The sequence below is a fragment of the Narcine bancroftii genome, chromosome 1, assembly GCF_036971445.1.
Source record: "Narcine bancroftii isolate sNarBan1 chromosome 1, sNarBan1.hap1, whole genome shotgun sequence".
Taxonomy (NCBI): Eukaryota; Metazoa; Chordata; class Chondrichthyes; order Torpediniformes; family Narcinidae; genus Narcine; species Narcine bancroftii.
Genome location: NC_091469.1, coordinates 21273426 through 21395321, shown reverse-complemented (window position 1 = coordinate 21395321; position 121896 = coordinate 21273426). Strand labels below are relative to the sequence as shown.

Genomic DNA, 121896 nt, shown 5'->3' with positions numbered 1-121896 from the left:
TGCCGGGATTTAAAGATGGAGTGACCTTGTTACTGGGAGGTAATGTTGCTGGTTTTAAGCTGAGGCCTTTCCTGATTTATCACTCCAAGAACTCATATGCATTTAAAAACATTAACAAGCACACCCTGCCTGTCCACTATCGATCCAACCCCAAAGTCTGGATGACTAGGGCTTTGTTTGAAGACTGGTTCGCTGTTTCATTCCAAATATTCGGCAATATTATTTAGAAAATAGTTTCACTTTCAAGATTCTGTTAATCTTAGACAACATACCTGGATGTCCCCCTCATTTGTCTGACCTTCATCCTGATGTTAACGTGATATTTCTGCCACCAAACACAACTTCTATCTTTCAGCCTATGGTCTAAGGAGAGGTTGTGACTTTTAAAGCTCATTACCTTCGCTCAACATTTGAGCAGGCCATAGCAGCAACCGACAATGATCTGACATTGTAATGTGGTTTTTGGAAAGGTTCCAGCATTCTTGCATCAAGAACATTGTGGCAGCATGAAAGAATGTTACAGGAAGATGCATGAATGCAATTTGGAAAAAAATGTCTAAAACGCTTGAATGAGAAGGATGTGTTTAACAAGGTTAGAGAGAACATTGTGACGGTCACAATTGGTATTCATCATTGAAAATGTGGAAGAGTTATTAGATCTTGAATCAAAGGAATTGACCAATGAGGACTTCCAATTGAATTAGAAGAACGCATTGCGAAGGAGGAAAGGAGGAAAGAAGAAGAGAAAGAGGATAAGGAACCACAGAAAATGTTCACCACTAAGGGGTTGTCCAAATGCATTTTCACAAATGAATAAGGCCCTTGTCGAGTTTGAAAGCATGGACCAGAATATTGAAAGACACTCCAACATTGATCACCAAAATTCAGGACACGAAGTTCTTATCATCAAATTTATGATGATAAAAGAAAGAAACAAAAATTGTGACGAGCCATAGCCAAGTACCAGTACAAGCGCAGTGAGGGGATCAAGTTCAGATGAAGAGACTTCTGATTAAAGTGCAAATGTTGACAATCTTTATTAAAACTACTGTACAGATTCAGTACATATTTTCTATTAAAAGTACAGTACTATAATGTATATATGTTGAGATTCTTCATTAAAGGTTCAACTGTTAAAAATGGTTTTGAAGAATTGCTTCAAGACCTCGTAATGACATGTGCATAGAGTGAATTCGACTTATGACCAATTTTTCAGTCCCAATTACGATGGTAAGTCGAGGATTACCTGTACGCATCCACGACAGCCCACCCCACCTCCCACCCCCCAGCTTCCAAGCCAGGTAAGGAGACAACTGATTGGAACTGTCTCACTACGTAACGCATAACGGTCCAGAGGGCTGACAATTCAGCCTGACCTCATACAATGGTTCAACTGGCAAGGGTGCGACTGGTCCTCCGACCCTGGCTTCGACACAAAATATGGATCATTGATATACGCCAGCTTCAACCTGTCAATAGAAATGTGGCCTCCCTGCCTGTCTGAAGTCTGCATATTGTGGGTGGCCACATGTCCTCCCCATCTGGAACTTATTCAGAAGTCACATCACCAGTCAATCAAGGTTGGACTACTTTAAATCATCTAGGGTCATTATTGGCTAGAACCACAGATTAGCACTGTATATCACATCACCTACGGCTCCTAGAACGCTTCCACCAGCGTTGTTTCCGCTCCATCCTCAACATTCATTGGAGCGCTTTCATCCCTAACGTCGAAGTACTCGAGATGGCAGAGGTCGACAGCATCAAGTCCACGCTGCTGAAGATCCAGCTGCGTTGGGTGGGTCACATCTCCAGAATGGAGGACCATCGCCTTCCCAAGATCGTGTTATATGGCGAGCTCTCCACTGGCCACCGTGACAGAGGTGCACCAAAGAAAAGGTACAAGGACTGCCTAAAGAAATCTCTTGGTGCCTGCCACATTGACCACCGCCAGTGGGCTGATATCGCCTCAAATCGTGCATCTTGGCGCCTCACAGTTTGGCGGGCAGCAACCTCCTTTGAAGAAGACCGCAGAGCCCTCCTCACTGACAAAAGGCAAAGGAGGAAAAACCCAACACCCAACCCCAACCAACCAATTTTCCCCTGCAACCGCTCCAACCGTGTCTGCCTGTCTCGCATCGGACTTGTCAGCCACAAACGAGCCTGCAGCTGACGTGGACATTTACCCCCTCCATAAATCTTTGTCCGCGAAGCCAAGCCAAAGAAGAAGATAATACCATTACATAGCACATTTCTTTCTCTCTGTCTCTTGGTCCAAGCCCTGAACACCGCTTGATGACAGGTCGTTACTGTGGACGTCGCTGGAAAGGTCGAGAGGTAAGGTGTGCATTACACGTTGAAAATGAGCCGTAGTATTGCAATAGATCAATACTTGCGATAGAGCCACACCCTCGTTGATCAGGGAGTGTGTGTAAGAATCCCTCTTTATAATGTGTGAGTGGGGTTGAATATAGATCTACCTTTGAAGGAGTCCAACTGATGACTGAGGTCAATGCCTATATCGTCCCTTAAATGAAACCGTGTATGAATAGTGTATGTGCAGGGGTCGAATATAGGTTTACCATTGTTGGAGTCCACCTGATGTCCAAGGTGAATGTCTGTATCATCTGTAACTTGAATTAGTAATTGCGTACAGTTAACATTCTCCCCTGTTTGTTTCCCATATGTTAATAAAAGTTACGTGTGATTGTAACACTTGTGTCCAGACTGCGAACCCACTGAACGTGATACACTTCTCAATGTGAGAGATAATAGAATATAGGAAGTAAAATTAGTATGAATGAAATAAAGAATAATAGACTAGACTAGAGGAAGTTAAGTAAGTGCTGAATAGGGATGAATTCCGATAAGAGTGTGAGGAAGGGTTACACAAGTATAATAGAAGAAGGGTCTTATTGTGATAGAAAGAATTAGCAAATTCTGCATATAGAATTAGTAAGTCCTGGGGGTTGAGATGTTTGAATAAGAACAAAGGCAGATTCATGAATAAGGGCAATGACATGATGGGACCCAGACAGGATACCCTATGGTCTTTCAAGTTTACAGAAACTGCACATAGGCAGACAGAATTACCAAATGCCAAACCAATCCAGGAGGCAGAAGAATGTTAAAAGGGGGGGGGGGGGGGTATCTCTTCTCTTTGGCTTGGCTTCGTGGACGAAGATTTATGGAGGGGGTAAATGTCCACGTCAGCTGCAGGCTCGTTTGTGGCTGACAAGTCCGATGCGGGACAGGCAGACACGGTTGCAACGGTTGCAGGGGAAAATTGGTTGGTTGGGGTTGGGTGTTGGGTTTTTCCTCCTTTGTCTTTTGTCAGTGAGGTGGGTTCTGCAGTCTTCTTCAAAGGAGGTTGCTGCCCGCCGAACTGTGAGGGGCCAAGATGCACGGTTTGAGGCGATATCAGCCCACTGGCGGTGGTCAATGTGGCAGGCACCAAGAGATTTCTTTAGGCAGTCCTTGTACCTCTTCTTTGGTGCACCTCTGTCACGGTGGCCAGTGGAGAGCTCGCCATATAACACGATCTTGGGAAGGCGATGGTCCTCTACACTGAAATGAACTGTATAAAAGTTGGGTGAGCCCCAGTATGTGTGTGTATTCCCATGGGGTAAGGGGAAGCACCCAACTTTGCACTGTTGTACAATAAATGTTCTTTGTTCTCAATTTTTGTCTCGAGCGAAATCTGTGAAGGTACTCCTGTTTCTCACATCAACATAACAAAACTGTCAGTTTTACCATTATTCCTGTTGATCACAAAAGTCTTTGGGTGACATTGTGAGACCTGAAAAGGAGCATTGTAAACAGGTTGGTGGTTGGCAAACAGTATCTTGCTGGAGGAAAATGAGTACAGCGTTGTAAATCAATCAGCACGTACACTGCAGGTGGTACCTGCCACATAGGAGTAGGTTGGAGTAATCTCATGTTTTCCCGAAGACGATCAATATAACTAGTTGGATCATAGAGTGTTGTGCTTGGACTTGGATTCACAAACTCGTCTGGCAAGGTTAACGTAGTGCCATAAACTAGCTCTGCCACTGAACAACCAAGATCTGCCTCAACAGCAGTGCACACTCCAAGGAGAAACATGGACAAAAGTTTGCTCCATGTAGATACACCACGTAATGCTGCCTTCAATTGTCAGTCGAAATGATCAATGAGGCCATTGGCCTGTGGATGATAAGCCACAGTGTGAATATGGGTAGTGCCCAGGAAATCAGTGAGAGCTCAGAACAGTGTTGACTCAAAATGAAACCATCTATCCATTGTAATAGTGACTGGAACACCAAAAGATGGAATCCAATGATCCATGAAAGCCCTATCAACCATCTCCACAGAGATGTCAGTGATAGGAAAGGCCTCCTACCATCTGGTAGTTCAGTCTTCACACATGAGCAGATAAATATATCCCTGAGATGATGAAAGCAGCCCTACCAGGTCTACGTTCACATGTTGAAAACAGTAATCCGGAAAACAAAATCCTCCATCTTGGATTTCATGCATCTGGAGACTTGAGAGCATTGACATGGCAAGCCAGTCCTTGCCCATGAGGCCAGGTAAAATATTCTATAACTATTTTGATTGATGCACTTGAACATGAAGAGGTAAACATCGAAGGAGTTTGTTTCCAAAGTTTGCCTTCGACAGGGCCTGTTCCAGCTGGCCTGCACCACTTCTGCAACATCTGTAATGGTCGTCTATCACCTAGGCTGTAATTGGGCAATACGAGTCTCCCTAGATGGCTGAGTATGCCACAGAATAGCCACGTTAAGCATGACTGTAATCTCCCATATGACCGGATCCACTAAGACATCCTTCACTTCACAGACAATCTCCTCTGGAAGAAACTCCACAAGTAAACTGTACTGCGTCTTCTGACTCGTCACACTGAGGGCAGAGAAATTGTCTGACAGCACTTTTTTCACAATTATGCAACTATGTATATTTATTTATCTATCTTTTATATTTATTCTTTCTTTTTCTGTATCATGGAGTATTGTGGTAATTTATACAGGTACTATTGTTGTTAGTTTCACTAATGTACATGACAACAAACGCTCATATATAATTGCCCATTTCCACTCCTTTTACTTGTTATGAATACTTCATTTAAATATTTACCTTATTCGAAGAATTACCCATTTCTCGACTTAACCAAAGATGTGAGCCCAAGAAGGTAGCAATATGACAGATTATTTTCTGCAAACCATGTCATTCACAAGGATGTAGAATTCAAACCTCTCAAATTTACTGAACAATCTTAGCAACTTAAACCAAGCTTTTATCCAACATAAACCACATCAAAGAGTGATGTCTAGACATTTGATTGCTTAACCTACATAGCAACATGATTTTAAAAAAAATTGGCTTGCATTAGTTGAAAATTGAAAACTTATTTTATGTAACAATATACCTCCATTCTTCAGCTCTTAGAGATAGCTGGGTAGTGGGATGTATAAAGGAAGGGGATGAATAAGCATACAGGATGGAGATTGAAAACTTGGCTGAATGGTGCAACTTTGCACCCAATGTCACCAAAACTAGGAAAGGAAAACCAGAGGTATACAATTCAATGATCATTGGGAGATCAGAGGTGGAGATGGTGATCAAATTTAGGTTCTTGGGAGTCACTATCTTGGAGGATCTTTCCTGGCCCAAACACACCAATGGCATCGTGGAGAAAGCACATCAGTGCCTCTACTTCCTCAGGAGTTTGCTGAGGTTTGGTATGACACCAGAAACCCTGGAAAATTTCTACAGAGGTGTGGTGGAAAGTGTGCTGACTGGCTGAATCACAGTCTGGTAAGGGAACACCAATACTCACTGTGGGTAAAGCCCTCCAAAAGGTAGTGGACACACCCCAGGAGATTACAGGCAAATCCCTCCCCACTATTGAGTACATATACAGGGATCGCTGCCGCCAGAGCGCAGCAGGAATCATAAAAGACACACACCACCCAGGACACACTCTGTTCTCGCTGCTGCCATCCAAAAGAGGTGTAGGTGCCACAAGACTCATATCACCAGGCTCAGGAACAGCTGCTACCCTCCACCATCAGACTCCTCAACAACAAATTCAATCAGGGACTCATTTAAGGACTCTTACTTATGCACTTTATTGATTTTTTCTTTGCTCTCTCTGTATTGCACAGTTTACATTTGTTATCTGTTTATAGTTCTTTTATTTTTTTACATGTTTACGCTGTGTACGGTTTACTTTTTTGCACTTCCAGTTAGTGGTAATTCTGCCGCACCCGCAGGAAAATGAAATTCGAGGGTTGTATGTGATGTCACGTCTGTAGTCCGACAATACATCTGAAAATCTAAATTGAAATGTAGTTTGCATTCTGTCCAAATAAACAAAGAAGCTTTATACTGGCAATAAAATATCAAAGTAAATTTTCAATATTTTTCTTGCATAGGATCCAATCACACCTTTCTTTTTAAACTCATTCAAGATGCTTTACATCTTTGATCAAAGGTTCATAGGAAGTATTTCTGATCCCATTCCACACCAATATCATGGGTTTGGGGTGTTACTTGAAGCTGTTGGCCAATGTTAGAACATTCTTTTTGGACCTTACACAATGGGAGATGGCCATTGTTCATGTGTTAACATTTTGAAGTGGACGTAGACTTTTCTTTTTTTTTTTACAAAAAAAATCAGAAAAATGTAGGCTTGTCCAACTTCAGAGAAGCAAGCGCCAAATCTTGGCCGACGCTGCTGTATAAATATGAGCATTCGAAGACTGCGCATCAACTACCCATCCAACATTGATCCCATTTATTTTTTTTCCTCAGAGGTGTACGGCATCTGTCCATATTGATGGGATGGAAGTGGACAGGGCCAGTACATTCAAGTTCCTGAGAGTTCATATACCTGAAAATAAAAACTTTATTGAACCCAGCACATCAAGGCAACCATGAAGAAGGCACATCAATACCTCTACTTACTAAGAAGTCTGAGGAGATGTGACGTGCTTGAAATATTCTAACAAAGTTCTACAGGTGTGCAGTGGAAAGTTTACTGACTAGTGGCATCACAGCCATTGTTGCTTCGAGAGACCAGGAACGTAGAAGGCTGCAGAGAGTGTCAAACCTTGCCAGATCCATCACAGGCTCCGACCTCCCATCTACAGAAGACATTACGTGAGGTGTTGCCTCGAGATGGCAGTCAGCGTCATAAAGGACCTCATCATCCTTATCACAACTATTTTTAGCTATTATCTTCAGGAAGGGGGTACAGAAACCTGAAGGGACGCATCTCTAGCTTCAAGAACAGGTTCTTGAAGCTCCCTTACTACATGAACCATGGTCTCATCTGGGACTACTAAAAAGGATTGTCTGCACCATTGAAACACTACTTTGTTTAAATTCTTGTTTTATTTGTAACTGTGAAATGTATTTATCTATCCATTCTTTATATTTCTTATCTCTTTCTTCTGTTGGGTTATTGATATCAGGAGGATTATCCAACAGGTCAGAAAGGAAATTACTCTGAATAAGGGATTTTCCACGTGCTTGCTCATGGAGGGTCATCTGACTAGGCAGGTCGAAAGTAAGTTCAATCAAGGTTAGGTCCACCCAGAGGTGAGTACACAACTTGCGATTGGCTATCTTGAACACCTTGCACCATTTGGGCATACCTGAGCCAGCCCCTCTAGCCGGCTGCAGTATAAAACCTGCCACGTGGAACAGGTCTTTCTCTTTTCCTCTGGGAACAAACCCTAGCTCCACTCCAAGTTGCGAGCTGTGGGCAATGCTGGAGAGTTAATTGTAATGTGTGTGCCATTTCAGGGTTGGGGCTATTATGGTTCATACCCATTTTGGATTGTTTTATTTATTATCATCAGTGTAATTATATTCTGCAGTTAATCAGGGTGCCGTGCCTGTTAGTGAGCGAGGGATGGTGGGCACTCTTTGTTTCATCCCTGCATTTTGCTGTGAGAACTGTGATCAGTAGCAATCTGTCAGAGTAGTGAGTATCGGTTGTTTAGCTGTGTTTGATGTGCACAAAATGTTTGTAGTTTCTTTGCCGGTGTGTGTGTGTGTGTGTGAATGTGATCCCTGTTGCAATTTACCCTTGCGTGTCAATAAATATCCTTGTTGGTAATTGGACAGTGTTCAGACTCATCACTTCTTGGACCCTCCAAACTGGTTCTCCTCATCACAGTAATTTAGTGAATGCTATTGTTGTTAGTGTATCTTACATTCCTGTTTGGCTCCAGAAAGCAAAAGCTTTGCTGCACATATACACTGTACTTGTGTATATAACAATAAATGTTATAATTTCTAAGGAACCAAAAGGTGTAGAACCTTATCTGCTTTATCATTTAACCCTCAATGAATGTTTCTGAAATAGACAATCGTCACATTGCCATTTGTGGGATCTGAATTGTGTGGTGTCCACACTTCTGGAATAATTCATCTACTTTATAGGGCTTTGGGATATTCTCAAAGCAGCTTGAAAGGTGGTTTAAAAATGTTGGGTGTTCTTTCGAGGAAGAGCTACCAATTAAAATTAAGGTTATGGTGCACCAGCAGAGGTCCTGATTCTGCACCAGTGATCCATGTACAATCTTGAATTGGGTCATGTCTGTGTGGGGACTACACTTGCTCCCTGTGACTGTGTGAGTTTACTTCAGGTGCTCCAGTCTCCTCTCACACCCCAAAGACACTCAGGTCAGGAGAGTAACTGACTGCTCTAAATTGCCTTCAGTGTGCAGTGGAGTAGGTGAACCTGGTAGTTGGAGGGGGGTGGGAGTTAATGAGAATATGGGGAGAATTTTTTTTTAAAAATGGGATTGTTTTACAAAGACCGGAGTGCATGAATTGCAGAAGGTTGGTTTGCAGGTGCAACAGGTAACCAAGGCAGCAAATAAGATACTGGCCTTCATTGCCAGAGGGATTGAATTTAAGAGCAGAGAGGTTTTGCTGTGACTGTACAGGATACCGGTGAGGCCACACCTGGAGTATTGTGTGCAGTTCTGTTTTCCTTACTTGAGAAAAAATGTAGTTTATTTGAAGGCAGTGCAAAGGTTTACCAGGTTGATTCCAGAGATAAGGCAGTAAACCTATGAAGAGAGATCAAATCATCTGGAACTATATTCATTGGAATTCAGAGGAATCTTACAGAAACATAAAATTATGAAAGGGATAGATAAAATAGAGGCTAGAAAGTTGTTTCCATTGGGAGGCAAGAATGGCCTCAAGATTTGAGGGAGTAACACTGTGTATATTCAAGTGGGAAATGTTTATGTATATTTTTGTCAATATGGTTCATAGTGTGAAAAATTAAAAAAAAAAAAATTGAGGGAGTACATTTAGGACAGAGATGACAAGGAACTGCTTTTTCCAGAGAGTAGTGAATCTGTGGAATTCTCTGCCCAGGGAAGCAGTAGAGGCTACATCATTGAATACATATAGATTTTTGTAAAGGATTATGAAGGAAAGGCAAACTGGTAGAGCTGAATCCATGGCCAGATCAGCCATGACCATATTAAATGGCAAAGCAGGCTCGATGGGTCAATTGGTCTACTCATGTTCTTACATCAGCTCGATGGGCCAAAGGACCCATTTCTGCTCTGAATATCTCTCCATCTCCAAAGGAGTTTTAAAATAGGAGCCCTTCCCTATTGTAGAGAACAAAATTGAGAGAGCATTTTACCATTCGGGGCACTCCGGCACTGTTGACGAGTTCAAAGGGTCGGGAGCTGCCAGAGAAAGTGGTTGAGGTGGGGGGTATAATTGCAATTTTTAAAAGACATTTAGACCAGTACTGCACATGGAAAGGATTTAGAGGGACATGGGCCAAATTGGAACAGTGCAGGTAGACAATTTGTACAGCACAGAGGAGTTGAGTGGAAGGGCTTGTTTCGGTGTTCCAAGGCTCTGTGACTTAATGTTAAAGAGCTGCCCTAACAGGAAGTGCAATACTGTTGTTCATCAGCTAAGACTTTTCACCAATAACAAAAAATTTTGTTCTACTTGAGTTGGACACATTGACAACTGGAGTTCCCTCTGAGGACCATGTGTGCAAGCATGAATGAACTAAATGGACCCAGAGATCCTCGCTGCTATCGTTTTGACAACACTTAGGTATTTGATCCCTCATGAAGCTGCCCAGTCAATCCACCAGAAGTTAGTTTTGGCACATCCAATTTTTCTATGCATTTCAGTAGTATGGAACAGCTTTGAGAAGTACAGATAAACTGTAAATACCTTGTATTTAATCTTTCAGAAATTTTAAAAATGAAATGCAACTCTTTTGAGAGTCGAGTAGTTTTCAATGTCTACAAATACCAATCACTGCAGAAATATTCAATATTTTCACAGGGACTAGCCTGAGACTAATATGAATTGATTGTTATTGCATTTTGCCGGTGTAGTGCGTGTCGAAAGAACCAAAGGCTTGTTGATCCAAACCAAGGCTTTTATTAACTAAAAGACTGGAGCATATCACAAGTAGGTTGACCAGTCCAGAATGACCTGGTCTGGCTAGGAGCATCCTTTAAGACCTGCCAGTAGGTGTGGCTACACTCTCAGCCAATCACAGTCATCCTACACTACCATCTGTGCATATGTACATACACACATTGGTGATAGAATCTGTACTATCACAGACGGATGGCATTGGGACTTGCACCTTCTATGACATAATTTTTGTGAATTTGTCAATCTAAAATGATGCTTGAGAATGTTTTGGAATAGCTGGATAGCACGCAAAACAAACTTCATCTCAGTTCGTAGGAATTCCCTTTGAGGAACTGGCCTGAGTGAAACATGGGGAATACGGGGCCCATAGACAGCATCAATCCATGACTTATTTTGTGTCCCAGATGAATGAAGAACAATTCCAAATGGTGACTCAAGATAAGTACAGTGTCAGGAATTACAAAGCAACTAAACGTTCTGTATAAATGTGATTAACTCAAGAGAGCAGCTGAAGTCTCCACTTAAAAGCTTCATCCAAGATTTGATGCCTCCAACAGGCAGTGGACCCTCAGAACTTAATGAGTATTGACTGGAATGTTTACACAATAGCTATTGATGAAAGCATACCAGGAATGTCTTTGTTTCTTATTAACATTGGAGTACAGGAACATACGATTATATGGCGAGCTCTCCACTGGCCACCGTGACAGAGGTGCACCAAAGAAAAGGTACAAGGACTGCCTAAAGAAATCTCTTGGTGCCTGCCACATTGACCACCGCCAGTGGGCTGATAACGCCTCAAACCGTGCATCTTGGCGCCTCACAGTTCGGCGGGCAGCAACCTCCTTTGAAGAAGACCGCAGAGCCCACCTCACTGACAAAAGGCAAAGGAGGAAAAACCCAACACCCAACCCCAACCCACCAATTTTCCCTTGCAACCGCTGCAACCGTGTCTGCCTGTCCCGCATCGGACTGGTCAGCCACAAACGAGCCTGCAGCTGACGTGGACTTTTTTACCCCCTCCATAAATCTTCGTCCGCGAAGCCAAGCCAAAGAAGAAGAAGACAGGAACATAGTTCCATGAAAGTGATGATGAAGGAATTCACAGTGGCAAAGGTGGCATTGGGCACCTTGCCTTCATCAGTAAGAACATTGAGCACAGGAGTTGGGTCATCACGTTACAGCAGTACAGGTCATTGGCAAGGCCATATGTGGAATACTGTGCGCAATTCTGGTTGCCTTACTGCAGGAAAGTTGTTAATACATTTCGAATGGATGCAAAAAAGATACACCAGGGGTGCTACAAAGATTGCAGGGCTCGAGTTATAGAGAGGCTGGATGGGCTTGGACATTATCCCCAGAAGCAGAGGAGGCTGAAGGGCAACTTTGCAGACATACAAAATCAGGAGGGGGATAGATATGGTGAATACTTTATCTTTTACCCAGAAATGGGCAATCCAAAACTCGATGGCACATGTTTAAGATGATGCGGGAAATTTTAAATGGGCATCTTTTTCACCCAGAGGCGCTGGGTATGTGGATTAAGCTGTCCGAGCAAGTACAGCTCTATGACTTTCTACCCAAAGTAATTGAAGTCATGGTTTGGGCCGGGGGGTGGGGAGTGGGGGGGGGGGTGTGGTGGTAGGGCCTACATCAGTATCACCTGAAATTCAATGAATTAGAGTGGCCAGTCTGCCTCCTTCAACCCATTGTCCACTGCTGCAGCTTTCTAAAAGAACATATTTTTCCCTTTTGAGGTTGCTGGTTCCCACAGAGAAAAAGAATAGAATCCAAAGAGTATTGTTGACTGATAAGTGTATGGTCACAAAGGCATTTGCTTTGCTATGGTTTCCAGGGGCCCTTTGTGACTTAAGAGGAGATTCTAAGAACCATGGAGTATACCCACTGCTTCCCCCATGTGTGATTCCCTGAATGTCTTCAAACTGCTAACTGCCACATCTTTCAGTCATGGCACAAGAGGTCATGGTTGTCTCCTCCATCATCTTCCTTGCATTCTTTGGCATGCCCAAGAGTGCTCACTGCTGCCTCCACTGTGATAAGGACTTTACCAACAAGTTTAACTACTATAGAAAGCACCTGTGGTGGCGGTCATCCTGGGCAGGGGATCTGGTTTATGGCCAGAAATTCATCAACTCCTGGATGAAGGAGATGAAGGAAAGCAAGATTTCCATGCGTGAGTGAGTTATAGTTCAATCTTAAATATTTTCAATTCTGTGGTTAGAACACAATGAAACTGAAAGCAGGTTCCCACAAGACACAAACATGCAGATATCCCAGTTATTCTGTGTCTCCCTGATCTCTGACAGGATGCCACAGTTCAGAATTCTGTCTTGAGCAGATGTCAATAAATTGATGAGAACTTCCAATATTTATAAACTATTCTTAAAGCTCTTTTAAAAGTAATGCTTCATTACAAGATTTTTATTTAATTGCTGAGCCTTAACAGTGTTTTGGATCCAAGAAGACAGAGCAGTTGTTAAAAATAAGAATGTAGTTAAAATAATAGATTATTTAAAAAATATTTTATTTCAGTTTCTTTTTAAATTCCTGTTTGTTCGAATCTTCAGCATGCTGACACATTTTCAACTACAAGTCTAATATGATTGTTTTGTTTCTGCTTTGCTCATCATGGGATTTTTTTAAAATGGCGATTGGCTCCTCTGCCAACTTAAAGATTATCTTAACTATTGACCAGGTATCCTATTGAACTGGACTGATGAAAACAATAAAGTGAGGAAAAAGAGAAAATCTACATCACAGTTTTCACCAGCTCTTGGAAAGTGGCTTTCTTTGAGGTCAGAAGTGTATAAAAGTCCCCAAAATTCAGGGCACTCCTTTGGAGGTGGTTATTTCAATGGCTTTACAGTGGGCTAAGGTTATTATTAATGACCAGTTTGAAGTCATTGTGGTGTCACAGAAAAACACCTCCAGGCCCAACTGGTTCATGCCAAACAATGAGACCACCTGCTTTAGTTCCATACCATAGAAGAATACATCACAGAACAGGACCTTTGGCCCTTGATGTTGTGCCGACCTATATATTCCTTTCTTAAAAAAGTACTTCTAAGAGTCTCTTAAATTCCCTCAGTGTTTCAGCCTCCACCACCGTCCCTGGCAAGGCATTTCAGGAAGCCACAACCCACTGTGTAAAACTTACCCCTGATGTCTCCCCTAAACTTCCCTCTCTTAACTTTGTACACATGTCCTCTGGTGTTTGCTGATCCTACCCTGGGAAACAGGTGCTGACAATCCACCCTATCTATGCCTCTCAATTTTGTAGACATCTATCAAGACTCCTCTTATCCTTCTACACTCCAAAGTGAAAAGTCCCAGCTCTGCTAACCTTGCCTCATAGGAATGGTTTCCCAATCTAGGCAACATCCTGTGATATATCAAACATCCTCAAATACATTTCAAATTATAGCTGTTGGATGACCTTCTTTGTGATTGCTTTGACATGCAGGCTCCACGACAGATCCCCAGCGATGCCGACACCCAGGAATCCAAAGCTCCTGACCAACTTCATTGTTGAGCCCTTGACTGGATTGTGCTCTCCTGACCTCCTCCTGATGTCCACAATGATCTCCCAGCCCTGCCAATGCTGAGCACAAGGCCATTGGCACAACACCACCCAACAAGCTGATCTATCCCCTTTCTGCACGCTTCCTCATTGCCGTCCATGATTCTGCCAACAACTGTGGTGTCATCGGCAAACTCGTAGATAGCACTGGAACTACGACCAGCCACATAGCTACTCCAGTGCCCTCCCATCCAACTGTTATTTAAAGGAAGCTAACTAACACACCACCACTTTGTCTGACTGCTCGTTCCATATTCCCACCACCCTCTAAGTGAAAAAAACGTCCCCTCACTCCCCTTCAAAATCCCATCACGTTATTCAAGATCATTTTGCTTCTTTTGAACAATTATCAGCCAAATTTAATCTTTCTAACAGACATCTTTTTAGATATTTACAAATTAGACATTTTGTTCAGTCTAAGCTTTAATTTCCTGTGAATTTCAAATACTAATATTCTTGTTCTATTTTTTAACTTGCATTTTTATTTTCATAGTAGATTGATATCATATAATAATTTATTGGATTTAAAATCAATCTTCATGGCTGGGATCAAGAGCAATTGGGAATGAGATTTGAACATAACATTTTCAGATGAAGATTGGTTCTCTATTATCAGCTCGATTAATGATTCCTCATTTTGTGCAAGGTATTGCTCATTACAATTTAAGATCCAAAGGTGGTACACAGAACTCATATGTCCAAACTTAAATTATCTAATTTTTACGCAGATATTGATCCTCTATATGAGAAATGTAACATTTTTGAAGCTACTCTGATCCATGTTTTGGGAATGCCCAAATTTAGAGGGATTCTGGAAAGACATTTTCCAAATTTTATCAATGATTCTTGAGATTAATTTAGAACCTTGCCCATTAATTGCTCTGTTTGGTTTTTCTCATGATTCAGATAAACCTATGTCTGCATCTCAGGAAAAAGTTTTTGCTTTTACCACGTTGATAGCCAGATAAGCAATCTTACTGAAATGGAAAGATGATTCATCCCCTACTCCTACACAGTGGTTACACGATGTAATGTCCTATTTAAGTTTGGAGAAAATTAGATATATTAAAAATAGAAAGCTTCAATTTATAAAGTTGTGGGGCCCATTCTAAGAATTTTATTATAAATGGAAGAATTAAGAATTATTGTATGCTCCGGAGATTCATTGTCCAATGTCTGGGAGTCACCATTGGATCCATATTTTCATTTTTATTTATTATATAAGGTAACCTTGATAAGAGGGAGGGGGTTGATTAGATGCAGTTTTTAATTTTTTTTCCACTTTAAAAAAAAATTGTCTTAACTCAGGAAACAGATGTAACATGGTTATACAGATCAATTCAAATTATTGTTTCTTGTATTTATTAAGAAAACTATGGACAGTTTCATAATTTATTTTCTTGTGTTCTTACATATATACAAATGATTTGTTGTGTGCTTTCTTTTCTAAAACTCTGTAGGTAAACTCAATAAAATATTTTTAAAAGAAATAAATCCCAGCCCCCTCACCTTATAGATTGTCCCACTCTAAGAAGCAGAAGAAGAAAATAATCATGCAAAGGTTGGACGTTCAAAAGCGTTAAGAAGGCCCCTGATTTCTGCTCATACACATAGTTCACACTTGGATAATGTTTTTTATTAGAGTTATTTATTACATGATGTAATTTATACTGACCCATTTCCCAATCAGATTTCATAGCATGTTTACTCTGTTTGGTTTTAACTTGATTTTGTCTCCCTTTCAGCTAAAGAGGACCTCAAAACAATAGCTCATGAGGTTTACAGCATGATGGATGAGCAGTACAAGTTGTCCCACACAGGCATTGGTGAGGAATAAAAGTCCTCACCCATTCTTTATTGGATTGGACAGCATGGTCTGCAGAAGGGATCCTGAGAAACGTTTTCTTCCCCCACAGTCAATGAAACACTTTCAAAATTGCATGTAATAGTGTAACCTAGGAAATGCAGGAGCCAAGTTGTGAATAGCAATGCCATCATGATCATGATCACATAATCCAGTTTCTGGTCAACTTGATTGAGGGATTAGTTTGGCCTTTTGGCAAAAGCGAGAACTTCGTAAATCTTGCTGAAAACCCCCTGTTCACCCCCACTTGAGAGAGTATAGATTGGGATTATGTGTAATATGATCAGCACAGTGCAGTGGGCCAACAGTTAATGCCAGGCACTTGGGTTTCATTGTAACTTCAGGTGACGTCGATGCAAAGTTTGCATGCTCTCTTCATGGTACTAGAGTTTGCTTGATTTTCCTTCCAAAGAAATGCTGGTAAGTTAGTTGGCCATTGTAAATTACCCATCAATGTAGATTAATGGCAAAGGAATCAAAAGAGAGTTTACGGGTATGTGAGGGAAAAAAATAAATTGCAGGGCCGCGGGGGGCGGGGGTGTAGGGGGTGGCAAAGGAGCATTTTGCAGTGTACAACTTATGATATCCTCTGTAAATATCATCTGTGAAATTATTTCAGGTTACTTTCCTAAAGCTCTGCAACGAATAAAAGGATACGAAGTGGAAAAAATCACTGAAGCCATTAAAAAATGCAAGTACCACTTAAGCATTGGTATTGTGAGCAGTTTCCAGCTGCTCATTTTAGAATGAAGGTGCTGACATCAGCGAAGGTTCAGAGGAGGTTTACAGGAATGCTTCTGGGAATGAGAGTGTTATTGTATCAGGAGTATTTGAGGGTTCTTGGCCTGTACTTGTTGGAATTTAGGAGAATGAGGGGGATCTCATTTTAATATTGAAAGGCATGGACAGACTAGAGGTAGAAAGGTCATTTTCCCGGTGGGAAAGTCAAGAACAAGAGTGCGCAACTTTAAGTTTGAAGGGTGTTCACTTAGAACAGAGATGCAGAGAAATTTATTTTGCTAGACGGTGGTGAATTTGTATAACCTGTTGCCACAGATGGTTGTGCAGGGCAAGTCATTGGGTGCATTTAAGGCAGAGGTTGATAGGTTCTTGATTACTGAGAATATTGAAGGTGGAGAAGGGAGAAGGCCAGACAGTGGGGACAATGGATCAGCTTATGATTAAATGGTAGGGACAGACTCGAATAGCCTATTTCTGCTCTTTTGTCTTTCTATTATTATTTCTGAATTCAAGGCCATCATGTACAGATCAAATATTAACAATTTGGCATTTAGCTATATGAATGGACATAATCTGGGGATTTATATTTTGTGTTAGATTCAAATGTTCTTGTCCAAGTTCCCCTTCAAATTGCAGTACCTGCTGACTTGTAAATCATTCATTTCTAAATGGTCACTAGGAACACCAAGTATTTTTGCTACTTGGGATTGCAGTGGTTCAAGAAGATTCTTCATAACAAGATAGATGATAATGAGAATGAAGGTGGGACCACTAAAGAATAAAGGAGGCAACATGTGCCTGGAGGCAGAGGAGGTTGGGGAGGTCCAAAATGAATACTTTGCTTCAGATTTTATAAGAGGTCAGAGCAGAACAGGGTTCTGTGCTGGATGATGTTGAGATTAATGAAGAAGTGTTGGATCTTCTTAAAAACATTAAGATTGATGAGTCCCTGGGGCCAGAAGTGATCTACCCTAGGTTGCTGTGGGAAGTGAGAGAAGAGATAGCTGGGGCAGTTGCTATGATCTTTGAATCCTCTTTGGCCACAGGGGATGTGTTGGAGGATTGGAGAATGACAAATGTGGTCCCCTTGTTTAAAAAAGGTAATAGGGAGAGTCCTGGGAATTATAGGCTGGTGAGTCTTATGTCAGTGGTGTGCAAACTATTGGAGAGAATTCTTAAGGATAGGATCTAAGAGCATTTGGAGAAGTACAGTCTACGCAAGGATAGACAGTATGACTTTGTGAAGGGAAAGTTGTGTCTCACGATCCTAACTGAAATTTTTGAGGAGGTAACAAAAAAGATCAATGAGGGTAGGGTAATAGATGTAGGCTATATGGATTTTAGAAAGGCATTTGACAAAGTCCCCCATGAGAGACTTTTTCAGAAAGTCATGAGGCATGGGATCCATGGAACCTTGCTGTGTGGATAAAAATTGGCTTGTAGGAAGAAAGCAGAGAGTGGTAGTGGAAGTAAGGTATTCTGCCAGGAGGTCAGTGACTAGTAAAGTTCTGCAGTAATCTGTTCTGGGACCCCTGCTCTTTGTGATTTTTATAAATGACCTGGATGAAGAGGGAGAAGGAAGGGTCAGCAAGTTTATGGATGATAGAAAGATTGGAGGAGCCATAGATGGTGATGAAGTTTATTGAAGGTTACAAGAGAATATGGACAGGATGGAGAGTTGGGCAGAAAAGTGGCAGTTGGATTTCACTCCAGATAAGTGTGAGGTGATGCATTTTGGAAGGACAAACCAGAAGGCAGAGTACAGTGATAATGGTCAGTTACTGAAGAGCGTAGATGAATAGAAGGATCTTGGGGTCCAAATCCATACATCTCTCTAAGTAGCCTCACAGGTTGATAGGATAGTTAAGAAGGGCTATGGGATGCTGGGCTTCATTCAAAGGGTGATTGAGCTCAAGAGTTGAGAGGTCATGTTGCAAATCTACAAATCTCTGGTGAGGACACACTTGGAATATTGTATTCAGTTCTGGTCACCTCATTGTAGAAAGGATGTGAAGCTTTGGAGAGGGTGCAGAAGAGATTTACCAGGATGTTGCTTGGATTGGAAAATAAGTCTTATGAGGCAAGGTTAGCAGAGCTGGGACTTTTCTCTTTGGAGCAAGAAGGATGACAGGAGACTTAATTCTGAGAGGCACAGATAAGGTAGGGAGCCAGCACCCTTTTTCTAGAGCAGGAATAGCACATTCCAGAGGGCATAGGTACAAAGTGCAGGGAGGGAACTTTAGAGGAGACATCAGAGATAACTTTTTGTTTTACACAAAGAGTTGTGGGTGACTGGAATGCCGTATTAGGGATGGTGTTGGAGGCTGTAACATTAGGGCCATTTAAGATGCTCTTTGACAGGCACATGGATTAAAGAAAAATAGAGGTTAAGAGGCAGGAAGGGTTTAGTACTTTTTTTTTGGAAGGAACATTTGGGTCGGCACAACATTGAGGGCCAAAGGGCCTGTACTGTGCTGTAGTGTTCTATGTTCTATAACCACCTTCAAAGACAGTTACATACAAATGTAGCCAAGTCCATCACAGGCCTCGACATCTCATTTATGGATAGCCTGGTCACAATTTCTTTTTACTGCTTCCTTTGGACAGGAGGTACAGAAGCCAGAAGTCCAGCACCTCTTGGTTCAAGAACAGTTTCTTTCCAATTAAATTTTAAATTTAGACATGCAGCATGGTAACAGGTCCTTTCGGCCCATGAGCCCATGCCATCTAATTTACATGCAATTGACCTACATCCCTGGAACGTTTTGAACGGTGGAAGGAAACTGGAGTCCCAGGGGAAATGCACACAGACACGGGGAGAATGTATAAACTCCTTACAGACAGCATGAGATTCAAACCCTTGTCCCAATCGCTGGCGCTGTATCAGCATTGAGCAAACCACTTCACCAATCATGCCTCCCTCCTTGTTTATACTAATCATGGAGTGCTCCAACACCACAAAAAGCATTGTGCACTATTGTAACACCACTTCTCCGCCCCCCCCCCCGTGAATATTTCCTATCTATCTTTTGTATTTATTTTCTTTTTAATTTAACATATGGTGGTGAAGCTTTTTTAAAATAAAAACAAAGTACCTGTTTCACTGCAGCAAGTAAGAATTTTGGTGCATATGTACATTGTACAATGTATATGACAATAAACTCATTACCATCAATTAGGATTGGGTAAAAAAAATACTGCCTTGGCCAGTGTCAAAGACGCAATATTCAAAAATGTTCTCCTCCCCATCTTATCTCATTATGTTTCCTGAATTCTGACATATTTTCAATACTGGGAGATGGGTTCAAACTGGGTGTTAGATGGATGGATAAGTAATAATCAGGAGATTACCCTTCCTGTCCAACCTTGCCATAACAATGTGATCAAGCATGAGAATTACCCACCAGTACAAGGTTCAGAGTGTCAAAAAGTGAAACTCTGCGCCTTCTTAATTTAAATACAATGTATTTATCTGGAAGTTGACTTTAGGTTCCCACAAATACTCACAACAAACGAGCTTCAGACTATATTTTTCTTTCACACCAGTAAGTGCATCCATATTATTCAAAAACACTTTAATCCAGTGACTGGACACAACACATACTTTAGTGTCCCATGACAACAAACACCATAGTCGAATGCACAGGTGGGGTTCTTGAAAAAGTTGATAAAGCAGGGACATAGAATGAGAGGTCACACAGCACTTCAGTCAATTTCTGCCATTCAGTTAGATCACAACCAATCTTAATTCCATCGACCCACTGTGGTTCCCCAACCTTTTACTCTCTTGAACAATGAAAAGCATATTTGCCTATCTCAGTTTTCTCTTGGTTCAACAGCAGTTGAGGAAGAGACACCAACTTCTATTACCTTCTGAGCATTTCTTGATATCACCCCCAAATGCCAGGATTTAAGGAATGTCCTTTCCCTTGTTCCAGAAAAATGACTTGCCTATTGAGTCACTTTATGTCCCTCCAGTTGATGAGCCCCAAATGTTCTATTAATTGCAAGCTTAATTTGTGCAATCTGTTCACTCAATTCAACTGTATGTGTCCTAGTTTCATGTTGCGATAACTTGCATTGTATTGTCTTGAGTATTAATTATAGGCAGACACTTCGTGATGGCCAACACTTTGATAGGATCTTAAAGTATCAAGAGATCTTTGACCAGAATGTCTTCCTGCAGAAACAGTTTATGTTTTTTGAGTCAACTTCTCTGTTGACACAACATCAGAGAAAAGGATTCTATTTCCCTGCCTTTACCTGATGAAAAATTCCTTCTTGTTTCATCTTCACTCTTTCAATAGCTTCCACATCCTTACGACTGGTTCTTCAGGGAATTGTTATTAAGATCCATTTATTGCTCCTATACGTACTCAATGACTCAATGAAATGGCAATATGCTGACCTTCTTGTAATGTGCTGAGCTATAATTGCATTTTTAAATTTAAGGTTCCATAAATCCTTCCAATATTCTTCATAACATCTTCAACCATTCCAGATATCTTAAAGCAGCATAACAACCCTGCTCCTTCACTTCCAGCATTTCGAAGCAACCATTCCCTTGAGGACACGCTGGCACACAAGAAATAGGAGCGAGTTTGGGTCATCCGGCCTGTCAAGCCTTCTCCGCCACTCAATGATTTCATGGCTGATCGAATGATAGGCTCATCTCCACCTAACTGTCTTTTCCCCATATCCCTCAATTCTCATCCTTTAAAAATATCTATCCAACTTTGTCTTAAATATTCACTGAGGTGGCCTCCATTGCTTCAATAGCCAGAGAATTCCATAGATTCACCACCCTCTGGGAAAAGTAGTTCCTCCTCATCTCCATCTTAAATCTACTACCCTAAATCTTGAGGCTATGTCCCCGAGTTCTAGTCTCCTCTACCAATGGGAACAACTTATATCTTATCCTCTATCTTATCTATGCCTTTCATAATTTTAACCTTTCTTTAAAATTCAAGCATATATATTCCCATATGACTTAATCTTTCCTCATAGGCTAAACCGCTTCCCCCCACACCCCCCCCCCCCACCCAATCCTCTGGAATCAACCAATTAAACCTCCTCTGCACCACCTCCAAAGCCAGCACATGTAAGGAGATCAGAAGTGCATGCAGTACTCCAGATGTGGCCTTACCAGGACCGTGTACAGTCACAGCCTAACCTCTCTGCTCCTAAATCCAATCTCTCTGGCCATGAAGGCCAACATTCCGTTTGCTTTCTGTTGCAAACCATCCTTCTGTGATCCATGCACAAGCAGTCCCCGGTACTTCTGCATATCAGCAATCACTCACCATTTAAATAATAATCTGATCTTCTATTTTTTCCTTCCAAATGAATAACCTCACATTTTCTGACATTGTAGTCAAATCCTTGCTCACTCACTTAACCTATCAATACCTCTCTGCAGACTCTACATAGCGTCTGCCAATTTGCTTTTCCACTCAATTTAGTGTCATCAACAAACTTAGATACGTTGCATTCTGTTCCCTCTTCCAGATCAGTAATGTATATTGTGAACTGTTGTGAGACCAGCACCGACCCTGCTGACACTCCACTCACCACTCGTTGCCAATCAGGAAAACATCTTTGTACTGCAACTCTCTGATTTCTATTGGTTAAACAATCCTCTGTCCATATTAATACATTGCCCCCAACTTCATGCACCCTTGTCCAATGTACAAGTCTTTTATGCAGCACTTTATTGAACACCTTGTGGAAATCCACGTACACAACATCCATCTGTTTCTCTCTATCTATTGTGTTTGTTTATTTTATCAAAAATGTCCAATAAGCTCATCAAACAGACTGAATCCATGATGTGTTTCTCAATGCTCCCTCATCCCTGCTCCAGCATTCAGATACAACACTTGCCATTCATCCTTCCAGGACTCCAATAACTCTTGCCAGTTGAAGCAGTAATTTAGTTGTACATATTTCGATATTGTATGACATTCCCAATGGGAAAACTAAACACAGCTTTACAGAATACCTCCATTCAACCTCCTAGTGTGAACTTAAATTTACAATGACAGTACCTCTCACTTTAATTCTTCAACCAAGAGAAAGGTTTAACACATAAAGTCCTGGGGATGGGGGAAGAGAGGAAAAGAGAATAGGAAAAGTCTATTAAGCCAAAAATGATCATATATGCTGACCAAAATGTCCAGTCCGCACTAGTCCCACCTGCCTGTGTTTAGCTGCTATCAATTGGGTAAATGCAAATTCTTTTGCCCAGAACCAGGAAATCCATAACCAGGGGTATAGGTTTAATTGAAGGAGAAGAGAGTTAACATGATCATGAGGGATTTTAAAAAAACCCAGTGGATGGTGAGTACATGGAATGGGCTGCAATGTTTGAGAAAGATTGGACAGAGACAAGGATAGTATGGGTTTAGAGGAGTAACAGCCAAACACAGGCAGGTGGGACTATTGCAGATTGGACATTTTGGTCAGAGTGGGCAAGTTTGGTCACTGTATGACTCTTTTAAATGATTAAGGATTTGAGAGTGGAAGGTAAATCTACCCAAGAAATTATTAACTTGCACTATAATTTTTGTTATTTAAACTATCCTGCCCTTGACCACAGAATATAGGAGCATTCAGCTTGTTGAATCCACTCTGCCATTCATCATGATCTGATCCATTCTCCCACTCAGTCCCACTCTCTTGCTTTCTCCCCATAATCTTTGATACCCTGACAATTCAGATAGCTATCAATCTCTACCTTAAATACACCCAGAGCCTCATCACTCTTTGGCTAAAGAAATTCCTCCACATTTCTGTTCAAATGGGCTTCCTTCAATCCTGAAGTTGCGCCCTCTTGTCCTCAATTCCATGGAAAACAACTTTGCCACATTTACTCTGACCAGGCCTTTCAACATTTTAAATGAGCTTCCCCCTCATTCTTCAGAACTCAGAGGAGTACAGTCCAAGAGTCATCAAACATTCCTCATATGGTAATGATTTCATTCCAGGAATCATTTTAGCAAATCTTCTGTGAACTCTTGTAAATCTTCTCGGACCTTCCTTACTGTTTTATTCTCCTCCATCCACCACTTTTGTCTGCATCTCAATACCCGCTCATCTTCAGTCATTCTCATTTTCACTGAAAAGTCATTGTGAAATATTAACCCTATTTCTCTCTCCAAAGATACTGCCTGAACTGTCAAGTGTATCCGGGATTTTTCCCTCTCACCATTCTCATTGACAGGCCAGTTGTAAAGATTTAAAAAAAAACTCAAAGGTACTGTTTTTAAAGGGCTGAACATTTCTTACGACGATAACTCTTTTTGTAAATTAGTTTCTCCTTTTTCTTTTATTCCTTTTCAGACCATCACAAATTGAACCCTTCTATTTACAGTCCCTCCAATAACAGACCCTTCAGACTTTATCCAGTGACCATAACAATTCATGATCAACATATCATGTATCATTTGAGAGCTTAATTTAACATCATACTTTAAGCTAACAAAATAGTCCTTGCCTCATCTCCCATGAGTAATGTGGAAGTTAAATACAGGTATTGGATTATTCAGTCTTTGGTGAAGTGGTAGTGGTTTGATTTATTAATATTTCCTGTCTCCTCCTCAGCTGTACAAGTCTGTTCTGAACACTGTGGTAAGTACATTGTTGCTTTGTTTACCACTTAATAACAGTAGAAACAAATTTGTGCATTTAACACAGGATGTATATTCAGTTGCAGAAGAGGAACTTTACTTGTTCAGACTTGAACCCTATTAATGCTAAAAAAATATATGAAATTTGCAGACAAGAACCTTCAAAAACAAATTTCCTACTCACCAAAAATCCAAGACTAATTTTCAAAGGTTGATGAAAACCAGCTGGCCAACACTCCTAGCTGATTGGAGGCTTCATCACATGACCTCATCTTGGTTCCATCCCACATTTCTGTCATTGGTGTAGCCAATTTCTACACCAATTGGAAAAGACTATGTTGTTACCCAATTGGATGCTCTTGACTGCCAATCAAACAGTCATGTCATTCTTTCCAACCTTAGCCACAAAAAAAGCAAATTGTACAAAGAATCAGGTGGAAATGTATGACTTTTCATTCTCATAATTTATCCCCGCTATCAGATTTCAGATTTATTGTCAGAGTGCATACATGACATCACATACAACCCTGAGATTCCTTTTTCCTGCAGGTGCTGCAGAATTATCACTAATTGGTAGTGCAAAAAATAAAATGTGCACAGTGTGAACATGTAAACAAACAAAGATCTGTAAACAGATAATGAATGTAAACAAACTGCAATACAGCAAAAACAAAAAGAAAATCAATAAAGTCAACAAGAAAGAGTCCTTAAATGGGTCTCTGATTGAATTTGTCATTGAGGAGTCTGAGGGTAGAGGGGTAGCAGTTGTTCTTGAACCTGGTGGTGTGAGTCTTGTGGCACCTATACCTCTTCCCTGATGGCAGCAGCGAGAACAGAGCATATGCTGGGTGGTGAGGGTCTTTGATGATTTCTGCTGCTCTCCAAAGCCAGTGTTCCCTGTAGATGTACTCAGTAGTGAGGAGGGTTTTGCCTGTGATGTCCTGGGCTGTGTCCGCTACCTTTTGGAGGGCTTTATGTTTCGGGGAGTTGGTGTTTCCATATCAGACCATGATGCACCCAGTCAATCCACTTTCCACCACACATCTGTAGAAATTTTCCAGGGTTTCTGATGTGATACCAAACCTTGGCAAACTCCTGAGGAAGTCAAGGTGCTGGTGGGGTTTCTTCCCAATGCCTTTGGTCCAGGTAAGATCCTCTGAGATGATGACTCCCAAGAACTTAAATTTGCTCACCTCTCCACCTCTGATCCCCCCAATGACCATTGGATTTTATACCTCTGGCTTTCCTTTCCAGAAGTCAACAATCACCTCCTTAGTTTGGGTGACATTGAGTGCAAGGTTCTTATAGTGCAACGTTCAGTCAAGTTTTCGATCTCCCTCCTGTATGCAGACTCATCCCCTTTCTTTATACAACCTACTATTGTGATATTGTTAAAAATTTGTAGATGGTGTTATGTTGTTCAGAGCCACACAGTCATAGGCATAAAGTGAATAGAACAGGGGCTAAGAACGCAGCCCTGTGGAGATTGTGGAGGAAAAGTTCTTACCAATCTTCAATGATTGTGGTCTGGAGGTGAGATTTTTAATACTCAGCCAGGTACTCCCTCCGGGCCAGATGCTTTCCTCAGATTCACTCTCCTGAAGGCAGCACACACATCATCCTCAGATACGGAAAGGTAGGGATATTCAGGGGTCGTGGGGGTGTGGAGGGGTGGTTCTTCACTGTTACTGTGGTCAAATCGGGCATTGAAGGTATTGAGTTCCTCTGGAAAGGAAGCTAAAATGAATGCCAACATTGCCTTTGTCTTCTTCACCTCCGACTCAACCTGGAGGTTACCTTTTAGGGTATCCTGCACAAGGACTTCCAAGTTCCTTTGAACCTTGGAATTTTGAAATGTTCTCCCTATTTCAAAAATAGTCGGCCATCTATTTCTTCTACCAAAGTGCATGTTCATACATTTTCCAACATTGTTGTTCATCTGCCACCCCTTTGCCCATTCTCTAATCTATCTAACTCTCTGCGCAGCCTTTTCGTATTCTCAGCACAATCTGTCCCACCACCTTTTTTGGTATCATCTGCAAATTTAGCCATAAAGCCATCTAATCCATCATCCAAAACATTCATATATAACAAAAAAAAAGAGCAGCCAACACCAACCTCTGTGGAACACCACTGGTAACTGATAGCCAACCAGAATAGAATTCCATTATTCCTACTCTCTTTTTCCTTCTGATCAGCCAATGCTCTATCTATGCTAATATCCTTCCCATAATTCCATGGGCTCTCATCATGCTTAGCAGCTTTGGATACGACACATTGTTGACGGCCTTTTGAAAGTCAAATTATACAACATCCACTGCATCTCCCCTGACTCTCCTCCCTGTGATCTCTTCAAAACATTACAATAGATTTGGCAGGCATAATTTTCCTTGAAGGAAACAAGGCTGACTTGGGCCTATCTTTTCATGCACCTCCAGATATTCTGTAACTTCATCCTTGATGTATTGTTTTTATTTAATGTGAATTTTTTTTTGTTGCCATTTTCAGGAATATACAGAGTTGATTATATAGACTGCACAAACTGTGTAACCAAACCTGTGGAATGCGGCCACAAGTGTCCAGGTGAATCATGATCATGCCTGGCTTAATTATATTAGTTGGATTGATTTTATCTGTTAATAACACAGTGAGTTACTCGAGATTGTTAGTGTAATAATGGAAGAAGGGCTAACTGCGATACACGGTTATGATTGGTGTGTGACAAAATACAAATAGGTTCCGAGTTCTGTTTGTAAACTGGAGGCAGGATAGAATCATGGACTCTCACACTATGGAAGAAGGTCATTCAGCCTATCTTCGGAAGAGCGGTCTGATTTAGTCTCATGAACATGTTTTTGTCAGATTTCTGCTAATTCATCCTATTCAATCCTATTTTGTCTTTTGAAGTTTCCAGACAAAATTCCAGATAAAATTGTGACTCCACCACAATTTTAGGTGAGATCAAACTTACACGTAATACAAAAAAGATAAGTTCATAGCATCTGTAATGTTCCTTTTAGACTATCCCAATCACCATACGACCAATGACTGAAGTTTACTCCTTGTTGTGTTGCAAGCAATGTGGCAGTCAATTGTGCACAGCAAGATTATTATAGGTAGCATGCTAATAATGCTCAGATAAATTATTTTTTTTTATCTTAGTGACTTGCCTGCAACCCAAGGATTGCACACCAATTTGTTCCAATGCAATTAAATTTCCTGTGATAACTGAATTATGGTACACCAGATATCCCATGATATACAGATTCATTATAAACTTTTATACCTTTTATGTATAATGGAAGGGTATGACCTGTTGGCTATATAGTGCCCACGTTTTGCAGTGTGATGGATATCATGTCCATGCCCATTATATGAATGGATAATATACATTTATCCATTTCCATTCAATTCATTTTTACATGGAGCCATTATATTTTTTACAATTCACACTCCCTTTAGTTACACACAATTTTTGTACATATTTACGATTGGTCTTCATGGACTCAAACTTTATATATTCAATATTAAACACACCCTGCCCTATTACACATGCTTGTTATACATAATTTATTATTATCTGATGGTACATATTCAAACAGACAAAACATTTCTCCAGCCCTCATTACATATCTATATATATATATATTTATATATATACATACACACACACATAACACAGCACAAAATAATCACATATACATAAAAAATTTAAATAAAAACATACTGCACACCAATCTCACAGCCTGCAGGAGGAAGTTATTTCCCAGTCTAGCAGTTCTAATTTTGATTTTGATAATGAATAAATGGAGTTTATTGTCATATACATAAATACCTAAATACAATGTACAGATGCAGTGCCCCAGAGATAAAACACACCAACAATTTAGATATAATTAAAATATATCAATTCCAAATAACCAGTTGTTAAAAATCTGCCTCTTACATGCCTGTTAATTTTGTATCCATTTTATATCCAGTTGACTATATGCCTGATTATACACACTCATTACATCCTGCTCATTATGTCTTTTTGCTAACTTTGCAACCTACCTAACTGTAGCGCGACAAATAACCACAAGCAGACTTGAAGCGAGTTATTAGACTTTAATAACCTAAAACACAGGCATGTCTTCACATGCTGCTGGCCTGGTTCCAAGGCTGGTATGAAGGGAGGAGACTTGGGTGGCTCAGCTTTAATTGGGGAATCTTACAGGGAGGAGTTACAGAGTTGGAGGTGGGCCAGCCTGTACAGTATGCATGCAATACCATGTTCTACCACATTCACCCCTTCTTTTTAGATAAAGTCCAGCAGGGTGAAGCACAATGGAGTCCATTGTTACCATTTATATAGTCTTTTACAGTTCACAGGTCCAGTGGCTTCATCTGCTGCTGTGATTGCTGCATCGCCAGTCGCATAGTTGTCTGCTCCTGCAGGGTGGTGACCTGTATAGTGGGCTGAATGTCCGGGGACTGAATTTATTAGTCCGAACTGGTTCAGGGGGGCATGGGAGTATTTGGAGTTCAGGTCGTGGTGGGGGAAAAGGCCTGAGGGGTAGTGGTGGTGGGTTCAACCACTCATTTGTTGGCAAGATACAAAGGATTGGCTGGTCGGTGGCTAGGGCTCCTGGTCCCGGAAGGATACTGAGTCTTCCCGTCCATCCTGAGAGTGCGCATGAGTGTTTTGGGGTTCATGTGAAGGAGGTGTACCTCCTCGACCAACAAGTCTGCCTTGTGGTTACTAATATGCCTGTGGAGCAGCACCATCCTGGGGTTGTCAGCCAGACAGACAGCGTGGTTCCCAATGCTGACCTCTTGGGGAAGGAGAACAGTTTGTCATGTGGGGTGGCATTCGCATTAGTAGGGATCAAGTGGCACATAGTGCTTCTGGAAGGACCTCTTGCCACTGGGAGATGGTTATTCCTTTTGACTTAAGAGCCAAGAAGATTGCTCTTCTCCTTTTCCACCTGCCCATTCCCATGGGTGTTATAGCTGGTGGTCCTGCTTGTGCCTATACCCTTTGTCAGGAAATATGGCGTAACTACTAACTCAAGAATGAGGACCCCTTATCACTGTGAATGTAACTGGGGTATCTGAACAAGGTGAAGAGATTGCAGTGGGCTTTAATGACAGTGGGTGTGGTCATATCCGGACAATAGCGAATGGGAAGTGTGAGTACTCATCCACGATGTTGACAAAGTACACATTCCGATTTGTAGATGGAAGGGGGCCCTTGAAGTCCATACTGAGATGTTCAAAAGGGTGAATGGCCTTGATCAGTTAAGCCTTCTCTGGCTGGTAGAAGTGTAGCTTGCACTCCACACAGACTGAAAAGTTATTGCAGGCCTCACAAAGTGGTAGAGCCTGGTGACTCCAGGGTGGCATAGGCTATCATGGAGGGCCTGGAGGCAGTCTGCTTGCACATTGGTGCAGGTACCCTGGGACAGGGTATCAGGTGGCTCATTGAGCTTCCAAAGCTGGTACAAGATCTCATAATTATAGGTGGGCAGTTGGATTCTCCACCTCATGATATTATCATTTTTGATCTTCCCCCCGCTGTTTATTATTAAACATGAATGCGATGGCTCTCTGGGCCATCAGCAGGGTGAATGATCTGCCAGCCAAATAGCGCCTCCAGTGGTGCATAGCTTCCACTATGGCTTGGGGTTCCTTTTCGATGGTTGAAGCCCTGAGTTTGGTGCTCTGGAGGGTCTGGGAAAAGAATGCCATGGGCCTGCCTACTTGGTTCAGCTTGGTAGCCAGGGCAAAGTTGGAGGCATTGCTCTCCACCTAGAAAGGGATCCATCAATGGCATGCATCACAGACTTGGCAATCTCATCTTTAATGCCCTTGAAAGCCTTTTGGGCCTCCACCAACAGGGGAAACATGGTGGTCTTCACCAGTGGGTGGATCTTGTCTACATAATTGGAGAATCACTGAGTGTAGTACGAGAAGATCCCAGGCACCTTTTCAAGGCCTTGAGGTTTTGGGGGCAGTGGGAGTTCCAGGAGGGGATGCATATGGTCAGGATTAGGGGTAAGAACACCATGGTCCACCATGTACCTGAGTATCAGCAGACGTGAAGTGTGGAACACACACTTCTTCTGGTTATAGGTCAAGTTCAGGGCTTTGGCTGTGGCAAGGAAATTCCGTAGGTTCACGTCGTGTTCCTTCTGGATATGGCCACAGATGGTGACATTGTTCAAATACAGAAATGTTGCTTTCAATTTAAGGTAATCCACCATGCAGTTCATCTCCCCTGGAACACGGACACTCCAATTGTGAGGCCGAATTTGACCTGCAGGAAATGGTAGAGACAGCCATCAGCCTTGAAAGCTGTGTACAGGTGGTCCTCAGGGTGGATCAGGATTTGGTGATAAGCCGACTTGAGGGGAATGGTAGAGAAGATCTGGTACTGGGTGGTCTCATTCACTAGGTCGGCTATGCGGGGAAGGGGTCGGCATCCCATAAGGTGAACCTGTTGATAGTTTGGCTGTAATCGATGACAATCCAGTGCTTTTCCCCACTCTTCACCACCACCACTTGTGCCCTCCAGGGTCTGTTAATGGGCTCTATAATATCCTCCACTAGCTGTTGGCTTACTTATTCTTTTATAAATTCTCTGTCTCCAGGGTTGTATCACCTATTTTTTGTGGCGACCATTTAGATTCTGGAATGGGGGTGGGGGGGGGTGAGAAGGGACCCAGAGGGTAGCCAGGCCATAGATTGGGTGGCACGGGTGGCATTTTGGTGTCTGATTGGCTATGTTTGGAGCAAGGGGCAGGCTATCCAGGAATTGGTTGTTTTGGACCGTGATAGGAGGATGGGACCCAACAAACTGCATGAGCATGCTCTTAACTTGGCACTGGAAATCCAGTCCCAGTATGACTGACGTGCAGAGGTGGGGCATGAGGAGCATCTTGCAATTTTTATTCTTCATGCCCCTCATGGTTAGGATCACCCGCGGATTTCCGTGGATTGGGAAAGCACTACTTTACAACTCACAGGGGACACTGCGAAAGAATAGTGTTGTACAGTACCTGAGTGTATGAAACTTTCAGTGTTCCCCACGTCAAAAAGGCAGCCCAGGGTGCGACCATTTACTTCTATGCCCATCATGGGTCGCGCCAGTTGGTGTGCCTTTTCTGGTTCAGAACGATTGAGGCCAGAGTTGATTCATTCTCCAAGTCACTGCTGTTGTACTGTGGCGGCCAAGATGGCTGTCCCAGAGATCCAGAAGATAACCGTCCTCATGTATCACACGTAGTGGGGTCTGGCAGAGACACAGGAAGTGACATCGACCCGTGTCGTCTTCCTCCTGTTCCCGCCATTTGGTTCTCTAATGCCAGAAATGATGCTGGAAGTTAGTCGATCCAAGGTAGTGACCCTGCTGGAGGAAAGTTTGGACTGGCATACCTTGGTGTAGTGTCCCTTCCTTCAGCAGTTTGAGCAGGTTGTGCTATGGGCCAATCCGTACTTCAAGGGGTGCTTAGGCTGGCTGCAGTAGTTGCACCTTGTGTGCTCAGTGTCAGCAGCGGTTATTAGGGATCCTGTGTCCCAAGATGGCGGTGCCCATGTTCTCCATCTGGCGGCTACGTTGCCAGTGGAGTAAGCCTCGGTGTTTGTCTGGACCATTTCAAGCAATCGCGCCAGTTGCACATCTTTCTTTGGGTCCTATTGCCCTTCTCCAGGAGTCACTCTCAGATGTGGTTCGAATGGAAGCCAGCCATTAACCCATTACGTTCCTCTGGGTAGACTGCCACAGTAACATCTCTATACCCACAGGCTCATTCCAGCTTCTGCATGGCCCTCACAAAGTCATTGACAGACTCACTGTGGACCTGATGCTGGGTGACCATAAAGTAATGAGTTCATGGGGGCACCATACGGCTCCTGCAGTACGATGTACTTCTTGCAGTTTTGAATTATTTGATAAACTTGACAGATGAGAAGAGTAGATCGTACTTATCTACGTGATCTCATTGTGCCTCATGTAGACAGTGCAGCCACATGTTGAACTTGATGGAGTCCAGCTTCTCCACATGAATCACCTTGTTTATGGCAGTTATTTTGGATATTATATTATAGAGCCATCAATAGGCACAAGCAGACTTTAAGCAAGTGATTAAAGGTTTTAATAACCTAAAACACAGGCATGTCTTCACATGCTGCTGCCCTGGTTTCAAGGCTGGTATGAAGGGAGGAGACTAGGGTGGCTCAGCCTTTATTGGGGTATCTTACAGAGAGGAGTTGGAGGCCAGCCAGCCTGTACAGTATATAACCAATGCTGTGTCCTACCACACTAACAAACACTTGTCATTATAAACTCCTACCTATTACATGCCTACCTATTATACAAGTTCATACAACTTTACTGTCACATGCTCACTACCCAATTTCACATTCAATCAAACTCCAGAACTGTTGAAATCTATCCCAGAGAACAAGTGAAAGGGACATGCTGGAGTAATGCATTGTTGGTCCCTGGGAGGAGAACATTCAGTACTTATCCCCTTTCTGCACCAGGGAGATGCTTATTCTAAAAGGTTCACAGAGGGAGCCCTGTGATCCACAGCTTTAAGGAAGAGAACGGCTCAGTCACATCCTCATAGATGGGCAGTCAGAGGATGGGCAGATCCTTTTATGCCGGTCTGTATGACTCTAAGGTTACAGACAGAATGGCCTCCCAAAACTTTTTTTTTTATCATGGATGTCTTAGACAACAGCAAACAAGAATGTCTGGATCAGACAATTTCTCTGGGGGCAGCTGATGGACTCCATCCATTCCTTTGGGTCGAGTAAGACTCCCAGAAGTGATGGCCTCTCAGCTGAGTTGTACACGGCTCTGAGGGACTGAGTGGGCCCAAACCTGCAGGAAGCATCTCAGACTCCACGAGGAAGAACATCATCACCCTCATTCTCAAACAGAAGGGGGAAAAGGAAAAATATCAGCAATTGGAAACCCATATCATTGCTAAATGTGGACTACAAAATCCTGTCCAAGGCCATCGCCAAGTGTCAAGTCTGCCTTGGGGGTGATGATCCATCCAGACTAGACCTGCACATTTCTGGACAGGAAAATCTCTAACAACCATCGCCTATGCGCAGTACAGGGAGGTGGACATCTGCCTGGTCTGCTTAGACCAGAAGAAGGATTTCAACCTGATATCACACATGTACATAATGGATGTGCTCTCCAACATGGGCTTTGGGGAGGGAATCCAGAATTGGATTAAACAGCTCTACATAGACATCTGTAGTGATAAATCAATGGGTGGTAAACAGATAGCTTCCCCATCAAGTCTGGAGTTAGGCAAGGCTCCCTACTGTCTCCAGTCTTATTTGTGTGCTGCATAATACCCTTTACTGAATCCATCAGTAAGGACAAGGGTGATTTTTTTTGTTATTTTATTTGAAGACATATTTTGTGACACATACTTGAACTCTGTAAATGATAGTTTGCAATATGGGATGCTTTGAGAGCATATTTCAGAGGGCAAATTATGTTTTACTTCTAAAATTAAGGAGTATATGAAAGAGACAGATCCATTAGAACTAGAAATAATGGCTTTGGAAAAAGATCTTCAAAGGAGAAGTTTTGAAGATAAACGTAGACAACTAATTTAAAAAAAACCTTTTATGCCGGTCTGTATGACTCTAAGGTTACAGACAGAATGGCCTCTAAGGTTACAGACAGTTTGCAAGAAGGATATGGAGGCTTTGGAAAGGGGAGAGAACTCCCTCTCAATAATGGGGAAGACCCTGGTCATCAAGTGTGAGGTGCTCTCAGTACTGCTGAGCATTGAGTAGATGTGGCCCATCCCTGCACCTCTGCCTTGGCCAGGGTCTGAAGGAGCATCATCCACATGCCACCAGAAAATGGGTGCAAAAACATACCTAACATGGCTCTCAATATGATGAACATTTTGTGTGTGGCTGCATCAGATTGTGCATGGAACCAAAGTGTGAGGGCACCAATTGCCACTATGTGCTGAGTTTCTAACTGTCCCAGGTATTGTAGGGATAGGCCTGGCCCTCGTGCCATGCAATGTCCCAGTTAGCTGGACTTTGCACAACATCTATCCTTCATGGAAAAGCTTTTCCACAACAACACCTTCGACCAGAAGGCCATCAGGCAATGGCCAGCACAGAACGTCCTGCAGAAACTGAGAGATGAGGACTCGGTGGATCTGGTAGGATGGTTCCCCAAGCAGATCATCCAGGTCATCTGGTGGAATGCCTCATTGCCTGGGCTCGCAATTAAGTACCAGGACTTGGCCTGGCTGGCAGTGAGAGGAGCCATCCCAGTGAGATTTGTACAAGTGGAACATCACCTTCCTTGCATGTTGTCCTTGGGACAGTTGCAGTGGAGTGGAGTCTGCCGTCCACCTCTTTGTTGAATGCAGATTTGCAATGAGTGTGTGAAGAGGTTGCAGGGTGCTTTGTCACAGTTCATCCCCAGTGGCAGTGTGACAGAGGACTCTGATCTGTAGACTGTTTCTGGGGACATCCTCTGAGCCTGACATTCAGAAGATCATCAATTCAGAGAAAGATGCTCTTTGGTTTGATGGAACCCTTTTGGTCTTTCAGCATACTGAGATGTTGGTCCAGCAATGCTGCCATCTGGCGCGTTCCAGGCTGCAGGAGTAAATGCTGTGGGACACACTGAGGCTTGGTGCAGCCAAAGCTAGGGCGCTGTGGGGAAGGACCACATTCTAAAGTCCTCCCATTACCAGGCACTGAGGGGCTGAGAGTGAGGGGAAGCACCTCAACCAACAAAGGGGGGAAGAAAAGACAAGATGCCACAATGCTGGTAACTGGATATGGAAAGAACAAATATACAATGTAACAAAGTACATTGATAAGAATGTATAAATATGACTGGCATTATGAGTGTAAAAAGACTTGAACTCTTGTTTGTAAATTTTTTTTCTAGAAAAGGTATGTCTAATGACAATGTGTAGAAATGACAAGATCCTCAATGATGTGTGTAAAATGTACATTGATGAGATATGACTGACATTATGAATAAAAAAAGTCTTGATCTGTTTTCTTGTTTTGTAAATAATTAATTGTGAATGAAGTATATTCTTGGAAAAAAATTATTTTGTAAAAACAAGTCCCTTTATACCTTACAACACCTAATTTGCCTCTGCTCCTGGGAGCTTGCACTGAAGTGTGCAGGTCTGAATATGACTGACACATGCTGGTGTTTGCATCACTTAACAATTCAGCATGGTTCCAGAATCCTTCTTCCCCATCATAATGGTTAAAAGTGACATGTTAAACTTATGAAAATGGGACAATTCTCTTGACATTAATCATTTGGCTTGAATTACCACAATGTGCTGAAAAGCAGCTGAGGTTTGACTTCACTTTAAAAAGTCCCTGCCACTTGTCCCCTTTTTTCTGAAAATTAAGATTAAACAATTCATGCACTGACCTTCCATTTTTGGCAGAGATTGCCATTCAAAGAATACACATCATAAATCTATATATATGCTTTTGAAAAAATACCAAACAGTTAAATTAGTGGTCAGCACATGCCTGAATCTCCATTATTCACTCCTGGTGATATACAGCAGCTCGAGCATGTGCTGACGGACATATATTTGATCCTTTGCAAGCAAAGGGATTTTGAATAAAGAGGATGTGCATTTATTTAAAAAAAAAAATCATGGTTCTAGGATGTCCCACAACACTTCGTAACCAATGAAATACTTTTGAAATATAATCACCGCTGTAAGATAGGGTTTGGCTGCCAGAGAAATTTATCACCCTCTTATATTTCCTTCATGCAAGCCATAACTTCAACCAATGAGTCCTCATCAGACCCAATCTAAGTGAAGCCCAAAGAAATGTTGCTTCTTTGGCCAATGTTTTTCTTGAACTTTCCAGCCACAATGCTGCACCTCAATTTCTCCAAACATCCCGTGCATGTGAGGCTAATCTTTGGAATTGATGGGAAGCTGTTCAACATATAGTGACGACCCTCCAGAACTGAGATCACGCCAACCTCAGTAGTCAGTTGATGGCTAAGCTTCAAGACATCATCGGTTTGTTATGTGTCAAACTTGGAGGCAAAATGTTGAGAGTTTCACTGCAGTGTATAAAAATGAGAATCCTTCTTTAAAGCTCGTGCATTGTAGATTTATTTGTTTGGTTCGTTGATTGAGAGGGTTGCCTTTTGTGAGGATTTTGTGAGAGATTCACTCATACTTGGTAGATTTCAGAAGAAAAAGAGCATATCTTGTTGGGACCATGTTTCTGAGAGGGACTGAAAGAGGAAACTGTGAGTCTGCTTCTGGCTGGGGCGTCTAAAATAAGGGATATTGTCAGCCATTTAGGATTTAGATGAGGTGGAATGTCCTCGTTAACAGACCTTTGAATTTTTAGAAATCTTCCTGCAGAAATGTGGAGATGTTGAATATGATGAGGCTTAGGCTGATGGATTCCAGGATGTTAATGGAAAATCAGGAAACATCGGGATTATGTGGGAAAATGGAGCAGTCAAACGTAATCCACAAATTTACCAAACAGTGAACAGGATGAAGAGAGTCTATCATCTACTGTTCCTTCTGTAATTGCAATTCTGGTCACCCCTTTGCAAGAACGATATGGAGGCTTTGGAAAGGGTAGAGAAAATGTTGCCTATTTTAAAGGGTTTGAGTTATAGAAAGAGATTGGGCAAGCTTGGGTTGTTTTCTCTAGAGCATAGAAGACTGAGGGGTGACCTGATAGAGATGTATAAAATCATGATAGGCATTGATAAGCCAGACAGAATATTTTTCTCCAGAGCAAAATTTCACATATTAGAGGACATGCATTTAGGTGAGGGGAGTGAGGCGAAGTTTAAGGCAGATGCGCAGGGCAAATATTTTACATGCCTGGAATGGATTGCCAGGTATAGTGGTGGAAGCAGAAACCACGGTAGTGTTAAAGATATACACATGAATATGAAGGTGATGGAGGAATATCTATCAGGTGCAAGCAGCAGATTTGGGCACCATGTTCAGCATAGACATGTGGGCTGAAGGGCCTGTCTTGTGCTGTACTGTTCTATGTTCTATAATATTCTAATAAAGGAGAAGTGACTGGCAGAAGGTTTGCCTAAAGGCAGCAGGCATAGACAACCCATACCCTTTCAAAGCTCTAAACTCTTGGCCATCTCCTATTTCCTCTTTTCATGGATTGTAGATAAGGATCCCTCCAATGAACATTTAAAATAACTACATCTTGATAGCTGCCATCCATGCTTAATGAGGAGCGAGAGGGGACAAGTAGTTAACTGTGGCTCATTGTTAACATTCAGCTCTGAGTACTTATCCCACTCGAGGGCCTCAAAGATTTGATACCAGTTGAAGGTCCTGGTGCAGGGCTATTGGGGGGGCTGTGTTGCCAAAGACACTTTCTCTTTGGGATATTTGAACCCTTGAAGGGAGTTAGTTATCCCATTGTTAGAAAAGCAAGAGAATTATCCCAAAAAACTCGTCCAAGATTTGCTTCTCAATATCTAAAACTGTGCATGTGGTCATTTTCATGCTGCCACTTTATGGGAGTTTGCTGTGCTGCTGTACTTTGCATACTACAAGTATTTCACAAGTGATTTAACAAGTACTTCACTCACTAAAATGTCAGAGGGTGAGCAGACAGAAAATGATACTCCAGATGATACTCTAGGCACCACCCACTCCACATCTCCCCAATTGGCAATTATTTATGGGATTGTCACCTTCACAAATATTCCTCACACCTTCACCCCATCTTCCCACACCACTCCTCCCTTTGTACCTGACCCCGCCATTCATATTCAATTAGTGCTTAGAACAATAATAGGGAACATTACTGCGTGGATCATTCTATTTAGCAAGGCAAGTCACCCGTGATGAAAGAGCGGAGTTAAGTTAAAACAGCAAGATTAATCAGAAGATACTCTCTTCCAGAAAATAACATGAGAGGGATGTCACTAGCTGAAGTGAATGTTACTGGCATGGAGGAAAGTCACACCTCAATTGAAAAGACACCATTAATCATCCTGCCAATACTTGCTGCCACTGCTCTGTTTCTCGGATTTCTGGTGGGCTTATAGTAAGTATGGAATTTAAACTATCCTTTCATTTCTTCAGTTTAAGATTCAAACCCTTCATTATTTTCTTTAATTAAGCAAAGCAAATGATGTTGAGAATGTGAATGGCAAATGCAAATATTTTTGATTTAATTAAAGCAGAACAAGCAAGTCATTCCCAAACCATTTTGCCACAGAGACTTTTGACCCCAAAATATTGAACATCTTCTTTGGCTTGGCTTCGCGGACGAAGATTTATGGAGGGAGTAAAAAAGTCCACGTCAGCTGCAGGCTCGTTTGTGGCTGACAAGTCCGATGAGGGACAGGCAGACACGATTGCAGCGGTTGCAGGGGAAAATTGGTTGGTTGGGGTTGGGTGTTGGGTTTTTCCTCCTTTGCCTTTTGTCAGTGAGGTGGGCTCTGCGGTCTTCTTCAAAGGAGGTTGCTGCCCGCCAAACTGTGAGGCGCCAAGATGCATGGTTTGAGGCGTTATCAGCCCACTGGCGGTGGTCAATGTGGCAGGCACCAAGAGATTTCTTTAGGCAGTCCTTGTACCTTTTCTTTGGTGCACCTCTGTCACGGTGGCCAGTGGAGAGCTCGCCATATAACACGATCTTGGGAAGGCGATGGTCCTCCATTCTGGAGACGTGACCCATCCAGCGCAGCTGGATCTTCAGCAGCGTGGACTCGATGCTGTCGACCTCTGCCATCTCGAGTACTTCGACGTTAGGGATGTAAGCGCTCCAATGGATGTTGAGGATGGAGCGGAGACAACGCTGGTGGAAGCATTCTAGGAGCCGTAGGTGGTGCCGGTAGAGGACCCATGATTCGGAGCCGAACAGAACATAAGAGCATAAGAAATAGCAGCAGGAATAAGTCATCTGGCCCATCAAGCCTGGTCTGCCATTCAATGAAATCATGGCTGAACTGATGATAGGCTCTTTTCCCCATATCCCTTAATTTCCTTACAATCCTACACTGCTAGGAGCAGACATGGGCACGCAACCCAATTTGTACTGCCATCTTCCAATACAGACATGTACGGCAATTCATTCTTCCCCCGTACAATTAAAGCATGGAATAATTTTCACCCTTCCATACTCACACATCTAGACCCAATTAAATTTAAGACAGTTTTTTTCAAAAATCTTCTTATGCACACCTTCCCTCACCTCCAGTTTAAATTCCATATGGAATAGTTTGGAGGACCAAGAACCAAAATTCCACTCCTCTTGCAATGAAGGTCAACATTCCATTTGTCTCCCTGATAGTCTACTGCATCTACAAACCAACCTTTTGCAATTCATGCACAAGCACTTCCAAGCCCTTCTACATCGCAGCATGCTGCAATCGTTCACCATTTAAATATACTGATCTTCCATTTTTCCTTCCAAAGTGGATAACCTCACATTTGTCAACATTGTACTCCATCTGCCAGACCATTGCCCGCTCACTTAACCTATCTATATCTCTCTGCAAAGTCTCTGTATGCTCTGCACACTTTGATTTTTCATTCAATTCAGCGTCATCAGCAAACTTAGGTGCACTACACTCTGATCCCACTTCAAGATCATTTCTGTTTTTCATGAACAGTTGTAGGCCCAGAAACAACCCCTGTGGCACACCACTCACCATCACCACTCACCCCTGTGGCCAACCTGTAAAACACACCTGTCCCCCAAATTTCTGCTTTCTATTGACTAACCAATCCTCTATCTATGTTAATAGATCACCCCCAAATCTATGCATCCTTATCTTCTGTATGTCTTTTGTGTGGCACCTTATTGAATGCCTTCTGGAAATTCAAGTAAACAACGTTCATCTGCTCCCCTCTATCTAGCACGCTCATTATATCCTCAAAGAACTTCAGTAAATTTGTCGAAAGGAACCTGCCTTTGCTAAATCCACGATACATCTGCCTGATGGATCCATTCAGCTCCCAGATGCCTCGCTATATCTCCTTTAATGATAGGTTCAAGTATTTTCCCCAACAAGAAAAATATAAGCCACCTGGCCTATAGTTCCCTACCTTTTGCTCATGTCCTTTTTTGAATAGTGGCGAGACATTCACTGTCTTTAAATCCACCGGGACCTGCCAAGAATGCAGAGAAATTTTGGTAAATTGCCCCCAAAACCTTGACTCTAACTTCTGCCAATTTCTTTCAGTGCCCTGGGATGCATTCCATCAGGACAAGGGGATTTATATATCTTTAGATCCTCATGTTTTCTGAGTTCAGCCTCTTTAGTGATAGCTATTACATCCAGGTCCTCCCCTCCCATCCCACCCATAACATCTGTCTTTGGCATGTTCAATATTTTCTCTACTATGAAGAATGACACAAAATCTCAGCCATTTCCTCATTACCCATGATCAATTCCCCCTTCTCATCTTTAAAGGGACCAACCTTCACTTTAGTCATCCTTTTGTGATTTATATAATCATAGAAACTTTTACTGACCATTTTTATATTTTATGCTAATTTTTTTTCTCATGGTCTACCTTTCCTTTTTTTATTGTTGGCTTCATAGTTCTTTGTTGCTTCTTAAACTTTTCCTAAACTTCTGGTTTCCCACTGCTCTTTGACAACTTTATACGCACTAGCTTTTAGTTTGATGCCTACCTTTATTTCCTTAGTTATTCAGGGCTGACTGTCGCCACCCTTACTATCCTTGTTTTTAACTGGAATTTATCTTTGTTGAGCAGCAGGAAGAATCTCTTTGAAAGTCTGCCACTGTTCCTCCACCATCCCTCCATATATCCTGCATTTCCAGTCAACCCTGGCCAACACCTCCCTCATCCCCTTGTAGATTCCCTTGTTTAGGCACTAGACACTGGTTTTTACACTGAACTATTGTACACTCCATTTGTATAATAAACTCAATCATACTGTGATCACTCTTTCCAAGAGGATCCCTAACTACATGATTGTTACTTTTACCTGTCTCATTGCACAGGACCAGATCCAAGATAGCAGGTTCCCTTGTAGTTTCAGTAACATGCTGTTCAAGATAGCCACCGTCTGGGCATTCTATAATGTCCTTCAATGTTGCTTTGACCAAATTGATTTACCCAGGCTCTGTGCATGTTAAAATCCCCCATGAGAGCTGCTGTTCCATCCTTACAGGCCTCTGATATTTCTTGGTTTATTGCCTGTGCCACTGTAATGTTATTAACCGCTGCAACCGTGTCTGCCTGTCCCGCATCGGACTTGTCAGCCACAACCGAGCCTGCAGTTGACGTGGACATTTACCCCCTCCATAAATCTTCGTCCGCGAAGTCAAGCCAAAAAAGAAGAAGATAGACAACTCACACCAATTATTTTTTTTCCCCTTTACTATTCCTAATCTCTACCCAGATGGACTCAACATTTTACATAATCTCCATCAGTTGGTACAGAATTTAATTATTTATCCTTTATTTCTGCCCTCCCTTTTCTTATAGAAAACTCTGGACATGCTTTACAGTCCAGTAGTATCTACAGAAAGGGAAATAGAGTTAATGTCTGATGAAATGCTCATCTGAAATCTTAACTCTGATTCTCTCTCCACTGATGCTGCTCAACCTGTTGAGTGTTTCCCACATTTTCAGTCAGCATTGAGTTTCATGTGATGCTGAAATATGGTTTAAATACAGGAAACTTTACACTTAGGTTACACACATTTTTATACAAAATGAAAATGCCCATTTTATTTGTTTCACAGTAAATTGATAAAGGGCTATTTTAAATACAGTAGTTTCATTGTATATCTGATGAGAAAATCCATCTTTTTTATATTCTCTATGATGTAATATCTCATTTGAAAGATGCCAGCTCCAACAGTGCAGTTGCCAGCCTTGATTATATTTGCACAACCCCTTTGAATGTGGAAGTCAGCGTGCAAAATGTTAATAGCTGGAAATTGATGCCTAAATGTGCCAACTTAAATGTCCATCTTGCTCTCCTCTCAGATTCAAATCCTAATTTTTCTATAACCCGGACTTCTACATGGCTAACAAATTAGAGAGCCATAATTGTAGTTGTATTGGAGTTTAAGAGCTCTAATTGGACCAATTGCTGAACATTTCACCAATTGAACTATTACCAATGATCCAAATTACACATCCAACCCCCAAATCAATATTTTTATCCTTAGGTATTCAAGAAGGTGACCATGCATATGCCAAAGATGCCATCCCCAAGAAAGTAACTTTGTATTCTACTCTGCATCTGGAACATGGTTCCAATGAAGTCAGTGGAATGCAATTTGGAGGCAGAATTAAATTTAAGACACAATTAAAGAGCAAGTTTTGTGTTGCTTCCAGGAACACTTCTACATTAAATCCTATCATGATTTTAGGGGTGGGGGGGGGGGGGTTGAATTTTTTTTCTTACTCTGCAAGAACCTTAAAGCCTTTGATCAAATTTGATACAAGGTAGTTCACTTGGTAAAGCTGGTGCCTCCCAGTTCCAGCCAGTTTGGGTGAAGAGATCTAAGAGGTTATCTGTTTCTCACTCCACAGGTGCCTCCTGACCTGCTGGGGGATTCCAGCATTTTCTGTTTTTATTGTCAGCCACAGGTGTCCCTGAACTGTCTTGAAATTTTCACTATTTTTAACATATCATGAATGGGAGTTGTCATTCTCTACATTGCAAAGATGGGGATAGTTTTCCTTTTGGCATACTCAACATTTTTAGTGTGGGCCAAATGATAGTTGAAGGAACTCTGAGTAGATCTAGTTTCATGTTTGCTTATAGCATTGACATGGTTTCAATAATTGCAATTTCATACGTGTTGGAGAGAAACCAGCCACTTTATCCTTGACTGAAAAGTTCAAACTAATTATTGTAACTGTGCACACTTAGCACTCCTCTTTCACATATTGAAATAGTTTCCTTAGGCTACCAGTGACATGGTTTGCAGGTGCATTCCTGTTAGTTTTTTCTAATGGCTAAGGAATTTCAAATATACTTGATTTATTGAAACCAGGCACATGTAGATTGCTTTAATTCACTTATGCTTTCTCCTCCAACACATTCCTGATAGCCATTAAGTCTATGTTTTGATGTGAGAATGTTAAAAGTAATTCATAACTTGCAGTGAGATCTGCAAAGCACTGCTAGAAGGAAATATATTCAATATCACCTTTTGAAATGGACTTTGGGGAATAAAAAAACCCAATGTAATATAATAGTTGGAGTGGTCACGCAGAGATTTAAAAACAAGGATGAGAATTAGAAAATCAGGGTGAGGCCAGAACTGATTCCCTAAAGGTTAACTTGCATGAAGAGTCAGCTGTAATGAAGGCAAATGAAATCCTCACATTCATTTTGAGGGCGATAAAATATAAAAGTAGAGATGTAATGTTCAGGCTTTCTAAGCCATTGATCTGACTGCACGCGAGCAGTTTTGGGCTTCTTTTCCAAGGAAGATGACAAGAATATTCTGTGGCCTATCTTGGTAAAATAGCGCCTATGGCAAGCACTGAAATTGTGCCCCCCCATTTAAAAAAATCACACATAAATTTGACAGTTGGGCGATTTTCATGCACACCAACTGTGCTGCTCGACATATCGTGAATTTCACACATTGCATTGTAATTTATTAGAAGTGAACCAGTGGATTAACTCCCACCTGGGCCCCTAGGCTGAGCTTTAGTAAGGGAAAGGATCATCCCCCTCTTCTCACTCCCTCCTTCTCTTGCTCCTCTCTCATTAACAGAACCCTCAATTGCGAACCATGCCACACCACTTTGAGGTTTATTATTCCCAATCGCCAAGACGTAGGATGCTCCAGGCTTCAGCCCGTGTTTAAGCAACCCAAGCTTTGTGTTTATTACCTGCCGTTCCTGGCTGGAAGCTGCAGCCTCTTCAGGCAAAATGGCCATCTTCCTTCCCCATAATCCTCCACACAGCTGGAACTGCTCTACATTTCCATGGTGCTGGCAGAGCGGTTCCAGCTGTGTGGTGGATTATTGGGAATGAAGACGGCCATTGCTCAGTTTACTTGTGCCCAGGGGTATGTAAATATTTCAATTCAAAAATTAAAAATCGTGACAGAATCCTTTGAATTCTAAAAACATTTTTTTCATCTTTTCAATTCTAGTTCTTGTCTCCAAAAAAAACAAAAAAAAAACCCAAAGCCTCCCAGCATGTAGGTGTAGATGGTGTGATTAGATTATATCTAGAATTATGGAGACAAATGAGAGACTACAGATGGTGAGATCTGGAACCAAGTTGATGAAAGGCTCTGACCTGAAACTCTGGACCATTCTTCTCCTCCCACTGATGCTGCTCAACCCATTGAGTTCCTCCAGTATGTTGAGGTTTGCTCTGTAACTATTTTATTGTTGTCTTCTCAGTTTCTTCTGTTGGATGACAATCGATAACACTGAGTCTTGATCTGCCTCAACTTGAGCCATTTCCCAGCCCACTGAGCCAGCTTACCCAGACCTATCCATTCTGGATGTGGAGGGTTGAAGAAGTTGACTCTCTTGTGCTGCCCTAACCATGAGAAGGCCCCAGATAGGGTCCTAGTGATAGGCACCCAGAAAACATCCTGCCTGCCTTTGACAGTTCACCACATCTAAAGCTTTTAAATTTTCATTTAAATGAGCAAGTGTTATATCTCTGGAGTTGCTTGGGAGGCTCCTTAAGTAATTCATAGATGCAAGATTCAAATAACAAACTTTACTTACTGATGTCTTCCACCATCTCTGGAAACTCTTTACATTCACATATACATACGTCCCACAGTGGTGCACTACAGTTACTACAGTGAGAAGGGTGTATTCTTTTGTGATTACAAAATAGTTCACATTATCCTGACTATATAACATCCCTTCTTCTCAAGATAAAAAATTAGTGTTCTTTATCACTTTCTTTCCATGCAACTTAAATAACTAAACTGTACACTAGTTTATTTACGCAACTATTTTTGAATTGTTCTTATCAATATAACACTGGCGGCAGTATGTTGCTTCACCATCTTGTGGATTTGGCTGTGACCGTTGGGCTCTGTGTTGCTATACACGTGGAGGTGATGTAGCTTGTTGTGCTTCACCTGAAAACTGCTGTGTTGATGTTTCACTAATAGTGGTTGTGGTCTCTTCACTTGATACCTCACAGGCTTTGCTGGTATTAAATCTTTCTGCTTCATCACATCTTGTGTTAGCCAGATGTGAATTCTGTTCCTCCTCAGCTGATTGCCAGAATATGTCTTGACAATGTATGATCTTGGTGTCTCAGCTTCTCTGACGTCCTTTGCTGGGGACCATGTTTTCAACGTCGGCTCTTGAATATGCACATGCTGCCCTCTGAAGAGTTCTGGCAATGTTTGTGCCTGTTTGTTATAATGCTGGTGTCCTTCTTCTTGTGTGTTTCTTCTGGTTTTCTCCTGGTCTTCTGGAGGGTGTATTTTGCTTGGCAGAGTTGTTTTATATCTCCTACCATTTCAAAGTTCTGCCGGGGACTTCATGTCATTCCTTGAATGTGTTGCTAGGTATGGGTCTTCTTTTGTTTCGCTATACTTAACTAGTGTGCTTTTCACAGTTTGTACTTGTCTTTCAATGAATTCATGACCTTTGGGGTAGTATGGGGATGATGTAGTGATAACAAACCCATACTTTGCAGCCAGCTTTCTAATTCTTGCGATGTGAATTGTATTCCATTGTCACATATTATTGGCACATATATTCCTTCTTCAGCAAAGAGCACACTAATTTCTGAGGTGATAGCTGACACTCTCAGGTCTTTCACCTTTTTGATGAATGGAAACTTAAAAGTAGTAACAGGCTACTATTAAATACCAGTCTTGATTCTTGGTGAACAAGTCTGCTCCCAATGTGTGCCATGGCCTGGCAGTTATTTCTGTGGAAATCATTTCCTCTTTTTGTTGTGTTTCTGTTAATGCTTTTGGATATCTTCTTCGTCAGGATCTCATAATTGACAGAGATCAACTGCAACTCCTAACAACTATCCAGACCTAGAATTGCTGATACGTCTGCATCCATTACATAGAATGTACAGAGGATGTTCTTTCCGTTATGGCAGCCATTGATCTTAGCTCTCCCTTGCTGCTTGATCAATGGTTCACTATGGGCTGTTAATGCCACATTTGCTGATTCCAATGCACCGTTTTTTGGATACCCTATTATTATGTTCTCCGGGAACATCTGGCAGTAGAGTCTGAGTGGAATGACGTTGCTTTGTGATCCAGTATTCAGCTTCACATTTAGATTAAATATCGTAGGCTTGTTCTAGATTGTCCTTAGTATTTGGATCCTTGTGTGCAACTCACTTCCTTCTTTCATCTCACCCAATATCCCATGAAGGTGTATGGATTTTATGTCCAGTATTTGGGTGTTGGAGTCCTCATTGTTGTTTCCTTTTATGCGGTGGATCTTCTTCTTGTCTTTTTTCTTCACTGTTATTACTGTTTTCTTCATACCAGACTTGCACATCTTCACCCAATGGTTTCCTTTACCACAGGCTCTACATTCAGAACCATATGCAGGGCATTTGCTTTGGTCATCATATGGGTGTTGTCTGCCGCACTTTCTGCAGGTCTTGGGGGTTTGCATTTTTCTGATTGTGTTCTTTATAGCATCAACCCTTCCCTTCCTTTGCTGTGGGTGGGTCTGCACAGACAGGGGTTTCATTTGCATCCTTGTGGATTCGAAGACTCTGGCTGTGTCTATAGCTTCGACCAGTTTCAAGTTATCCTTTCCTATAAGAGACATTTGCACTTCGTGATTGGCACTCCCCCATATTAGTTGATTAACTAATCTTTCCTCTATATCCTTAAATCTGCATTTTTCAGCAACAATTTTTAGTCTAGTGAGGAAGTTATTAACAGTTTCATTAGTTTCTTGCATTAAGCCTTGAAATTTATAGTGTTTAATTCTATGATTAGACCTGGGTTTGCTTGGCGAGGCTAGTCCACCCCTCATTTTGGATCTCCCGGAGTTTGCGCTGAAGATGGCTGCATGCGCGACGGAAGGCTTGTTTCTTCTCTGGACAGGATGGCTTTGTAAGGTGAGCCTTGTGGGCAGCTCGCTTCTTTGCCAGCAGCTCCTGGATTTCCTGGCTGTTTTCGTCGAACCAGTCCTTGTTTTTCCTGGAGGAGAATCCCAGTACCTCTTCAGTGGATTGTAGTATGGTAGTCTTCAACCGATCCCAGAGGGTTTCAGGGGACGGGTCCGTGAAGTGGATTGCATCGTTGAGCTTTGCTTTGAGGTTTGCCTGGAAGTTTCCTCTCGCTTCGTCTGACTGCAGGTTTCCAACATTGAACCTCTTTCTGGGGGCTTTGGCTTGAAGTGAAGGTTGAGCTTGCAGCGAACCAGCCGGTGGTCAGAGCTCTCTGAACCCTTCTCCATTAACAATGGCGTGAAGCAAGGCTGTGTTCTCGCACAAACCCTCTTTTCAATCTTCTTCAGCATGATGCTGAACCAAGCCGTGAAAGACCTCAACAATGAAGACGCTGTTTACATCCGGTACCGCACGGATGGCAGTCTCTTCAATCTGAGGCGCCTGCAAGCTCACACCAAGACACAAAATAAACTTGTCCGTAAACTACTCTTTGCAGACAATGCTGCTTTAGTTGCCCATTCAGAGCCAGCGCTTCAGCGCTTGACGTCCTGTTTTGCGGAAACTGCCAAAATGTTTGGCCTGGAAGTCAGCCTGAAAAAAACTGAGGTCCTCCATCAGCCAGCTCCCCACCATGACTACCAGCCCCCCCACATCTCCATCGGGCATACAAAACTCAAAACGGTCAACCAGTTTACCTATCTCGGCTGCACCATTTCATCGGATGCAAGGATCGACAACGAGATAGACAACAGACTCGCCAACATAAAAGAGTCTACATAAAAGAGTCTGGAAAAACAACCAACTGAAAAACCTCACAAAGATAAGCGTATACAGAGCCGTTGTCATACCCATACTCCTGTTCGGCTCCGAATCATGGGTCCTCTACCGGCATCACCTACGGCTCCTAGAACGCTTCCACCAGCATTGTCTCCGCTCTATCCTCAACATTCATTGGAGCGCTTTCATCCCTAACGTCGAAGTACTTGAGATGGCAGAGGTCGACAGCATCGAGTCCATGCTGCTGAAGATCCAGCTGCGCTGGGTGGGTCACGTCTCCAGAATGGAGGACCATCGCCTTCCCAAGATCATGTTATATGGCGTGCTCTCCACTGGCCACCGTGACAGAGGTGCACCAAAGAAAAGGTACAAGGACTGCCTAAAGAAATCTCTTGGTGCCTGCCACATTGACCACCACCAGTGGGCTGATATTGCCTCAAACCGTGCATCTTGGCGCCTCACAGTTTGGCGGGCAGCAACCTCCTTTGAAGAAGACCGCAGAGCCCACTTCACTGACAAAAGGCAAAGGAGGAAAAACCCAACACCCAACCCCAACCAACCAATTTTCCCCTGCAACCGCTGCAACCGTGTCTGCCTGTCCCGCATCGGACTTGTCAGCCACAATCGAGCCTGCAGCTGACGTGGACATTTACCCCCTCCATAAATCTTCATCCGCGAAGCCAAGCCAAAGAAAGAAAGCCAAAGAAGAAAAGACCTGGGTTCGAGGTGAGAAGCAAACTTTGTAAATATCTACTCTGGATCATTTTTCTCCACATCTGTAAGCTCCCGGCTATTAAATCAGTAAAGGCCTCGCTCTCTGTTGAGAGAAGTATTTAACTGATCTTCTTCTCTGCTGTTGCATTTTTTAAATAGCTCTTGAATGTTAAATTGCACTTCTGATTAAACTTTTTTAATGATTCAACAATGTCTTCACCCTTCCAGCCCATCACTGGGTGAACTGCTGTTGCTCCAGTCATTTTTTTTCAGTAATTAAAAAAAAATTATTTCCATTCATATTTAATTGGCTTACAATCAATTGTATGGCTTTATTTTTGTTCTCTTATACCGCTGCCACCAGGTTATATCTCTGGAGTTGCTTGGGATGCTTCTTAAGTAATTTAGAGATACAAGATTGAAATAACAAGAGACTTTACTTACTGATGTCCTCCACCATCTCACAAATATATATGTGTGTGTGTGTGTGTGTGTGTGTGTGTGTGTGTGTGTGTGTGTGTGTGTGTGTGTGTGTGTGTGTGTGTGTGTGGGTGTATTTTTATATATATATAAAATATACCCCCTCAGTGCACAGTGGTGCACTACAGTTACTACAGTTTGCAGTTACAAAATAGTTCACATTATAACAGCAAGATATGAGAAAATGTTCACTTGATTTAATTTAAGATAAAAGTTCAAACAAATTAAAATTAAAGCAAATTGATTTAAAAGACCTTAAAATAGGAACAAAAGAATTAAAAGGAATAAAATGATAAAAATATAACTGCAGCACATACCCACTCATTGTTTTCCTTATTGTCTGTGCTTTCATCCAAATGAATAGGATTGTTATCGATACACCAGGGTTCTCCAGAGTGGATGGGCATCCTCCCTTTAGTGCACCTCTTCTTCTCAATGGTACCTCAAGTAAAGAAATGGCAGATTGGAGGTGCCATCATTAGATGTGTTGCTCACCTTCTCAGCTCAGTTCAATTGATCTACTTATGGAACATTATGATAACACGTTTAATGTTAATGTAGTAATAATGTAAGAAGGATAAGAAACTGGAGCAGGAGTTGGCCAACTGGCCTATCGAGCCAACTCTGTCATTAAATGGGATCATGGCTGATCTGGCTGTGGACTCAACTCCACTTACCCATCCCCTCCCCATCAGTGCTAATTCCCCTACTCTGCAAAAAGCTATCTATCCATGTCTTAAATATACTTAATGAGGCAGCCTCCACTGCTTTACGGGGCAGAGAATTCCACAGATTCACCACTCTCTGGGAGAAACAGTTCCTCTTCATCTCTGTCTTAAATCTACTCGCAAGAATCTTGAGGCTATTTCCCCAAGTTCTTAAAACATCATGACTATTATATGAAAAAGTTTATAATATGGCATCATGAGTATTGGTGAATCAATTTGTCAGATCATAGGTTGAGAATGATATGTACCAAACGTGGGGAGGATTCCACAATGCCAGTTTGATTGGCAATGCCAGTTGAACTGAAGGGCCTTTTCTATGTTGTATAACTCTAATAATGTTCTAAAACCATTAATAATGTCAAGAGCATAAAAGATAGCAGGAGTCCTTGCATCTGTTTGACATTCAATATTTTACTTCTGCATCATTCCAATTTCATTTCCCTTGATTCTAATAATATCTACCAATCCACCAAGCACTGGATTGAGCGACTAAACCTCCATAACCTTCTGAGGTTGATATTTCCAAAGATTCACTGTCCCTGAGTGAAGACGTTTCTTCTCATCTTAGTCCTTACTGAATGGCAGAAAAAGATAACACGAAATAATCATGCTCTTACCTTGTGGACGAATCAGAGTCAATAAAATCAGAAGCATAATTCAATGTGACTTTTATGAACAGCAAGGCTCTCTCAGTTCTAATATTCTGTTCTCATTCTAAGCTATTCTCTGGGCTTTGTTACAGCTATTGTGCAAAAAGTCGAAAGAAGAAGCATCCCAAGGGACAAGCTGAATCGTCAAACTTAGAGAAGAGAAACTCAGTTCAGAAGAAGAGTTCCAAACGGAAACGCCTAAAGAAGTGGAAGAAGCAAAAACAAAGAAAAAAGCAGGAAATAGATTACTCAACAGAATAAAATAACTCAAGCAGCAACAGTAATAATGTGCAAAGAACATAAAGTGGATTAAAGTTAATATGTAATAGATTTACTGGCATTGCAGAAAGTTTCAGACTCTTTATTAAAATAAACTTAACCTTAAAACATAATCCATCAATTATATCATCAATACACATAATATATTTTTGTACTGTGCAAATAGATGGAAGTATGCAAATCCCTTCTCTAGACCGGAGAGTAATAGACAAATTTGGAATTAATTATAGTAATAAATCATCACAGGATGTTTAAAAATTTAGTCTTAGCCTAGCAATTGCAAAATCATTTCCAAAAGACGCCAGTTAGATTGTAATTACAGGTATTAGCTGGTGGTCAGTGGTTGATGGCGGAATGAAAAGCTTTGCGTCAATTCACAAACCAAATTATAAAAAATACAGCACACTACAGGCCCTTTGGCCCTCGATGTTGTGCCAATCCATATATTCCTTCCTAAACAAAATACTTAACCCACCCTACCCCATAACCCTCTATTTTTTTTCCATTTATTTGTCTAAGAGTCTCTTAAATGCCTCTAATGTTTCAGCCTCCACCACCATCCCCAGCAAGCCATTCAAGGCACCCACAAGTCTCTGTGTAAAAAAAAACTTACCCCTAAACTTCCTTCCCTTCACTTTGTACATATGTTCTCTGGAGTTTGCTGATCCTGACCTGGAGAACAGGTGCTGGCTGTTCCCCCTCTCTATGCCTCTCATCATCTTGTAGACCTTTATCAAGTCCCCTCTCATCCTCCAAATAGAGAAAGTCCCAGCTCTGCTAACCTTGCATCATAAGACTTTTTTTTCCAATCCAGGCAACATACTGATAAATCTCTTCTGCACCCCTAGGGTGACCAGAACTGAACACTATTAAAATGTAAGAGGAAGGGGCATGAGTCTGTGAAATGAATATTATCATCCATCACTTGGTGAATCACCAGTTCCAATATCTGCAGTATGGGGCATAAATACACTGCCATTGCTCACCTAGTCCTCTACAGCAATTCCCAAAATCCTTTATCTCAACCTCTACAACCTGGTACGAGAAACACAGCAGCAAATCTTCAATCTCAACATCTACCATCGAATAGAAGCAGGCAAAGTAGTACGGCATCTATTCCATTTTTTGAAGCATCCGTAGATATTTCCATCCTTCTGGATGGTCAAAGAATGTCAAAAGCATTGGATCTGTAGTTAGAATGATCTTCAGTCATCCCCATTCTTCCTTGTGGTTGGCTGTCCACTTGAATTCATATTCGTCATGTAACAACTTCCTCAGGTACATTGTTTTGGAAGACAGGTTTGGAATTAATTTACCGATGAAATTGGTCATTCCCAGCACTCTCAAAATGCCCTTTTGTCAGTGGGTCTGGGTATCTCTAGAATTGCTTTCACCTTGTTCTTGTCTGGCTTTACACCTGCCTCTGACACCTTCCCTCCCAGAAAGGTGATTTCCTCCACACCAAACTGCCATTTCGCTATGTTTAGCTTTAATCCATACTTCTAATGAGTTGTAGCACTTTAATAAGCCTCTTGTTGTGTTACTCCTTTGTGGATTCCCATGGGATTATGCCTACCCCATTTACGCCTTCAATGATGTGCTCCATTTCCTGTGGAACACTTCGAGAGCTGAGAAAATTCCAAAACTCATTCTTAAACAGAGTATCAGCCAAATAAATTCAATGTACAGTATTTTGTGCTATCTTCATGCAGTTTTAATTGCCAGAAGCCATGGGATGCATCCAATTTAGAGAAAAACTTTCCACTGGCAATCTCACTTGTAATTTCATTCCTGGTTGGAATCTAATAATGTTCTCTCCTTATATTGGCATTCAAGTCTTTTGGGTCCATGAGCATGTTCTTTTTTGACACACACCATTAAATTCACCCATTCAATGGGCACCTCCACTTTCTCTATGACCCCTAGTGACATCATTCAGTCAAGTTCCTGTTTGAGATTTTCTTTTAGTGGTGCTGGAACCTGCTTTGGGACATGCAGTACTGGTAATGCATCCTCTTTTAACTGTATCTTATAGATGAATGGTAGACACCAAACCCCTTGAAGCTGTCTGGAAATTGATCCAGTATTTCTTCTACACTGTTCTGTGCATTGGCACTGTTAATGCAGTACATCCTTTTGACTAGGCTTAAGTTTTAACTTGCTTTGTCGCAGTCATGTACATCTGGGATTACTGTGATCCTGAGGTGGTGCTCTTTAACTTTCACCTTGAATTTACATGTCGATGCTCTGTCCATTGTAGTCTTTGAGCTGTAGAGGATTTGCATGGATGTATGGCTTTATCTTTATTAGCCTGATGTAATGCTCACAGATCAAAATGACCATTGCCCCCATGTCCAACTTGAAGGACTATCTGCTCCATTTGCTTGCAATGACACATTCTACTTCTCCTGCTCGACTCTGTTCACGCTTGGCTGTTTAGTGTCTGTTGGTTTATAGACTATTTGCACGACCATGCCAACGTAGAGTGCATCACTGAGAGCAGTTTCTTCTATACTGTGAATAGTGTGCATGCTTTCACTTCTGCTTTGTTTCTCTTTGGAAAAATATTGCTTTGCATAATGATGCTACCCTTTGAACAGACTTTTCCATTGACTGGGCACTGTTTTGGTACATGCAGAGGGCCTCATTATTTATAATTGAATGTTTCTCCATCTTTTTGTTGCTTTCTATATCTCTTTTTTTTTGTTTACATGTGTGTCCACGCACTGTGGCTAAGACACTATGTCTTCATTTTCACTGGCTTTTGCACACTCACCAAGTGTTTTCGCATGTGAAAGAGCTAAATCACTGGCGTGACATATCTTCATAGCTCCAGCTAAGGTAAGCTCTGTCTCTCCCAGCAACCTCTCACTCACTTTCTTATCAATAATAATGAACACAATATGATCACAGTTCATTGAATTTTTCAGCTATCCAAAATTGCATGTTCTTACTTTTAATTTCAAATCTGTTAAAAAAAAATCAAAGCTCTCTCCCTGCAGCCGTGTGCACGAGTGAAACACTTACCTCTCCAATATTTCATCTTTCTTTGGTGAAGTGGTCATCAAACAACTCGATAACCTTGTCAAACTTGCCCTGGTCAGCTGCTTTGGTAAAAACAAATGTGTTGAAAATCTCTAGCGCTTGATGTCCTATAGCAGTGCATCAGGTTTGCTATTGAGTTCAATGGCTTGCAGGTACAGCATCAATTGTTGTTTGAATGACCTCCACCTGTGGACAACATTTCCAGTCCAATTTGCAGCATCAGGAGCATTTACATACTCCATGTTTTCTTCAGTTATCGGCTGATTCTCACTCTGCACTCTCCTGGTACCATGCACACTCCTGGTACCATAAAGAGACTTGGGTTCTTTTATAACAACTATACTTTCTTAGCTACAGTACTCAAGGCCTCGAGGAGGCATCCATTTTGAATCTATTCCTAGCTGCAACAACTCATCTTCAACTCCCTCTAGTGGTCAGGATTATCACTAGCACTCTATCGTTACAGACATGATTTTGGATCTGGATCCCAAGCTCCAGAATTCCCATTTTAACCCCCCCCCCCTCCTTTATGGACAAAGGTTAGAGTCACTTACGTTAATAGTTCTGCACATGGCTTGAAGTCACATTTTTTCTGCTCACGCTTCTATGAATATCCTAGGGAATTATTGTTCAGCTAAATACATTATACAAAAGCAAGTCAAACTTGCTTAAACCTGACATGCCAGGATTTGAAATTCAACCTCCATTTATCAGAAATTAAATGAGGTTGCCTAAAGGTCACTATTACATTTGCCAAGCTTATACACATCAGCAGAAGTTTTACAGAGTAAGCTAAATAGCATTTCAGCAAAGCAAGTTTGATGCTCTTGAGAATTAGATCTGTAGTTTGGTGTCAATAGAAGTTTAAATACTTCCCAAACAGTCCATTAGATAGTAATGTAAACCTCAATTTCCATTTTAACCATTGCATTCTACTTCACTTCAGCATGAACAGTGGAGCAAACTTTAACAATTAGTCCAACTTGGGCTTTTCTAGACCGGCGAGTCATGAGTTACACCCAATTTGCTGGAGGAACTCAATGGGTCGAGCGGCACGCGTGGGGAGAAATAATGTTCAATGTTTTAGGTTCAATCTCCTGATTGGGACCCAATGAAAAGCTTCAACCTAAAACGTCAAAAATCTTTTTCTTCCTGTGGCGAGTAAGGAAGCAGGTTTGGTAGGTCTCAAAGGCCTGTGTTCTCTGAACAGAGTTTGTTTTTGTCGTGATAGATTTTATTTAAAGAAGGCAAGTGTGGGAAAATGGTAACTGATGTAACAGACACAGTCACAGAGATTACAGTAGACATGGGAAAGAAATAGTGGACAATTAATGATGAATGTGGGGAAAATAGTACAGTACATACACTGGTACAAACAATGATCAAGGAAAAATCCCGCCAATGCCCCACCACCCCTTGACTCAGTGCAGGCATGGCACTATGGTACAAGAGACATGAATTAAATGCTCCCAACCCTTGTGTACAGTTTCTCCAGCACCCTTCCACATTTCTAGGCCTGGAGTGAAGCAAGGTGGTCCTAAGCTGGCAAAGAGAGAGAGAACAAAGAGCACATGGCACTTTATAGTGCTGGAGGGTCCAGCCCAGACCATTTACAGGGTTGCAATAGACTTTTTTAAACTGCAGCACCTGGGTAGCCTCCTGGGACCCAGGTGTGATTACTGGGGCAAAGGTGCTGAAGCACCTTTTAAATTGCAGGGGGATTGACCAATTAAATTGCCAACCTGGCGATTTAAGGGAGATCCTGCCCCCGCAATGATGCGTCATGTACTTACTGGCTATTCGGATGCTGGCTGCCTGGTGATGCACGCACGTATGCAGCCATTTTTGATTTTAAATCACCCATAGATGGAACCAAGGTAAGTTTAACTGGGTTAGATTCTGGCGGGGTTGATTGGGTCAGACTCTTTCTAACTCCTGTGTAACTGGGGCACTTAACCGGGCAGATTTCCCGGTTAACCCCATTTTACACAGCAGTTTGAAAGGACCTAATGGCTTGGTGCCAGGAGAGTTAATCCAATTACAACAGCCAATGGCCCAAGGCTAAGTACAGGCAGACTGGAGAGTGCAGTCCAGGTAATTTACATGGATCAACAGTAGAATGTGCACTAATGGGTGGGTGGAACCAAATCTTGATTGGCAACTGGCGTGTCCTCCAACTAGGACACTGATACTGCTCAACCCCTTTTATTCCTCCAGCAGATTATTTTAATAATGTCACCATCTGTGGCCATACCTTGGAAGATCATGATGCCAACCTCCAGAGTTTTCTCTATGCGGTGAAAGCCCTGAACCTTACTTATAATTCTGACAAGTGCTAAACTTCTGGCTATCCATGGCTATGTGATGGAGAATGGCATCATTGGCCTCGATCCTGATAGGATGCGCCCCCTGTTAGAGCTCCCCATTCCCAGGACCACAAAGGCTTTGAGGAGATGCCTGGGGATTTTTTTATATTACTCCCAATGGATCCCTCAATATGCTGATATGGTTCACCCTCTTTTAAAAGCCACTAATGTCCCCCTCTTGGCTGAAACCCAAAAAGCTTTTAACTACCTCTGGAATCACATTGCGAAAGCTGCCATGCATGCAGTAGACGAGAATGTACCTTTCCAAGTGGAAAGCACAGCTTCAGACATAGCCCTGGCCGCTACCTTCAAGCAGATGGGCAGGCCAGTTGCATTTTTTCCCCTTGGACATTACAAAGTTACGAGCTCCAGAACCTATCAGTGGAAAAGGAGGCTCAAGCCATTGTAGAAGCCATGAGGCACTGGAGACACTACCTGGCTGGTAAGAGATTTATGCTCCTCACTGACCAGTGCTTGGTCGCATTCATGTTTGATAATGTCAAGAGGGGAAAAATCAAGAATGACAAGATTGCGAGGTGGAGGATCGAGCTCTCCACCTACAATTATGACATTGCCTATCAGCCAGGAGCCCTTAATGACCCTCCAGATGCCTTATCCAGAAGAAGCTATGCCTCTACACACACCACCCAACTGCGGTCTCTGCATTATGAGCTCTGCCATCCAGGGGTAACCCGCATGGCTCATTTTGTCAAGGTGCACAATCTGCCCTTCCCCATGGAAGACGTCAGGGAAATGACCAGGTCTTGCCAGGTCTCCGCAGAATACAAAGTGCATTTCTATTTTCCCACAAAGGTGCACCTGATCAAGTCATCCAGACCCTTTGAATGGCTCAGCATCGATATTAAGGGACCTCTCCCGTCCATGAATGGGAACTCTTTCTTCCTCTTTATCATTGATGAATACTCTCACTTCCCGTTCGTCATTCCATGTTGAGACACGTCCACTTAGTCAGTCAGAAAGGCCCTAGACTCCATTTTCATTCTGTTGGGGTATCCCAGCTATATTCATAATGACCAGGGCTCATCCTTTATGAATGACGAGCTACGTCAGTACCTGCTAGTGAAGGGTATCACACCCAGCAGGAATACTAGCTACAAACCCCGGGTGAACGGGCAGGTTGAAAAGGAGAACACCACGGTCTGGAAGGGTGTCAAACTGGCCCTGAAGTCAAAAGGCCTTCCAGACTCACACTGGCAGGAAGTCCTCCTTATGACACCCCATTCCATCTGGTCACTACTATGTACTGCAACCAACGCTACTCCTCACGAGGTCCTATTCAATTTTGAAAGAAGGTTGGATTTGGGAACTACACTCCCAGTCTGGCTCACCACACCTGTCCAGTCCTTCTCAGGAAGCACATAAGGAGAAGCAAGGCTGACCCCCTGGTGGAAAGGGTGAACTGCTCCACGCCAATCCCATATACGCTTATGTGGAGTACCTGGGTGGCAGGGAGGACACTGACTCCATCAGGGACCTGACACCCTCTTGAGGTCCATTGCCTCAAGTGCCCTGCAAGCCATGGTGTTCATTCTTGCCTCCCCCAGTCAGGGCCTCAGGGGAGGAAAGTGCATCCCCCTCCACCATTGAGCCGGAGACCCAGCCTGCCTCTCCTCCCTCACAAGGGGACCAGGAGACCCAAGGTACCCCAATGCTAAGGCGCTCCACCAGGATCACAATATCCCCGGACCGCTTAAATCTGTAAATTTGTTAATAATTGTATATTTTTCAACTTTTTTTTCTGAACCCATGTTCTCTGTCTTCATTCACAGACCCTAAATTCTGCAGGAAGGGGTGAATGCAGTGAGCTGTGATTCACTGGTAGGGTGTTGTGCTGATGGCTGGCCCCGCCTCCCAGGTCTGCCCTCATGTGCTCACATAAAACCTTGGTTTCCTGCCTAAACCCAGACCCTTTTGAAGATGATTGTGAGACCCTACCCATCATTAGAAGCTAATAAAAGTGTTTTTTCTCCCTCCAGCAGTGAAAAATTTATTTGCGCTCCTCAGGGTCAGCAGGAGCAGCCTTAGGCTTTATCCCAGGATGGTTGTAGGTTTTCTCCTGGCCTTTTTTCCCTCACAAAGCACCTATGGCCTAAAGAATACTTATAGAGGTATGTGAGTGGAAAGAAAAAGGTTGAGAACCATTGATAAATATAGTCCAATCAGGGAAGTTTTCTCAATTGTTATCTAACATTGTAAAGGTTAAAATGTTGTGGTTTTAATTCTTACTTAAATTTTAATTTTATATTATCCCTTTCAGGATAAATTGTTTTGTAGAGTTACCATATAATGTCATATGGTGTAATATCCGTGCAGACTCGGAGCTTGCGATCAGTCTCTGAAGAACCATGGAGGAGCGTAAGCTCTTCGAATACTTTTCTATGTATTTGAATCAGTCAAATGGAAATGTATTGGTAGGAGAAGACTTTAACTGTTTTTTGGATCCCTTGCTGGACAAATCTCCAAAAATTATTAAAAGAACTAAAATGGTGAAGACTGCTTGAGATGATGAAGGATTTAAATTTAATGGAAATTTGGAGGAAATTAAACCTAACTGAGAAAGATTATTCATTTTATTCAGCTCGACATAATTCTTTTTCTAGAATGGATATATTTTTGATTTCTGCGCATTTACAAGGTAGATTTAACTTTGCAGAATATAAAAGTAGATTATAGTCAGATCATTCGTTACTATTGGTTAGATGTTTAGGTACTAAATTAACTGAGACAGCTTATCGATGGAGGTTTAATGAAATGTTATTGAAGAGACCAGATTTTAAGTATATGAGAGATCAAATTAATTTTTTTTTACAAACAAATGAAAATTCAGTTCAAAGTAAATTTATTTTGTGGGATGCTTTAAAAGCATATTTGAGGGGACAAATTATTAGCTAAACAACAAAGATTAAAAAAAAACAGTATTTATTAGAAAGTTTAAATTTGGAAAAGGAAATTGAAGGCTTGGAGAAAAAGTTACAAAAAAATTGTACAGAGGATGATAAGATACAATTATCTAAATTGAAATTATGTTATTGTGGCAGCTCATCACAAGGCAGGTGAACCGGCCCCGCTTGTAAGCCACGCGGCGGGGCAGCTGGCCAAAATGGTGCCATCGGGGGTTTCCCTTCCTTCCAGCTCGGGGCTCAGAAACCCACGCAGAGGGACCACGTGACACCCTGATGACGTCAGCGCCCTCCAGCGCAGTTCTCAGCCAGGTCCGGGCTGGGAGTATAAGTGCAGCCCAGCAGCCTGCAATAAACTAGTCTGCTCACTGAGCTCAACCCGTTTGGTTGCGTGTGTTATTGCAGGAGCAGTGTAGCCGCCGCTACATTATAACAATTTACAAACATATAAATATAAGAAAATGATTTTGCAATCTCAGCAACGTTATCATGAATTGGGAGAAAAAGCACATAAGGATTTGGCATGGCAACTTAAAACTGAGCAAGTATCAAGGACAATTAACGCTATTAGGAAGAATGGAATAATTACTTATTAACGAGAAGATATTAATGAGGAATTTTTCAAGTTTTATGAGCATTTGTCATCTCTCATCGTCTTATCTCATCATTTTATTTCATCTTATTTAATTTTAATCATCTTAATTTTGGTTCAACTGTTTAAAGAAGAATATCATTATTATTATACAGAATGCTTTATTTACTCAAGTTATGAAAATCTTGATGTGAAGTCATGCAACATGTTTTATGGATGAATTAAAGAAATTTGGTCTATTAGAGTGATAAGATAACAATTCAGAATATTGTTATGTTTCTGTGAAGATGACATGTTTTGAAACTGGGAAATACGAGAGATTGGAAAGTGTCACCTGTAAACATTTCTCATTTCCACTCTCAAGAAAGTCATTCTAGTAGGGACATGGCCATGCTGAGGACCTAGACAGACTTCGATTGGAAGAGCTCTTTGTGAAGATTGATTAAAAGACCAATTTAAAGTAATCAAAATACATTTTTTTTGTTGTAAACAAACATTTGATGGGTAAGAAGAACAAGACCCAGAAAAAAAAACTGAAAAAGCTCAAAAATCGCCAAGATCATCGGCAGAAAGCACACAAGGGAGTGGTGAAGAAGGTGCAGCCACGATGTCATACAAACACAAGGAAGTAGGGGATCAACACAGGATTTCCAAAAAAAAGATAAAATCTATTGGAGGTTCTGAGTGAACGATTCTCCAAGGTGGAAAATGTACTAAGAGAGTTGGCAGGAAAAATAACAGCAATGAAAACTCTAGGCCATTTCAGATAGGCCAAAAGTTGGGATGTAAAGGCGGAGAAACTATGCCAAAATGCATAAAGACCTACCTCTCTGAAAGTGCAGAGGCGGTCTCCGAACCGTAAAATCCAACTCTTCTCTGAGAGGGATAATCTCCGCAGCACAGCCTTCTGCCGATCGATCTGAATCAGCAGCTGCACTAGGCGCCTGTTTGGGGGTGGGCTGATGAAGCTGTCAGCCCGTTGCCCATCTCCCCGTTCACCCCTCTCCCTCCAAGTGGGGAGCCCTTGGGACAATCGGGGCAGCAGGGACCAGCAGGGCAGCGGGAGCAGTTGGGGCAGAATGGACCGTCGGGCAGTGGGGTCAGGAGGGGCACCAGGAGCAGTTGGGGCAGTGGGGACTGTCGGGGCAGCGGGAGAAGGTGGGGACTGTTAGGGTGAGGCTGGTGCGGGTTGGGACAGCCACATCAGGCCGCTTCGGCCTTTGGGGTCACTCTCTGTGGCTTAAAAAGTGGTTGAGCAATGGCCGACTTCCCTACCCATAATCCCCCATGCAGCTGGAACTGTTCTGGGAGCCTTAGAGCAGTTTCAGCTGCGTGGGGGATTATGGGTAGGGTAGATGGTCATTGTTCTGTCGCGTATTGATGACAGGTGGCACTGCGGCACCAGTCGGCCCACCTCCATGTGGATCTGGAGGGCGCTACGAGGCACCTCTTCATTGAATGGGATGCTGGAGCAGCCTTTTTTGGCTGCTGTCTGAATGGTAAGTTCCAGATTTTTGATCCACCCCATAGCTGGTCTCCAGGCAGAGGCCCAAAATGAAATTGCCTAGCGATTGAAAACCTGAATACTCGGGTTGCGCCAAAGCTAAGGAGAGGGGTTCTTCCTTGATAGAAATATGAGCTTTTTTGCAGACTTCTGGGGTTTCTTGATCATCTGAACTGGGGCAATATATGTGTTTGTTATAGGGGGAAGATCACTTTATTGTATAAATAATCAAAAGGGTCAGATAATATGCAGAACCCAGGATGCTCATGAATATCTGTGCTCTAAATTTTGATGATGAATCCCTTATACAAAATGTCTTCTTAAAAACAGTAGAGGGTAGACAAAATTTTTGCTTTGATTCCATCCTTGATAAATCAGCAAGAAGTGTAACAAAAGCTGCGAAAGTTATTCTCTCTTTTATGAAAGATGTGTGGAGACAGTTACACCCCAAGACGAGAGATTACTTATTGTACTCAAAGGTTCAAGAATAGATTTGCTCTTAATGTCTGCACAATTGAAAAATAGAATGGTTGAAATGGTATACTTAACTGGACTACTTTCTGACCTGAGAAGCAAAAGTATGTATACAGATAATGTCTTAATCCTACACTATTGAGAAGGACAGACTTTTTAAAAATTTTATCAGGGAACAAATAGAAACAAACACACCCTCTACTGATGTTAGTTCCTAATATGGGATACATTAAAAGCTTACTTAAGGTGAGAGATAATTTCATATATGAAAAAAAAGAAAGAATATATGGGAGAGGTCAATGGCTTGGAGAAAGAAATAACAGAATTAGAAAAAGAATACCAGAGAGTGGGTTTGAAAGAAAAATATAAAACTTTGATAAACAAAAAATTGAAATATAATACTTTACAAACATAATAGAAAAAAAAAACTGTCTTAAAATCAAAACAGAAGTACTATGAATTGGGAGAAGAGCACATAAAGTTTTGTCATGGCAATTAAAGGCAGTGGAGACATCAAGGATGATAAATGCAATTCAAAAGGTGCCAGATAAATTAACATATAATTAGAAAAAAAATCAATGATACTTTTTAAACAATACTATACAAAGCTATATGAATCAGACTTGAGAGGGGATTCTACTGAAATAGATTAATTTCTCTCAGCAATTGAACTGCCAAAATTGAAAGACAGAGATCAGATGGAATTAGATGCTCCCTTTACTAGGGAAGAGATAGCTTTCCACCTGAGTTTTATAGACAATTTAAAGATCTTTTAATACCTCTTATCGTGGAGGTATTGGATTGGGTGGTGGATACTAAGAATCCTTCTCAGCAGCTATTATTTTTTACTTTGGCTTGGCTTCGCGGACGAAGAATTATGGAGGGGGTAAAAAGTCCACGTCAGCTGCAGGCTCGTTTGTGGCTGACAAGTCCGATGCGGGACAGGCAGACACGGTTGCAGCGGTTGCAGGGGAAAATTGGTTGGTTGGGGTTGGGTGTTGGGTTTTTCCTCCTTTGCCTTTTGTCAGTGAGGTGGGCTCTGCGGTCTTCTTCAAAGGAGGTTGCTGCCCGCCAAACTGTGAGGCGCCAAGATGCACGGTTTGAGGCGTTATCAGCCCACTGGCGGTGGTCAATGTGGCAGGCACCAAGAGATTTCTTTAGGCAGCTAATGCTAATGAATGGGGCCAGCTATTATTACAGTACTACTAAAAAAAAACCTGAGACCTGGAAGAACCATCTTCATACAGACCCATCTCCTTGCTAAATGAGGATTACAAAATGTTGGCAAAAGCACTAGCTGTAGCGGACCGCTATTGCGGAGATTGGGCCGGCACATCGCGCAGCTGCAGATGCGGACAGAGATCGCTAAAGCGACTCGCAGGACAACAAACCGGCAGTGGTAGATGCTGGGGCAGCATCAGACCAACAGCCCTAAAATGCCCTTGGTCAAGCTGCCCAGCTAACTCAGCAGAAACAGCTGTAAAGAAGGGCATGGATGTTCCCGCCCACTATTGTTATTCATATGGTTGACTCAGTCAATCAGCAAAAATGGCGGGAACTTGAACAGTATAAAAGCAGCCTTTCCAGCCCTAATAAAGGAGTGAGCTTAACCTGCTACATTGTGTGTGTGTGTTTCTTTGTAGCGGTCGTCTACATAGCCAATGGACATGGGGAATATTTACCTGTCTTAGACTGATAAATTCAGACAAGGTGGGCTTCATTAAGAAAAAGACAAGCTGCAGATAATTTGAGCAGACTATTTAATATAATTCATTTGGCTAAGTCTAACGAAAGTCCAAGTATAATCGTATCGATGGATGCAGAAAAGGCATTTGATTGATAAGAGTGGCCATTCCTATTCAAAGTGCTTGATAAGTTTGGAATGGGCCAAACATTTATTGATTTAATAAAAGGAAACTCTATATCATAAACCACAAGCCAAAATTATAACTAATGACCAAATGTCATCATTGTTTCCTTGAGTAGATCCAGTAGACAGGGATGCCCATTGTCTCCAGGCATCTTTGACTTGTCAGTCGAACCATTAGCAGAAATTATAAAGATCCAGATATAAAGGGATTTAGAGTTGGCCATGAAGAGCACAAAATCAATTTATGTGCATATGACATGTTGCTATACATATCAGACCTGGCTGAGTGTTTGACCAAACTACAGACCACACTGGAAAAATATGGGAGAGTTTCAAGATATAAAAGTAAGTTTGAAAAAAGTGAAATTATGCCATTAACAAATTTTGATTATGAAAGATACTAAAAAGGAAGTCCGTTTAAATGGAAAATGGGTGGAATTAAATATTTAGGAATAATGGTAAATATTTACAAACTTGACTATCTCCCCTTGCTTGAAAAAATAGAGGAGGACTTACAAAGTTGGAGAGATCTGCCTATTTCTTTAAGGATTACTTCTGCGAAAATTAAAGTTATGCTGAAACTGCAATACCTTTTTCCAGTCATTGGTGATTATTTTTGCCTAAAAACTTTTGGAAGATATTTAATGGTCATATAAGACAATTTCTTTGGAATAACAAAGTGCCTAGGATTGCTATGGAAAAATTGATGTGGGGATATAGGCTGGGAGGATTAAGATTACTGTATTTTTTAGCAACCCAGCTGAGGTTCCTCTCATCATTTTTCAAAGAAGGGAACTCTCCCTTATGTATCCAAATGGGACTACATACTATGAGAGAGAGTGCAGCAAAGGATTTCATTTATAAATGGAATGTAAAATTAATAACAAAAAAAATCAGATAACACTAATCTAATACATATGATTAAAATTTGGCAGGCATGATATTAATGAGAGATTATTAGAAAAAAAGTGGGTAGATTACCAAAAGCATCACGATGCCAAAATGAACTATTGCCCATGAACTTGAGTGATAAAATTTTAAATATTTGGCATGAGAAAGGAATTAAACATATTGAAGATTGCTATGAAAAAGGCCTACTTAAGTCCTTTGAACAATTAAGACAGAAATATAATCTGTCAAATAGAACCTTTTACTGCTTTCTTCAATTGAGGTCTTTCTTGCGAAAGCGATGGGGCACACCACAATGACCTCACCCTCAAGTAACGAAATGGAGGGGATGCTACAACTGGGAAACACTCCTCAATTTATAACTAGGATGCATTCTGCTCTCCGAGGCGAAAGTGTTAAGCCAGGCCTACAAAGGTAAAGGGAGAGGTGGGAGTCAGATCTAGGTGTTATAATACCAGAGGAATGCTGATCTGCCTGGTGTTTGGAGAGTATGACATCAACGATTAATGCGTGATATGGATTGGCTCAATATAATTTTTTACATCAATTACATCTTATGCCACAAAAACTACATAAATCAAAATCTGAAATATCTGAAATGTACTTTAGATGGGGCATCAAAGTTGGAACCTTTATACACTCTACATGGTCATGTGTGAAGTAAGACCCTTCTGGCATAATATCGCTGAAACACTAACAAGAATAACAGGCGTGACCTTCACATACGACCCAGAGCTGTACCTTCTTGTCAACCTTATGGATGTGAGCAATAAATTAACTAAATTTCAAATCTATTTTGTAAAGGTAGTTCTGGCTGTGGCCAAGAAGTGTATAGCAATCACTTGAAAGTTTGACTCTCTCCTACTTATTGCTTGATGGGCCAGGGAGATGCGTAGTTATATACCCATGGAGAAAATCTCATAACTTTAAAAATAAATATGACACTTTCATTAAGATATGGCAACCATACTTAAATTATGTAGGGATCCAATTATAAACCTGACTCTTCAAGGTACGTAAAGACATGATATCCCAGAAAAAAAGAATTATGAAAGAAATGAGAGCGCTGATGGTACGAAAAGTTATATTATTATACTGGCAGGTGGGGAGAGGAAAAAAAGGAGGACATTTTTCTCTTTTCTTTTGTTTGAGAATATTTAATATATATTTGAAATATATAAAGGTTTAAAGACTGTATGGATATATTTATGGAAAAAATGAGGTATTAAAAAAAGAGTCATTCCAGTCAGGATAGTTCTCTTGTCTATGATGTCAGAATGTTATAATGGGCAGAAAGTTTGAAGTAGATTCTGAATACTGAAACAGAATTTAAATTTAATTTTAAATTTAAATGTGGATATACAAACAAGCATATAGAATGGTAACTGGCCCTTTTGGCCCACAATCCTATGCTGGCCCAATTAAAGCCAATTGATCTATACTCCTGGAACATCTAATAATTGGAAGCTTTAAATGCAAGATGGTAATAAACTGGAGTCAGAGTTTTATAGCACAAAAATAGGCCCTTCTGCTCAACATGTCCATGGTGACCAAGTTGCCTACCTAAGCTGGTCTGATTTGCCCCATATACCTTTAAACTTTTCTCATTCATGTCTTTTAAGTGTTGTAATTGGACTCACCTCCAAACATCCACTGGCAGTCCTTTTAAATTTTCCAATGGGAAATTCAGGTGAAAACACTTTATTCAATGGTGAGGGTGCAGAAAGGTTTCCCAAAGTGAGTGTACTTGTACATATATTTATAAAAGATTTGCCTTGTCATTGAATCTATCATGACCTTGGCTCAATACAAAGTATTTTTCAGTTAACATGATACTTAATGAAGTGTATCCACTGGCATACTGTTGGAGACCCAGCATTGACTAAGATCAGATTTTCACATTTTATGCAGTTGGTGAAAGGATAAATATTATTCATTATTATGGAGAACTGTTGCTTTTCTTCAATCCTGGGCCATTTTTCTTCAGTCCATCAGAGGGAGAAGATAACATACGTTGGGTGGTTGGAGAATTATAAACATGCAATAGACAAAAGCAGAATGCTAGAAATCTGCTGATCAGGCAGCATCTGTGGAGGCAAAAGGCACACGTCATCCTTAATGTCCTGATGCAAGGTCTCTACCCGAAATGTCAACTTACACCTTTTGTATCTGCAGATGCTGCCTAACCTGCTGAGTTCTTCCAGTGTTTTGCTTTATGTTCCAGATTCCAGCATCTGCAGTCACTTTTGTCTTCTTTCTGGGTTGGGCATTGAGAAGAGAATTATTTGTTTAGAGCACAAACTTGTATGAACAGTTGTACTGAATAGTCTGTTTATGTGGTGCATTCTCAATATTAATCGCATGTAAAAGTGAAATTAACAATCATTTTGCACATTACTGTTAAATGCGGTAGTAAATCACGAAAATCTGTAGACATCGTGGTTGAAGTAAAAACACAAAATGCTGACTCAGCCATGGACGGTCTTGTGCACTATCCCACCCTGACCACCCACAGACTGGAGGAACAACACCTTATTTTCCATCGGGACACTCTCCAGCCAGATTGCACTAACATTTACCTCTCTGCTTTCTGCTAAATGTGCTCGCCTTTTCTTCCCCTCCCCTCTCCTGTCTTTCCAGTTCTCCCCTCCCTTCCCACTTACTCACCCAGCACCCAGCCATCTCTCCCCCCCCTCATTGCTGCTGTCCCCTCCCTTCTTTCTCCACTTATCATCAACTGCTTTTGCCACCCACCCCCTACCTTTTTGTTCGGATGCCTGCCAGCATTCTCTCATACGTTGCTGAAGGGCTCAAGCCTGAAACGTTGGTGATGCATTTTTACCTTTGCGACATAAAGGACACTTTTCTCCAGCATTTTGTGCTTTTACTGCTAAAGCCAGTAATCTTTTCCAACACTGAGGAGCCTCACCAATCATATTGCCTTCCATCCTCTAGAGGGTGGTGTTGTATCTCATGTAATTTCTTGAATCCCAATGAATCATATTTCCCAATTCAGCTGGTTTGGTGCCACATTTCATATCAATTAGCAATTATTAAATAACCCTGTGGGTTTTTTGTCCAAACATAGAGCGCGTGATGCTGTCACGATGTGAATTGAGACTATGAATTTCCAATGATCCTCTATCTGCACTTTCCTACAACTCCCCCTTCTCTATCCATCATTGCTAATCTAATGCCTTTGCCCTGCAGCTTTACTCTGTCCAATTAAGTGTTGCAGATAAACGACAAGTAAATCATTATCTTCTTTTACATGAGCTTGTGAATATAAAGATCAAAAATCTTTGAATCCAAACATTAATGACATTTAAATTGAGACACATTACTGACCTCATCAGTCTCAACTTTGGATCAATGTGTACTGCTCTCAAGACTGTGTTATAAGGCTAAAGGAATTCAATAGGTCCATCTATGCTTCAAGTTGGGATTCTTTTTTCGAGACTCAAGAAATGGTCCCAACCCAAAATATTAACTTGTCTATTTCTCTCCATGACATGCTAAGACTCTCCAGCTTCTCTTTGTCCTCCCATTTCTTCAAATTCCACCCCGGAGAACTGAGCATAAACATCCAAGCTGGTACTTTAGTACAGTATACAGGGTGTGTGACATTCTTCACAATGTCATCATTCTGATAGGACTTCAAATCAAGCAGCATCTGTTTTCTCTAGCATATAAAAAATACACCCCGCTCTAACTTTGAAGAGGAGCTGTCCCCAGTGTTCTGGTCGATATTTACCCCTCAATTTACATGATTATTGCATTCAAGTAAAAAAGCAAGGACATGAAACAAATTAGATATAAAGCATTTGAAGGTGTTCAAAGAATGCTTGATGAGAAAGATAATTTTTCATTAGCCCATGAAAGGTATACCAGACACAATATCAATTCTAAAATAAATTTATAAGTCACATAAAGATGTTTCAATTCGAGAAAACATTTTGATAAGTAAACAGATTCATGGTCATAGAAAGCATTTTGTTGTGATTGCCTCTGGTTGCCTGGAATCTTTGCGATGTTGAATTTGATGATATACTTAGCATAACAAATTGGTGTTTCTACAAATGGCCATTCATGTGCATTGATGCAAGTTGTTATTGCATTTCTTTGCATACAACATCCCAGTAAGAAGGGAATTCAAATAGTATTCAAGCCCAGATAATTGCGAAGACCAAACAAACCAACTCTTTTCCACTAACAAACATAGCATTCACCTATCTGAGTGAAAAATTATGCTAAATATAAATGGTTTCTAAGTACACAATTCTGTGGCATGTTGAAAATTGTGCCTGACTACAACATAGAGAACAAGGTATGTGAATTTATACTATGTCCAACTCCTTCTATTACACATCTTGAATTGCAGTTTTTAGTTAAGTTTTCAGAGTTTTTTTAAACACATTTCATTCATATAATTTAAATGATGTGCCGTTTCCTAAGAATTGAGTCTAGGAATTTTGATCCGTGATATATCAAAGTTTAGTTATACTGGGAATGGCATGGTTAGTTAGCGTAGCAGTTAGCTGAATACTTTTATGGCACCAGTGGCCTGGGTTTGAATCTGGAGCTGGCATTCACAACCAAATGGGGTCTCAAATATAAGAAGTTTGTACATTCTCCCTGTGACTTGTGTGGGTTTCCACAGGGGCTCTGGTTTCTTTCCACCTTCCAAAAATATATGGGGTTTGTAGGTTAATTGGTGTATTAAAAAAAAATTAATTAAATTTACCAGATGGGTGATTCTTCTTGAGATTTCAACTTCAAAATTAAAATAACATCATCTTGGTACAGTCATCATACTTGGTCCTTGCTGTAACTGTGAGAGCATCGCCCTATATATTGCAGTAGGAGGAACAGTAATGTTTTCAGAGCTCACCAGATATTAGTATTGTTCATCTCTAAGTGCAAATCATGGAGTTGAGCTCCACATTCCCTTTATTTTCAGGTTGAACTGCATGGGTACCTTCCCAGGATTCTTACCAGTAAAATACTTGAAAGGGTCAAAATGGTTTGCAGACACACTAAATATAGAACATAAAACAGTACAGCAAAGAATGGGCCCTTCAGCCAACCTATATAAACCTATTCTAATCTTTCCCATCCTCACAGCTCATAACCCTCCATTCTCTTCCTACATCCACTGCCTATTGAAGAGTCATTCAAATATCCCGATTGTACCAGCCACCACCACCACCTCCAGTCATGTATTTCAGGCATTCACCATTCCATGTTCCTCCACTCAGTTTAAACAGATGTCCTTTGGTCTTGGCCATTGCTGCCTTGGGGAAAAGGAGATTGCTGTCAACTCCATCTACGCCTCTCATAATCTTATACACCACCATTAAGTCGCCCCTCATCCTCCATTGCTCCAAAGAGAAAAGTCTTAGCTCAATCAACCTTTCTTCGTCAGACTTGTTCGCCAACCAGCAGCATCCTGGTAAATCTCTCCTGCACGCTCTTGAAAACTGTACAATCTTCCTATAATACGGTGACCAGAACTGAACACAATACCTTAAGTGTGGTCTAACTAGAGTTTTTATAGAGCTGCAACATTACCTCCCGGCTCTTGAACTCAATCCCCTGACTAACCAGTGCATCAAATGCCATCTTAATCACCTTATGAACTTGAGGGATTTTTGGTCCTGCACCTCAAAGTAAAAACTAGAGGACATGAGTTCAGGGTGAAAGGGGAAAGTTTAAAGGGAACATTAGGAGGAGAGTCTTAGCACTCTCTTCATACAGAGAGTGGTGGGAGTGTGGAAAGAGCTTTCAGCTGATTTGGTAAATGTAGGCTCAATTTGACATTTAAGAAAAATTTGGATAGGTACATGGATGCGAGGGGTAAGGACGGATATTGTCCAGGTGCAGGTCAGTGGGACTAACCAGAATAATAGTCGTCACAGACTAGAAGGCCTGAAGGGCCTGTTTCTGTGTAATAATGTTCTATGGTTCAACAACCATTATTCGAAGCTGTGAAGAATCCTGCCAGGTTAACCAGGTTTTCCACCTTCTAGTTTGACCTTCCAAAGTGCATAATTTCATATTTTTCCTGTCTGAACTTCATCTGCCACTTTCTCTGCCCAATCCTGCATTCTGTCTATATACTGCTGTAAACTATGACAATGTTCCACACTATCCACAACATCTCCTACCTTTCCGTTATCTTCAAATGTACTGACCCACTCCAACCCCTTCTTCATCTGTCATATATAAAAATCATGAAGAGTAGGTATCCAGAAGACATCCCTGTGGAACACCACAAGTCATTGGCCTCCAAGCAGAATATCTTCCATCTACTATCATGCTCTGCTTTCTGTGGGTAAACCAGTTTCGAATCCATACAGCTAAGTTTTGAATTATTCCATGCCACGTGACTTTCTGGGTGGGCCTACCATCATATACACTACAACTACCAGCCTAATTTCATCTATTTTATTTTCCTCAAATATCCCCAAAGATAAACAGGCAGGGAATGGAGGGATAAAATTATGTGCAGGAAGATGAGCAATTTAAATAGGCATAATGGTCAGTACCAATGTTCCCTCTAATTTTTAGTGGTCAGTGTGCGCAAAAATCTTATGTTGTGCACATTTTTTTCTTGTGACAAAAGTAAACTTGAAATTGTTTCAAGATAATTTTGGCACAGCCCATCTCTCATGGCTAATAAAGCTGTATTGGCATGTTTCAATACAAATATGATTGCATTTTTTGAAGTAACATATTCAGTTAAGATTTTATTTTATTTTACTTTAGGTAACTAACCTTTCATGTGCACATTAATTTCCTTTGTGCCCTGGTTGCAAAACGTATGTGCGCATACAGACACGGTAAGCTGAAAACCCTGTTCCTGTGCTGTACTGTTCAATGTTCTGTGTAAACAGACTTTTTTTTTGCTAATACATTGTCCCAGTCCTCCTGGACAGCAGAAATGACTTGTGGGTTACAGTACATGGACAGGTAAAGGGAACCTCATAGCCACCTCTTGGACTAGCCCATTGTGTGAGAGGGACTGACCTGAAATAAGTATTGGTGGCTTATTTAGAGAAATCAGTAGATCAGTTGCTAATGTTAAACCTTTACATTTGCCATCTTTACAGGCATTCACAACCAAATGGGGTCTCAAATTGCTGAGGTGGGTGAACATGTGGCGGGGTAGTTCACTTCTACCATCTAAAAATGAATGAGTGCTTTTTACTGATGTCAGGACATCCAGGCAAAACTACAATAGCTTCCTTCAGTTCCTGGAGTTTGTTCCACTGTTCAAATAAAGCATGGCTACTCTGCATCTTTACTCTAAATCTAACCACCTCACCTCCACAACTCAATACTTATCTTTCCTGTACAAAAAAAAGTCTTGAGATTTGTCATTTGAATCCCTCAAAAGCTTTACGCACTCCTGTTAAGGCAGGCTTCCTGCCCTTATTCTGGAATGATTTGGTTTTGCTCTTTTGTTCTGGTCTTCACTACTTCCCTTTCTTAGGTGTTCACTTGGACTTGAGGATGACTTGCTTCCATGCCAGTTTGGTGGCTTCTGAAATAAAGTCAACATGGGAATTGTAGGCTGCCACAGGGGAGGCAAGAAATGTTTGAAGTTGGGACAACTGGTAGTTAGTTTGAATATTGGCATGCTTGTGTATCCGAGCTTCTGAGTGCAGTACTCAAGGTTCTCCCTTCCATCAGAATTGCTCCTTCTTCATTTTGAGCAGTCAGGTGTTCATGTGAATGTTTTACTTTTTCACAGAGGCTTCAGATTCCTCCGTGAATCATTTCCTTTGTTCATCTGGCAATCTCTTGCTTTAATGGAGTTCGGAATAGAGAGCTTTTTTTGGGAATCTGGTCTCAGGCATGCAAGTGACGTGGCCCTGCCTATCCCAGCTAACTGGTTGTAATTATAGCCTCAGTACTGTGGATGTTAGCCCAGAAGAGACACTGACATTGGTTGCTTGGCTTTCCTTTGAAACCTGATGAAATGAAATTTCACATATACAAGTTTAGATTTTTAGGGAAAGAGTGTGTTCAACATTAATTAAGGTTCACTTTACAATTCTAACCTCATTTACAGCTCATTCAGAAAGAGACCCCTTTTCATCAATGAACACAGTTAGAACATATTGCAAAAGGTTGTATTCTTGTATTCCTGTTAGTTGACTACTACACTGAAGAAACCTGCAACAATGCACCTAAGGAGTCTCCAATGGCAACCTTGGAATATTCCAGGTTTAACTGTGCGTTGGCTTATTCCAGATTTCGATGCTCAATTGTTATCCCTTGTAATGGTTGGCATAGCAGCATGGTTGACATAGCAGTTAGTACAATGCCTTTACATCACCAGTGATCGGGATTGGGATTCAAATCCCGTGCTGTCTGTAAGGAATTTGAACGATCTCCCTGTGTCTGCATGAGATTCCTCTGGGGGTTCTGGTTTCCTCCCACCCTCCAAAATGTACTGGGGGAGAAGGATAATTGGGTGTAAATGGGTGGCTCAGACTCATGGACTGAAATGGCCTGTTACCATGATGAATGTCTGAACAATAAGCATTGATAGCTTCTCTTTATAAATTCCAAACTATTGACCAAACTGCTACACCATCCACTTTGCCTTGCGATTAAGCTTTCTTTATTTTCTTTTGGCTATTAAGAAAACTGGGAGTCAAAAGCTGTGGAGAACCAAGGGCAAGGAAGTCATAAACAGATGGACCTGTTAATTTCTTGGCAGAATAAAACTGTAGACAGAGTCTTAATGTTGTGATCCACTGCATTGAGAGTATCTGTGGTAAAAGATCCAAATTTGCAAATTGCACTGATAGAAGAGATTTGCATACAGGCAGAAAATACTGATATGTGCATCAATCCAGTAGAAACTCAGGACTGGTTAATATTTAAAACCATTAATTATTCTCATTTGTAACTACCATCTGTATTAATGCATTGAAAGTTAAAGGAAAATAAGGGGCAATAAATAAAATCCTTTCAGTGTGAACCTATAAATATGTGCTCAAGCAAGCAATAGTATATTTCATCATTTATGTTTTGAAATAATCACAGAAACATTAGTCAGAAAATTTCCAGAGGAAGGACTACCCAATTGAAGATGAGTTCAGTTTAATGGTGACACAACAAATGGAAGAAACTTTTTCCATTTGTATCTAGACAGTGCAGCAGCAACAAGTGTCACGTTAAGTCAGAGGTGAAGATTTGTACATTTAGCTCTGTTTCTATTTTCAAATATTTTTAAAAAACTTGCTTGCCTGAGAATGGAATGTCACACAGAAAATAGATCAATAAAATTATGCAATTACACCCTTTTATTCACAATCTCAGGATATGTCAAAACACATTGTAAGTAACCACTGTGAGATCGAAATATGCAAGGCAAGATTCCACAAACAGAAATAATAAATTACCTCAGGTCAGTAGAAGGGATCCTACTGTATTGAAAAAGAGCAGGACTGTTCTGCTACTATCCTACTTCACAGTTTGCATTAAGAGAAAGCAAAAGAGCCTTGGCTTAATTAGCTCATTCAGAAGGTCACATCTTCAATAACCACAACACAAGATTCCCCTGATATTAACCCCATGATGACACACAATCCCTGCTGTAAGAAGCTTCAGGGCTGTTCCTCAAATGCTGCTGCACTCCCTAAGTATGGTGCAGAATGGCAGCTTTGACTAAACATATACAGGACTCAAACACATACTTTTCTAACTTAGAGGTAAGGTTTTGTCTCCACAAGCCACAGCTGGCACATTTATAATACTCAAGGTTTGGGGAAAAAATAACAGATGAAGAATGGAAAACTATTGCAATAAAATGTACTAAAACACTTGATTCATAAGAACATATTTTTGAAAATTTCATTCTTCAACATCTCTGAAGCTCTATTTCTTATAACTTAATGAGACTTTGAGGAAGCAACATCTCATCATCTGACCTGGAAAGACTCCACAAAGAATTCAACTATCAGCTATCCATCCAGATGTGTGTGTGTGTGTGTTTTTCTCTCTCTGTCTCTACTCTCTCCATCTCTCTCTCCTGGTGTTTCTGATTTTGTTAATCTCTTTCTTATTTAGACTTCTCCAGACAAACCAACCAGTCTCCACCCTCTCCCAGACAGCACCACAGTCACTTGTGTAATTCAGTATCTCTGGCTCTCCACCTGGCCTTCGTTTTTCTGCTCCCCTTTATCACTTGGGCCTCTCCCTAAATCTTCACCCCTCCTTTATATATTCTCTAAACCTTCTCCCCTTGGTATAGAAAAGGGGTTCCAAACTGAAACATTTACTGCCCATTTCTCTCTCAGTATGCTTCCTAACCCGTTGAGTCCCTTCAGCTTCTCAGTGTTTGTTCAGGATCTCAGTATCTGCAGATTTCGTGTTCCTCCCCTTACCTTCTGCCTGCCTTTTCTTTGCAAGTTAAATTTTATTTTATTTCTTCTCCATAAAAATTGACCTGAAATCCTTTATCTCTCCCATTTTGCTGCATGACCTGCTGAACGTTTTGAGCATTTTCTGTTTATATTTTGATTTTCCAGCATTTGCAATAGTTGGCTTTTCATTATTCTGCAGACTTTAAATGGGAGATCCTTTTCCTCTGGACAAGTCCTGTAGACAAGTACTCTACAGCTCACACTTCTTCCAATTCCATGCTAATTTGTCAAGCAATGAATGAAGATTAATACCTCTATCTCTGGAAGGAACAAACTGCCCCAACATTACAGTGAAGAAAGATCAAATTGTCATCTTCCCAGCAGTGCAGCCGGAGGACTGAGTCCATAACATTTTGGAAATAAATCAATGCACACCCTTTCCCATTTGTACTCCTTCAAAGAAATTATCTGATTCAAATGCTAGTAGCTCCAACCGTGGAGTAGTCCTCAAGTTCTGTGCTAGGAGCATCAATTAAATTTACGTGTTCAAGTCACAGAGTCATACATCATGGAGACTGGCCCTTCAGTGCAATGTCCACACCGACCAAAATATCCCACCTACACTACTCCCACCTACCTGCGTTTGGCCCATATCTCTCTAAACCCATATTATCTTGTCTCTGGAATGTGAGCTCAGAGGTGAGTGTGACTCAGTTGGCAATAGCTGCTGATAACTTAAGCCATCTTCGTGATGCTGTACATATACCTGTAACTTATGAATATCCTATAGTGAAGAAGAGTGGATCAGTATTCTATTATAAATCAAAGTAAATTCACTGCTGTGTTATTAAATCATTTAGCTCCTTTTCAAACCATCTGCCTGTTGTGTGTCTCCCTCCTGTCTGGAATGTGTGTATTGTGAGTTGTCACGTGTCCTCCCTGTCAGAAACTTATTTGGAAGTCACATCACCTCTCAGTCAAGGTTGGACTCCAGCCACTAATTAATGCACACCTCACCATTGGCTGATTTAACTCACCTAGGTTCATCATTGGGTAACAACACAGATTAGCACTGTATTTAGCATCAGTGCAGAGCACATTTGCTCTCTATGCCTCAAGGTTCAAACTCCATACACCACTCTATATCAGGTCACTACTGTAGATGTCACTGAAGGCTCGCAGGTAAGGTGTGCACTTCACTGAAGCTGAGCCATAGTATTGTGATAGATCAATGCTTGCAGAAGAGCGGCACCTCCCATTGATCAGGGATCCAGGAGCGTGTGTAAGAGCCCTTTTATGCTGGGTAGTAGTGCCGTACCTTCTATTGATCAGGGGGCCGGGAGTATGTGTAAGAGCATTTGTTTATAGTGTGCGTGTGCAAAGTCAAAATGCCTGCGTGAATTAGTAATTGTGTACCATTTAACATCCTCTCCTGTTTGCTAATAAAAGTTGCATGTGATTGTAATACTTGTGTCCAGACGTCTCTCCATGAACTCACCGATCCTGGTACTCTACTCAACACAACTGGTGCTGCGAGCAGGGTTCAAAGAGTTTCAGCTGGACACACACGGAGACTTAACCACGTGGGAGTTTGTATTAATAAGTGTGTGTGTGGGCGTCTGGTGGGTGCATCTGCTCACCAATAGGGGCAGCAGGAGTCAGCCCACAGTTAAGGAAAGGACTCTGAGTTTGGATTATAAAATCCCCGGGTGGACTGATGATCATCAAGAGTTCAGCTGTTTGGCAGCATGGCTGGCAAGCAACACCGTGCCTGTTGATTTGGCCTCAGGATGAACCACCGTGGAGAGAAGGCAGGTCAGCATATGGTCTCCCACCTGGAGTTACTGGGGTTTTCTGAGGCTGGGGAGTCCTATTGTTACTGATATCCCTGATTAGTCACTAGTGGGGTATCACGTCCAAGTAATCAGGGCGCTCAGAAAGATAGGAAGATAGCATCCCTGCGACATGACTATTGTGAACTGAAAAAGGCAGTGCGGATTGCCCAAGGCCAAGCGACCAACTTAGAAATTAAAATCATGGAGGCAGCTTCCAAGCTGATTGAAACCCAGCAGCTGCAAGCAGCTCACTGGTCTGGCTCGCAGCTGACTCAGGAAAAGTCAGAGCCATTGTCCAGCAGGGGGAGGGGATTGACATGTGTTTATGGGATGGGTATGTGTGGATGGATGGTGAAAACCCTGAGGAAACTTTCTTCTCCCTGCATGCCTGAGCCTTTATAAGCCTGACCAGTGACCACTTGGTCCAAGGTCTGCTACAAGGCCACTCTGTTGACCTTCCAAAATGGAAAGGTAGCTGAAAACAGGGGGAGCTCAGGTGGGTACATAGGTGATCACTGTGAGATAATGGAGTGGCAGGATTACTCACGTAAGGGGATTACCGATACAAGTGACCAGGGGAACACTTTGCTATGCCGCTGCTTCAGATGGGAAACAAGGGTGCCCCCAATTCCCTTCTCTCTCTCAGTGAGAAGGGAGTGCCTTGGGCTGTCTGCCTGACTAATGGATGATTGCCAATGCCTTGCAGGTGTTGCCAGAAGGGGTCAATGGCACCACACTATTGGAACGGGTGGTGCTACAGTCTGGGCCAGGTTCCATAATCTCCTAGAATGGGGCCAACATTGCCAGCCACAGTGGGACATGGGCGTTAGAGAATGGGCACTGATCACAGGTATCGACAGGGGCACCTGGGAGCACTACCTTGAGGGAGCATGAAGGTAACTGGTGCCTTGGTGGCTATTTAGTCATTGCTGCTCACCTTGACCTTGGTTGTCTTGACCCTCATGGGCCTGGCAACTGGGGTGGTAGGCTAGGAAGCCATTACCCTCCTGGAGAGATCATCAGTTATTGCAGAGTGATATGGCTTCTCAGGGGTGGAATATTGTGTGTGGAGGAAACGTGGCCTCCCTGCCTGTTGAAATGTGTGTTTTGCAAGTTGTCACGTGTCCTCTCTGTCTGAAACTTATTCGGAAGTCACATCACCTATCAGTCAAAGTTGAACTCCGCCCACTAATTAGAGCATACCTTACCATTGGCTAATTTAAATCACTTAGTGTCATCATTGGGTAACAACACAAATTAGCACTTTATTTAGCACCAGTGCAGAGCACTTTCTCTCTCTCTGCCTCATGGTCCAAGCCCTGGCCACCACTTCATGCCAGGCTGTTACTGGTAAGGTGTGCACTTCACTGAAGCTGAGCCATGCTATTGCGATAGATTGATGCTTGCAGTAGAGCTGCACCCCCCATTGATCAGGAGTCCAGGAGTGTGTGTAAGAGCCTCTGTTTATGCTGTGTAATAGGAGCTGGGGTCTGGAAGCATGTGTAAGAGTCCCTGTTTATAGTGTGTGAGTGGGGTCGAGTTGACTGTGTGAATTAGCAATTGTGTACCATTTAACATCCTCCCATTTGTTTCTAGTGCATTAATAAAAGTTGCATGTGATTGTAACACTTGCCTCCAGACTCTTATCTCTGTGAACCCACTGAACCTGCTACTCTTCTCAACACACGATCCAAACACTCACATTTGTTCTGCTAGCAAGCAAGGTTTTAAGACAGAGGCCATTTATTCTTCATCCTTGCGTCTAAGTGGAAAAATATTCAAAATCTCAATAAAAGGATGACTTCTGAAAGATATCCACTTCTTGCACAGTGATTCTAGCGGGCAAAGCGTATCCATATTTGCCCTGGAAATAACATAAGGCTTTGATGCCCATTATTTTCACAATTTTAGAATTACAAAAAAAAGCTTGCATTCTTGTGACAAAGAAATGCATGGCATTGCCAATTTGGTGTTTGAAGCTGTCCATGACATTGCTGTTAAATGGAACACTTTAAAAAATTTTTTGTACCGAGTCATAGCAATAACAACATCCACAAATGATCATCAACAATATATACATAGCGACATTTTTTCTTTTCCCCCTCCTTCCTCTCTCCCCTTCCCCACCCTCATCAAAAATCAATAAATGATAAAACACTTAAAACAAAGAAATAACAAAAAAAATTGTATCGTCTACTTTCACATATTTAAATCTTATTGTGCTCATAATTCTGTTGTTTTACGAGATGGAGGTTTGTGGTCGACATTCTCCGACATATTTTATGTCTGGTTCCCAAATTTGTTCAAATAATGTACACTTGTCTTTCAGATTGTATGTAATTTTTCCTAATGGAATACACTTGTTTATTTCTGTAAACCACTGTTGTATTTTAAAGTTTGTTTCCATTTTCCAGGTTGTCTTAATACATTTTTTGGCTCCTGCTAACACTATCATAATAAATTTTATTTGGACTTTGTCTAATTTTAGTCCTAATTTTTTGTCTTTTATATTATTTAACAGATTTTTTTTGATCTTTTGGTATATTATTTTTTGTGATTTTGTTAAATATTAGGTTTAGATCTTCCCAGAAAGTTTTTACTTTTGAGCATGTCCAAATTGCATGTAATGTTGATCCAATCTCTTTTTTTGCAATGAAAACATCGATCCAAAGCTGTGGGTCCCATTCTTTTAATTTCTGAGTAGCATATAATCTGTGTAGCCAGTTATATTGAATCATACATAATCTACTATTTATCATGTTCCTCATTGTTCCTGTACATATCTTCTCCCATCTTTCATTCTTTATCTCTGTGTTTAAATCTTTTTCCCAACTTTGTTTCAGTTTATATTTTATTTCATTTTCTTCTTTATATTGTAATTTGATGTACATGTTTGTAATAAATTTTTAATTATCATTGTATCTGTAATTAAATATTCATAGTTGCTACTTTCTGGTAATCTAAAGTTATTTCCCAATATATCTTTTAAATAAGTTTTCAATTGGCAATATGTAAATATTGTACTTGGTGTTATTCCATATTTATCTTTTAATTGCTCAAATGTTAATAAATTATTTCCCAAAAAGCAATCTTCTATTTTCTTGATTCCTTTTCTATCCCATTTCTTGAAAAATAAATTGTCTATTGTAAAGGGGATTTATGGGCTTTGTGTTAATATCATTTTTGGTATTTGATAATTTATCTTTTTTTCTTCCAGGTGTATTTTTTTCCCATAATTTAAGTATGTGATGTAGTACTGGTGAATTGTTATATTGCACCAATTAAAGTATGTGTTCCGGGATATTTTCTCCCAATTTGTCTAATTCTATCTTAGTCCAGTCCAGTTTTTCTCCTCTCTGATAAAAATCTGATAAGTACCTTAATTGTGCTGTCCTGTAGTAATTTTTGAAGTTTGGTAGCTGTAACCCTTCTTGTTTGTAACTCCATGTTAATTTTTCTAGCACTATTCTTGATTTCTTACCTTTCCATAAAAATGTCCTTATTATTTTCTTCAGTTTTGCAAAAAAATGTCTCTGTCAGTGGGATTGGTAACATTTGGAATAGATATTGCACTCGTGGGAACAGTGCGGGAACACATTCATCTTAATACAGTTTACTCTTCCTATTAAAGTTAACAGTAGTTCTTTCCAATTCTCTAGATATTCCCTATATTTTTTTTAATTAATGGTTCATAATTTAATTTGTATAAATGTTTTAGGTTGTTACCGATTTTGATACCAAGGTAACGCATTGCCTGTGATTGCCATTTGAATAGGTTTTTTTTTAAAAAAAATTCTGAATAATCAATTTTATTCATTGGCATCACTTCATTTTTATTGGTGTTAATCTTGTCCCCTGATATTTCTCTATATTCTTTCAGTTTCATATGTAGTTTTTTGATTGACTTATCTGGTTCTGTTAAATATACTACGATGTCATCTGCAAATAGGCTGATTTTATATTCTTTCTCTTTTATTTTTATTCCTTTTATCATAGTTTCTTTCCTTATCAACTCTGTTAGTGGTTCAATAACCAAAGCGAACAGTGAAGGGGATAATGGGCATCCCTGTCTTCTTGTCTTGCTTAATTTAAAGTGATCTGATACATATCCATTTATTACTACCTTTGCTAACGGTCCACTATATAATGCTGTAATGTCGATAATAAATTTTTCTGATAGTTTAAACTTCTGTAACACTTTAAACAAATAGTTTCACTCTACCCTATCGAAGACTTTCTCTGTGTCTAACGTAACAGCTACCATTGGCATTTTGTTTATTTGTGCTGCATGTATTAAATTAATAAGTTTACAAACATTATCAGCTGCTCAACTTTTTAAAACAAACCCAGTTGGATCTTGCCTACTAGTTTTGGTACATAATCACTCAGTCGGTTTGCTAGTAATTTTGCTATTAAATTATAACCTGTATTCAATAATGATATCAGTCTGTATGAAGATTTTGAGATTACTGTAATTATTGCTGTTTTACATGTTTCTGATAAGTTTTGGGACTCTTCTACTTGATTTGTTACTTCTAGGAGGGGAAGGATTAATAGATCCTTAAAAACTTTATAAAACTCTATAGGGAATCCATCTTCACCTGGTGTTTTATTGTTTGGTAGTTTTATTAATATATCTTGTATTTCTTCACTCTTAAAAGGTTCTGTCAATTTATTTTGTTCTTCTATTTGTAGATGTGGTAGTTCAATGTTAGATCAAAATTCATCAATTTTGTCATTTTTTTCTTTATTTTCAGTTTGGTATAATTGTTTATAGAATCTTTTAAAATTTTCATTAATCTCCAATGGATTATATGTGATCCGGTTATCATCTTTTCTTGTCACTAGAATGGTTCTTTTAGCTTGTTCTGTTTTAAGTTGCCATGCCAATATTTTGTGTGTTTTCTCTCCCAGTTCATAACATTTTTGATTTGTTTTCATTATATTTTTCTCTACTTTATATGATTGCAATGTTTCATATTTTAATTTTTTTCTGTCAGTTCTCTCTTTCTCTGTATCTTTCTGCTAATTCCTTTTCTATGATTGTTATCTCTTTTTCCAACTGTTCTCCTGATTATATTCCTTTTTAATTATAGTCATATAGCTAATTATTTGTCCTCTAATAAAGGCCTTCATTGCATCCCATAAAATGAATTAATCTTTTACTGATTCCATATTTATCTCCAAGTGTATTTTAATTTGTTGTTCAATATATTCTTTGAAATCTTTTTAACAGCGTAGGATTTAATCTCCATCTATGTCTTTGGTGGGGTATCCTCTAATTCAATTGTTCATAACAAGGGAGAGTGATCTGATAATAATCTTGCTTTATATTCTGTTTTTTTTTTGAACTCTTCCTTGGATCTGTGCTGATAACAAAAATGTCAATTCTTGAAGAGGTCTTATGTCTATTTGAGTAGTGTGAATATTCTCTCTTTTTGGTGTTGTTTCCTTCATATATCAATTAGTTTCATATCCTCCATTGCTTTTAGTGTAAATATAGTTATTTTTATTGTTAATTGTCTTCCCAGTTTTGTCCATCATTGGGTCAAAGTTGAAGTTGAAATCCCCTCCAAGCAAGATATGCCCCTGTGTATCTGCTATCTTTAGGAAGATGTTTTGCATAAATAGCTGGTCGTCTTTGTTAGGTGCATAGATGTTTAGTAAATTCCAAAATTCAGAATAAATCTGACACTTTGTCATTATATATCTTCCTGCTGGATCGGTTAATGTTTCTTTTATGCTGATTGGTAGATTTTTGTTGATTAATATAGCTACTCCCCTGGATTTTGAATTGTATGATGCTACCACTACATGGCCTACCCAGTCTCTTTTCAATTTACTGTGTTCTGTCTCAGTTAAGTGTGTTTCTTGCACAAAAGTAATGTCAGTGACCTCTTCCTTTTAATTTGTTTGTGTATTCCATTAATATTTACAGCCATGAAATTTAATGTACCTATCTTATACCTCTTTTTTTCAATTCTCTCATCTCCTCAGCTCTTCCATCTTTTTCCCCAATATTTTTAAAAATTATTTTTGCACATTATAGTACATGATGACAGTTTAAAAAAAAACAAATTATCCTAGAAATCCCTATTAAAATTAAAATATTCCTAACCAAAATAATGAAAGTCCCCCCTGTATTGGGTTTTCTTTGGCTCCTTCCCAGACAACCACAATTCCCTTATTTATTTGGGTTGCGGTAATAACCACAAATGTCAACAAATTTTGCAGTAGTAGTTCTTTTCCTCTCCCTAGCCCCCCTCAGAGAAACACTATATATTTTTAAAAAATGTAACAAAGCTTTTTTTTTTCTCATCTTTACCCCCTTATCTTTTTCAAACTTCAACTTTATATTTACATTATTATCTTTACAATTAAAATCTATACATTGTTTTGATCATTTTTTTTTAATTCTTCTCATTTCGTTGTCTGATCAGCAGTTGTTCAGCAAAGTATTGGGCATCCTTCGGGTCTGAGAACAGTCTATTTCTTTCCCCTGGAATAAATACTTGTAATATTGCTGGATGTCATAGATTAAACATATCCTTTCTTCCATAGTATCTGCTGGACAAAGCTGGACAGAAAAAAAGAATCCAAGAAAAACCGAGAGATGGCACCAAAAAAGGAAAAGACAGATAAAGACAGGAAACAGCAGAAAGAAGAGGTAGGCCTTACCTTAAAGAACGCTTGATCCCCGAAGCCATTGGAACCCCAGCTGGACAACGGCCCTCCTCGGAGTGAACTACAAAAATAGCTCACTGAGCCACAAAAAGATGCACAACCGCACATGCGTGAAGAGTCGCGCATGCACGGTGGGGAGCGCAACAATGGGACAAAATTGAACTGACAGAAAGAACTGGGAAGATGACATCGCAGCAAGAAGAGGTGAACAGAAGACAAGAGAAGGAGTTAGAGAGAAGAAAAAGATGATAAAGACTTACACGGAAAAGAGGAAAGTAAAAAAGATAAACAGTTAATAGATAGAGAATATTTTAATGAGCAAATGAAGATATTAAAGGACATTTTAACAACAGAATTTAACACAATAAAAATTGAAAAAGCCAAAGATAGAAAGCAAAATCTAAAGATGGCCATAGCAGATAAGAAAAAGAACAGATGAAGTGGAAGAAAGTCAGAAAGATGTTGAATTAGAAATAAACTAAAGCTGAAAGATAGAGACAAAGAAATTAAAGAGATACAAGATCAGTTAATTCAAAAAATTGATGTCTTAGAGTTATAACAAACAAAACAATATAAAAATAGTAGGCATACAAGAAGGCGTAGAAGGATCAGATATGAAAGGGTTCATAAAAAGATGGATCCCACAAGTATTGGAAGCAGAAGAACTATAAGATAAAATAGAAATTGAAAGACCACATAGAACATCAGCAACAAAGCCTTATTCAAACCAAAAACCACATTCCATAATAAAACTACTAAGACACACAACAAGAGAAAAAATATTAGAGGGCAAAAGATAAAGTAAAAGAAAATAAGCAGCCTCTGGAATATAAAGGACAAAAAATATTTTTCTATCCAGACATCAGCTTCGACCTCTTAAAGAAACGGAAAGAATTTAACTTGACAAAGCAGATACTATTGAAGAAAGGATACAATTTTAATGGAACACTTCTTGAATAAACCTCAAAGTTTCAGTTCCAGAATTCTTTGAGAAAAATGTCAGAGAGCTTACCAATGAGAAAAACCAACCAATTTTGAACAAATATCCAAAATCTGCAAGATCAATTGTTTTATGCTCTTGCATGTTGTGGACATCTGAAAACAATATTGTGAAAATCATGGGTTTATGTATTACAATGGTACATCTGGGAGGGAAAAAGTGGTCTACATACTTTCTACATTATTCCTTAATGTTAGAATTTAGTGTTTACATTGCACTTGCAAAATTATGAAGGAACATTGATTGCCATTTCTCTCTGACCAAAAGATAATACAAAGACCAAGGGTCCAGTTATTAAATCAATACAGCCCCAATAATGTTTTTTGAGAGATTTAGATGTATAAACTGATGAATAAAGCGCATATTTCTCACAATCTCCACGATGATGTTCTGAATGCAATGAATATGAACACTGTTTTATTCTGCGTGTATTAGTGGGTGGATGGAACTGCGCAAGTACCAGAGGTGGAAATGGTGGTACAGCAGTTAGTGTAACTACCTCTTAGCTCTTGTATAGCCATTGTGAATGGGGCCCATATCTCTTCCTCCCCCCATGACCACTGGGGGTTACAGCATACTTATGGGGAGCCGGAGTCAGAAATCATAAAATATTTGTAATTTTTTTTTAAAATGTAGGCTGTAGAAGTAGAAATCAACTAAAATTGACTGTCTTACAGGGATGGGGGCCCATAAACTTTGAGCAGAGTCCTAAGGGGGCCACAGCCAAGATTGAGAATTGCTACTCTAGTGGATTGGTGTTCAATCATGGCAAAGAATGCACTGTGTGCAACTTGCAATTTCACCCTGTGACCCTGCAGTTCCCCTCCACATTCCAAAATTGTGCTTCTAAGGGAGCTAAATCACCCTTGATTATGGGCAAGGCAGAAGAACCAAGGAAAAGTCAATCAGCATGAGAGAGAGGATGTTGTAAGGCTAAAGGAAAATAAAGCAAGGAAAAGGGGGATTTCCCAACAAAAAACATGGGTTGAATGGTCTCCTGTGTTGCAATAGGTATGAAAACCTCATCATTTTTTAAAAACCAGTGGTATCACTGAATTGCTTAGAGAAAGTTAAAAGAACAGAAAGGAAGTTAAAAAAGAGTTTAAACTCTGGAAGCTGGATGAATTAACAGGTTATACCATAATTATACCATTTCTATCATAGATTCACAACATTCAATATATGTAAAGCCTATTAGAAACAAAAGTGACAGGTTATATGTGCATAACAAGTTCTCAAAACATAATTTTCAATTATGTTAATTGAGAAATAAACATTAGTCACGATAATTAAAATTTTGGTAACATTTTCTTCCACATTGGAATTTTCAAAAGGAAAACGACCCACTGAGCTCCTCCAACCCACACTTTCTCATTTTTTTCCTCTCTCTATTCACATACACACCTCCCCAGCTGGTTCCTGCTCAAGTCTGTGATTGAGCTTGAAAGGTTCATACCAGCCATTTAGACTCCATACAAAACTCTTGCTGTCCCTGAATGCTTTTGCGCTTCTATTCATTCAATCCTCTTCATGCCTCAAATAGAAAATATGTCTATACAAGAGAGCAGACCTGCTGCTTGTATGCACTGTCTAATGATAGGATCTCATACCAGATTGCATGTCTTCAGGTTTCTCTCTCAAGTTTTCCACTGCCTTGTAAGGCAGAACTTTTTCTGTTTACTAAAAATTAGAGGGAACATTGGTGGTGTGCATTGGAACAAGCAGTGAGTGAAACTGGTAGAGATGGGTTCAATTACAAAATTTTAAATACCATTGCCTCTGCTTTCTTAGAAGATGAAGGGAGTTTGGCATGCCCCCCTGGTTCCTTAACGATTTCTACAGGGAGGCCATTAAAACCATACTTGCAGTTTACATAAAAACACAGAAAGGTAGTGAATACAGCTTTGATCATAATATGAAATCCAACTACACCTCGGAAAGGTACCCAGAATATTATATTGAAGGGCCCAACACACCCCGAATCCCCTCTCTTCTATATTAGAGTGAAGGACAAGAGCATGAAGATGCACAAAGAAATGTTCTTCCTCAGTCAACAGGCTCCTAAATGAACCCTTGACAGTGCACTCATGCTGCCCCTGCTTGGTGCTAATTAACCTTTTATTTTCCATTGTAACTCCGCATTCAGTAAATTGTATTGTATATTATGAATATTAGAGGAAACCTACTAGATTGCTCACAGAATAAACCTTCTCCCTGTACATTGTTAGGTCTGCTTTGTTCATGAATGAGTGAGACAAACACCAGGCTGAGTCGAAATCAGGGTTCTTTGTTCTTTATTACCGGATTGTAACACTTGCGACTAACAAGTTAGTCGGAGAATGCATTCTGCCGTTATCAGCAAAATGGTGATTTTTTATACCCTTGGATACATGTTTAGAACATCATCATATCATTACTTGTCCAATGACTAAAACTGTTGCTATCCTTTCCCTGCTAGCTTCCTGCCTCTCAATCCATCAATGTCTCTCTTATCTTGTAAGTACAAGGATGCATTCTGTTACTCCTTAGTACTGGGTGACTCCTTCTCCGGTCCCATCTCATGATGTTTTACCTAACAGGAGTACAAGGACACCTCCCCTTCTTGTTACTGCCCTGTACAGGGTAACTCCCTACACATTCCCATCTCATGATGTTTTACCTTACAACATGTAACAAATAATCTTAACATTTGGAGAGGTAAGCAGATAAGAAAGATTTGGAGGGATGTATGCCATATGCAGGCAAATGGGACACACTTTGTTCAGTATGGTTGTTGGACTAAGGGGTCTGTTTCCATGCTGTTGAATTCTGATTTTGAGCTCCTCCAGCAGCTTGATTTTTGTATCAGATTTACTTGTTTCCCAAGTATAGAGAAGTGAACATAAATACAATAATTTGAATACTTATACTTCGAAGGTTGGATATTGTACCTTTGGGTAATCAAAGATTACAGGCATCAGGGAGGAAAGTGGCATTAAGGCCAAGAAGATCAGTCATTCCCCTATTAAATGGCAAAGCAAGCTTGAGGAGGCATATGTGCTTCCATTTCTTAGTCTGATGTTATTCCCAGTCCTATATTCCCTTTCATCTTTATTGAACCAGTTATTTTGTTTAAGCTTCCCTTCTAATTTCACAGGGAGAAGAAAACTGCCACAAGTTCAAAGTAATGAATTGTTTTTAAAGAGCATAATACAAAAGTTATGGAATTAAATACAAAAGTTCCTTTTCTGAACAGTTCCCTGGCACTGCCCTTTATTGATTTGGGTCTGCTATGTAATCATTAAGTAGCCCTTTCAATTCATACAGCAGTGCCAGTGATTGTTTAGCATTCAATAAAAGAAGCTTCTGAATTTCTTTCCATAACTTTTGACTTGTCTTCCTTTAGCACCATTAATTTCTTTGAACTTGTGGCAGTTTTCTTTCTGTGCCCTTCAAACCACCTGTGTTTTATTTTAGCACATGAAAAGATCTTGCAGTTCCAAAGCATCTTTCACTATGATGGAGTAACCAAAAGCAGTTCACAACAAAAGAGTCATCTTTAAAATGCAGATATTGTAACACAGGAAACAAAAAAAACATTACATACAGGAGTGCCAGGGAACCTTTTACACTGAAAAGGAGCTTCTGATTTTCATTTCATAACTAGTCCAATTCTCCTGTGTTAATTACTTTGAACTTGAAGCATTTTATTTTCTGTGGAAGGGGAATCTGTAAACAAATTAGCTGATTGAAAGTGGGGAGAACCTCCCTGCTTTTTTTGAAATTTGGCCATAGGGGAAGCAACATGGAAGGAGGCCCCTTGGCCTAAACACTGTGTGCCAATTGTCAAACAGTCTTTTTTTTTTAAAAAAAACACTAATCTTACTCCAAACCATTTTATTTTCCTTATATTCCCATTCATAATTATTTCTCCTTGCCTGCCCACCCATTCTTATTCTAATACTTATCTACACACATGGAGCAATTTATAATTTTTTTGATTCATTGGGCATTATCTTCATACACGTCTTTGGGTCATGGAGAGAAACTAGACCGCTCAGCAGAAACTCATATGGCCACAGCATAAACATACAAGTTCAGTTTCAGCACTGGAGGTCAGAAATGAACCTTTGGTCATGGGAGCTGTGTACCAGCTGTTACATCATGTCAACTGGTAGTCTCCATGATGCTCCCTGCACCCAGCTGAGACAGGATCTCAGTTTTGAGGTGTTTTTGGAGTATGCCTTTCCAAACAATTCTCTCATCTCGTCTTTGGTTGTTAGGTAAGTACCAAGTACAATGTTGGGGAAAGTTGAATGGAGCAGAAAACGCAATAAGGAGCCATGGTCTGCTTCTTATGCAAGAACAGCAAAATTATTGGAAATTTGCAAGTGCACAAGATATAAAAAGGGAAGTAAAAAGGATATAGGTTTTTGCATACAGAATGAGATCAACAAAATTTGTATAATTTTATGTTACCATTGTGTCAGAAACATTTGGGAGTCAGAACAAGTGCCATATCCAGTCATGGCTTCACCAAACACCTGTCCTGTTTAAGGCACAAATCTCAGTTGTCAGCCATTTCAATTACCTTCATCCTTCTTGTACAGACAGGTCTGTCCTTGGCTTCATCCCTTGCAAGGTGAGATAGAACGTAAACTTGAAGAACAACTCATTTGTATTTATTCTGGACAGCCTTCAACCCAACAGCATGAGCAGTGATTTTTTTGCAAATTTTATTTAACCCCCATTTCCATCTGGTTTTTCTGTTTCCACCTCTTCCTTATCTACTCCCATTGTTATTTTTCACTCTAACCTCGTCCACCCCTCCCCCATGGTCTCTCCTTCAACCTCCCCCACCTTCTGTCCAATACCGTCACCTCTTAGCTGTCACATTTTCTCTTCCCCTCTTCATATACCTGATATCATCCTTTCCTACTTTAGTTTCTATGAAATGTTGACTGATTATTTCTACCCATGACCTGCTGAACTCCTTTAGTTTCTCTTTATTTGCTTAAGGCTCCCATATCTGAAGTCCTTATGATTTTCTGCCATGATCCAAATCACTAAAAACATCAAAGCATTTTGTGTTGGTTTCTAATGTCAGATCTGGATATAAATTTTAACAGATATTCAATTAAAAAAGTGAGAAAGTGAAGGTGGAGCCACTAAAGGACAAAGGAGGCAACATATGCCTGGAGGTGGACGTGGTTGGGGAGGTCCTAAATGAATACTTTGCTTCAGTATTCACAAGCAAAAAGGACCTTGATCAGGGCAAGGTCAGAATAAAATAGGCTTGTGGGTTGGACAATGTTGAGATTAAGGAAGAGGAAGCATTGATCTTCTTAAAAACGTTGATAAGTCTTCGAGGCCAGATACAATCTACCTTAGGTTGCTGCGGATAGTGAGGGAAGAGACAGGTGCCAGAGGGTTGGAAAAAGTAGTCGCCTTGTTTAAAAAAGCTAATAGGGAGAATCCTGGGAATGATAGACCGGTGAGTCTTATGCCAGTGGTGTGCAAATTATTGGAGAAGATTCTTAAGGATAGGATCTATGAGCATTTAGAGCAATCAACTCAAGGATAGTCAGCATGGCTTTGTGAAGGGAAGGTCATACCTCATGAGCCTAATTGAGTTTTTTGAGGAGGTAACAAAAAAAATTGATGAGGGTAGGGTGGTTGATATGGATTTTAGAAATATATTTGACAAGGTCTCCCAGGAAAGACTCATTCAGAAAGTCGTGAGGCATGGGATCCATGGAACCTTCTCTGTGTGAATAAAAAATTGTCTTGCATGTAGAAAGCAGAGAGTAGTAGTGGATGGAAAGTATTCTACCTAGAGTTCAGTGACTAGTGAAGTTTAATGGGGGTCTGTTCTGGGACACATGCTTTTTGTGATTTTTATAAATGACCTAAATGAAGGGGAAGAAGGATGGGTCGGTAAGTTTGTGGATGATATGAAAGTTGGAGGAGTTTTGGATGGCGTGGAAGTTTGCCATTGGTTACAAAAGGAAATAGATAGGATGAGTTGGGTGGAAAAGTGACAGATGGAGTTCAATCTAGATAAATGTGAGGTAATGCATTTTGGAAGGACAAACTCGAAGGCTGAGTACAGGTTTAATGGTTGGTTATTTTAGAGTGTGGATGAACAGAGGGACCTTGCATCCCTCAGTGTCATCGCACAGGTCGATAGGATAATCAAGAAGGCCTATGGGATGTTGGGCTTCATCAATAGGGGGGATTGAGTTCAAGGGTCAAGAGGTCATGTTACAATTCTACAAATCTCTGGTGAGACCACAGGATTTACCAGGATGTTTCTTGGATTGGAAAACAAGCCTTATGAGGCAACGTTAGCAGATTTGGGACTTTTTGGAGTGAAGAAGGTTGAGAGAAGTCTTTGAGGTCTACAAAGTTATGAGAGGCATAGATAGGATGGACAGCCAGAACCTTTTCCCCAGGGCAGGAAACCAACACCTGAGGACATGTGTACAAAGTGAAGGGAGGAAGTTTAAGGGAAACATCAGGGACAAGTTTTAAAAAAATATACAGAGTTGAGATTGCCTGGAATGGCTTGCCAGGGATGGTGGTTGAAGCTGAAACATTAGGGACATTTAAGACACTCTTATACAGGCACATAGATAGAAGATAAATAGAGGCTTATGAGGTAGGGAGGGTGTAGAACATTTTTCAAGGGAATATATATATATAGATTGGCACAACATTGAGAGGTGAAGAGCCTGTACTGTGATGTAGTGTGTTCTATGTTCTAAAAACATATTCAAGTCATAATTTCAATACCAACTTTAAAGGTGTTTCTCTAAAGAGCAGCATTAGTTTTACCATTTCAGCAATGTTAATGTTTAAAGTGTGGGAAGAAAGAACCAACTGGAGATGAATGCTGGCACCTTCCTTGTGCTTTATGTTAGAATATTAGCATCTGCTGTGGTGTTTTCATCACCAAGGAAACAGTTTTTGAAGGATAGTCTGTAAATATTTTGCGATGTTCATAGATCACAAAGATTACTATGAAACTGGAAGTACTTTGTACAATGAAATGCTGTAGTGGATAAATCTGCAGGCCAAGAGGAACTCATCGGAAGAGAGAAACATGAAGACGACATTCAAATCCATTCATCATTCTACCATTCAATTAGATCATGTCTGATCTATAACTTAACTCTATTCACTCACCCTGATTAAAAAAAAAATTATATTTAAGGTCATCTAAACAGTTTTAGGTTCGATTTATATACATACACACATACATATAAATCGACGTGCAATTTCAACAACTTTAGACAGAGGAAGAGGGATGGCTCCAGATTTACAAACTGTTTTGTGAGGGAGAACTCTGATATCCTTTACTAGCCAGAATTTCAAGTTAAGGCAATGTTTAATTTCTCTGGACTGCTCTATCATCTACCTTCCCCATCAAGCATTAAGAACACATCAATTAGACCAACCATGACACCCATACTGTGAGGAATACACTTTAGTCACTAGAACCTCTTCCTGTAATCTGACCTTTATGGTCCTTGTAATGTCATTACTTTTTAAATTATTAATTAAAATATTAAAATAAGATGCATAGCATTATAACAGGCCATTTACTCCCAATTAACTGACACGCCCAATACATTCCATCTAATGCTCACACTAACCATCCAGGACTCTTGTACAAAACAATATTTATTAGTATCAATGAAACATTTGTCCTGCATATGTCTGGTTATTTATGTTTGCATCAAGGACCAGAGAAGACTGTTTCATCAGGTTGTACTTGTATAAACAGATGACAATAAATTTTACTTGATTAATGTCAAAATATCTTGCTAGTGGAATGGTGCCCAAAACTGAGCACAACTAATGCAGAGCTGTTTGACCGGAATACTCCATAGCTGTATATAACATGTTTGTATTCCAATCCTCTAAGGAATAAAGGCTGATATTCTATTTGGTTCTCTATAGGTTTCAGCAATTTTGACAATTAAAAAAAAATTAAATGCTCTTTTCCACACTGCCCATTAAAGAAACGATATGTAGAATATATTCTTGTTCACAGAATGGCTAGGAAGCTGGCTGCTGTAGTTTCTTTCTGATAAATTCTTGTACAAAAGTTTAAGTCATTCCAAATGTTGCATTATATTTCTCATCTCCAGACCAATATATATACTTTTGCCTTGATATTATCTTTCCACAATTATAAGAACCTGCCAGGTTCAATTCAATACAACATACTGTCCTGCATGTTATTCATAGCCCTATAATTGTTGGAACAATGCATACCTGTAGTAAATCATTACTCCTTTCCTTTTCAAGAAACAGCAATTACCATAATCAATGCAACTAAAAATAAATGGTCCAAATAATTTGTGAGCAACTGTTTCAAAATTGAAATTCATCATAGTTGGTGACATATAGAAATCCAAAAACTGCAGATGCGAGAAACTTGAGAAAACAATGAGCTACTGGAGAAACTCAGTGGGAGAACTGTTGATGTATTAAATCATACTCACATCAACTTCCATCTTATTTCTCAGGATAAGGACTAATTGCAAATTTATTTCTTCACAATTCTAACTTCCACTGCCACAGAACTTGTTCATGCAGCTGTCCTTTGCTTGACCAACAGAAGGAGAATCAGAAATAAATGATTCCCACCATATCAAAATTTCAGAGATTGAAAGACTTTTCAAATAAACAATAGCATGAATGCAAAGAGCAGAATGGCATCAAAAATGTTCCTAGCTTATTCAAAGAGCCTGCACAACAAGACTGCACCAAATGGCTTCCATTTGTGTTGTATGCTGTAGTTTTGATGCTGAAATTCCCCACTATCACCTCACTTGCAGTAGTTTTTAAGCAATCCTATTGATGACTGAACCCTCAAACGTGGCTCCAAGTTCATGACCAACAGTCAGCAGAGACTCTTGTCCTTCTGTACATTTCAGAGAGGTGGTGAACTTGCAGCAGGCCCTACAAAGCACTGAAGAAATGTCACCAATTCCCCCCTCCAAAGATTTCCAACTGCATTGGCAGGAAAAAAAAATACTAATACAGCATCACTAGGATCTCCGAGGCCATTATCCTCAGGTTTGAGGCACTGAGCTGGCTCAATCCTGTTCTGATGGACAGGGTCCAGAATCCTGAAATAACTCAAAGATTCCCTTTTAATCACAAAAATAAGAAGAATGCTTCAAGGATGTTTTTGAAGTCTCCTTGAAGAAATATAACATCCTCAAAAATATGCTCACATCTTGGGCAACATGATTGGTCAAAATGGGCCTGCAGCAACCAGAAAGAAAAACACCGAGTCTCTACAATGGGAGCATGCAAAGCCTCATACACGAGTAAATAGAGGACCGTACCACATCTCAAGCAACCCAAACTACCAGCTGTTTAAGCACCGTCTGCCCCTCCTATGGCTGAGTCAACATAAAATTCTATAGCCAACTCACCACTCACAGACCTGGAGTGGATGGAAGTAATCTTCAACCCACAAGTGAATGCAAAAAGTGGAAATTAAAAAGGTACCTATATCATAAATAATTTTCTTATTCATTCTAATTTGTATTAATTTAAGGAATATAAACAAATCAACACTAAAATAATACATGCATACTTGAGAGTTTTCTGTTGCAAACAAGAATACTTACTTAAAATCTCTGCATGTTATTGTTCCACTGGGTGAGAAATTCAAGCAATGCGCTTCGTTAAGTTTGGTGCTCTAAATTTCCTTTTGTTACAATCTGTAAACCAGGTGAATTACAATAGTGATATCAAGTTAACAAGTTGTTGTCTTTGAAATTTATAGTATCTGACTATGAACTTCACAATTTTTGTCTTTTTGGTCTGAATGGCAAAGGGTCAAGATTTTTCTTTAAACAACACTATGTACTTCTATAGTTGCTTCCAAAGCATCAAGCGTATCCTTGAACAAATCTGATATTGAGCTAAGTTTTAAGTTATTAGTTCAGGTGACCAAAGCTTGTCAAGGATGCAATTAATTTAGTGCCTCTTAAGAAAAGGGAAAGAGATACAAAGGAAGGAAATTCCAGAGGTTGGAGCGCAGGAAGTCAAAAACATTTCTACCAAAGATGTAGCAAAAAAAATTATGGATGCTTAGAAAAACTGTAGAAACTTTAATCTTTCAGTCTGGAGTTCAGATCTACCCTGTGAAGTTGTGAGGCAAATCTCTTCTGCCTGTTTGTTCAATATTGATCAAATAATGCTTAACGATACTCCTGCACAGCAGTGGCAAAAGTGGATAGAAGGTATAGAATTCTGAAGACCAACACTTCTAGTTTCAAAAACAGTGTCTTCCTAACAGCTCTTGAACCTATCCTTGTTACACTAATCAGGGATTGCTCTGACACCATAAACAGACTATCTGTACTATTGATGTCACCATTTGTTGGACTGCAAATATTTATTATCTATATTTTTTAGAATATATTGGTTTTTTTATTCAATTAAGTATGCTATTGTAGATGTTTCTTTTAAATGATTTGTATTTAGATGCAAGAATTTCAATGCACATAATAGAAGGGTAAATTTTCATTTTCTCTGTTTTTCATTTTAAACTTTGTGTGAAACAAATTCCCAATGAGAATTCAGATGCTAACTGCTCATTGAACACAAAAATGACTTCTAAAACTGTACTCCTATGTGAATTAGTAACACAGAATATTGTGTGCATTGGAAATGAGACAGTTAACTAGAAAATGCTACAAATGTTCAGTGTGTTAGGCAGTAACTTTGTGAACTAGAGAGGACACATTTACAGATTAAAGATACTTCCAGCTCATTCATGTCAGCTGCTTCCCACCCCACAGGTGCTGCCAGCCTTTAAAAAAAAATACTAGCAATAAGTGCATCAAATTCTACTTGCCTGGTGTAACCTCCAAATTTTAAATAATTAAAGCTGCATTGAGGCGTAATACTTTTATATTTGCATTGACATATAGCCATGAAACTGAAGATCTATATCAGCTCCCTGACCAATGAGAGTGTAAAATATTACATCGATAGATACAGAACTATTCTATTCACGAGTTGAGATCAACTTAACCACAAGATATCTAACAATGCAAGCTATGCCATATTCTCAAGTATATATTCAGGTGCATATTGAAAATCCCCTGTGTGCTACTCTGATCAACATCTGGAAAGTCCTCACCAATATTTATTCCTCAACACACATTAATTATCTTCTCATTATCTCAATGGTATTTGCAGCTTTGGCTATCACATTTCAATGTTGTCTCAGCTCAGAAGTAGCATTGCATTAGTTGCATAGCACTTTTCATCATTCTGCAGTTCTGACAGATGCTGTATAAATGCATGTATTTTTTCCCCCCTTTTCCATATGTAGTATGCAAGAAGGAACAGGTAACAATGAAGTGGTTTCATAAGTCAGTACAGCAAACTATTTCTGTTCACCAAAAAGGGGCACAGTCACAAGGCATTCTACTGACTTATATTTCACTCTAACATACATTAATTGGCAACACAAAGAGAAGGATTTGCATTTATGCACTGCCTTTCACATTCCTTTCTTAACACTCCAAAAACATCTAATAAACTGCCATTGTGGTCACTTCTGCAATATGGCTTATGTAGGCAATAAGAACACACCAAGACTCCACAATCAGCAACATTCTTGTGAACAGATGATTTCTGTTCTGTAATTTTGATTAAGATATAAATATCGCCCACTAAAAAGTAAATAAAAACTAAAAGGTGCTGAAGCACTCAGCAAGGCAGAGAGACCATAAGAATCCATATTTCAGGACAAGGGTCTCACTGAAGTCCTTTAACCTGAGACATTATGCACAACGTGTTCTGCTCTTTTAGATCTCTTGCACCTCATGGGACAAAAGGGCTCCTTGATTAACATCTCATTGGACAGACATCTCCAAGGGAGCTTCATACTAGACTTATTGCCCAATGTTGCCAAATAAAATTGCTAAGATTTCAAACTTCCCCAAATTCCTCCTGATAATTCGAATCACATTTGGTTCTAAAAGTTATGTTACTGAATACATCATTGAGTTGATGGACTCAGTGGAGAGATTTCAACATGTCAGGGTTGCTTTAAAGCCAACGCCTCAGTTTTTAGAAGCAATAAGCGAAGAGTCCAGAACAAATGCACAAGATTGCTCATTGCAACCAGCATTATCAGTATTAAAAGTGACTTCAAAAATTACCCTCTAACTAATCGCAGCCTTAACTATCTTAAAGTTGTTCCTTTAATGAGAGTAGCTTTTGTTTGCATATCTTAGAGAAAATGTACTTTTTAAAGAAAAAAATGCATCTTCAGTCAAGAATAGATACAGAACTTTTAAGTTTATTACATTTTCCTTTTCCAAAAAAAAAACACTATATGCAATATCCAAAATGAAAATGTTTACTCCTTATTTACAAATGTACAAAATTATCACATAAAATGTACATTAGATAAAATAGGTTGAGTAAAATATAGAAATGCAATCTCTTCTGCTTTAAAGTATAGAATATTATAAAATTAATAATCGTTATTGCACAGAGACCACAGATTGATATTTAGCGATATGAAGGAGAGACGATTACCTGACCTTTGGCAATACCGTAAACCTGAACTTCCATTTCTTCTCATCCAGTGGCAGTTGTGTTGCAGTTTTCCATTTGGTAAAATCTGGCCGACATTCTGTGAGCAGCGTCACATCAAGTTTCTTTTGTATATAGAACAGGTGTTCTGTACCTGAATTCCCTATATATTTTCCCCCCCCAAAGGGAATTGAATTGTGTCAATCCGCTGGTTCCTCCAGAGTTTGGGGTTCTCGTAAGGCACCTAGAATGGCAAAGATTTTTTTTTAAAAAACCCTGTTTTCTAATCTTAAATGATTTCTGAGGCTCATGACAGCGAATCTTGAAGCTTTGCATCGGCTGCCTCGGAAGATAGATTCCACTTCAGGTTGCTATTAATTCACCTGGGGTACGTCAATGTTCTTTGTAAGCGCCCTATGGGCGCAGTGTGCAAGGCAGTGAGTATTTATATTTACAGACCGAAGCCTTAGACCGGTTCCATGCCGTGTTTCCCAAGAACTACAAGTGTCTTTTCATGTGCAGAGCCAAGTGATCCGATCTGGAAAATGCTCGGTCGCATTTATGGCACTGAAAGGGTCGGTGTCCGGTGTGCTTTCGGTAGTGTCGCGTTAATTCATCCGAGCGAGCGAACTTCCAGCCACAGCCTTCCCAGTCGCAGTGGTAGGGTTTCTCACCTGAAACACAAGGTCAGGGCTAACTGGTGGAGAGCACGGGGGACGGGCAGAGAGGGAGAAACGCAGAACAGCACAGAGAGAGGCAGACTTCCAGCCACAGGGAAGGCAAGGAGAGAGCAAGTACTTATGGAGAAATTTGAATGGGTACATGAATGGAAAGGGCGTGGAGAGCTGTGGTCCCATGCAGGTCGCTGGGACGGGGCACGGAAATGGATGGGCCGAATGGTCTGTTTCTGCGCTGCAGTGATGAAATGGAGGGGTGATTTCGATGGGCCGAATGGCCTAATTCCGCTCTTCTACTCCTACCCAAATACGCTCACACACACACACATGTGTGTGTGTGTGTGTGTGTGTGTGTGTGTGTGTGTGTGTGTGTGTGTATAATGGACACAGACATTCGAGAGACACACCTATTCAGACAGAGAGCGACCGAGACGAGACAGGCATGGATGGCCCAGACGAGACTGTGTCTTTCGCAGTTCTTCGCTTTGGGCGGTTGCTGCTTTTCCTGCCGAGACCCCTCCCCGCCCCCAGTGTTTTCTGGCTGCAGGCTTGCGTTAATTTTTTTGCTGACACTGGCGGTTCTCTCGGTCACCTCTTTGGACTCCTGCATTAAGCCTTTGAACTGTACCTCCAGAAAGTGAAAAGGCCGTCCCCGCTGGTGGCGAACACTCCTCAGAGGATCGGGCACCCACAGAAGAGGGAGGCAGGGCTTGCAGGAAAAATTCCTCAACGGGAATGGAGTTAAAAGGACAAGGGAAAATGCGTCCTCTTAAATGATCTTGCAAATAAAAAAATCTGGGAGATAAGCAATTCTTTCCGAATTGTCATTTCCTTTTGCTGCGGGAATAGCTCTCGAGCCACCGATTTGAACAGATTCCCATACATCGTTACCTAATGCAGGGTGTGGACAATTGTATTATCCCAGGACAATAAATGTGGGGCTACATTGCAAATCTGCACCTGAGTCCCATTTTCAAGGCCCCCTCACATATAACAGAAACAAGGTGGGGGGGCAATTGGTTCCCAATGACTTATTTTACGACCTGACTTTGCAGCAGCAAGGGGAAATGCCTGAACCTGTCAGAAAGAGAGGGGGGGGGGGGGGGGGGACAAGGTCAGAGGAAATACCTGTATGTGTCCGGAGGTGGGCTTTCAGGTGTGAGCTCTTGGTGTATGTCTTTCCACATCCCGCATAGTCACACGTATGAGTAGCCACTCTCTTTCTGGGCCAGGAGCGGCGACCTCTTTTGGGCTTCTCTTCCCGAACTGGATACGCCGAGGGTAACAACTCTAAGGGGGGAGGAGGAGGAGGAGGAGGAGGGGCATGTCAGCATCGCTCCTTCAACGGAGGGCTGCAAGCTTAACGATTTCTTTCCAAAACAAAAGGGAAAAGGACTGACCTTGGTATTGGAGGGCTGTTTGGTCCTGGAAGTGAGAGAGACTTGCTGGCGGCGAGAAGGTCTGTTGGAGAGGAATGGCAGCGGACCTCTGGGCAACCAGGAGCTGTGTCGGCGCGTTGAGCAGGTCCTCTGAAGTCATGGGCGAGATCACCCCGTTAGCAAACCCGTCCTGACTCTGCCGAGGTCGGCAGGCTTGCCTGTGACTCGGACCCGGGAGCTGACCCTCCAGCCCTCTCCCCATGGAGCAGGTGGCGCTGACACCGAGCGGCTCCTGCTTGATTTTCTGGCCCCCGGGCTGGACGTGGCTCAGGTGCGCGTCGAGGGGCGGCGTGCTTTTGGCCATGTAATCCCCCGCCTCCGCCGCAGTCCTCAACACGAATTTGCCGTGCAGGCTCCGGGAGTGGCAGTAACTGGGGTCCAGATCCGGCCTCAGCAGTTCGGCCACAAGACTACCGCCGTTCGGCGGGCCCTCGCTGATATCTGCTATGCTGTAAGAATCTCGGTGATACACGTCCGCCGCATTCCCCGGCGCGCTGGACATGTGGCAGTGGAAATTATTCGCATTGTTTTCCATTGCTTCCGAACTCAACGTGTTCGACAAAATAAAATCGAAATCTAAGAGTTCGTTCAATTCCTCGTCCTCCCTTCTATATCCTACATTCTGGCTGTCGCTCTCCATGGACCGTCTCAAGTTAGTCATCTCTTCCCTCCATCTCTGTAATAGTAACAAAATAGTCTTTAAATACCACGCAGAATATACGAAAGATGGTCGATAACTGTCAATTCCTATATGGTTAGGAATAGAGACACAAGGGAAGGATAGAACCATTCCGTATAATGCAAAATACTTTCACGAGATCAATTCGCATCATGAATATGCGACACGTTAACGTTTAATGTATGGACATCGCTGAACAGCAAATGCACACCCCCAAAAAGACCGATGTTGGATCAAACACCCCAAAGTTTGCAAACTTTAATTTGATCTGAAACTGGATCTCAGGGGGATCTCGCTGTCAGCGTTGGAGTTTTTTTTAAAAAAGTTTAGAATTTGAACTTGAGGAATAAAATATTCTATAATCATTAACTCTCTGCGCTTACATTGTACGCCATGTGTTGACTCGTGGATGTGTCCATACTCTTCCCGTTCGAGCTGGTGGCGAATGTGTTGATAGGTGGGAGGACGGTCCCGGACAGAGCCATGTCAAACTCAGTCTGCGGCCGCCTAGAGTCAACATCAACCACATGAAAATCTGTCAGCTGACACAACGTTCCTCCACTGCATCCCGGAACCGCAAGTGTGTCCCTCAACCACTCCGATAGACGAAGACAAAACCTACCTCATTAATAGGGTGCAGAGCAATTGAAAAACCTGCGAGCAGGGAGCACCTGCGCTGGGGACGGCCGGGGCATGGAGTGCGATGTCTTCCTAACGCAGCAGAAGACTTTTGATTGGAGCCCGAGTGCAGAAAAGAGAGGAAGAGGAAAGGCAACTGAGAGTCGGCGGGGCTTTCTATTGCAGGAGAGGCATGACTGTGCATTCGCAACACTGCTTGGGTTGGATAGGCTTCTGGTTATTCTTCTGGATTTACTGTGAGAACTGGATTTGCTGCTCGCTTCCTGATGTTGCAAAGCAGCTCGGAGTCCCTGGAGCGCGAGACTGTCAAGACCAACGCGCGCCGCACTCCCTTATTACATCTCCAAGGAGCCGCCCCCTTTTTCCCGGCCCCCGCGCTGCGCCTCCCTGCGCGCCACCCTCGGCCACGCCCCCTCCTCACACCAGCGGCCCGTTGCCCCGGAGACGCAGCGGCAACAATAATAACGAGTTGGCTCCAGTGTGGCTTGGACTGGATCGCGAAGCAGCGTAGGTTGGGGCGGCGCCCGCTGACGTTTATAATGGGCGGCGACTGGTCCCACCTGCTTGGCTCTTGCGTCACTGTGACGTACAAGCCGGAAGGAAAGCTGGTAACTATTTGGGAGTAAAAACAGTGGCAACGCGGACCGTTGATTGGTCTATTGTTTGTCTGATAGGAGCCACAAAACTTGTTTGGGGTGTCGTGGATTTATTTGAGAACAACACTCAGCTCAGCTGTATCTCACACTAGCTGAAAAATCAGATGTGGGGCTGTGCTAGACTAGAGGGAAGTGTTTTCTTTCACTCTGCATTTGCTTAAGGTAAATTGGCCTGAAGCCAAGTTTGCCCATGACCGAGATCGGACACAAGACCCAGGCTCCGCGTCGTCTCAGGATGAGGATTAACTTTTACACTGTACTGTCGGATTTTCCCCTTCCCGTTTGGAGTCTCTCGAAATACATACTAAATAAAAGTAGAGCTACACAATCTGCAGTGTTAAGATTTCCATTCATTTGCTAATGCATGTTCTCGCTTATTTGGATAATGAGAAATTTAGTATTTGGATTTACAAATATTATATAGAGACCACAGTTCTATGTGTACAGTGTTGCGAGGAACTGGGATCAGTTAGATGGGGACGTCAAGTGACTTCCTTATATTCTGCCAGATTATAAGAATGTTACCTTCTCCATTCATTCAAAATGACTACTCGATTTCCATGAATATAGGTGGAGAGAGTGAGAGAGAATGAATTAACTGGCAAATTCATTGACCTCCCTCCTTCCCTTTCAGGCTGCTGAGATCGCTGGCTTATTTTGGCTGACAAGCACCTCTCTGTTCATTGATACGACCGCAGTGTCGTCATAGGCATTCTGCCTGTTGAGCCAGCAACTTAATTTTCGCGGTGAAACAAGAACGGCTGCGGACAATTGTGATGGCAGTTAATACACAAAAGGGCTGAAGAAACTCAGCAGGTACCTCAGCGAACGTTGGAGACAAAGATAAATAACCCACGTTTCAGCCTGAGCCCTTTGTCACGGTGTGAGCAAAAAGCAGACAGGCGCCTGAATAAAAAAGGTGGGGGGGGGGGGTGGGAGGAGAAGCAGATGCCAAGTGGCCATAGTGGACTTTTTTTCTGCTACTCTGCATTCACAAGCTATTTCCCTCCCTGATTAATTCTCAGCTTGTCTTTTCTCCCCTCCTATCAATGTCCCCCATGGGCTCTTGGCTGCTGGCCTCTGCTCTTCCCTATTGCACCTTCTTCCCTCCTACCCTACCTTCCTATTCAGGCTCTTGGCTGCTGGCCTCTGCTCTTCCCTATTGCACCTTCTGCCCTCCTCCCCTACCTTCCTATTCAGGCTCCTGCCTGGTTTTTTGCTCATCCCTTGCCAAGGGTGTAGGCCCAAAATGTAGGCCCTTTAATCATCAGATGCTGCTGAGTTTCTCCAGCAATTTTATGTAATTCGTTTATGTTTTCACGACCTACATTCACAATGGGGCTTCCGTGTCCCCCGTGCAAATGCCCAAACATGCTGGAGAAACTCAGCAGGTCATGTAGCAATAATGGGGAATAAAGGGGAACCAATGTTTCAGGCCTGGGACCTTTGAAAACGCCAGCCCGAAATGCTGATGACCTGCTGAGTTTCTCCAGCACGTTTGTGTGTCGCTCTCGATCCCAGCATCAGCAGACTTGTGTTTAACGTCCTCGTCCTCAGTGACAAGCATGGGGTAGATAGGCTGTGGGGTGGCAGTTACGTGACTAGGTCACACTTGGCATGTACTAGCGGGCCTTGGGACAGTTTATTTGAGGCCGCACAATGTATTGTGTTCACGACCATCACTCCAAATCCGCACACATCCCCAATCTCTAGAGACCGTTTTCCCTGAAAGAGTTGATTGAAAATGAAGAAAGGTCAAGTATCACAAAATAATAATTGTACTTCTTGCAAAATAGACTTGATCTTATCACATCTGAATTGCCCAGAGCTTCTTAATATTTAACGCTGGTGACTGTATTGATAAAGATTATATTGTATTGTATATAAATATGTTTTTAAGAGATAGATTGTGGGGGTTTAGTGTGTAAATCACTTCACAAACACTTCACATCTCATTTAAAATGCAAGCATTTTCCTGAAGCCAGACATTCAGGGTGACTTTGCAGAGACAATGGAGCTGTTTTGGAAAGAGTTCAAAAGTAGGTGCAAATGGAAAAGTGCTGATAAAGATCTTTCAAAGATTGGGTTTGGAGGCTTGGGATGGGTTCTGGTTTTTATATGCAGAAAAGAAAAACAGGATTCATCTCAGAGAGAGAGAGAGAGAGAAGGCAGTTCTGCAATTGAGGCTGCAACATGGCAAGCTGCTAGGCTTGTTGAAAACCCCATTTTGCAGAAGGGTTGTGAGTTCTGAGTTCATCATGTTTAAAACCTTTGTAGTCCTTATTCTCCTGGAATAAGGGAAACAAGAGGAACTCAGTGGTGACCTGGAAGAAGAGATTATCACTTGGAAAACCCATGATGGGGCATGTTACTTCGGCAAGACACTGAAGTGACTGATTGGAGGAAATCAGTTTGTTTGTGTCCAACAAGAAACAAATCTCTCTCTGACACCAACACGAACCTTCCTGAGCAGTAACCATTAAACTTTAAGTACCAGAGCCTGGTGAAAATTCATAAATGTTAAATTCTGTGCACAGTATAAGAATTGCCTGATATTAGTGAACTTAGAGAAGTGAGAAGAAAATGATTGGACTATTAAAGCAAAGAACTTTCTTGAACATATTCACATTACATACAAGTGCGCTTAAAATTAGAAGGGGGTTGTTAGGTTAAGTTAATAGTAGTAAGTTAAAGTGTGATCCTGTTTTCATGTTTAAAGACTATTTTAGAAATCTTTTTGGGAGGGTGAAGAAGACAAATGCAATGCTGGCATTTATTTCAAGGGATACCAATGGCATAATGAAGAAAGCCTCTACTTCCTCAGGAGTTTGCGGAGGAGCTAGTGGAGTTGTTCAAGAGAACGGGTAGGGACTTGAAGGGCCAACATGGCCTGTTTCCGTGCTGTAAACGGTTATATGGTTATATGGTTTGTTTAAGTAACCATTTGCTTGGTGAATTTCAATTGCTGCTGGGTCTTTGGGTCCTCTGGGCTGGTAACAGTATCCAGAATTGCAACTATCATGCTGTTTATAAATTTGCTGCTCAGGCTGATAACATTTTACATCAACAGCCTGGAACTTTGTCTTTCAGCAAATACCAGCATGTTCGAGGCAGACATGCTGAAAACACTCAACAGGTCAGGCAGCATCTCTGGAAAGAGAAAGAAAGTTAACGTTTCAGGTAGAAGCCCAGTTTGGTCCGGTTTTTATTTATTTCAGATTTCTTTCATCTGCAACTTTTAATTTTCACCAGCATTTTCGGAGTGTATTTTAGGTTTCCAGCAAATTTTGGGACACATTCTCTCGAGTGCACTCAACTTTCTTTTTACCTTATTTTCTCCTTCTTGCTATCTTTTTGTTGCTCGCGCAGGGTGGAATCCACCGTCAATTGTCGGCCTCTGTTCGTGCACGAGCATACCCTGCAATTACTGCCGGCGACGTGTGTGTAAATTGCGGGTTCCCTCAGATCTACCCGAGGCAGGTAATAGTTATGCGAAATTAAAGGAAAGTACTGTGGATGCCGGAAACCTGAAAGCAAACAAAGGCAGGAAATGCTAGAAGAGCTTGCCAGACCAAACTGCACGCGCAGAGACAGAAGCAGAAACGTCAATCAGCTTTAGTGCAACGTAAGCAAAAAATTAGTAAATCATTTTGAAACTTTTGGTCCTGTAAAACTGATATTACAGAGATGCAATGAATTTCTGCACAGAAAGATAATGGTAATTACACCCTCTTTAACGCTTCATTATAAGATGTTCAGAAAGTACATTCAAGATGGGGGATAAAAACCCTGAAATCAAAACCAAATCTTCCAAGATCACGTAAATTATGCCTGTTTTGTTTGTAGAAAAATAAAGGCCACTTTACTGATTCCACGAAGAAAGGGCGGACGGAGATTATTCTTCCTAATTTGATTTTTTAAAAATAAATGCATTGAATTTTGAAGGGATACAACTCAAAGTTTTAATTATCTCTATAATCTCTATTGAGTTTATAGACAATACAAATCTTCAGGTTACTGACATTCCTGTGTTACAGACCATTCTCGGCCAGTCCTCCGATTAATTTCTTCTTTGTGTTGATGATGGCGTCCTTCTATGCCAGTTATATAGCCCCTGGTGTGGCTGGTGAGATCAATTTAAAGTTCAGGGACTCTGTTATAGGTGCGCAGGACATCTTGTGTATCTTTCTTTGTTGGGGTGGGGAGGGTAGTTTGGCAGTCGTTATCTTCTACAATTTAAACTCGTCTTCAATGTGGTTTCTGATTAATGGATTTGAAGCTCCCAGTGCCAATCCAATTGCTTTCAGCGTTTGCGGACAAGCGGATTCCAATGAATAAGTGGAAATAATGATTTTTTTTTAAGGAGGGTGGAATGCATTCCCTGTCCCCTGAGTAATCTCTAGCTCCAAAAGAGTTCAGAATAGATGGCCTCTTTCAGAAGTCTGTTTCAGGCATGAAAATACACAGAAAAGAACGAGGAACTCAGTTCCTACAATATTTCTGTCTTTTTACTACAATCACAGCGTCTGCAGACTTTCGTGTTTCAGTCCATGGGAATAACATGGCCGGCATAGTGGAGCATCAGAAAGTAACCACACCCTCAATGCTGGGACAGCCGGCCAGAGAGGGGCTGTTGCCATCGATTTGCTTATCCTACCAATGGCCTTTGAGAATTTTGTGCATTGATGGTATTTCCCCAGTGCCTTAAAGTATCTGCTTTGATTGATGGAGAAAACGCGAAAAATTACTGCTGCTCAGTAGACCATGATCATTGTGCTGGTTTTGAGATGTTCATCACACAGTCTTCTCACCACATGGATAATATTATGTGAACCCACTGAAGGTAATCTTCCCTTTGGTGGGAAGTGATTCCTAAGATAGAGATACGGTGCATAATTCCCATGGCCCTCTTTTGAATCTTTATGTCTAAAATCATCTTCGAGACATCCAGGATAGAAACAGGTTTCTGGCCTTCTCGAATTCATCCCATTGACCAGCGCTAGATCCACAGCCTTGTCTACCTTGGAAATTCAATGCCTTCAAAACAGAAATGCTGAGGAACACTCGCAGCGTCCATATGTGGTAAAATATATTAACGCCGTTTAGGGCTTTGAGCCTCTCAACCAGTGGGTTCCAGAACAGGACTTATTAATTTTTGTTTTCATTTTAGAGATACATCATGGTAACAGGCCCTTCCGGACCACGAGCTCGTGCCGCTCCAATACACCAGTTATCCAACAACCCCTGCACAGTGTTATTGGTGGTGGTGGGGAGGGGAAGGGGGGAAAAGAAGCACCGGGGGAACCTACGGTGGGGAACTACAAGCTGTTTCACCACAATAGAGATGTCAACACGAGAATGTCACCAAGCCTCCATTCACTAAGATGTACCCGCTCTTGGTCGTGTGACAAGATTTATTCCACCTCATGACTGCCTTGACTAAAGGCTGTTTTTATTTTGTATATAAATATATTCATTTCCTTTTGGAAATTATTTAAATTTGCATTGATGTACCAACCCTGCTCAGTCTCTAAACTCCCCATGTGTTTTGCAGCCAATTGCAAGTTCGTGTTACAAATTGTTAAACGGCGTCCAATCTGTGCAAGGTCTCACATGTGCAGGACATTTGCTTTCGTTTTAAGGTGACGTTGGTCAAGGTGCTACGGAAAACTCGCCGCTATTCTTCGAAATAGTACTTTGAACTCTCAAGTCCACGGATAATGCGGCACCACGTCATCACTTCCTTGTTAACCTGTCAGATTACATGCATGGGGTGGTATTAAAACCCTTAACCTTTTGACTTGCAGGTAAGAGGGCTGCCCACACATATGATAATTCTTGTCAATTCAGTCAAAGCATCGACGATGTTCTGAAGAAGGGTTGCAAACCCTAAACGTTGACACTTCCTCTCTGCACAGACGCTGCCTGTCCCACAGAGTTGATACAGCATTTTCTGTTAATTGTTTCACTGAAAGCAATTGTGCTTATAGTTTTAATGTTTACACCATCCTGCTTGAATTCCATCTTTGCTTTTGCTTCCTCGAGTGGCTGTTAGTGAATTAATCTGAACCAGTACACCGAAATCCACCAATGTCCAAAACTCTGGGCGTGATCAACCTCTCACCAAAGCCCCTAAGTGACCAAGGAAGATAAACGAATTGGTGTAACAGCTTCAGATATTCCCAAACTGTCGTCCTAAACACGAGTATTCCAAATGATACATATTTATTTAGTTTTTAATTGCAAAAAAAAAGCTTCCCTTAAATTTGCACTAACTCATTTTATTCTTCTGGTGAAGACCCCCCCCCCCCAACAGCTTGTAACAGGATGGTAAGGTTGACTTTAGTGGATATACATTGATCGTGGAATGAACTTTAAAGCTACAGGCCGGTTGAAATGAAGTGTAGTGGAAATAGCAATGTTCCAACTGCAACAAGCTGAGTTTCACAAAAGCTCGCTGAGCAAATCAAACTAAGATCAAGTAATAAATACATTCAAAAACGTTTTAAGCGCTTTATTCTGGACGGCAATAAAACGCAGGGAGTTGAGACGGACAGGGACTTGTTACCACCTTCCTCAAGGACCGTGCACAAGATACTAAAAAAAAAGAAAAAAAAAATCTTAATTATCTCTTGGAATGTACCTCACCGGTGGTCATGCTGTTGAAAAGATCATGAACCCTCTTGCATACAAAATTCTAATATACTCACAAAGCAGCGAATGTGTTTAATATTTTCAGTCCTTGAAAATATATTTTCGAACTGATTTTAATTAAAAGTAACTGTCACGTAGCATAATTTCTTTTAAATAAAGTTACCACGCAGTTTATTCGTAAATATGATTTTACTTTGTTTACTGCTGTGGGTAATTATAATTGGAATAGCACTACTTTATCGTTAGTTTCATTTGACCCCAATAAACCCTTTTAATTGTAATCGTAGCAAAGTAGATGCTAACTTCTCGGCAGATGTATAGTGGACACGACTTTCACCTGCATCCCTCTATCACCAGGAATTAACCCCAACCCCAATAAGCAACAGTCCCCATTCCACGCTCAATGCCGTTTGTGGTCTTATTGGTTGGGAATGAGCACGTGGTTCTTTGAGGCTTTTTCCTTCTCCCACTCCCTTCCTGACCCCACAGATGCTGCTCGACCTACTGAGTTCCTTCAGGAGATTTTTTTTTTCATTTTTTTCAAATTCCAGCATTTTCAGTGTCTTGCTTCTCCGGTTCAGTTGGCATCACTTTCGGGGCAGACATCGTGCCCGGAAGGGCCTGTTCCTGTGCTGTATTCATGAGGCTTGATGAGAACTGTGACAACCCCCGTCTGAGTCCATATCTCGGACTGAACTACGCAGTGGCGACTGCAGCCCAGGAATGAAGAGGCACTCACCTCTTCATCAAATGAACGGCAGCAACAACCAATATTCAGTGTTGCCTGTTGAAACATTGGGAGGAATTTTACAAGAAGCAAACACACATTAGCTTGGTCGAAGAATGGGGGAAAATAAACGTTTAATAAGGGAACACCGGAGCTGTAGACATATCTTGGGATAGTTACAGGACTGGAGGAGCATAGGGGCGAGAATTTTAAGATAAACATTATATTTCAGACCGAGGAGCCAATATAAGGCAGCAAGCTCAGGAGTAATTGTTGAATGAGCCTTGGTCTGAGTTAGGATACAGACAGAAGACATGCAGGGCCGGATCAAACGCAACTGGAAGAGTAAGCGGGACACACACATCTGTACACAGATGGGATTCATTTCCTTTACGCCTTTCACATTCCAGCCAGCACCTTCCAAATGCTTTAAAAGTAACACTAGGCGTTTTTTTTTTGGTAGAAATCCGGTAGCCGTTTAAGGCACAACTGGATCCCCAAAACAGGTATACGGCAATGATAATTAGAAGAAGAGCGCTGTTTCAGATACAACGGCTAACTCTCCTGCTTTCCTTGAAGATGGGATCTTTTACTGAGAAAGCAACCGTTTCATAAGCGTCTCAACGCAATACATCTAGAACAAGAAGGCATCGATTCAAAGTAGGAAAACGGACGTTTGGAACTCATGTGAGGAACATCACGGTGCTTGGAATTGGAAACGTACTGCAGAGATATTTAAGAGGTATCCAACCAGAACGCGAGCCATCAAAGCACAGCGCAACCGGCCATGAGCTGGAAAATGGGATCAAAGTAGATGGATATTTGATGTTAAGCAGGAAGTGCTGAGCCGAAGGCCTGTTTCCGTGCCTGCATTAATAGCCTAATCCGAAAGACTGTACTGGAGTGAATAAGGATATTTTGGATTGAACCCACAAATTTCTAACTCGAGGCAGGCGTGCAACTCGCCCAGGTCACGCACACAAATTATAATATTGCGACTTTTCCCATCTCCACCTATCCAATAAACTAGGTTCCAGACGAAAATCCACTGAACTCAGACAGAAAATCCATCCGAGAGAGAGAGAGAGTGAGAGAAGCAGAAACAAAAAAAAACCTGATATCTTGAACATAGACTCAAGAGGGTCAGTCAGGCAGCATCCATGGGTACAACGGACAAGCTAATTTTTCAGCTCCAGACATTTCCTTGAGACCATTTATTCTCATGGATGCTGCGTGACTCACTCTAAGTTCCCACAGCATCTCAGTGAGGCTGATTTTCATCCGAAGGTAAATCAGTAAATGGTGCTGGTAGTCTGTCACACTCGGTGAGGTGACAGAGAAAATACTCTCCACTGAAGCACACATTTCACCAGAAGAGAGTAAAAAAAAACTGCTGCAGTTATTGAAATTGCACTCCGAAATTGCATGTACGTACAGCAAACGTGAGATTTCAGCACCCGCTGGTAATTCAGCAGATTCTTAACGATATCCAAATACCTGGTGATTGAAATCGACGCTGCTTCTTGTCAAGAGGTTCATTTAGGTGGCCGGCTCAGTTAATTGAGCGAGATGATTGTTCAGCCTGCCAATACCCTGTCGTGAAACATGAAGTAAAATAAGTCAGTGTATGTTAGACAATAATGCCAAAATGAAATGGACTGTAATACGAAAGTTTAAAAAAAATATTTTAAGAGCCAGTTCAACATACAATTTAATTGCACTCATATGCGCAGGCAAACCGCGACAAATTCACATGCGGTTATTTAGCAGAAGCTCTCAAGGAGAAGTGGGATAATCGAGTAAGAGAGAAAGACATGGGAGTGGTGGGAGAAGGAGCATAAACTTTAGGAAAGATTCGTGGACTGTATGATATTTATCTTTGCTGTAACAAAGTCTTCGTGTTTCCTTATATTATGTAACTATGCATTACTGCCATTTTCTTAATACCCATTCATACATTTTACCCGCTTACAGATGAACTCTTAGAGACGAAATGTAGATCAGCAATAATTTCTCAGGCACGTGCACAAACTGTGCAAGCCTAACGGGACAATAAAAAAATGGTAACAGTTTAATCCATGAAGCCTTGGAGTACCGTTTTATCTTGTATAGTTAGCACCAGGACCGCCAGTACGCCTTTACCGAGATTCGTTCTCACTTTTTAAAATTTAAATGGATACAACCCATGGTCATTGGAATGACAAGAATCCAAGAGTTTAAAAAAAAGCTCGAAAATGCGCTTGGAGGCTAGAAGCATTAGAAAATGTTTTCTATCCATTTGTCCTCGATAATGATCAAAGAACATCATCTTCATAGAACTGTGTGAAATTACGTTTCGGTACATATTATAGTGACCGAAAGCTACGTATGAACATGTTTCTCTTCGGTCATATTCGGTCGGGGCGGCCACCAAATCATATCCTTCAAACTTTATCTGAAACTTGAACATTGTGCTATAGTCGTTAAGTTTGCCACGAACCCAGCAGCAAAGTAATATTTAATCATTTAATCTCTTTCTCTCTCTCTCTCACACACACACACACACACACACACACATGAATTCACATACAGTCACATAGTAGTTTACAAGGTTGTTGCCGAGCCTCTTTTTTTTCCAGACTGACCCACTCTCTCTTCACTTCTCCCTCTCTGGTCTGGGATTCCGCTGCTCCAGACCTTAAATATCCCAGTTATTTTTAACCTACTACGTAATTCTCAATGCCGACATCCCACAACACAACTTTGTTTCCTCCAGCCAAGAGAGGAAATGGAAACACTGCCTGCTTTCCTGATCACATGGCATCGACTTCAGCGCAAACACACACGCTCACACACTACGTGTTTGAACAACTTTTGTCCAGTATAAGTCCTTGAACCTCGGCGCCTGCCGCTGGCACTCGGTACGGGATCCAGGCCAACGTCAACAAGGATAAATAAGGAATTCTCCCGCTGATTGGTGGAAATGTGATGTTGCGGAAATGACCCATTCCCGATAGACTCTCGACTGACGACATAGGCTGATGTAACGAGCGGAGCCAGGATTAGAAACGCATAAAAGCGCCCCGAAATTGAAGACGCCGTTAACAGAAATGTCCAGTTTGGAACCTTAACAGATTGACGCATCTCTTCCTTCCCCCTCCTCTCCTCTACAAACTTTCCACCTCCGCGAAAGTAAGGGCTGTTCTGCCCATCTAGAAAAAACCAGTCCAAGGCCGTAAAATATATTAAGTCTTTCGAGAATCATAATGAAGCATCTTCGATCTAAGCCTTCCCGAAGTCGTGCAATAGATGTTACTGAGTGCGCGCACACACACGAACGCCATAGCCAGGCAACGATAGTTTAAGTTCCATCATCCACGAGATCCAAGCAGACAACCCATTTATTTATACGGATCAGCCGTGGATTTAATGGTTTTCCATTAACAAGGAAGAGTGATTTTTTGGGGTGGGCTTGTTATACCCAAAATATACTGAGGTGAGCTTTATTATTAGAGTTCTGTTGAACTCCATTGGCCCGAAACGTGAAGAGTTTTCCTCTCCACAAGATGCTAGCTGGGCTGCTGCGTACTTCTGGCTTTTTAAAAGTCTTCAAGGAGTTAGCTTTATCCTTTTAGTCTGTGGCTACTGGGAGTCGAGAATCACTGCTACCTTCTTACTCAACCTGCGTGAGTTTGGAGACACGGTGGTGTCTCCCAACTCCTCCCCACCTGGTCCCATCTGTACATCACACTTTACCCCTTCTCGATCCACCTGTCACCCACTCACCTTCCCTCTTTAACAATGCCCGCCTTCCTCGTTCTTTCTCCACCCTGATGCAAGGTTTCAGCCCGAAACGTCGACTGAACATTTCCCTCCACGCCTGATCCGCCTAGTTCCCCCAACAGCTTGGGCTTTTTTTTTTGCTGTTGGATGTTTACATGATGTTATGTTCCACTCATCTCCCAGAAACAATCGCCACTCGGTATCTTCATCCGCTACCCGGCTCTTTGGGAAAAAAAAACTCTTCCATCAGTTCCAACCCCCGCCTCCCCCCGCCGCCGTTCTGACCTCTTAGACCCATCTGTATTTTTCCTTTCTTCATGTATTATTCCATTCCTTTTCGGAAGGATCTATTGAAGTAGCTTCCACCGCCTGTACAGGCAGCGCCTTGCAGACCAGAACAACTCGTTTATATGAAATATATTACCTTTCCTTTGGGTCCTAAGATAATTATTAAAAAACCCTCCGATTACCACAACAATGCGAAAACCAAGTCTTGATACAATCTCGAAAAAAAAACATAGTTGGTTCAGCCGCACCAATTGACTATGGCAATGAGAAGTATCACTTTCCTCAATACCTCACAGCCAAAATAACATTTCCCTATGATGTAAGATATTGAATCTAGACCCTTACCAGCAATATAAACCGCCTTACAATTGTAGTCCCTTAGAAGTAAATGCTAAGTTCAAAAATGAATTGATAATTTACAAGCAAAATTTTCCCCAACATATGTTCTGTGGATTATTATGACCCATTTCTAGGCACCACTTTAGGGAGGTTGCGAAATCTTCAGCAAAAGTGTCCACGAGATGCACCAAAATGATTTTAAGGAAACGCGATTTCAGTGATGTCAACAGGGCAGATAAACTGCCCCGACTCCTGTGAATCGACAAGAAAAAAAAGTATTGAAAATCACGAAGGAGTTAGAGCTAATACTGAGAGGTCCATGTGAGAGGGTACTAAAGGGAAGAAAAGACAACGCTGGGAGCACTCAGCAGGACAGGGAGCATTTGTGAAAAGAGAGACAGTTATCGTTTCTGCTTCCCGATCCTTCGGCAGAGCTGATTTTCAGATTTCCTGCATCCGCAGTGTTTTGATTTTAATTTTAATTTACAAATTAGAGCGATTGGCACAAGAAACAGGAAAGCACTAATGGTTAGGATTTGGAATACAATAGACTGGATGATTTTGTGAAGAAATTAAATTGGATAACTATCCGACGCAGACAAAGTCTCAGGGATCCGATGAAGGGGATAATCTGGGATAGAGTGGGACGTGTTTCAAATTTGATGCGTGGAACGGTCTCTTTCCCTGCTGTTCTATGAGTTTCCGAAGAAGATTCAACTACAATATGCGTTGGAGTGTCTAATTTAATTTTTAGAAATAGTCTTCTCTGCTCATACTTGAGCAGCCCAGTCTCACTTTTAAAGGACCGGCATAAAGCCACTGGGTAGAATCGATTCACTATATCAAGTTTGGTCAGGAATAACATTGTTAGAGAGAAAAAGACCGCCTCGGTATTTTGAATTTTGATCAAGGTAGAACAGCACAGGTTGTAGAATCGGATTAAGTATGTTTTGGACATGTTCTTTTTAACTCATTATTGGTATGTTTTATAGAGGATGTTTGGAATAAGATAAAGTATTGGTTCGTTCCTGTTACCGTTTCAATTCAGACCCTCGGGATGCATCAACGAGCGGTATTATTTTCAACGGTTTAGTGGATCAAATTTTGGACTCGAGTGCCGGAGTTCTAAATGAAAGGAGGACCAGAGACATCACACCTGGTGCTCGGAACAACAGTCATGGAGTCAGACCATGTAACCATAAAGACGTTCACCAAATATATGGGGTGGAGAAATAGCCTCATTGCTCAATCCATCTGGGATCTGACCACAACTGCAGCCGCGATGCGGAAACTCTGATTTGCAGTATCGGACAACAGTCACAAGCTGATTGATTGATTGGGCAAAATTAGTGCAATGATGTAGTTGAGTCGATCTAAACACTAGTTGGTAACACCACCTTTGATGAAAAAGATGATAAAAGGTAGCAATGTTGGGTTAGGTGAATGTTATCTCTCTTGACCTCCGATGGATGCGACGTGACCTGCTGAGTTCCTCCAGCATTTTTTGTATTTTTGCGTCCGCAGACTTTCGTGTGTCACTCCCTTTTCTGAGTTGAGTTGTTAGAGTGTTAACCTCGCAGATGACAGGAAATCAGACGACAAGATCACTCCACGTCAGCTTCGCAACGTTCGATCAGTGCATTAACTTTAATTGCATGAAGAAAACCGCACGGAGCGATGGAGTATCGAAAATAACAAATCGTTCAAATGATATTGTTGGCAAAAAGATCTCATCAATTCACGGTTAATGAGATCGGCAATGAGAGGGACCATGGTTAGATTAAACATGTCTGGAACATCTTTGATTGAAGCTGAATATAAATCGATCTCTTTTTAGAGTAACATCTTTCAGTTGTACCGTTGTTTTTACCATTTAATTCAATGGGCAGAGGTTTGGACTGTTTCGATTTTGTCCCCATCTCTCCTCAGAAGGAATTTACTACATCGATGGTGTTACCTGCCAGAAGAGATGTAAAACAAGACGTAGATGTCTTCAATGGAATGGAGGCCGATGCTTGTCATTTTCTGTAGCCTTCTGTGTTCCTGTGCACATGAGTTTCCAAATCAGGCTGTGGTATAACAAGTCAGTCTACTTTCCATAGTTTTCACCAGACCAAAAGACATTGTACAACCAACTGTGTAATGTGAGTCTTGCAAGTCACACTGTGCTCCAGGTAAATATGAGTTTCAAGTTGATGACTGAGACACTTGTGGTCAGCTGCACTACATTAATTAAGGTGACATGGACTCCTGGGACAGCACCTTCCAAACTCAGCTGGAAAGGGGAAAAGACAGCAAAAGCCCGGGGAACACCACCACTTGGCAGTGAAACCCCAAGTCATACACCATCCTCACTTGGAATATATATCGCCTTTCCTGCACCGTCGCTGGGCCACACTCCAGGAACCCCCTCTGTCCTAAGTTGGACCACAACTCAAGAACTTCAGCGGCTCAAGAACACTTGCTCATCACAATTTCGGATGAATTAGTACATGCTGGCTCAGCACATGAAGCCCACATCCCCTAATCAAATAAAATGCATATTTTACTTAAACACCGAAAAAAAACTAACTTGCACAATTTCTCATGGAAAAATGTTGAAGATTTCAAGGGATGGAGGAATATTTAAATAGTGTGCCAAGATCTACTTTCGTTCCAATGTCATCAGAGACAGCTTTAAATTAATTGATTAACAAATGTTCTGGATAAAGATTGATAGAATTAAAAGGAGCAAACGACCGGTTAATAGCTGACTAAGATGAGAAATTCCCTAAGGTTCCTCATTATATTTGAAAAGTAGGTTTGGCCGGATGGCAGAATATTTATGGGAGTTATTTCTGATCTGCCATCAGGAATAAGCGTTTTTATCAGAAAGTGGTGCATGCGTGCGGTAATCAAAGAAAATGTAAGAGATCGGGCAGATATAATGAGTTATAATAACTCGTTGGCCCTGCTTTGTGTCTTGCGATCGTTTGTTTCGCTCACAGAAGTTACCTGACAAGAAAGCTTAACGTGGCTGCAAGCATCCGCCAACTTCCACAACATATTTAAACGATAGTGAGACTGCAACTTGAGTCCAGTTCAGTTCACTGAATATCCAATAAAATGGAAGGATCTTGAATTGTTTATATAGTGAATTCAATTTTGACAACGTCGATTACAGGTAGTAACTCAATCGATTGGTTTGAGTTTTAACAATATTTTACCAATGTATTGCAATTTAAGGCAGAAGATGTTATCATGCCTTTTCTGCAACCAGAGCATCAGACAGGATACAGCCAATGAAAGGCTTCTGCTCCACAGTGTTATAATGTAAGAGAACCGCCTATTTGGACACAGCAAGTTCCCTTAAAAACTCTTCAATATCTTGAAAGATAGAAACAAATGTGGCAAACTTAGAAAACGTGGGGAAGTATAAAATGTTTGACCATAAAATGTTCTGACCATTCAAGGCCTACTTACTGATATAGGCTAGATTAAGTGGGGCTTCATCAGGCCTCTCTTGAACCTTTCCCCAATGAGTGCATCAGCCTTGAGCCAACAGTTGTAGTAGGCAGGGTACTCCCAGATTTCACTGGCAATGCTGAAGTTTCTGAGGCCTCCCTTCACCTTGTTACTTTACTGAATTTTGAAAGATCAACTCAAGAAGCTTACTCTTATTAGATTGTGAAGTAGTAGTGTATACCATCCCTGATGCATGTGTTGCTGGATTTCAGTATCAATAATCCATTTCTCCAAAGCAATGCATTATGGTCTGATATCCTGAAGTTATCAATTAAATTTGAAAGCATATTTTAAAAATAATATACTATTTCCAATGCCATTTGCAAGGTTTTCCTATAACACTGATATGTAGTACAAATCTTTCAAAAGTGCATTCTTTATTCATTTACTACATAGATTTGGCCTTTCTTTCTTTGGCGGACAGAAACTGATGAGTTGATCATGGGGAACAAGGGTATGGCAGACTGTTTGAATGACTATTTTAGTTCTGTCTTCACCAAGGAAGACATAACTAATCTACAGGAAATTATTGAGGACTTCGTCCGCGAAGCCAAGTCAAAGAAGAAGGAAGAAAAAAAGAAGTGAACCGGTGTGGACTCGAAAGGCCAATATGGCCTGTTTCCGCTTTGTAAATGGTTATATGGTTATATGAAGATCAGATCAAATTTGAAAAATGGAGCTTTATGAACAAAGTAATCCCAAGCAGAGCCCATTTTGAGAGATATCTTCCTTCCAGTAAGGAAAACAATTGTCCTCTTCCAGAGAATGGAGCATAATGTTCAGGCTGACACTCAAGTCATATTGATGCAGTGCTGCATAATCCGTAGTGTTACCTGTCAGAAGAGATTTAAAACAAGGCATAGATGTCTTCAATGGAATGGAGGCCAATGCTTGTCATTTTCTGTAGCCTTCTGTGTTCCTGTGCACATGAGTTTCCAAATCAGGCTGTGGTATAACAAGTCAGTCTACTTTCCATAGTTTTCACCAGACCAAAAGACATTGTACAACCAACTGTGTAATGTGAGTCTTGCAAGTCACACTATGCTCCAGGTAAATATGAGTTTTAAGTTGATGACTGAGACACATGTGGTCAGCTGCACTGTGTCAGATTGAAGATAGAGTCACTGCAGTTAACCTTTGGAATACAGTACAAAGTAGTGAAAGTTATGTAACAGATGTACAGAAATCTGGTCAGATCCCTTCTGGAATAATGGACTTCCATCCTGGATTCTGCACCCCAAGAAGAAAACATTTATCTTGGAGGCAGATTCATCAGAATGATACTGTGGCGGAGAGGACCAGTTTACAGACCAGCCTTACTTTCCCTGAAGTTCAGAAGATTAAGGAATGACCTCATGAGATGAGATAAATAAAGATAATTAAAGGATTTGACATGGTAGATGAGGGAAACTATTAACACAAAGGGGAATGAAATTTGAAAATTCTCTCTATAAAAATGCAAATAGCCCGAGGACAATTTCAAAACTTATTGCTTAATGTTAATAAGAGGTAGGTCGGCAAAGTGTATTAAAGCTTACAGAACCTAAGCATAATAGAGAGTGTTTAGGGCCAAATCTGACCTGATCTAATTGACTGCTCCAACAAGCCTCTTTTCTGTATATTTCTTAAGTGTGCACATTATATAAAAACATTTAAGTTCATGAAAAGAGAAGATACTCAGAAAAAGAAATCTAATAAACTAGAAATATATATCAAACAATTAGAGTACTGGAATGCAACTTGATTATACTTTTATTTTGTGTAATATAGTTCCCTGTCTGCCAGACGACAGCATGAATACTGTTTGTGAGCGAACCTGTGATTTGCTGTCAGTCAACAGTTTCTTTTTCTGACATTTTTAGAAGCATTTCTACATAGCTATATTTTACTAAGCTTTAATTAAAGAGATGCGATCTTTTCTGCTGACCTAGACAGACTGGAAGCCAATTTTTCCCTTTTTTTAAAAATAGCGAAACTGTTTAAAAAATATATATATATATTAATAGTATGTGTAAGATAGAATGCAGAAGTTGGCCCCACATTGAGCAATCTTGTAATGACTAGCCTGTCTCTCTTATATGTTGGTTTGTGGAATTCATCAAACAAAGCCGCTTCACTTCTGAAGAAAGCTGCGCTGAAGATTTGGGATTAGCCATGACATGTTGTTGTGAAAAACTTGGTTTTATTTTCATCGTTTTAAAGGTACAGTTTTAAAGAAAGCTAAATAATCACAGCAATGTACTCTTTATTAAAGCAATAATTTAAAAAAAATTTGATGTAGAAACACTTCATGTTAAGATTTTCTTTTAAGCTTTTTGGAGAATAGTTTCTTATATAGTCGGTATACTTTCTTTCTGCATCTCATTGAACCAAGGTTGTTGTTCTTGACATTGTAACTTCACTCTGCACTTCACTTGAGCTGTGTGAACAAGGATCAGGATTTTAACAATGAACTGTTACCGAATTTTGTTGTCCGAGCTTTTATTTTCTGAAGGTGATGCTTGAAACTGCACTATAAATCTCACCTGGGCAGTTCTATGACATGAAGGGATATGGGCAGACTAAGCTCCAAAATAGAGCAGGTAGTTGCAGAGAACAAATATTTTTCGTTTAAAACATTATTTTTTTCAGTGTGTTTGGGCTTATTCTAGAGTGGTCATTTTCAAAAGAGATGGAAGTATTGATAATACTTTCCTTAGAATTCCTATGCATTAGAGAGAAAGGGAGAGGTTGGGGCCGGGGGGTGGGGGGGGAAGAGAGAGAGAGAGAGAGAGAGAGAGAGAGAGAGAGAGAGAGAGAGAGAGAGGAGAGGGGAGAGGGAGGAGAGAGAGAGAGAGAGAGAGGAAGAGAGAGAGATTAATTTTCTCCATTTATTTTCTTCAATAACACCATCATATTATGGGAAGGAATTCATATTAATTGCCTGGGCAGTGAATTGGCAAAGCAGAATCACAAAGTTTAGAAGGAGGCAATTCAACGCATCATATCTGAGACAGAAATATCCAAATTGCTCGACTCACATGTATCCATAGTTTTCCAGGTTTTTCCTCTTGAAGAATTAATTTAATATGTTTTTGAAAATTCCAATTGTGTTTACTTCCTCCCCTTTACTCCAGAATTTATTTTTTTTTCTTCATTTCTTTTAAGTCTGTTCTTTTAGTGGCCTCTTGTCAATGGAAATGGTTTCTCCCTCGAAGGGCCCTTTTTAGACTTGGAGCATCTTCACTCGCACAAGCTTAGACTTCTGTCCTTCTCCAGTAATTTCTTATATTCCAGTGGCAGCTACATTTCAAAAGTACTTCATTCACTACAATGTATTTTGGGATGACCACAAAATAATCTCATCTCTTATTCTTTAAGTCAGGGGTGTCAAACTCAAATTCACAGAGGGCCAAAATTAAAAACTTGGACTAAGTCGTGGGCCAAACTAAATATTTATTGAAAATTTTCAACAACATCTGCATGTTCTCTCTTCTTTCAACATATGTACTGTTAAACTTTTTCTTATTAAAATAAATGTTTAATAATAGTTTTGGTTAAACTCTTTCCAGAAGAAGCATTAACAAATGAGAAATAAAATATTCAATAAATAATATTTCTCTATAGCCTTTAAGCTCCTTTTAAATGTATTTTTTTTTCACAAGCCAACAAGTCAAAAAAAATAACAACTTGCTTCAATGACAAACAGGTTTGTCTTTTAAAATTATGAACATATAGTCTCCCTCCTACCTGTCTTGAAAGGTCCTGTTTTCTGTCTTTCGTTTGGCCATTTTCCGTAAGGGGTTTATTACATGTGAGTTGGGCGACAGGTCACAGATGCTAATGAAAGTAAAGAGAGGAGGTGGGGGCGATTAGCGGGCTGACGGGCCGGCGCCAACGCATTTGCAAAGCATTCTGGGATTTGTAGTATTAGCTGTGCATGCGTTATACTGGCGCGGCGGCCAGCGGGCCAGCTCTAATACATATTTGATATGATCTTGTGGGCCAAATATAATTATATCACGGGCCAAATTTGGCCCGCGGGCCTGAGTTTGACATGTGTGCCTTAAGTCATAGATTCAATGACTCTGAGATCTTATGATTTCAGATGCTTACATCCCACAATCTAGATTTCACCCCCTCCCCCACCCCCCCCCCTCACCCCCACAACCACTAAACCACCCCCACAAGCTTTAGGATTCTCTTGAAAATTAATCTCTCACCAATCAATAAAGCATATAATAAAGTGACACTTTGGGACAATACAATAACATGACATAAATAAATTTCACAAGGACCCCCATCACCTTGGGCAAGATATCTTCTTCAGGTAGAAGGTACAGAAACCCAAAGTCCTGCACCTTTCGCTTCAAAAATGTATTCCCACCCCCCCACCCCCAGTAGCTATCGAGCTCTTAAACCTCCCTGAACTACCCTAACCACAAATGACTGCAGGATACCAAAGATCTGCCAACACTACTGAACCAACACTTTTATTTTCTTGCATTCACTTCAACTGTGAATATATATGTATCTAACCTTTCTGCCGTGGCATATTACGATAATTTAATTTACGCTACAGTAATTAGTGTAACTCTGCAAGTAAGAACTTTGGAACATCTGCACATTGTACTTGTATATGTATGACAATAAACTCTCATCATAAATCATCATCGCCGCCGCCACCACCACCATCATCATAAATGTTAACAGGTGTTGTAATGGTGCAGACTGTTTGGTCCCTATTGATAAAATTCTGTGTACATCTTGCTCCAGTGGATGGACCAGTTTCATTTTCTTCTGAAGAAATATTGAAGGAACTATTTCACCAATAAAGCGAGCAATCAACATATTGAAAGACTCTCTCCACCTCAGTCACTACCTTTTCTTCTTTTTCACATCAGGCAAGGACACGAGTTTGCAATCATGAGCCAGCAGATTTTAGTACATTTTCTTCCCCACTGACCAGACTGTTGAACTGTCCTCAGATGAATAAAATGATGTTGCCCTGTTTGTAATTGAAGGTTTTTTTTTCCTCTGTGCAACACTCTACCCCATAGTTTTGTGTTAGTTTGCACTACATGTTGTACTCAAGGATAGGTTCTCTTTAATGGATAGCACATAAAACAGTTTTTCCACTGTATCTTTGTACACATAGCAATATGAAATTCAATTCAATTCAAGGGGTAAAACAAACTAAAAAATAGTTTTTAAGATCCATAAAAGCAGGATGAATTGAAGTGATTTACTGATTTGAATTGTTAGAATAAGACTAATTTAGATTGAATAGTTACTTTAAAAGCAAGTCTAAATGTTAAGAAGGCGATCACTTTTCTAAACTTGTGGTATAATATTGGTTCAGT

The 121896-nt window shown here is 41.0% G+C and overlaps 2 protein-coding genes and 2 long non-coding RNA genes across 16 annotated transcripts; 1 reads left to right on the top strand and 3 right to left on the bottom strand.

Moving 5' to 3' along the window:
* Positions 1–6106: 6106 nt before the first annotated feature.
* On the bottom strand, positions 6107–12213 carry LOC138764129 (uncharacterized). Its single transcript, XR_011358000.1, has 2 exons — positions 12113–12213; positions 6107–6338 (listed from the first exon to the last, which is right to left on the bottom strand). It is a non-coding gene; the product is annotated as an uncharacterized lncRNA (long non-coding RNA).
* Positions 12214–12330: 117 nt separating this feature from the next.
* On the top strand, positions 12331–51157 carry LOC138755509 (izumo sperm-egg fusion protein 4-like). 6 transcript variants are annotated; one of them, XM_069921664.1, is made up of 8 exons: positions 13399–13527; positions 14544–14696; positions 15796–15876; positions 16534–16605; positions 24258–24284; positions 26792–26866; positions 38227–38371; positions 50858–51157. In XM_069921664.1, the coding sequence occupies exons 2-8, from the start codon at positions 14642–14644 to the stop codon at positions 51024–51026; spliced, it is 624 nt and encodes a 207-aa protein (XP_069777765.1). In that variant the 5' UTR covers positions 13399–13527; positions 14544–14641; the 3' UTR covers positions 51027–51157. The 6 variants fall into 6 exon arrangements, with proteins under 6 accessions (XP_069777721.1, XP_069777731.1, XP_069777738.1 ...); XM_069921620.1 differs by lacking the exons at positions 13399–13527; positions 14544–14696 and adding an exon at positions 12331–12643; XM_069921630.1 differs by lacking the exons at positions 13399–13527; positions 14544–14696; positions 16534–16605 and adding an exon at positions 12331–12643.
* A 20502-nt stretch (positions 51158–71659) lies between these two features.
* Positions 71660–102020, bottom strand: LOC138755495 (Krueppel-like factor 4). 5 transcript variants are annotated; one of them, XM_069921579.1, is made up of 5 exons: positions 101806–102020; positions 100369–100492; positions 99268–99982; positions 98996–99157; positions 71660–72701 (listed from the first exon to the last, which is right to left on the bottom strand). In XM_069921579.1, the coding sequence occupies exons 1-5, from the start codon at positions 101889–101891 to the stop codon at positions 72616–72618; spliced, it is 1173 nt and encodes a 390-aa protein (XP_069777680.1). In that variant the 5' UTR covers positions 101892–102020; the 3' UTR covers positions 71660–72615. The 5 variants fall into 5 exon arrangements, with proteins under 5 accessions (XP_069777680.1, XP_069777648.1, XP_069777669.1 ...); XM_069921547.1 differs by lacking the exon at positions 71660–72701 and adding an exon at positions 97099–97864 and having other exon boundaries at positions 101806–101997; XM_069921568.1 differs by lacking the exons at positions 71660–72701; positions 101806–102020 and adding exons at positions 97099–97864; positions 100608–100692.
* A 2701-nt stretch (positions 102021–104721) lies between these two features.
* Positions 104722–111528, bottom strand: LOC138755503 (uncharacterized). Of its 4 annotated transcripts, XR_011352347.1 has the most exons (4): positions 111231–111528; positions 110159–110254; positions 108440–108718; positions 107770–107877 (listed from the first exon to the last, which is right to left on the bottom strand). It is a non-coding gene; the product is annotated as an uncharacterized lncRNA (long non-coding RNA). The 4 variants fall into 4 exon arrangements; XR_011352328.1 differs by lacking the exons at positions 107770–107877; positions 108440–108718 and adding an exon at positions 104722–104807; XR_011352331.1 differs by lacking the exon at positions 108440–108718.
* Between the last annotated feature and the right edge of the window lie 10368 nt (positions 111529–121896).

Coding starts and splice junctions, on each gene's coding strand:
- LOC138755509 (XM_069921620.1), top strand. CDS start 12,418: ATGGCACAAGAGGTCATGGTTGTCTCCTCCATCATCTTCCTTGCATTC. Junction 12,644..15,795: donor GGAAAGCAAGATTTCCATGC/GTGAGTGAGTTA, acceptor TCTCCCTTTCAG/CTAAAGAGGACCTCAAAACA. Junction 15,877..16,533: donor GTTGTCCCACACAGGCATTG/GTGAGGAATAAA, acceptor AAATTATTTCAG/GTTACTTTCCTAAAGCTCTG.
- LOC138755495 (XM_069921547.1), bottom strand. CDS start 101,891: ATGAATTTGCCAGTTAATTCATTCTCTCTCACTCTCTCCACCTATATT. Junction 100,493..101,805: donor ATTTTGAATGAATGGAGAAG/GTAACATTCTTA, acceptor TGTTGACTCTAG/GCGGCCGCAGACTGAGTTTG. Junction 97,865..98,995: donor CCACCTCCGGACACATACAG/GTATTTCCTCTG, acceptor CTTGTGTTTCAG/GTGAGAAACCCTACCACTGC.